Genomic DNA, 144179 nt, shown 5'->3' on the forward strand with positions numbered 1-144179 from the left:
TTCCATTTTTTAGAAGGGGAATCAGATCAGAGAAGTGGGGCATCTTTCCCAGGGCTCCCTTCAGTCAGGGGAGAATTCAGATCAGAACTCCGGACAGCTGGGAGAACCACTCCTAATATGCCTTCCAGACAGCCAGGCTTGAGCCATGACAGTCTTTCCACTTTAAAGGGGTAGAGTTGGGCAGCGAGCTCGGCTGAGGGAAGGAGTGGACGCGGGGAGGCTAGGGTTGGGAGGAGGGCACAGCTCCACCTGTCGCTGCTGCCTGAGCAGTGCCAGGACAGGCTGGTCCCTCCCCTCTCCTTGCCCCCTCCCCCATGGTTCTCATCCATTGTCACTGCACAGTCTCAGTGCTGCTATATTTAAGACCCGTGTGGGCCCCAGGACCACAGTCTTCTCTTGGCGCTTACAGAGCCAAGGGCAAGAAGAGACCAAGGACCCCTCACTCTCCGGGATCTTCTCCCCAGAGACTCCTAAGGGGGCACCGCTGCTTCTGTGAGTTACCTCCAGGGCTCAGGGGTAGAGAGGGACACCCCCAGAAAGTGGGTGATTTCTGTGTGTGTGTGTGTGTTGGGCAAGGGGCCTGGGAAATTTGGAAAGAGAAAGCAGATACATGCTTAGGCAGCACCCCAAGTGAAAATGGGAAGGACCCTTGAGACATCCTGCCCTATCCCACTGTTCTGTGTGGTCCTGGGTCTTCTGAGCTGGGTCATTTGTGATGTAAATGCTGCAAAAAAAAAAAAAAAAAAAAAAAGACAGACATTTGGGGACCCCCTGGGAACTGGAGTCTTTCCGGTGAAGGCACAGGAATCGGCAGGGACGGGGGTCAGCTGGCAGGTCTGGCAAACGTAGAGCAATGCCGGCCGAGCCGGGCTGGGCCAACCTAGCAGGCAGAGAAGGAGGAGTGCGAGCACCTTGGATCGAAACCTTGGAGCCAGAACGGATCTCCCCCAGCTGCCGGGGTTTACTGGCAGGCAGCCAGGGCCTGGAGAGGGGAAGGAGTTCCTTGGGCTCCTTGGTGCCTGGGTCAGAGTTTTGGCTTCTCCGAAGCTGGTGGAGCCACTGGTGAACACATCCTGGACAGACAGACTGGGCAAGGTATGGCTCTGCTCCCTGCCCGCTGAACGGAGCCCCTAGGCCATCAGTTCTCTGCGGGGCTTCAGCAACGTCCCTCAACTTCTCTGTGCTTCTCTTTTCCCCCTGAGGAAGGGGCGAGGCCTCCTTGCCCTTGCCCTTATGAGGCCAGGGAGGAAGGTGGAGGGCTGGGTCAGGACACCGGGCGGCAGCAGCTCTTTTCCCCGGCTTTGAACCACAAGAAAGTATATGGGGTGGGGCAGTTTCCCCTCTGGGCACACACCCCACTGACCCCTCCCTGGAAGGCATGCACAGCATTTTGAAAAGAGAGTACTCTGGCCCTGTGGGAAAAGGGCAGGGGAAGCTACAAACCTGTCCCCACTTAATCCCCAGCATCAGTCAGTGCTTTAAAAAGAATCAGTGGCTCATTGGCTAAACTCAGGGGTCTGGTTGCTGGAGGCCCAAGAGGTCAGGGACGAGCACCAGGCCCAGCACCCGCTGTGCTAATCAGGAACAGAGCATCCAGGGGCTGGGAGCCAGCGGCTGACGCCAGGAAACCTTAACCCTCAGCTGCTGGGGCCAGGGCTCTGGTGACCATGGAAAGCCAGCCAAGGAAGCTCCCTCTACCCAGGGTACCCACCAGCTCTCCTCTTGGGCTTAAGGAGAGACGAGCAGTTGTGAGCTGGGTGGGTCTCCTCTAGGTGCAGAGAGACCCTCTTCCATCTGGGAGGGGCTGGATGCAACGTCAAAGGGATGGCTTTCCCAGCACGTCCAGCTGAGATTATCAGCATGAAGCCAGGGAACCTTTAGGGGCAGCCCTTCATCCCAGCCAACACCATGAACCCATCCATCCTCTCTTTCCTGGTGTCCACAACCCCCATCCCTCACAGCCAATCTAAAGGAAGCAAAGTCTTAGGAATTCAAAGGAGTAAATGCCCATTAAGATTGACCCGCAACAGCCTCAGGCCCCCAGCACCCCACAAGAGGGCCCTTCAGACCATCTTAGATGCCATGTACTTTGAGAAATGGTCCCCCAGGTTCATTTTCACACTTAGCTCACAGTGCAGTCTACACACACACACACACACACACACACACACACACACACACACCCAGCAGACCCCTCGGGAGCCAGGGCAGAGCCAAACCTCATAGAAGCAGACAGGATGAGCGTGAGGCAGTAGCTTGCTTCTTGTTTCCTTCAGAGGCCTGCCGACCAGAATTCCCACCTGCCTGAGGTGTGAAAACCATTCCAGTGATTCCAGATTCCACCGCTGGAGCTCTGTCTAGTGCTAGCTCCCATCCTAGAGCTTTAGCATCAGAGGGGCCCTCAGAGACCTGGCAGTGACACAGAGGCCAGAGCTGGGAAAGAACTGAGTGCAAAAGCCCAAAGCCAGCGAGCTCAGTGGCTTCCCACACTCCTCACTTGTCTCCACTTCCATGGATTTGTTCCCTGATTCCCGAGCCTCCTGCAGATTAACTTGATCCAACCCTACAGGGCACCATCTAGGGACCTAGACCTGAGCCTCAAGGGGGTGAGAAGAAAGGCCGTGCCGCCCACCTCTGTATCCCCAGCCTCAGCTATGGCCTGGCCTCAAGCAAACGGACAGCACAGAGATCGAGAGGGCTCAGGAGCCATGCAGGTCTGGGTGCTGGTCAGGGACCCCTCCTTCCACATCCAGCTGCATCACCTTGGGCAAGTGGCTTTGCTCCTGTGGCTTGGGGAAGGGTGGCAATTGCATTTGAAAACTCCTAACAGGGGCCAGCACACAGTAAGTGCCCACCAGAAGCCTTACAATCCTGTTGAGGAGTCAAGATGCACAGATATGAGATAGTTAAATAGCGAGGGGATGCATTTTCTGAATCAGAGCTAAATCATGGCACGCTGATAGAAGTACAAAAGAGCCTTGAGGAGGGCAAGTTCTAGATGGCGTGGTTCTTCAACGTTGGTGTCTAACCCTTATGAAGTGCTGGCCATGAGCCAGGCTCTCACCTTTACAACCACCCTGGGAGGTTGGTAGATCTTTCCGCAGATGAGGAAACCAGTGTGGGCAAGTCTCAGGGGTAGGGCTGAGCATGGCCTCTGCCAGCAGGGAGGACACCAGCCCATCTCGATTTGTAGACACAGTGCCTGGACATCACAGTGATCAGTCACTCGTCTGGGAAACTGAGGCCCAGAGAAGGCAAGCCTTGCCCCAGGTGGTCCAGTGAGGGAAGGGCAGGGCTGCAGCTGGAAACCAGGGCCAGCTCCCTGGTACAGAGCTCTGCCTGCTCAGCTGGGAGAGGACACAGGGTGGTGTTTAAGCCCAGCTCGGAGCCCAAAGCCTGTTTCCCTGCCTGCCCGCTGGAGAGAGAAGCCCCTGCCTTGCAGAGCTCCCAGGCTATTGGGAGGACCACGTGGGGCAGGGATGGATGGATGGACGCCTGAATGGATGACCGTGCACCTTGGCCTTTGCAGGTGGTCGCCCACGTGGCCATGACTCTGCCCCGCAACCCTGGGAGTGCTGGGGTGCCCCGGCCCCCCCAGGCCATGGAGGTCCACAGGCTGGAGCACCGCCAGGAGGAGGAGCAAAAGGAGGAGCGGCAGCGGAGCCTGCGCATGGGCTCCTCAGTGCAGAGACGGACCTTCCGCAGCAGGTGGGAGCCTCCGGGCTGGGGACCCTCCCCAGCCACCGCCCTACCCCCCAAGCCCCCAAACCAAGGGGAGACATAGTCCTGCCATGTGGAGCTCTAAATCTGATGGGGAAACACAAGCCCTGTCACCTGGAGCTCTCATTCTGAAAGGGGAAGACACCGCCCTGCCCTCCAGAGACCCCAGGCTGGGAGGACAGGCACAGCCCTGCCTGCTAGCTCCCAGACGCTGAAGTGGGTGGGTGTAGCCCTAACCTCAGGGAGCCCCCAGCCAGATTCCAATCCTGCAGGACCCTGTTAATGCCTCTTTCCCTGGGAGCAGTGACGAGGAATATCAGTTCACTGCTGAAGACTATGCCCTCGCAGCAGCCCTGGCTCTGACAGCCTCCTCAGAGAAGTCTTGGTAAGTCAAGTGACCTTTCCAGAGAGCCCTGGGCTAGGAAAGAGGTCATCTTGTCTAGTCCCCTGCCTCTGCGCTTGGCATCCATGCTGAGCTCAAATCACCTGCCCAAAGTGACACATCCAGAGGAAGGGGCTAGACCAGGATTCATGGAGCCCACCATACTACCCTCTGGCGGGATTCAGAGGCAGGACCATCCCCACGGGACAGGATGGGGCCTTCACCTCACCAATGGGGTCCACATGGTGGAGTTGGGGCTGGGGATGGGGAGAGGAGGAGCAAGTAAATCAGCCCCAAGTTTTAGAATTGAGTCGAGCAGGAGACAGGAGGTCAGCGTCACAGCGTCAGAGGCAGTGGGGGTTTGGGGCGGTGCCCTGGGGGAGGGGGCCGGGGGCCTGGTCCCCCCCATCCTGAGCCTCAGTTCCCTGCCCTGTGATTTGGGGAGACTAATCCCCAACCACTTGGTTGCAGTGAAAACAAGATGAATAAAGATTAATTACAAGAGTCTTGCAAACCGTTAACAATCAATGAGCATTAATTAAGCACCTACTGTGTGCGGGGCCCTTTCTGGGAGTTTGAGGGGCAAGAGAAGATTCAAAGTTGTTCTTGTTCTCAAGAACCCTCGAGGGCAGCTGGCAGTGATGGGTGTGAGCCTTGAACTGGCTGGGACGCCCCGGGGCCTGCCTCCACTGCCCAGGCCCTGACAGCCTCTGTGGCCATAGGGAGGCCCAGCTGAGGCGCCAGATCTCCGCCGTGGAGCTGGAGGAGCGCGGGCAGAAGCGGGTGGGCTTCGGCAACGATTGGGAGAAGATAGAGATCGCCTTCCTACAGACCCACTGGCTGCTGCGCCAGAGACGTGACCGGAAGGCGCTGAGGCGGCAGGTGAGGGGGTGGGCCGAGTCCTCCAGGCCCTCTCCGAGCTGCCCGCCTCACCCCACTTCCACTTTCTCAGAAGGAAGAGTCCTGGCCCTGGGGTTCAACCTGGCTTGGAATCCCAATGCCACCACCTTCAGGCCATGTGACCTTGGCCAAGCAGCTTGGCCTTCCCAAGCCCCGGTTTTCTCATCTGTATAGTTGGTATGGTTGTATCAGCCGCCAGTGTTGAGGTGGGAATTTCATGAGGTTGGGTTTGTAAAGTGACCCTCCCAATGCCGTGGTCACAGAAGACCCTCAGGAAATGCTATTCCTGACAAATGTCAGGGATCTGAAGCCATGCTCCGTGCCCCGTCCCTGGGTTACTGATATTTAAATAGGATTTTTCAGTGCCAACCACTATTTTGAATGTTTTTCACATGTTAACTCATCAAATCCTCACTACAAGTCTACGTGAGAGTGGAGGGTATTGTTATCATCCCCATTGTACAGATAAGTAAACTGAGGCACAGAACTATTGGGCAAACTGCCTATGGTCCCACAGCTACTAAGTGGCCAAGTTACGCCTTGACCCCAGGCCAGCCGGTTCCAAAGCCCATGCCCGCCAGTTCCAAAGCCCATGCCCGCCCACTGTGCCACACTGCCTCTCAGCTGGTGGTAAAGAGGGCGCTCCAGCCCCTGTGCATCTCTCTACAGAACTTGGACATCAGGGGAGAGGGTGCTGGCAAAGATGGTGGAGAGGTAGTCCCCTGGCTCACAGGAGACCACCTCCTACCTGCAGACAGAGTTGAAAATCCGAGAAGCCAAGGAGCTGATGGAGCTGTGTTCTGGCCGGGGGCCTTGGTTCTGGATCCCTCTGCGCTCCCACGCCGTCTGGGAGCACACCACCGTCCTGCTGACCTGCACGGTGTTTGGCTCCCCTCCGCCCCAGGTCACCTGGTAAGCCGCAGGGGCAGGAGGGACGGGTCCTTCCTCTGCCTCCCCTCTCTGGGACCCCAGGGTCACGTGAATGCAAGTTCCTTACAGCCCAACATCTCCCTTCCTGGAGCCCAGTTCCTCCCCCAGTTCTTGCTGCCTTGGAAAAGCTGGAGACCCACAGACCCCAAACCTACCCCCACCACCACCACCTGCCCTGCCCTGCCCACTCCCCAAATACAGCAGCAGCTGCTGGGGTTATTCTTAGCCACCTCCCAGCACACATGGGGCTGGAAGTCTGGGCCCCTGGGGAGCCGGTGCTTGTAAAAATATGATTCTGGCAGCATGAAAAGGCAGCTGCTCCGAGCTGGGTACCTCTGGGTTGGGGGATGGCAGGTGGCAGGAGTGGGGGGTGGGGAGTAGGTGAGGAGGCCGGGGAGAGCAGGGGAGGGGTCCTACAGTGAGAAGGAGCTCAGGCCTGGGGTGGGAGCCCTGTGTTCCAGCCCTCTGTGTCTCTCCCAACTCAGCGTATGGGCTCAGCTGAGCCTCCTAACCTCCCTGGGGCTGCCTCAGTTTCCTGCTCTGTAGACGGTGAAGACCTCCTGTCCTGCTTGCCTGCCCTGGGGACTGAGCACCACAGCAGTGTGGAAGCCCTCAGGACCTGGGCTGGGAAAGCAGGAGACCTCACTCCTGAGAGTATAACCACAGCAGAGCTGCAGAGTCTGGGCCCTGCCCGAAGAGGGAAGAGGGAAGGCGGCAGGGCCTCCTAAACTCGTTCCGGGTCTCAGTTCTTCACAGAAGGAGGCGTGTCATTCATTCATGTGGTTGAGCTCACTGTTCACCGAGATCCCCCTGGTCTAAGGCCCATCACCAGGCACTTGGAAGGTGGGGAAGGACTTCAACAAATTTTTACCAAGTGTGTAATCTGTCCCAGGCCCAGAATCAGGCACTGGAACTCAGAAATGAACCAGACCCCATCTTGCCATCAAGGACTCTCAGGCCAGAGGAGAACTGTGGGCACAGAGAGAATTACATTCATGGGTGACATTTGAGATAAAAGAGTGGGAGGTGAAGAGCAGGGTGTGTCCAACATGGCCTAGGGGATCTGGGAATGCTTCTCAGAGGAGGTGGCATGAGCCAGATGTTGAGGGATGAGCAGACCATGGTCTACTAGGAGAGAGAAGTCAAGCACACGCATCACCCAGACCCAAAGGAAAAAGCAGTATGTTATACTAGAATCCACTTCTCAACTGGCCCAGCACTCTCTCATTTGAGCCTCAGGGCCACCCATGAGGTAGGGGCCATTGCTGAGGCCATCAGGGCTCCAGGGAGGTAGCACGCATTGCCTAAGTTTGCACAGGCAGCGTGGCCAGCGTTCAACTTGGACTTCCCAACTCCAAACCCATAGCCCTTTCCACTGGCCTGGAAGGTAGGAACGTGGTAATGACAGTCTGTTTTTTCTTGAAACACAAGAGATGCTCAGAAATCAGAGAAATAAGAAGCACTTAGGCCTGGAGCCATCAAGGAAGGAGGTGCCTTGAGGGTGTTGGCATCGGGCGGGTCACTGCCAGTGGGCATTCATTCTAAACAGGGTGCCAGGCACCCTGCAACTGCTGGCCCAGGAAGAGGATTGTTCCTGACCCACGGCCTGGGCTAACTGGGGGTCGGCACCTCAGCTGTCTGGGCCCGGCAGCCAAGCCCGGCCCTTCCCCGGCACTGAGGCCCACATCTAAGGCATTCCGTGGGTGCATCTCGGGGAGGGGACTTGTTCCCACCCCCGCCAACAAGGTTGCCACAACAAGGAGCCAAACGTTCCTTCCAAGGTGCGGAAGTCAAGGCCAGGCCCACGTCCAGCCAGAGGGACTAGGTGGCCCCTGGCGTTCCGGAGTCTGGTTTTCCATCATCAGGCACCTCAAGGCAGCCATAGTTCGTCCCGGGGCCGGCCTGTGGAGGATCTGTCCAGGCCCTGGTAGAGACCTGGCCCCCGGATCAGGAGGAAGACCCTGGTTCCCAGGGATTGTCAGGCAAGTCCACTCATTCAGTGGTTATTAAGCACTTCCTGCACACACAGGCAGAGAGGACTCAAACACACAGCCTGCCCGCAAGGCACTTAGACTCTTGCAAGGCTGGAGGCACACGCAGAAAGCATTTAGCAGGCACCCAGAGGGTTTGTGAACTGAATTAACTTGAACCAGTGTCCCTAAGGAGGCAATCTGACATTGGAAGGCTGAGGAAGGGTTTATTCTTGTGGCAGGAAGACTTCAGGAAGGAGGTGGGCCTCGAAGGAAGTGGAAGACGTGCATTGATGGGGGAGGTGCATCTCAGCTTAGGAGACTGGCTGAGGAAAGGACAGGAAAGCCTCAAGGCAGGGTGTTAAGGCAACCCCAAGCCTGGGCCAGGGGTACAAGGAGGAGATGTAAAATGCTCTGGGAAGAAGGGTGAGGCCACACGGGGGGAGGGGGACATGAGGAGTGTAGGGGGAGTGAGGGGTGGAACGGGAGGGGGGAGACTTGAACACCAGGACGAGGAAACCTGGAGACCACGGACAGGTGGAGAGGACTCCAAGACCCACAGTCCTTGTCTGTAGGGTCAGGGGATGAGGCAAGGCTCCCATGGGAGGCCTCTGAGGAAACCACTGTGGCATGGGGTGTTAGAAACTCTGCATGCCAGTCTCCAGGGTGTCCGGCAACACTGGGGTGAGGCCCAGTCTGGCCATGTTCCCACCACAGAAATGGGTCAAGGCCAGGTTCTCACTGACACCAATTAGAATCCATCTCTCAGGCCAAGCATCCTCAAAAAGTAAAATCTAACCAAAATATGCAAAGGAAAAAAATATTTTGAGAAAAACAAAAATCATGCCCACTTCTGCAGGCCCCTTTGGGCCGGGATCCTCACTCGACATTAGCGTATTTTATTATCAGCTGCCATTAGGTGCCTTCACTGGCCTGGCCGCCGGGCAGGAGACTGAGGCAGAGAAAAGCCAGGATGAGAGCTGAGGTCTCCAGTCATCCAGGCTGTGCCTGGAGCTGCAGCTACTACTTGTTCCAGGAAGGGGAGTCTGGAATGTTCCTGACAGGTGTGGGGTGGGGGGCCTGACCCACGCCCCAGGCCTGAGAGGGCTGGAGTCTTGCCTTCCCCCACAGGAGACTTAGTCGAGCTCCTTCTGTACAGGGCGCAGCCTGGGGGCTGTGTGGAGGGGTCTGGGGGCTGCGCCATTTGGTTGCCATGGAGACCAACAGCCCAGGCAGGAGGTCTAAGAAGGCAGCGCACAGAGGCTGGGGTACCCTGCTTGGCCGGGGCCACCTCATCGACCTCAACCACCACCACCCCAGGCAGAGAGCAGGGCTGGCTTGCCCAAGGTCACAGAGCGTTCTGTCAGGAATCCAGGCCTCCTGATTCCTGACCCCACGGGCCTCCAGAACACCCTCCCTGGCCTAACGGGCTGTGAGGAGATGCTCAGCCACCTCACTGCCCAGTCTGCACAGCAAGGAGGAGACCCCAGAGTTTACAGACAACAAAAGGGGTTCCCAGGATGCGGCTGGGCAGGCTGACCCGCTCGGCCACCCTTGGGACTCCCTGGGGAGTTTTTGGAAATTTGGATGCTGGGGTCCCACCCCCAGAGATTCTGATGTAATTGATCTGGGAGGCATCTGGGCCTGGAGAGCTTTAAAAGGCTCCTCAGCTGATTCTAAAGAAGCTAAGATAAAGAACTGCTCTCCTGAGGCGTCAGCACGGGAGTGGGGACCAGATGTACCTTCCCTGGCAAACCTCAGAGAGGAAAGAAAAGCCAGGCACAGACCTGGGACCTCTGGGGACCCCCTGCTGGGGGAGGGGGAGGTGCTCCTAATTCCAGGGTCCTTCTCCTTTGTATCTCCCACCCCCCTTGAGCATCTACAGCATGTGGGGCACCAGGGAAAGGCTGTACATGCCATACCCCATCGAATCTCTCAGCAATCTGCAAGGTCGGAGCTGTTGGTACCCCCATTTGGGGACAACTGAGGTTCAGATTAGCAGAAGTGCTGCTCCGGGTGGCACAGGCGAGTGAGCAGAGCATGGTGAAGTTAGAATCCAGGTCTGAGAGGCCCCGCATCCTTTCGGCTGGGAACCACACCACCTGCCACAGACAACTGTGTCTCCACAGGTACAAAAATGACGTGCGAATCGATCCCCGCCTCTTTCCCGCCGGGAAGTACCTGATCAAGAACAACTACGGGCTGCTGACCCTGGAGATTCGGAGGTGAGACGGTGAGCCTCAGAGGGACTCATCACCCCCAGACCCCACCACCACCAAAGCCGGAGCAGAATCCCAACCCCTTCCTTGGAGCAGTGTTTCTGGAGTTTTCCTTGTCTGCAGAATTATCTGGGATGTTTGTGAAAATATCAGTTCCTGGGGTCACCTAGCTTTCCATAAGATTCAGGTTGAATTGGTCTGGAGTGGGGCCCATGAATCAGTATTTAACACCCACCCCAGATGATTCCAAAAACTTGGACTACACCATGAGAAATTCAGACTCCAAGGCTAGCAGCAAGGACTGAACTCTGAGTTCGGCATGTTGGAGGTGCATGGAGGGAGGCCATATGGAAACATAAAAGCACAATCCACCCCACCCCTGCAAAAAAAGGGAGCCTTGTTAGCATGTGATGCACATATTGAGTTCCTCCCAGGAGCCAAGCCCTGTGCCAGGCGCCTGATGCATATTGTCAGTGATCTTCACCACGGTAATTTGAGGGAAGCTTCACCCTCCCCGTGTTACAGACGGGAAAACAGAGGCTCCAAAAGGTTAAGGAGCTTGCTCCAAGTTGCACAGCTAGTACGGGACAGGCCTGGATTTGACCCCTGGTCTTTTGATCTGGGGTCTTTACAATAAACCAAACTCTCTGCCTGCTAGCTACTACCTGCTCTGGGATCAAAGACCCCAAGATAAGTAGGACATTGATCCTGCCTTCCAGAGGCAAAATGGGACATGTGGACACAAATGCCTGACCGTACCAGGCTACAGGAGGGAGGTGGTACAGTCAGGGAAGACGTGCAGGTCCAGGAGAACCTCCAGGGGCAGGTGGCACTGGCCCTCAGAGCAATTCCCACCTGGAGCGACCAGGAGAGGCATCACGGGGCCTTCTGCTTGCACATCCCACCACCTCCTCGCTCCGTCATCTGAGATACGGTGTCTGGAAATTGTCTGCCATCCCATGGGCCCCTGGGATGGAGCCGGCCTAGCTTCCACTGGGATCATGGCAGGGTTGGCCTGGCTGGTGGTGAGACCCAGGCCTGAGAACAAGGGCACCCGAGCATCTAGTCCAGTTCTTCCCCACGCTGGCAGTGTGCCTCGGACAAGTCTGTCCCCTGCTCTGTGTGGAAGGAGGAAGCTCCTGCTCAGGATTCTGACTTCGAGGTGTCAATAGGACAAGAGGCAGTGCCCGGGAGAGGGCTCACCTTAAAGCAGGTTGACTCTGGGTAGGTCACTAACTTCTGTGCTCCTCCAGAGTCAACGCATGTGGCACATTATGTTTTCAAAGCACTTTTCCCTGAGGTGGTTTAAGCTGGTATTAGGTCCCCAGTTTTTCAGAGGAAACCAAGGCCCAGAGAGGTTTAGTGGCCCACCCAAAGGATGCAGCTCTTTGAAGGTGGGGCCTGAACTAGATCCCAGTCTCCGCCTTGCACCATGAAGCCCTCCTGTGAATCCCAGTCTTTCTCTCCCGCCACTGAGGACTTGCATTTCCATGGAGCCCAGCAGCCTTGGGGGGCACTTCTCCCTCTCCCCTTTTCAGATGCACTTTTGAGGACTCAGCCACCTACACCGTGTTGGTGAAGAACACCTTCGGCCAGGCCTCCTCCTACGCCAAAGTCCTCGTCCGCAGTAAGTCCTTCCATTCCTCCTGGCCAGGCTGGACGTGGGTCTGTGGTCAGCCTTGAGGAACAGCCCCTGCCACCCAGGGGTGTTTGGCCCAATAGCAGGTCACCAGGACAGAAGCAGAGATTCCTACTTCACTGGGGACCTTGGGAGCAAGCAAACAGGAGTCTCCTCCCTCAGATTGGCACAGGCAGCAGTGCCCACTTTCGGGTCCGGTGGTGAGGCAGGGGAGGGACAGGATCACCTGCCACTGTGGATTGGCATAAGATGATTACGAGGAGAGGGAAGGAGACCTGACATCTTCTGAGCTCCCACTGTGCACCCAGCGTACTTAAGTATCGTCACGTTTCATCTGGAACTAGTCGCAGCAGGGCTGGGGCTTGAACTGCCTCTTTGCGGGGCCACCAGCAGCGTGCATGTGTGAACTGGGGGGACGAATTAGAAAAAGGGGCCCGAGTCCACGTCCTGGCTCTGCCATGACTAGCTGTGTGAACCTGACCAGGCCGCTTCTCTGAGCCTCCATTTCCTCATCTCTTAATAACGGGGGATCCTAGTACCTCTGTCAAATCCTCGTGTTGATTAAATGAGACGAGATGGATAAAGCTGACGGGCAGTAGGCTCTTGGGAAAGCATGACTCACCTCTTCGTTCCCAGGACCAGGGAGGAGCACTTCCCGAGAGGTCAAACCACGGAGAGCCTCTGGGCCCAGGAGAACACCGTCTCCTGTCCTTAGGGCCCCCGAGACAGAGGCACGCTTGTCCCCTCCTTCCTGTCACCCTTACTCTCTCAAACACGCACGCTCACACACACTCTCCCTCACACACACGCACACAGGGGCTCCCTGGGCAGCTGTCTGGGCAACAGCCAGGCTGGGGTCCAGCCCCCCCTCCCTGCCTCTCATCAGACCCTTGTTAAACTGTCCTCACAGTCCCCTCCACACCACCCCTGCCCTGTTCCCCAAATAACTCTTGAGTGGCAACTGTCCCACTGCCAGGACAGGCTCTTCAGGCAGAAATGTGAGCTGTCCCCAGAGCTGTGCCCGGAGTGCACCTAAGGCCAGGCATCGGCGCCCGCCTCCTTCTGCCCGTCCAGCCTTCCCACCACTTTGTCCAGATCCCTGTCCCTCCTTCCACCAAGGCCAGCAGCCCTGGGACCTCCCAGGTTCTTCTTGGCCCCCAGACTCCAGCCAGCCCCCAGCTAAGAGCATCCCCTCATGGCCACTACCACCCCGCCCCCTGCTCTCGTCTCCATAGCAACTGCAGGGTCCTGGCAGAAGGCCCTAGGCTGGAGGCAGGAGCCCTGGGTTCTGTTCCTGAGTCCTCCAGTGACTCTCTGTGTGACTTTGGGCAGCCTTCTGTCCCCTCTGGGCCTTGCTCACGGAGGGCCTTTCCAGGGAGACAGTGCCACATCACGGCTTCGGCTCTGGAACCAGGCTGCTGGGTGTGGGCTGGGTGATAATGCCTCGGTTGCCTCATCCCCGTGCGAGGAGGCTGATGGCACCAACCGGCCAGGGCTGTTGTGAGGAGTAAGAGAGTAAATACGTGGTGCGTGGTAAGCACCATGTCAGCGGCGACTGTTCTTTATTACCTGCGGGTATGTGTCACCATTACCTTGGATTTTGCCCTTTAGCCCCCACCCCTGTGGGCTCTCCCTGAGCCCACCAGAAACTGCAGAGGCTCCAACTGTGACCTCCAGCTCCACCTCTCTGTAGATGGTGTGTGACCCTGGCCACGAGTGTGGGCAGAGGAAGGAAAGCTCCTACTCTGCCGGCTCTTGCTGAGGGCTCTGTCCATGTGGACCCCACCACCATCGGGTAGAAATTATTGTCCCCACTTTCTAGTGAAGGAACTGAGGCACAGAGGGGTGAAGAAACGTTCCCAAAGTCACAGCATGGGCCACCAACAGACAGGGACTAGAACCCAGGCCGCAAGCCTATGCCTCCAAAATCTCGTAGGAATGTGGAGCCTGAACCTTCTCAAACTCCATTTGCTTTGGTTTTCAGCCTACCTGGGTAAGGAAGCTGGCTTCGATTCGGAGATCTTTAAAAGTAAGGAGGCTGGGGGAGGGACACGTGGCTAGAGGGTGGGCTTGGGTGGGGAGGGGTGCCTGGGATCTTGTTCAGGCTTCGGCCCCCCCACAGCCCCTTTCTAGAATACAGCCATCCATTGTCCACAAAAGGCTGTCTGCTGGGGTTGGCCTATGAGCCCCCTGCAGGCTGGCGTCTGGAGTCCCAAGACATCCCCGATCTGGTCCCCAGCCACTGAGCTGTCCTCTGTCCAAAGCTGAATTAGAAATGTAAATCCACGGCCCAAAAAGACAGATGAATGTGGCCCTCAGATGTCTGCTATTTTTGGCTTAATCAGGTCTCCATTTAGATAAGTCTCTTCTCCACCCCCAGCCCCCACCCCCGAACCAGGCCCTTCCTCTCCATCAGGGAACGTGAATCCTGACTGCTTCCTGGCTGCTAAAACAAATCCCACACAATGGGTTGGCTTAAACATCAGGAATTTATTGGCTCATGGTTTTGAGGCTGGGAGAAGTCCAAAAGTGAGCAAGGAATCAGCAAGTGATGCATTCTTCCCAAAGACTGGCACACTGGGGCCGGCTGCCCGTGGTCCTGGGGCCTCGGCTTCTCGCTCACATGGCAGCCTCTTCTTCCTCCTCCAGGTTCCACTGACTTCCAGTCTCTTGCTCTTCCCCAGGGCTTCTCTTTCCATGTCCAATTTCCTTTACTTATAAGGCCTTCAGCCCTGTTGGACTAAGGCCCAGCCTCACTCAGTGTGGGGACACCCTAGCTAAAAATGTCCTCAAAGGTCCTGTTTGCAAATGAGTTCACCACCACAGCGTTGACATGATTCAATCCCCAACACTGACCCAGAGAAGTTGGGACACCCCAGAAGGGTCCTCATTCCCATCTAAGCCCCAGGCCCGGTCTCTGCCCCGGACCCACCACCCAGAAGACTCCCATCCCAAATGTCTGTTCCCACCCAGGACGGATGCTTGGCCGCAGCGTAGAGTTCACATCGGTGCTGAAGCCTGTCTTTGCCCGGGAGAAGGAACCCTTCTCCCTGTCCTGCTTGTTTTCAGAAGATGTGTTAGACGCCGAGCAGAACATCCAATGGTTCCGAGATGGTGAGGACACCCCAGTTCTGGCCCCCACATTCCAGCAGCACCCCCCACTCTGCAATTCAACTCACAGCCAGAGAAGCCCCAGAGGCCAGAGAGGGACGAGGCCTTGGCCACTTCCTCATCCCTGGGCCCTTGGTGGAGGGAGAGACGAAGTGGAGTTAGGGGGCTGACGAGGCAGGGAAAGCAGGAGCACAGCCAGCAGCGGTCAGATCAGACCATGCGCCGTCTACGGGATCTGCTCCATGGCCCAGTGGCACTCACACTGGGAACACAGAGGCAAAGGCCAGGAGGCAGGACAGCACAGACGTGCCCACAGCGGCTGTGACAGTGGCATGGGGCTTTTAGGGTCAGGGTGCAGCCAGATGGTAAACGGCTGTGACTCATGGGCTGGGAGACTTCTGGGAATGTCGTGGGAAAGGGCTGGAGAAGCCTGGTCAGCTGGGGCGCTGAGGAAGTGGCCGCGCGAGAGAAGAGGAGGGTGGCTGGACCTCAGCTAACGGACAAGGAGTACAGCACCCCACCCCTGGCACCCCAGCTGCTGGGCAGGGGCCGAGGAGTGGGGCGGCCCTAAGGGGCCCAGAGGAACAGCGGCAATAAAAAGGCTGAGAGGTTTTCCGGAGCCCTTCGATCTTCTGGACTCCAGAGGCTGCTGACAGCAAGGAGGGAGCTTTATGTTAGACAAAGAGAAGAGGTGGCCCTGAGCCCAAGTCCCTCTCTGAGTCCGCACCCTTCATTAAGCCCCTGTCCCCTCACAAAGCTTCTGATGCCACTATGGAGCTCCCCACCCCTTCTCTGAGCCCTCAGCCCCTCACTGAGTCCCCACTCCCTCTCTAAGCCCCCACCGCCTCTTTGAGTCCCCATCCCCTCACAGAGCTACTGACCCTCAAACAGAGCCCCATCTCTCTTACTCCCACCTCCTCACAGAGCCTCCAACTTCCTCCCTTGCTGATAACCATTTCCCTAAACCCTCGATCCCTCACGGAGCCCTCACCCCCTCACCAGAAGGGGGCTCAGCTGCCACCTGGGCAAAGCCCTGAGGCCACCACCCTCACCCCCAAACCGAGCCTCTGGCCATGGCCACAGCAGCCCCGCCCGCTGCGGGTTCCCAAGTGAGGCCCAGAGCCCCCCACACTCACACGGGACTCCCCACCGCAGGGAGGTTGCTGAGGCCCTCAGGACGCCGGCAGCTCCTCTACACAGACCGCCAGGCGTCCGTGAAGGTGTCCCGCACCCACAAGGAGGACGAGGGCCTCTACACAGTCCGGCTGCCCTCGTTCTTTGGGGTCCAGGAGCAGAGCGCCTATGTGTTTGTGAGAGGTGAGCCGGGGCTGCAGGCAGGACGGGCAGCTGGGGCCCGGAGGCCGGACTGCTGCCCCAGACTGATCTGCTGTGGGCCCCTGGGCTCGCCTCTGCCTCTTTGGGCCTCCATTTCCCAGCTAGAGGGCAGGGGTGTTGGGCTGGATTTTCTCCAAGAATCCCTGTGGCATCCTGTGACCCTCCAAAAGAAGGAGCCGGAGAGTCTGAGGCTTGGGAGGGCCTGGGGAGGGAGAGCTCAGTGTGGAGCTGAGATATAATTCTGGTCACTGGTCGGGTTCTGCCTCCAAGTCTTTTAAACCCGATCTGGGTTCAAATCCTACCTTTGTCAATTCACTGACTAGTTGGCCTTGGGCAAGTCACTTTGCTCTCTGAGACTCAGTTTCCCCATCTATAAAATGGAGAGTTACTATGGGGCTCATAGATTAATTCTGCCACTTGTTCAGGTGTGTGGTGTGGAATGGGACCCTAATAAATAGTACCACCCACCCCACCCTGTTCTGCTGCTTGAAGGGGGGGGGTGTTAGAGATCAAAGGTGAGCCCCTGGAGGGTTATGGAAGAGAAAACACTGGACAGGAGAGGAAAGGGCTTTTGCCAAGTGGACATTGACCAGAAGCCTGTCTACCTGTTACCCCCGGGTCTTCAGATGCTGCAGCCGAGAATCCCGGGGCCCCAGGCTCCCCGCTGAGTGTCCGATGCCTGGATGTGAACAGAGACTGCCTCATCCTGACCTGGACGCCACCCAGTGACACCCGGAGCAGCCCCATCACCAGCTACTCCATTGAGCGGTGAGTGGCTCTCATGGGGGGTTGAGACCCTGGGGACACAGTTGTGAGGACAGGCATGGGGACCACAGGAGGCCCCTGTCCCTGGCCTGGCCAAGCCCTGGCTCCTCAGAACAGGGCAGGAGGTCGACTGCGTTGTATAATTTAGGGACCCAAGAAGGCCACCTCTACCGCCAGACCCCTGAATTCCACTGAAGGCAGCCATGGCGTCTGGGTTGCTCTAAAGCATGAGCTGACCCTGGGAAGGGGACGCAGTGAATAAGGGCTTGCAACCTGAGCACAAGAGAAACTGTTGACCATTTCCTCCCCAAATGCCAGACAGGCACAGGGTAGCCCTGACCCCAGAGGCAGGGGACACAGTCAAATAGGGAGAAGACCAAGCAGGGGGCGGGGCATGGAACCTCCCACCTCCTCACCTGCACCTCGTGACTGTGCACCATGTGCACGCCTCACCCCATGCAACCCTACAACAACCCCTGTATCAAGGACAGGACTATGCAGGAGGAAATGGGGTACATGGGGAGATGGCTCTGCTCCAATCACACTGCCTACCTGAGTCAGAGCCAGGGTTTGGACCCACTTGGGACCGGACCGTGGTGCCGAGAGGGCGCTGGGGCCCAGGCTCGGAGGGTCAGTCTGGAAGGCACACTGGCGAGGGAGTGGACGGCCCTCAGGTGAAACCCTGACCCTACCGCTCAGGAGCCGTGGGACCGTGGGCAAGTCATTTCACCTCTCTGAGCTGTGGCGCCACATTTGTAGAGTGCGGACAGCCACGGCCACCTCCTAGGAGTGTCCCGAGGTTTAAATGAGATGCTGGGTGTGAAGGGCACAGCTCAGCTCCAGACACACAGGGAAGCTCCATGAAAGGCAGTTGCTATTTTGATTAGTGTCAAGGTCAGGGAGGGTGGGAAGGCCTCCTGGGACCCCAAGTTGGAGCCAAGCTTTTAAAGTGGAGAGCAGGGCTTTGGCTCGGATGAGCTGGGCGGGCAGGCTGGGGGGTGAGGGTGGGGGTGGGGGTGGCCCTTGCAGAGGCACCGAGCGGGGAGGTGTGAGTGGGGAGCAGGGGCTGAACGCGGGGGCCTCCCTCCACAGGTGCCAGGGCGAGTCTGGGGAATGGGTGCCCTGTCACGAGGCGCCCGGGGGGACCTGTCGGTGCCCGATCCAAGGCCTCATTGAAGGGCAGAGCTATCGGTTCCGGGTGAGAGCTGCGAACAGAGCAGGCAGCAGCCTCCCTTCCAAGCCTTCCGAGCTGGTGGTAACGGGTGAACCTGATGAAGCCCGGAAGAAGACAGGTGGGTACAGGGCCCCTGCAGGGACCTTCCACAGTAGCGATCCGGGAATGCTTCACACAGAGGCAGGCGGTGCAGCCCCTGATCCAAGCCCCGTTACAAGGGGCAAGATGCAGCTCAGCCCTCAGGAACCCTTAGTCTGGTGGGGGAGACACAACCATTCTTAGGAGATGTTAAGGGAGAACTAAAGCACCTTCTCTGGGTACCCCTAATCTGAAGGGAGAAACCACCCTGCTCTCGGGAGCTGCCAGCCTGAAAGGGGACATGCAACCCAGCCCTCTTGGCCCCAGGTAACAGCTCATCACTTCTTCTCTCTGTCCCCATTTGTCCCATGAGGACAGAGCATCACTCTGGGTCTGAAAGCAACTTTGCTCTACTTTGAACCCATGAGGACACCAAGGCCCAGAGAGGACCAGCGTGAGGTCAGGCGACGAGGGGCTGCAGGGCCAGGACGGGGAAGCAGTGGGCGGATTCAGAGCCCAGAGCAGGGCAGACCCTGGCTTGACACCTTCTCCTGACCAGCACCCCCCAACACTGCACCTCCATCTCTCCCCCAATGGGCTCCATTCTCCACCCTAGAGATCCCCTTTGACCTGGGAAACAAGATCACACTCAGCCGAGATGACTTTGAAGGTACGTGTGAGCTTCCTGGATGCTTTGCCCCAAGACTCCAGCCTCCTTTATGGTTCTGGAACTCTAGGCACAAGCTGGCAAAGAGGCAGCCGCTGTCCATGTGCAGGATGTGGGAGGTGAGGGTGGGCCGGAGGAGGCCAGGGTTCTTGGGGTGACTGTGGCCCCTCTCAGAGGAGGGAGCCCTTTGGGGTTGGGCCCCAGGTCTACCCTGCCTGGCTGGGTGACCTGGAGCAAGTCCCTGCCCCTCTCTGGACCCCAGTTCCCTCCTCAATGGAATGAGGGGCTGAGATATGGGGTCTCTGAGAGCCCACCCATCTCTGCCCCTGGATGATTCCGATTTCAGATTCTGTGACCATCCCCTCGGCCCCAACCAATGTCCATGCCTGCGAGATCCGAGAGGCCTATGTGGTCCTGGGCTGGGAGGAGCCGAGCCCCCGCAGCAAGGCCCCACTGACATACTCCCTGGAGAAGGTACAGAGACCCCAAAGGCCCCAGCCCCAGGCGAACCTGAGAAGTAGGCCTGTCGTGGGACCCCGGGTGTGTGTGGGGGGAGGTGCAGGAGGTTCTGAGAGACCCTGGCCAGTGCCCTCGGGGGAGGCCGCCAGAGAACAGGAAAGAGTTCCCTGCCTGGAAGGCCTGAGGGTGGCCCTGCACCGAGGCAGGGGGAGGGATTAACTGATCTTTGAAGGTCACCTCCAGCCCTGAGAGGCCAGTGACCGACAGCAGTTCCTGAGGCTGTTCATTGAAATAGATACAATTAAGAGGCACAGAAGACAATGCTAAGAGCCACCGTTTCCTGGGTGATCCCCACCGATGCCCACCTAGCCCCGTGCTCAGTGCTCATACTCCACTCTAGCCCCAGGACCCCCATAGGGTCAAGCCCCTCTTCTTGGCAGGGCTGTGCCGGGAGGAACACTAGGCTGACCCCCACCAGTCAGGGCCTCGACTGATAGCACTAGGAGGAGGTTCTCACTAGGGACAATGTGGGGACAGGTGTCTGGAGAAACCACGAGGAGGGGCTGCATGTGTGGAGTGGGTTCACAGTGGAGGGGAGCTGAGGGCCCAGCGAGAACCAGTATGGGCGTTAAGATACCAATTCAAATCGTGGATTGTGCCATGTGATCCTGAGCAAGTTTCTTGATTTCTCTGAGCCTCAGTTTTCATCAGCATAAAAGGAAGAGCCTGCCCTGTGAGGATGAAATAAGACACGGCACACAGCAGGGCCAGCAGCCCAAGGAGATGTTCTTGACTCTGATCTCCCCAGAGTCCAGATCTAGCATCTCATCACTTGCTGGGCCCAGCACAGTGCCTGGCACACACTAGGTGGACAGTAAGGGGTTAGGAAATTTCCAGGGGAAAGCTCTGGCTCGATGAGCCTCTCTTTTTGCTTGCACAGCTGATCCTATCTTTCTGACATGAGAGCATGTGGGGGGGTGCCCAACCCCTGCAACTGGCCTGTTTGACCCCGTAACTAATGCACTTTTCTCTCCTTTTTCACAGTCCATCCTAGGTAGCGGCACCTGGGAGGCCATCAGCACAGAGGACCCTGTGAGAGCCCCGCGATTCGCCCTTTTGGACCTGGAGAAAGGGAAGTCGTACCTCTTCAGGGTGCGCGCCATAAACCAGTACGGCATGAGCGACGCCTCGGAGCCCAGCGAGCCCATCACCTTGGGAGGAAAGCCAGGTGATGCAGGGGTCAGGCGGGGGGCGGAGCAGGCCGGGCTGGCAGCACCCAGGGCTCAGGACCTCATTTCCCAGTCCCTGTCCCCTCCCACCCATCATAAAGTGGAAAAGCAACATGCACTCAGGCCTGGAAAGTTTTAGGACGTCAGAAATCACATTTCTCGGGGCAGGAGGCTTATGGCAGTACAGGCATATATATATACACCCTTATGGGGGTGCTGGCATTTTTTTTGTCCCAGACCAATAATTTATAAGTTACAGGGTATGGGTCCAGCACAGGAGCTGAGTGTTCGTGAGTGGTCCCTCTGTCCTGAAGGTCTCTGAGCAGCCCCCCGAGGTCCTTCCTCTTGCATCCAGGCCTCATCAAGGAGTGTACCTTCTAAGCAGACCCCAGGCCCCCTCCCCAGTAGGGGCTGAGCCCCCCAGGCAGGACACGGCCCTTATCTGCAGCCTGGCTTGGCCTGGGCAAGTCCTCTGGGCCTAGGCTCCAGGGCACAGGTGATCCCTCCCATCTCCAGCTCCTTCCCGCATCTCCCAGCGGTGCCTCCATCCCTGGCCCCAACTTCCTGGGGCTTCCTCCCTCCTCTGAGGCCTCTGGGGTCTGGAGTTCTTTGCTCTTCAGTCAGATCAGATCAAAAGTTCCCTATCCCTGCCATCACCAACCAGCCTTCTAAGGAACCCAGAGTCAACCGTCAAAGAAAAGCCAGGTTTGCCACAGGTCCCATTTGGAGAAGATCTCAATGTCCTAGTTTTGCTCTGCTACAATAATCAATAATCTAGAAAAAAATGATCCTCATGGCAATATGAATGGATCGGTGAACAAGTGGTGTTTTTCTTTAATTCTGGTCCTGTCGACATTTGTGCTTGATTTGGGGCTTGGCCAGTGAGCAGTTTGTGATTGGGCCTGGGGCCTTCTTGGGACCACAAGCCAGCCTGAGAGCAAGGTTCAGGAACAAAGGAGAGGAGGGGAGGGGAGAGGAGAGGAAGGAACAGGAGAGGAGAGGAGAGAGGAAGGGAGTGAAAGAGAGGAGAAAAGAAACATTTCTTTGTATTATAGAAGTCAGTTTATTGTAGAAAAATGGGAAAATACAAAATAATAGCATAAAGAGAGAGAAAAAGAACCGCCTACTTACCCCGCATGATCCCACCAGCAAGATGTAACCACTGTTAACATCTGGACACCTGGGCTTTGGGCCATTCGTATATCGATGCATCTTTTTGAAAGTGCATTCCAACCATAGAAGTAGAGGTCTGCATTCTATGTCTAAAACTCAACATTGTATCACAGACATTTCCTCAGGTCATGAAATCCTCCTTGAAACCATGATTTTGGTGTCTGAGGACCACCCCAAACCAAGGATACCCTCCGCTCACATCCTTGCCCTTGGGTGGACTTAGTCCCCTAGACACGTGGGGCCCTTGAGGGGCCCCCTTCCAGCCCCTCCCCTCCACCCAGCCTGCACCCACCGCCACATTGTCTTCAATCCAAGAGCTTGACGTAGCCGACAGGACCTCCATGAGGCCCTGGTCCACATGTCTACTTCTCAGTACATCTCCCAGGCCTGGCGCAGTGCCTGGCTCAGAGCAGTCACTTTATAAATCCTGGATTGGCATTGCATGGACAGGGCAGAGGTCCACAGGGGAAGGAAGATGAGGCTCCAGAATTCAGAAGAGAGGGCAGGGCTGGAAGTAAAGACTGAGGAGTCAGCTGCAAAGACGCGAGGGTTGAACGCTTAGAAATAGGCAAGACCCTCCTGATGAGGAGAGAGAAGAATGGAGGAAGTCAAGAAACAGAAGGTTGGAGGAGCCCCACACTGAGGACAAAAGGAAGATGGGGAGACTCCAAAGGGTATGAGGAGTAAACAGTTTGAGAAGTAAAAAGAGAACTAGAGAGGTCATACACTTGCCATTTATCTACCTACCCACCCATCCATCCATCTGTTCCTCTGTCCATCCATCCATTGTCCATCTGTCCATCCATCCATCCATCCCTCCACTGATCCCTCTGTCCATTTAACAAATCACAGCAACCCCTACTTCAAGGAGCTTAGCCCCAGGGAGCCATGAAAATCAAGGACTTTCAAGGAAAGAAAAGCAAGTTTTCTAGAGAATGAAGATGAGGACTGAGGAAAGCTATTATATTTGGTGACTTCTGGAAGAGAGAGAAGCAACTCACAAGAAATAATGAGTGGGGGGATTTAATGAGGAAAGAGGAATTTTTGGGATATGAGAGTCTGGGGCACACTTCTGAGTCCTGGGGAAGAGCTGTCCGAAGCCCCAGGGCTTGTCAGGAATTCCTGAGCCCCCCTTGATAGCTGAGGGGCTCCTCCCTGCCTCCCCCTCAGTCCTACCCTTTCCCCTGCCTATTAGAGCCTGTAACCCAGCATCCTCACTCAGCCCGCCTTTCTGTTTTTCAGCTACTCTCCCTCCTCCAGCTCAAGTTCAAGCTCTCAGAGACACGCAGACCTCGGTCTCCCTGACCTGGGACCCCGTGGAAGGCGGCCCGGAGCTCCTGGGTTATTACATCTACTCCCGGAGGGTGGGGTCTTCTGAGTGGCAAACAGTTAACAACAAACCCATCCAGGACAACAAGTAAGCCGGTCCCCTGCCCCACCCCTTCCTGCCCCAAGACCGGCAGCCTCCCGTGGCACAGTGCTAACTGCCGGCCGCTGTTCCGTGCCCTTTTTACGTATTAGCTCATTGCATCCTAAGGGCAATCCTGGGAGGTCATGACTATTATTTTTATCACCATTTTGCAGATGAAGAAACTGAGGCCCAGAGGGGTTAAGTAATTTGCTGAAACTCCCATAGCTCATAAGTAGAGGAACTAACTGGGATTTGAACCCAGATTGTCTCTTGAGGGTCTCTTTTTGACACACTTGCCAAGTGCATGTTATTTGCAAAACTCATGGATGGAGATCCGTGACTGGGTCTCGTCCCTCTGGGAGCTTAGAGCTGAGAGAGGCACGATGTGCAGAGAGAGCAGCCAACAGGCTTTGGAGTCAGGGAGGCCCGGTTCAGGTTCCACGTCACCCTCACTTTCCTTGTGCCCCTGAACAGGAGACTCACCCTCTCTGAGCTGGGAAGGAGGGTGGGGGAGGTCAGGCTTCTGTCCTCTTGACTTCCCATCTCCTGTTGCCCTCTAAGGCCCCTCCTTTCTCGGTCGCCCTCAAACACCCTCATTCTCTCAGGTGTGCTGAGTCTCGAGGCTTCCAGGCTTGTGACTTCTCTCAGTTTTGAGGCTCTTAGGGGTAGAGGCTTTGGTGGGGACCCCTTCCCCTCCCTTCCTGTCAGCCAACTGACCCGGCCCTGCGTGCAGCTCGCTGGGCTGCTGTCACATGGGCCCTGAGCCCCAAGGAAATCTTACCCAGAAAAAGGGACAGGACCATGTCCCCATTGGTCTTTGGTGCTTCATGGCCAGCTATGAGGGGTCACTCATGACTTGTTACCAATAACAGATAAAGTTCCAAGTTGTAGAATAATTAGATTTGGGGGAAATTGGCTCCAAACCAAGGTTATCCTGTGAGGTCAGGACTATTATTTTGACATCCTTCCCCCCACTTGCCTTAGGATGTGCCTCCTTGGGGGGAGGGCAAGGGTTGAGGGAGACTTGGTTTGAAGGGCGTGGTATGTCCAGGGAAAGTGTCACACATGGGAATGTTTTCTGTTGCACGTGTCTTGGCTGGAAAGAGGCTAAACACGGCTGCCCAGGAGTCAGAGTATGGGGTTATGGGGTAAAGGGAGCTGGGTCGGGTTCACCTCTGTATCCCTTGGCCACACAGGACCTGGCTCACAGGAGAGGCTCAAAAATTGTCCAAATGAATGAACGAATAAATCATGAATGAGCAATCACTGGGCTGGGACTTGGGGGCCTGGGCTCCGGTCCAGGCTGATCCCTAATGCCTGCAGGCTCTTGGCACATCCCTTTCCTCCCATGGGAGTGCCTCCCAACCTGTAAAATGAAGAAACTGGATGACTTTCTCTGTAAGGTTTGCTCCAACATTCCCACATTCAAGTCTCCATCGTCATCTCCAAAATGGAGACAAGTAATGGTACCTTCCCCTGCAGGTGTGTGATGAGCACCTGAGCTCACCTACGTTTGGTGAGTGCTAGGCCATGCTCGTTGCAACCACTATCGTCATCATCATCATCAGCTGTCAACAGGGTCTGGTCTGGGGTCTGGTCTGGAGAGTCCCCCCAGCTTCACCTGTCCAGGTGTGGCCTGGACCACCCCCCTCAGTGCCTCCTCCCTCTCAGTAAAGGCCTGTCCCCCTTTAGATGTGTATGTCCCCAGTGGGGAGCTCAACACTCCAACAGCCTCAGCACCTGGTGTGATTGAAGTCCTGGGACTCCTCGGGGGCAAACAGCTCCCTGCGAAACAAGATGTGCTACAGGAAAATGTTGAAATGTGGAAAGGGAGATCAAGGTCCACAGTTTGGGTTTCATCAAGAGGGGCAGGATGAGAAGGACATTTTTCTATAAGGCTGGTTGGCCAGCATGTCCTCGTGAGTCACGGGATAACAGTTCTTATCGGGGGTCTTTGGTTTTGAATCACATCAGCACAGATGGAGTCATTTGTTCTTTTCAAGGACGAGGCCCAAAGCACTGTAGACGTACTCTGCATCTAGTGTCCATTTTAATGGGGGCTCTAGAAAAGCAAACATCCTTTAAACCTTGAGGATAAATGCTCCCTGGTGCCATTGCAGGCATTGCTATGGAGCAATATTTTTAGGTAAGAACTAGCCTAGCACCCTCAAATCCTATTATGCTGGTAGCCACTTATCCCACAGGGTTGTGTTGTTCTAGAATGTCCTAGAATGTCTCTGAGCTATTTGGCATCCCTGAATGCTGCACGTTTCTCTCCCAGGTTTACAGTTCCCGGGCTGAGGACAGGAAAGGAGTATGAGTTTTGTGTCAGCTCAGTCAGCGAGGCAGGGGTAGGTGAGCGATCGGCTGCCACTGAACCCATCAGGGTCAAACAGGCTCTGGGTAAGTCTGAAGTGGCAGGTCCAGCCTGCAAGCCTCTCGGGGCAGCCCTGGGGTGGGCAGAGAGCTGGGGGCATCTAGGCTTCCTCCTGGGGGTGTCCGCTCCCAGAGGCCAATGGGATATAAGTCCCACGAGCGGGGGTGGGGCTGAGCCTGACCACCCTGTCCACTGGGGAGGAAGTAGCGAGGGCCTGAGGCCATGGATGAAGCCTGGCCAGTTCTGGGAGGGGGAAAGACCCCCAGGCTCAGAAACCTGAGGCCCAGGTACCCTCCAGAGGCAGAGGCAGCATTCCAGAAGATGCCTCTGGGTAAGGGAATACCCCTTCCAATGGGGGGGTGCCCACTGGGGGAGGCTCCTTGGCTCCCTCAGGCCCCACTGCCCAATCCTGGCAACCCTGAGGAGCAGCTGCCCTCACCTGCTTACTTCTCCATAGCTATCCCATCTGCCCCGTACGATTTCATCCTCCTGAGCTGTGGGAAGAATGACATGGTCATTGGGTGGAAACCCCCCAAGCGTTGTGGAGGTGGCAAGATCCTGGGCTACTTCCTGGACCAGCATGACTCAGATGAGCTGGACTGGCATCCAGTCAACCAGCAGCCTGTCCCAACACGTGTCTGCAAGGTGAGGCTGGAATGTGGCCGCCATCCTCTCATCATTACTCGGGCAGGTGGAGGCCAGTGGTCGCTGTGTGAGGCCCTGAGGTTGAGAGACACCTCAGGTTCCTTCGCCTCAAGAACCCAGAGAATGCAGACCCACTAGGCCAATCTTGTTTAAAGACTCCAGAGACACACCTTCCTGCTTGGAATCTCTCCTAGCCACTGCACTTCTTCCCCTTTCCCTCCCTACCCTTGGCCTTCACAGTTTGTGTTTCTGCCCTTCAAGGTCAGCAACCTTCAGGAAGGCCACTTCTATGAGTTCCGTGCCCGGGCAGCAAACTGGGCAGGTGTTGGAGAGCTGTCGGCGCCCAGTGGCCTGTTTGAGTGCAAAGAGTGGACGATGCCCCAGCCAGGTGAGAGGCCCAGAGGTCCCAAAGCCCAGCACCTGCCCTCATCTCCCACCTCCCCCTGCCCCGAAGTGTGACCACTGAGATGAACACCACTGAGCTCCCTGAACATTCACGCTTGCTCTGTTGGTCCCTGACCCCAGACCCCCAGACCCCTCCAAAAACTGATCCTGTGATGCCTGACACAGACTGAGTCTTAACCCAACCTTAGAGGACTCCTGACCTTGGCCATAAACCGGCCCTCTACCCCCAGCACAAACTATCTCTCAACTGGACACACTAACTGAGCTATGATCTGGCCACAGACCTATCTCAAACCCCGAAAGCACATGGCTGAAGTGACCAGCTAGTCCCAGTTTGCCTGGGACTCTCCTGATTTTACAATTGAAAGTCCCGTGTGCCAAGAAGCCCTCAGCTCTGGGCAAACAGAGACTGGCAGTTGCCCTGCCCACTGCTCCCACAATCCCTGTAGCTTTCTCACCAATAGGCCCCTCCCCACCTAGGAAGGAGGAACCATGACCTTCCATCACTGTTCAGCAAGCTTCCGTTTTCTACACAAAACCCTGAGCTGGATGGCAGACAATTACCATGAGTGACCCTTCAGACAACAATTATATGAGCAGCTGATATTTGCTGTGTGCTTTCTAAGCAACAGAATCTTTGCATAAGTTGTCTCACTAATGCTCACTATGAGAACTCTCACTATCCCATTTTACAGATGAGGAAACAAGTAACTTGCCCAGAGTCCCAGTAGCTAGAATTCTGACTCCAGAGATCACTCCCTTAACCCTTACACAAAATACAGAAATGGCGAAGTCCTTAGAAGGATTAACGCTGTCTGGCATGGGGATGGGCAGGAGCAGGGAAGCTTCCGGGAGGAGTTGGCACTAAGCACATCTTGAAGCCTCCACTCTATTCCCAGCCTGGAGTCAAGGTTTGTGATGCAGCCAAGGCCAGCTAGGTCCCCACTATGCCCAGAGTAGGCACTTGCAGGCCTGGTTGTGACCGACGGGCTGACAATCCAGCCCACTGACCGGCTGGCCTGATGGCTGCCCCCTCCCCCACAGGGCCCCCCTATGACGTGCGGGCGTCCGAGGTACGGGCCACGTCCCTGATGCTGCAGTGGGAGCCCCCGCTGTACACAGGAGCTGGGCCTGTCACAGGCTACCACGTCAGCTTCCGGGAGGAAGGCTCCGAGCAGTGGAAACCAGTCACCCTGGATCCCATCTCTGGCACCCACCTGAGGGTGAGTCCCTGCCCCTCTGACCAGCCCTGAAGGCTTTCTTGCCATGGACATGACAGAACCACAGAGCATCAGCACCGAAATGTCCTTCAAAGGTCAGCCCTCGCTTAAGGGCAGCTGAGGCCCAGGTTGTAGCAGGCTGGGCCCAGGCCTCCTGCCTCTGGCTGCCTGGTGGTCTTACCCAGCTCCACGCTGGGCAGTCTTCCCTGAAGATTCACTCGATTATCAGCCAGATGCATCTGCATTTGAATATGCCTATCCCTTGGCCCAGGACTTCTGCTTCTAGAATTGAATCATAGAGAATTAATTAGGCACAAAAACCTAAGGACGATGGTGCTCACTGTAGTCTTTGGTATAACAGCAAAAATTGGGACCAACTTAACTGTCCATCAGTAGGGGGTTTGCTTAAATAAATTATAGTGTATCCGGGTAGTGTAAAGGACAAGCTAGGTTAAGAAGTAAAGCAGTGTAAGGAGTAGCAATAAAATGAAGAGTGAGGTAGGCCTATCTGTATTGTACTGACATGAAGATATAACCAGCATTTGTGGTTAAGAGACGATAAAAAGAAGCAGGAGACTTATATGCTAGATAATATACAATATGTATATATGTGAGTATGTGTGTGTTACTGTGCATATATATGTATGCATTTGTTGATTTAAATGAGAAACAAACACTCAACCCTTTGGACAAATAAGAAATCTAGACGAATATGGGTTTTATTCATTTGTGATAGTTGTGTTTTTTTCCCACACATCGGAAAAGAGAGTACGAATAAGCCTCTTCTGACATAACCAAGACAATTCACAAGTATTTATGCATTTCAGAAAACAAAGGTGTGGATTGAAACATTATTAGCAAACAGAAATTATTAACTTAAGCAATCAGGGAGAATTAGAGACTCTCTGGCCATCAAAGGCCACTCGCACAGGCCATAGCAACCACTTCTGCAGCCAGCGAGTCTCACAGCCTCTTTATCTAAGCAGCATTGATAAGGGCCGTTCTGTGACGGGGGTTAGGTTTGATTCTGAAGCTCTAAGGAAAGAGAATATTTTCTCCAGGAGGGTGTGCAATTTCAAGACCGCGCAATAGCATCCCAATAATTTGCACCAAGAGAAAAGAAGACAGGCTCACGAAGCCCAAAACTTACCATGTGGAAAGAATAAGATTACTAGCAAATAGAATATGGGGCATATCATGCTTCTAAGTGGTTCCTCTGCATTAAAAAGACTAAAAGGATTTTTGCCAGATTGTTAATTCTAGTTATCCCTGGGGTGGGACTGCAGGAGAACTTTAATTCTTTATTTTTATAGTTTTTCGTTAGTGATAGAAATTTTTCCAAAAAAGCATGTATTTCTTTTATAAACAGAAAAAATAAAAAGATGTTCATTTTGAAAAAATAAAATTAAGGCCACATAAGACAGGATCAGGGAGGAAGAGCCGCAGCCAGTGGAGATGCTCTGAGGTTCTGCAGAGTTTCAGCTCCCACGGGGCCACTCTCCCGGCAGCTAACAGTCGGCCAGGCACCGTGGGTGGTCTCTCCACTCCCCTTGTAGACTCAGGGGTTGGCCCAGGAGAGGAAAGGGTGACCTTGGAGACTTGGCACCAGTTTCTCAATGTGCATGCTCACTCGCTTGTTCACTGAACATTCTTGACACCTTCTCCATGCCAGGTCTGGAGCCAGGTCCTAGACATAAAAAGCCAAATAAGTCATGGTCATTGGGTAACAGGCCACTGCAGTGCTGTGTGATAAATGCTACAATGGAGGGGAATCCAAGGACTTCTGGGAGCTCATAGGAGGAAGGTCAGAGAAGCTTCCAGGAGCCCTCACCCATGCTGGGGCTGGGTGACGAAGGATGAATTGGAATGAGCTGGACCAGGAAGGAGGAGGGCACTCCAGGCAGAAGGCTGGGCCAGAGCAAAGCCAGACAGGCATGAAATGACGTGATGTATTTGGGGACATTGAGGGAGGCATGGCAACAGGAGGGCAGAGAGAGGAATAAGAGGACAGAAAGCAAAGGCCAGATTGGGAAGAGTTTAGACAACAAACCTTGACATTTGAACTTCACTTTGAAGGCCAACAAAAGATCTAAGCATGAGCAGATTGGCATCTTGGAAAGACTGGGAGAGGGAACGGTCTATTGGGGAAAGGGGGTCTAGAGGCAGAGGGGTCATTCAGGAAGCCTCAGTCAAAGCCATGGAGGGACCTGGGGGAAGAGGCCACATCCAAGAAATGTTAAGGAAATAAGATGGGTAGAACTTGGTGATTGGATGTAGAGGGCCCAAGGGAAAGGTGACTCCCAGTTTCTTGGGTGATGGAATGGATGGTGGCATCACTGGGAGAGAGGGGCACATGGGAAGGGAGAGGGGTTTTTTGCTGGGAGGTGGATGACGAGTTAAGCATCAAGTGGGGGGATCAGGTAAGACACTCATGGGAGACATTCCAGGTGGAGCAGCCCATTGAAAAACTAGAATTCAGGAAAGCAAGGTGTTCCTCACCTGCCGCCACCTTACAGGGCAGCCTGTGCCCTTCCAGGGTTCCACAAATGGGTGACTCCCCACATCCCGTGGCCAGGAATGTGGAAAGGGTGAACCTTTGCCATTGGGGCTCACTCTTGACTTCCCCTCTCCCCGGCCCCCAGGTTTCTGACCTGCCATCAGGGAAGAGCTACGTGTTCCAGGTTCAGGCTGTGAATTCAGCTGGTCTGGGGCAGCCCTCAATGCCCACCGACCCCGTGCTCCTGCAGGACAAGCCAGGTAGGGGCGAGCAAAGGGTGCCACACACTGCTGCTGGGCTGTGCCAGCGAGACGAGGGTGGTGCTCGGAGAAGAGTGAGGTGCTGCTGCAGGGGGACAGGACTCTGATCACGGGAGGCCTCTCCTCCCCAGTTGCTCCACATGTCTTCCAGCTCTGCCTTTCCCCCCATGCCTGCTTTCTCTCCCCACTCCACCTCCACTTAATTCTGTGGAATCCCAAATTATGAACATATGCTTTCCATACAATTTGATGGAATCTTTCATTCTACCATATTCTCAGGGCCATCATACAACTCATTATGGATATCTAAAATAATACCCAACATGTGACTTGGCCTGCCTTGCGGTCACAACTCCTGAGGCCACCTCCTATTATACATGCCAGAGACTGTGCTCGGTCCTCACACAAGCCCCTGAGAAGGGACCATTGTCCCCAGTTTAGAACTGATTTTTTCATCATAGCTCAAAGAGGTCACAAAGCTAGCAAATGACAGAATCAATCAGCTGTCCTAAGTATAGAAAGCATGTTCTCTTCCTATTCAATTACTCATTTATTCAACAAATATTTAGTGATGCCTACACTGCAAGAGAGATACAGCAGTGAACGAGAAAGTGAGGTCCCTGCTGTAGTGTGTGCATGGGGAGAGGTGTGCAAGGGGAATGGACAGTAAACAAGCAATTACATAAAGAACATGATTTATGATAATAACAGGTGCTGTAAAGGAAATATAAGAGGGTGGTGGGGTGAGGTGAGGAGGGGGTACTTTAGCCAGACTGGTCAGGGGTGGCTTCTCTGAGGAGGTAGCATTTGAGCTGAGAAGGAGCCAGGCCGTGCATGGCCTGAAGGCTTCATTTATTTTCCTCAAGTGCACTGGGGAGCCATGGAGGGTTGTAAGCGGGGAGCGGGAGAGAGGAATGACCTGATTTGTTATTTATAAGTGCCCTCCCTTGGCTCCTCCCCTCAGATGCCCGGGAGATCGAGGTTGGTGTGGATGAGAAGGGTTTTATCTACTTGGCTTTCGAAGCCCCCGAGGCCCCCGACTCCTCGGAGTTTCAGTGGTCCAAGGACTACAAGGGCCCGCTGGACCCCCAGAGGGTCGAGGTCAAGGATGAAGATAACAAGTAAGTGATGGGAGAGGAAGGGGCACAACTACTCAACAGGTCCCAGATGTGGCTACCCGGTTGGCGGAAGCTCCTGGGTGGGACAACATGCCCGGACTCCCAGAGAGTGAGTTCGAAAGGGGCTACACGCTCTATTACTGAGGGTGCTGATGGTCAGCCTTGGAGAGAAGTGAGGAGAGAGTGCATGTAAGGGGCCGAAAGGCCAGCATTCATTTGGAGATTATTTTCTGTAAGCAATCATTTGTGTCTCTTCCTTGGTGGCTCCAACGGAAACGCCTCGGACGAGTACTTGGTTTTTAGCCTGGACTATCAGCAACTTGCTCTTGCAAGATTCTCTCTTCTCAGTTACCTCATCTGTAAAATGAGAGGGTGGGACCAGATGGCTACAAGGGCCCTTGTCAAATACCCCCGTCTCCTCCTTCCCCAGTTGCTCTGTCTAGCATGCGAGAAAGCCCATGCACTGAGTCTTGGGGGTGGAGAGAGACAGGGCAGTGTGGTCCATGGACCAGACCCCATGCCAGAGAGACCCCCAACCAGGGGCCCCTGCAGGTGCCAGGCCAGAGCTGCCCAGGGCAGGGGTCCCTGAGGAGGTGCAGCAGTGCCCAGGGTGGGATGCAGGGCCCCAGAGCCAACAGAGATTCTCTAGCTCCCAGGCTCCAGCCTGCAAGGCCAAGAGCCCCTCTTGGAGATTTCACTTTCCTCTCTCTGCCAGGTCCAAGGTCATCCTGAAGGATCCTGGCCTTGAGGATTTGGGCACCTACTCAGTGGTGGTCACCGATGCTGACGAAGACATCTCAGCCAGCCACGAGCTGACTGAGGATGGTAATGCCCCCAGTCCACTGCCTCCACTCTCCCAGGGACAGACCCAGATCTAGGTCACAAACATAAATGCCCACAGGGCTGGGCAAGGAAGCCCAGAAAAGGAAAGCAGCAATTTCCACAGAGAAATAGAGCTTCACCAACCCATTCATTCATTCATTCAATCATTTATTCAACAAATATCTGTTGAGCTCCTACCATGTGCCAGGTAAGGTTCTAGGCACTAGGGATTACAACAGTGAATTCGACGGACAAAAATACCCACCTCTAGGAGTTCACGTTCTTTTTGTCTGTCTTTCATTTTCCCACTTTTGATAAAGACAAACATTCCAGAATTTGTTGGCGTCCTTCCATAGCCTAAAAAAAAAGAAACCATGCAAGCGAAATGATAAATTGCAAAGGGCACTTGGTCTCAGGAAAGAGGACAATTGGGAGCAGTGGAGACTGTGGGAAACCAGATAATGGATGTCGAGTCTAAAGGGCCATCCATGTTTGATGAATTAAACTGAACTGAACCAAATTAGTGCTAGTGACTGAATCTGCTATCTCCATGGCACCTAAGGGATAGCCCTTATCTGCTGCCTTCCCTGCTGGTTGCACATGAGGCCTTTTGATCTTATTAAGAAGCAGAAGCCAAGTCTGCTTTCCAACTCCAGTTCCACAATTTGTTGGCTGTTTGACCTTGGGCAAGTCACATCACCTCTCTGGGCCTTGTTTTCCTTATCTGTGAAGTCAGATTATAATCCTTGGCAGCCCCAACTAAAACACTGAAGTAATACAATTAGATGATTCATATGCACACTGAATACATCCATTAAAGTGATGTTTTCCCGTGTGATTTTTTAAGCAGGTGCTTGCCATGAGTCTGGCATCATGCTAAAGACTCTGTGGCTTAAAAGGGAAAATGAGGCCTGGGCTCTGCACCTGTAGATTCATCTGTGAAACATATATTTATTGAGCACCTACTGTGTGCCCAACACTTGTATAGGTTCAGAGCTCATTTAGCTGGAGAGACAAACCTAACATAGAGAAACCATTAGCAAGGGAGGTAGCACCCTGCCGAGCAGCCTTAGAGACTTCTAGATTGCAGAGCTCGGTGTGCAGTCCAGATCCTTGGATACCTGATTATAGCAGGTTAGTAATGGGGTTTGGGGATCACTGGGGCCTGGAGTGGTCCGGAAGCTGTCACCATTAAAGCAGGGACAATATGGTGCCCCCACAGGACTGTGTGAGGACTAAAAGAACTAATGCAGCGCCCAGCACAAGGAGATGCTTCTCCGGGGAGGAGAAACTTGACCTAGGCCTTGCAGAAAAAGGAGAACAAACAATGTCAGGGTGGCCAGCAGCAGCCCCTAGCATCTCTTAGCACCCCAGGGCCCAGGGCCCACACGCTCATCTTCTGTCCCTGAGCAGCCAAGGGACCTCAGGCTGGGAGGGGAGGGGTGTGAATCTCAGATCTTTCACCCAGTGTGAGACCCAAGGATGGTTCCCATGAACCCCACTGGTCCTGACATTTCACTCTCTCTGGTTTCTTCTTTGCTCTTCCCTGTCCCAGAGCTGTACAAGCTGAAGAAGTTGAGCCATCTGATCAGAAACCCAGGTAAGCAGTGCAGCTGCCAGCCCCAAGCAGCTCCCGCAGAGCTGGGGTGTCCTGAGCAGAGCCGAGTCAGGGGGAGAGCCAGAAAACAACCCCTGTTTGGAGGGAGAAGTGAAGGAGGGTGGGGAGCAGGCAGGAGACGGGGGATGGAGGACTGGTGGGCAAGATTCCAGGGCAATCAGCAGAACGTGAAGGGGAAAGGGCAGCCAGCCAGGCCCAAAGGGGATTGCGAGGGAGGGAGATGTGGCTGGTTCCTTATAATTATTATTATTGGCTCTTTTCTCATTTGGATTTTGGATGATCTAAACTTCTGCTTCCCTCCATTAGCTAGGGCTTGTGTGCAGTCCCTGGAGCAGGGGGTCACAAAGTTGGCTGCACATTGGAATCACCCCGGGAGCTTGTAACAATCCATATGCCTATACCATAAAATCAGAATCTCTGGAGATGGGGCCTGGTCATCGTCATTTCTGAAAGTCCTCGGGGGTCCCGAGGCACAGCCAGATCGAGGACCACTGCCCCCAGAGATCTTGGAGGAGGAAATGTTTCACAAAATTAAGTTTCAGTGAGCAGGCAGAAAACCCTCCTCTGCCCCCGATGGAGTGGGGCCCCCTTCAGGCTCTCCAGACTTTTTTGCATGTTAAATGCAACTGTGTGCTCCAGGTGGGGCTGGCCCAGGGTGGGAGGGACGGAGGGGACCCCCACCCACCCTTCCCGGCCCTGTGCCTCCCAGTGATCAAGCTCATCTCCGGCTGGAACGTGGACATTCTCGAGCAAGGAGAGGTGCGGCTTTGGCTGGAAGTAGAGAAGTTGTCTCCGGCCGCTGAGCTGCATCTCATCTTCAACGAGAAGGAGATCTTCAGCTCGCCGGTAACTGGGCGCTCAGAATTCCTCAGCGAGGTTCCGCCCTAGCTGCCGAGAGCAGCCCAGGAAGGGGCGGCGCGGGGCAGCGGTTCTCCTCGGGCCGGTACCGCCCCCTAGCGGGCATTTCAGGAATGGCTACGGTTCTTTCGGCTGTCGCCGTGATGGAGGGGTGTGGGGGGCACCTGACTTTTAGCACATGGGTGGGAGACAGGGACCCCAATACGAGGGGCAACCCCACAAACAAAGAATTGGCCAAGCCCTGCACAACTTTTGAACGTCCCTCCAGACAATCCTAAATGGAAAATCCACATTCGTGTTTATGATGATCCAAGCCCAACCCTAAATCTGTTTTGTGTGTAAATACAAAGCTTTTCTGCAGTTTTAACATATACTGAATGTAGAGTTTTAATTCTATCAGCCACTTTACCTATACTCTTTTGTTTATTTTTCTGTTCTTCCTGAAGAGAATAGCTTCTGATCTTTTTGCTTTTCCTACTTCTCCTAAATCCAAACTAATTCATTTTAAATCGGTGCAGGCATCTGACTACCTCTAATGAGGTTATGTCTGAGAAGCTACATATTGCATGCATATTATTTTATTTTAAATTACTTTCTCTACGTATTACAGTTAGCGTATTACATTGATTTTTTAAATTATGTGTGTAGATAGGTTGTATTAGATTCAACCATAAAATTGCCAATATCCAACTGTTTTTACTTACAAACATGGCCATTTCAAGCTCATGATCCTTGTGAGATTTAAATTTCATGCTTCAATCTCATATTATCTGTGAATTTCATCTCCATATGGTAAAGCAGCCATCAGAAAATCTTTGTTGTAGTGAGAGGGTATTGGTTCTCAAAGAGGAGAAAGAGCTCTGGGCTGAAAGTCAGAAGACTCATATCCACCCACTGTGGCCATGCAACCTCAGGCAGGTCCCATCACCTCTCTTTGCCTCAGTTTTTGCATCTGTACAATGGGACTGATTATCCCAGGATCAGGAGGAGCAAATGAGAAAATAGATCTGGAAGTTCTGCATAAAGACTAAGCATAACCTTGCCACATGGCAGAGCAAGCGTTACACAGTATGGACTTTTTGATACACAGTATTGGGGCAATTGGTTTACACCTATAGAAAAAGAAAACAAAATTAGATTGCTCCCTCAAATCATACATACAACTAAAATCAGAGGGAGAAAGGACCTAAATGTGGAAAATAAAACTTTCAAAACTGTTAGAAGAAAATATAGGAACATAGCTTTAGAACCTGAGGGTAGGGAAGGAGTTCTTAAGCCAGACACAGAAAGCAGATAAAGTTGACCACATCAAAATTTAAAAGTTATTTTTGACAAAAGGCATTATAAACAAAATTAAAGTAGACAACAGACTAGGAAAAAAATATTTGCAAAAGACAAAGGATAAGAATACAGACTATATATATATATATTTTTAAACTTCTAAAACTGACAGGAAAGCACACAAAACTACAACAAACTCAGAAGAAAAATAAAATGGTCAAAGGATATTAAAGAACCAAATCCTAGAATAGAAAGTCCACATGACTTCCCTAAGTGATAGGGAAGTGTACATCAAAAGCCTGACAATATCAGGTGTTGCCCCAAGAGCATTCACATTGGGTGGGGTGTAAAAGGGTATAACCGTTCTGGAGAACAATTTTGCAACACCTAGTAAAGCTAAGATTCACAAACCATATTATATAGCAATTCCACATCAGTTCCTAGAGGAACTCCTAAATAGTTCCAGGATGTTCCCATAGTTTTTTGTTGGTTTTTTTTTTTTTTTTTTTTTTTTTTTTTGTAATAGTGCAAAAGAAAAGAGACAATGAATATATCCATCAGCAGGAAAATAGAATAAATAAAATGACAGTATGTAGTTGTATGATGGATTATTATACTACAATTAAAAATGAATGAACAGCATCTATACATTTGAACATGGATAGCCACAAAAACATAATGTCGAATGGAAAAAAGAAAGTTGCAGAATAATATAAATTGTTAAAGCTGTAAGAAAAATATGATATATTATTTATGGACACATGTGTTATATCCATACATGGACTGTATACACACCAAATTAGCAAGAACGGTCACCTTGGGTATGAAGAGAAGGAATAGGGAGGGGAACAAGGAGGATTTCCACATCATCCAAAATGCTTTGTTTCTTAAAAGGAAATCTGAAGCAAATATGACACAGTGTAAACTTGTGTTAATTACAGATAACAAGTACACAGGTGTATTTATATTATCCCTTATACTTTTATGGTGGTTTTATCCCCCTGTTAAATTCTAAAAGAAGTAGGAAATAACCTAAAGTACGGCACACTAGGGATTGAGGGCTTACTATTAGTTGTAATTAACACCAAGCACCCAGGACTTCTTCCTTTGCCTGCCAGGCCCAGGGGGTGTTCCCAGGCCTGAGAGTTGGGGGTAAACCAGTCTCTGTAAGCAGCAGGGGGCTATCCAGGGCCCTTCCCAATCTCCAAAGGCCGATAACTCTGCCCAGCCCAATCATGCCCTGATCTGTGCCCCACAATTCAAGTTTCCCACAATGGGAAAAGGGCCTAAAAGACTCTGGGGGTTTGTTCTCCCCAGAACCGCAAAATCACTTTTGACCGAGAGAAGGGCCTGGTGGAAGTGATCATCCAGAACTTGTCAGAGGATGACAAAGGATCGTATACTGCTCAGCTCCAAGATGGAAAAGCCAAAAACCAGATCACCCTGACACTGGTGGATGATGGTGAGCCCCACCCCTCCTCGGCCCTCGGCCTCTGATCCCCACCCCTGCACCTGGTTCCCCGCGGGCTCCCAGCTGTGGTGGTTGCTGAATGCATCCTGTGTCTTCTGTCCATCCTGATGTCCCCTCTCTGGACCCATGCTCCTCTTGGCTCATGCCAGTCCCCCCATCCCTATGTATTTGCAGATTTTGACAAACTCCTAAGGCAGGCAGATGCTAAGCGAAGAGACTGGAAGAGAAAACAAGGTAAGAGCTGCTAGGGTGAAATTTGGAAGCCTTGCGCACCAGGTCAGTGATGGGAGGAGAGAAACTGCTGGATGAGTGGGTTAAGAGATGCCTCAGCCCAGGGGGGAGGTCCACTGCAATTCAGTCCAGTTCTGTCTGGGTCCCAGAACAGAACAGCACTTGCCTGTCCCTGTGTGAATGCCTCCTGAAATTTTGCATCCTAGGCACCCCCCTTGCCTCACCCCAGTCCCCACCCTGGTGGGGGCAGCATCTGAGAGGTCAGTGGTCATTAGCCACCTCCCACACCCCCAGCCAGCTTCCCCTGACTCACCACCAGGTGGCGCCTGGCCGGAACTGGTGCTCTGACTTTTTTGGTTTGCACTCACAGGTCCTTATTTCAAGGAGCCTTTGCAGTGGAAGGTCACGGAGGACTGCCACGTGTTGCTGACGTGCAAGGCAAATCCCTTGTCCCCAAGCCCCATGGCCATCCCTGCCCCCGCCCACCCCCAAATCCCATAACCTTGCTCTCCTCTGATCCCATACCTGGGAAGTAGCCCCGAGGAGACTGCATTTAACCCAGAAAAAAAAGGCACCCCCTTGTGAGTTGGGTCAGCCTTGAGTGAGATCTCCCAGCTGCCCCAGGAAGGGATTCTGTGGGGCCCGGTGGTCTATCTGTTGGAGGGGTTCCCTGGTGTTTATTATTAGTCTTGGTAGGCTCTGCGCTCAATACTTCCAGTATTATTTTACTGCATCTGCCTCACAAGCACGTATGTGATGTGATAGGCATTCTCATCTCCACTTTACAGGTGAGAGAGTGAGGAGGGAACTAGCTCCTCATGACCACATAGTAAGAGGTAGAAGCCAGGTTTTGACCAAGACTGTCAGACCTTAATGCTTGTGCTGTTTCTCAGCACTCCACAGTGTCTTTAGATAACTGGGGAAGGGGAAGGTGTGGGAGAGTGCTCCCCCAGAAGCACACTCATTTGGAAACTCAGAGCACCTACCATGTGCCAGACACTCTGCCAGGCATTGTGCATACAAGGATGAAGCAGTGTCCCAAGGCAGGGCCATTGGAGAACCCATGCCTCATGCTGTGCAGGAAATGAATTCAACCTGACTGGGGAAGGAGGTTATTCTGAGAGTGCTTCAAGGAAGGCTTCCTGGAGGAGGTGACATCTAACAGGTGCCTGTGAGATAAAATAGGGTAGGAAAAGGCTCAAGTGGCAGAGGGAACACCATTAGCGCAAGTCAGAGAGCCAGAGAAGAAGCATGGAGATAGATGGTGTGAGGAAGGAGTCAGCCCCGGCGGGGAGGGAAGGTCTTGCTTGTGAAAGAGTTTTAAATTTCTACTAAACAAGAGGGAAAGCCCGATGGAGTCTCCCCATTCCCCACCCTCCTCAGGTGACCAATACCAAGCAGGACACCCGCTTCCAATGGTTCTTCGAGAAGAAAGAGACACCAGACGGTCAGTACGACCCGCAGACTGGAGCAGGGCTTCTCCGCATTGAAGAGGTAAGTGCAGCTCCAGGCTCACAGCTTCCATCAGGCCTAAGCCGGGCAATGCCAAGAGCACTGGGCTGGGAGTCAGGAGAAGGGCCAGGAGTAGGGTGAGGCAAGTGAGGCTCTCACCCCAAGGGCAAAATTTAAGGGGGTGCCAAAAAACTCAGTAACCAAGATAAATAATAATGTAATGCAATATTTTAAAAAATCATATTAATGCCCCCCAAAAAAAGCCATGAAGAACAACATATGAGAGCAGCCAGCCCAGCAGAGAGGAGACGGGCATAGAAGGAAAACAACACGAGAAGCTCCAAAGTAAAAGCAGAGGATTTTTGGAGTTCTGGTGAACACAGAAAGGGGAAGGGCGGAGATCAGGCCTTGAGGCGCATATGCAAATCCCGAAGCAAGGCTGATCTCTCTGCCCTGGGCACCTTTCCTTAATGGCCCTGGTTGCTTTGTCTATTAGCATTTCAATAACCCATTAGATCTCTGAGGAGGGCCGTTTTTTTTTGTTGTTTTGTTTTGTTTTTTTTTTTTTTAAATCCTTTTTGCTTTTTCTAAAACAATTACTCTAAGAAGCTCAATACAGAAAGCTTCAAAGAATTGAAATTTGGGCACGTCAAGTCAAGAGCAGAACTAAGAGAGCTCTGAGACAAAAGGCAATAATCCAGTGGCTGAGAAAATTCACTAAACAACACAACTTCCCAAGAAAAGGGGGGTGTCCGCTCACAGCCACCATCCTGGTGGACAGGAAACACTCCTGCCCATCGCCAGCCCCATAGCCCAGAGCTGCCCCAGACAACCCAGTGTGACGGAAGTGCTTCAAATAACAGGCACACACCACAAAACTGGGCGTGGACATTAGCCTTCCCTGCAACCTCAGCTGAATGTCCCAGATCTGGGAAGGGGGAGCAGTGTGAATTAACAGAGCCCCATTCAGCCATCATTTGAGCAGACTGGGAGCCTCCCAACACAGCCCAGCAGCCCAGAACTGCCCTGGGGGGACGGCACTCACCTGTGACATAGCACAGTCATCCCTCAACAGAGGACCCGGGGTGCACAGCCTGGAAGAGGAGCCCACTTGCAAGTCTCAGGAGCCATACGCCAATACCAAAGACTTGTGGGTCAGTGGCAGAGACAAACTGTGGCAGGACTGAACTGAAGGATTAGACTATTGCAGTAGCTTTAAAACTCTAGGATCATCAGGGAGATTTGATTGTTAGGGCCACCCCCCCTCCCCGACTGCCCAGAAACACGCCCCACATACAGGGCAGGCAACACCAACTACACATGCAAGCTTGGGACACCAATTGGGCCCCACAAGACTCACTCCCCCACTCACCAAAAAGGCTAAGCAGGGGAGATCGGGCTTGTGGAGAACAGGTGGCTCGTGGACGCCACATGCTGGTTAGTTAGAGAAAGTGTACTCCACGAAGCTGTAGATCTGATAAATTAGAGATAAGGACTTCAACTGGTATACAAGCCCTAAAAGAACCCTATCAAGGTCAGCAAATGCCACGAGGCCAAAAACAACAGAAAATTATAAAGCATATGAAAAAACCAGACGATATGGATAACCCAAGCCCAAGCACCCAAATCAAAAGACCAGAAGAGACACACCTAGAGCAGCTACTCAAAGAACTAAAGATGAACAATGAGACCCTAGTACGGGATATGAAGGAAATCAAGAAGACCCTAGAAGAGCATAAAGAAGACATTGCAAGACTAAATAAAAAAATGGATGATCTTATGGAAATTAAAGAAACTGTTGACCAAATTAAAAAGATTCTGGACACTCATAGTACAAGACTAGAGGAAGTTGAACAACGAATCAGTGACCTGGAAGATGACAGAATGGAAAATGAAAGCATAAAAGAAAGAATGGGGAAAAAAATTGAAAAACTCGAAATGGACCTCAGGGATATGATAGATAATATGAAACGTCCGAATATAAGACTCATTGGTGTCCCAGAAGGGGAAGAAAAGGGTAAAGGTCTAGGAAGAGTATTCAAAGAAATTGTTGGGGAAAACTTCCCAAATCTTCTAAACAACATAAATACACAAATCATAAATGCTCAGCGAACTCCAAATAGAATAAATACAAAAAAACCCACTCCGAGACATATACTGATCACACTGTCAAACACGGAAGAGAAGGAGCAAGTTCTGAAAGCAGCAAGAGAAAAGCAATTCACCACATACAAAGGAAACAGCATAAGACTAAGTAGTGACTACTCAGCAGCCACCATGGAGGCGAGAAGGCAGTGGCACGATATATTTAAAATTCTGAGAGAGAGGAATTTCCAGCCAAGAATACTTTATCCAGCAAAGCTCTCCTTCAAATTTGAGGGAGAGCTTAAATTTTTCACAGACAAAGAAATGCTGAGAGAATTTGCTAACAAGAGACCTGCCCTACTGGAGATACTAAAGGGAGCCCTACAGACAGAGAAACAAAGACAGGACAGAGAGACTTGGAGAAAGGTTCAGTACTAAAGAGACTCGGTATGGGTACAATAAAGGATATTAATAGAGAGAGGGAAAAATATGGCAAACATAATCCAAAGGATAAGATGGCCGATTCAAGAAATGCCTTCACGGTTTTAACGTTGAAGGTAAATGGATTAAACTCCCCAATTAAAAGACATAGATTCGCAGAATGGATCAAAAAAAATGAACCATCAATATGTTGCATACAAGAGACTCATCTTAGACACAGGGACACAAAGAAATTGAAAGTGAAAGGATGGAAAAAAATATTTCATGCAAGCTACAGCCAAAAGAAAGCAGGTGTAGCAATATTAATCTCAGATAAAATAGACTTCAAATGCAGGGATGTTTTGAGAGACAAAGAAGGCCACTACATACTAATAAAAGGGGCAATTCAGCAAGAAGAAATAACAATCGTAAATGTCTATGCACCCAATCAAGGTGCCACAAAATACATGAGAGAAACATTGGCAAAACTAAAGGAAGCAATTGATGTTTCCACAATAATTGTGGGAGACTTCAACACATCACTCTCTCCTATAGATAGATCAACCAGACAGAAGACCAATAAGGAAATTGAAAACCTAAACAATCTGATAAATGAATTAGATTTAACAGACATCTACAGGACATTACATCCCAAATCACCAGGATACACATACTTTTCTAGTGCTCACGGAACTTTCTCCAGAATAGATCATATGCTGGGACATAAAACAAGCCTCAATAAATTTAAAAAGATTGAAATTATTCAAAGCACATTCTCTGACCACAATGGAATACAATTAGAAGTCAATAACCATCAGAGACTTAGAAAATTCACAAATACCTGGAGGTTAAACAACACACTCCTAAACAATCAGTGGGTTAAAGAAGAAATAGCAAGAGAAATTGCTAAATATATAGAGACGAATGAAAATGAGAACACGACATACCAAAACCTATGGGATGCAGCAAAAGCAGTGCTAAGGGGGAAATTTATAGCACTAAACGCATATATTAAAAAGGAAGAAAGAGCCAAAATCAAAGAACTAATGGATCAACTGAAGAAGCTAGAAAATGAACAGCAAACCAATCCTAAACCAAGTAGAAGAAAAGAAATAACAAGGATTAAAGCAGAAATAAATGACATAGAGAACAAAAAAACAATAGAAAGGATAAATATCACCAAAAGTTGGTTCTTTGAGAAGATCAACAAGATTGACAAGCCCCTAGCTAGACTGACAAAATCAAAAAGAGAGAAGACCCATATAAACAAAATAATGAATGAAAAAGGTGACATAACTGCAGATCCTGAAGAAATTAAAAAAATTATAAGAGGATATTATGAACAACTGTATGGCAACAAACTGGATAATGTAGAAGAAATGGACAATTTCCTGGAAACATATGAACAACCTAGACTGACCAGAGAAGAAATAGAAGACCTCAACCAACCCATCACAAGCAAAGAGATCCAATCAGTCATCAAAAATCTTCCCACAAATAAATGCCCAGGGCCAGATGGCTTCACAGGGGAATTCTACCAAACTTTCCAGAAAGAACTGACACCAATCTTACTCAAACTCTTTCAAAACATTGAAAAAAATGGAACACTACCTAACTCATTTTATGAAGCTAACATCAATCTAATACCAAAACCAGGCAAAGATGCTACAAAAAAGGAAAACTACCGGCCAATCTCCCTAATGAATATAGATGCAAAAATCCTCAACAAAATACTTGCAAATCGAATCCAAAGACACATTAAAAAAATCATACACCATGACCAAGTGGGGTTCATTCCAGGCATGCAAGGATGGTTCAACATCAGAAAAACAATCAATGTATTACAACACATTAAAAACTCGAAAGGGAAAAATCAATTGATCATCTCAATAGATGCTGAAAAAGCATTTGACAAAATCCAACATCCCTTTTTGATAAAAAACACTTCAAAAGGTAGGAATTGAAGGAAACTTCCTCAACATGATAAAGAGCATATATGAAAAACCCACAGCCAGCATAGTACTCAATGGTGAGAGACTGAAAGCCTTCCCTCTAAGATCAGGAACAAGACAAGGATGCCCGCTGTCACCACTGTTATTCAACATTGTGCTGGAAGTGCTAGCCAGGGCAATCCGGCAAGACAAAGAAATAAAAGGCATCCAAATTGGAAAAGAAGAAGTAAAACTGTCATTGTTTGCAGATGATATGATCTTATATCTAGAAAACCCTGAGAAATCGACGATACACCTACTAGAGCTAATAAACAAATTTAGCAAAGTAGCGGGATACAAGATTAATGCACATAAGTCAGTAATGTTTCTATATGCTAGAAATGAACAAACTGAAGAGACACTCAAGAAAAAGATACCATTTTCAATAGCAACTAAAAAAATCAAGTACCTAGGAATAAACTTAACCAAAGATGTAAAAGACCTATACAAAGAAAACTACATAACTCTACTAAAAGAAATAGAAGGGGACCTTAAAAGATGGAAAAATATTCCATGTTCATGGATAGGAAGGCTAAATGTCATTAAGATGTCAATTCTACCCAAACTCATCTACAGATTCAATGCAATCCCAATCAAAATTCCAACAACCTACTTTGCAGACTTGGAAAAGCTAGTTATCAAATTTATTTGGAAAGGGAAGATGCCTCGAATTGCTAAAGACACTCTAAAAAAGAAAAACGAAGTGGGAGGACTTACACTCCCTGACTTTGAAGCTTATTATAAAGCCACAGTTGCCAAAACAGCATGGTACTGGCACAAAGATAGACATATAGATCAATGGAATCGAATTGAGAATTCAGAGATAGACCCTCAGATCTATGGCCGACTGATCTTTGATAAGGCCCCCAAAGTCACCGAACTGAGCCATAATGGTCTTTTCAACAAATGGGGCTGGGAGAGTTGGATATCCATATCCAAAAGAATGAAAGAGGACCCCTACCTCACCCCCTACACAAAAATTAACTCAAAATGGACCAAAGATCTCAATATAAAAGAAAGTACCATAAAACTCCTAGAAGATAATGTAGGAAAACATCTTCAAGACCTTGTATTAGGAGGCCACTTCCTAGACTTTACACCCAAAGCACAAGCAACAAAAGAGAAAATAGATAAATGGGAACTCCTCAAGCTTAGAAGTTTCTGCACCTCAAAGGAATTTCTCAAAAAGGTAAAGAGGCAGCCAACTCAATGGGAAAAAATTTTTGGAAACCATGTATCTGACAAAAGACTGATATCTTGCATATACAAAGAAATCCTACAACTCAATGACAATAGTACAGACAGCCCAATTATAAAATGGGCAAAAGATATGAAAAGACAGTTCTCTGAAGAGGAAATACAAATGGCCAAGAAACACATGAAAAAATGTTCAGCTTCACTAGCTATTAGAGAGATGCAAATTAAGACCACAATGAGATACCATCTAACACCGGTTAGAATGGCTGCCATTAAACAAACAGGAAACTACAAATGCTGGAGGGGATGTGGAGAAATTGGAACTCTTATTCATTGTTGGTGGGACTGTATAATGGTTCAGCCACTCTGGAAGTCAGTCTGGCAGTTCCTTAGAAAACTAGATATAGAGCTACCATTCGATCCAGCGATTGCACTCCTCGGTATATACCCGGAAGATCGGAAAGCAGTGACACGAACAGATATCTGCACGCCAATGTTCATAGCAGCATTATTCACAATTGCCAAGAGATGGAAACAACCCAAATGTCCTTCAACAGATGAGTGGATAAATAAAATGTGGTATATACACACGATGGAATACTACGCGGCAGTAAGAAGGAACGATCTGGTGAAACATATGACAACATGGATGAACCTTGAAGACATAATGCTGAGCGAAATAAGCCAGGCACAAAAAGAGAAATATTATATGCTACCACTAATGTGAACTTTGAAAAATGTAAAACAAATGGTTTATAATGTAGAATGTAGGGGAACTAGCAGTAGAGAGCAATTAAGGAAGGGGGAACAATAATCCAAGAAGAACAGATAAGCTATTTAACGTTCTGGGGATGCCCAGAAATGACTATGGTCTGTTAATTTCTGATGGTTGTAGTAGGAACAAGTTCACTGAAATGTTGCTATATTATGTAACTTTCTTGGGGTAAAGTAGGAACATGTTGGAAGTTAAGCAGTTATCTTAGGTTAGTTGTCTTTTTCTTACTCCCTTGCTATGGTCTCTTTGAAATGCTCTTTTATTGTATGTTTGTTTTCTTTTTAACTTTTTTTTTCATACAGGTGATTTGAAAAAAGAAGGGAAAGTTAAAAAAAAAAAAAAAAAGAAAAGAAAAAAGACAAACAAGGGGAAAAAAAAAAAAAAAAAGATGTAGTGCCCCCTTGAGGAGCCTGTGGAGAATGCAGGGGTATTCGCCTACCCCACCTCCATGGTTGCTAACATGACCACAGACATAGGGGACTGGTGGTTTGATGGGTTGAGCCCTCTACCATAAGTTTTACCCTTGGGAAGACGGTTGCTGCAAAGGAGAGGTTAGGACTCCCTGTATTTGTGCCTAAGAGTCTCCTCCTGAATGCCTCTTTGTTGCTCAGATGTGGCCCTCTCTCTCTGGCTAAGCCAACTTGAAAGGTGAAATCACTGCCCTCCCCCCTACGTGGGATCAGACACCCAGGGGAGTGAATCTCCCTGGCAACGTGGAATATGACTCCCAGGGAGGAATGTAGACCTGGCACCGTGGGACGGAGAACATCTTCTTGACCAAAAGGGGGATTTGAAAGGAAATGAAATAAGCTTCAGTGGCAGAGAGATTCCAAAAGGAGCCGAGAGGTCACTCTGGTTGGGCACTCTTATGCACACTTTAGACAACCCTTTTTAGGTTCTAAAGAATTGGGGTAGCTGGTGGTGGATACCTGAAACTATCAAACTACAACCCAGAACCCATGAATCTCGAAGACAGTTGTATAAAAATGTAGCTTATGAGGGGTGACAATGGGATTGGGAAAGCCATAAGGACCAAACACCACTTTGTCTAGTTTATGGATGGATGTGTAGAAAAGTAGGGGAAGGAAACAAACAGACAAAGGTACCCAGTGTTCTTTTTTACTTCAATTGCTCTTTTTCACTCTAATTATTATTCTTGTTATTTTTGTGTGTGTGCTAATGAAGGTGTCAGGGATTGATTTAGGTGATGAATGTACAACTATGTAATGGTACTGTAAACAATCGAAAGTACAATTTGTTTTGTATGACTGCGTGGTATGTGAATATATCTCAATAAAATGATGATTAAAAAAAAAAAAAAAAAAGAACAACATATGAAAATTTAATTAAAAACAGGATGGGTATTACTGATTTTTTCTTTTGTCTCAGGCTCCAATATGGCTTCATACAGAGTCCTGGGCTCCAGCCTGGCCCTGCCACTGACTCTTTTTTTTTTTAAATTTTATTTTGAAATAAATTCAAACTTACAGGAACAGTTGCAAAAACAATACAAACCCCATACACAGAACTCCAGCATACCCTGAACCCCCTCCCCCAATAACCCAATCCACCAACTTCAACATCCTGTCACACCACCATTTCTTTCTTTCCCTGCCTCCCTATCTGTCATCCATCATCTATTGCTCTGTCTTCTGAACATATGAGAGCTAGCTGCACACACCCCTGATCAAACAATATAATTCACATATACATTTCCCATGAACAAGAACATTCTTTTATGCAATCCCATTAAGCGCAGCTAAGAAGTTCAAGAAATTCAACATTGATTCAAAGCTTACATTCTATATTTCCTTTTTTTTTTTTCTTATGTCCCAACTGTGTCCCTTTGAGCCTCCTCTCCTCCATCCTCAGATCCCATCCAGGATCATCCTTGGCATATAATTGTCATTATCTATTTAGACTGTCTTTTTTTTTTTTTCAATTGTGGAAACATATATACAGCCTAAATCTTCCCATTCCACTCCCTCCCTAGCATTCTATTAGTGGGATTACTCACATTTAGAATGTTGCAATGCCATCACCTTTCCACCATCCATTACTAGACATTTCCCTTCCCCCCCAACAGAAACCCTACACTCATTTCTTAACTCCCCATTGCCCCTTCCCCCACTTCTCGGAACCCATACTCTACTTTTCATCTCTATGGTCATATTCCCTGATACTTTCTTTGTGTTTATCATGGGGCTTAAATTTAACCTCTGTAACAATCTTGTTTTTCTTTGACGCCAACTTAACTTCAACGGGACACATAAACTATGTTCCTATACTCCTCCATTCCCCCACCTTTATGTAGTTCTTGTCAAAAATTACGTATTTTACATTGAGTCCAAAACCATTGATTTATCATTACAGTTTATGTATTTTAGATCCTGTAGGAAGTAAATAGCGCAGTCACAAATCAAAAATACAGTAGTATTGGTATTTATATTTACCCTGTGATCTTTACTGGAAATCTCTTAAATTTCTCTATATCTCTCTCTCCTTTCTTTCTTTCTCTGTCAGTAGGGCTCCCTTTAGTATCTGCGGTAGGGCAGGTCTTTTATTAGCAAAATCTCTCAGCATTTGTTTGTCTGTGAAAAATTTAAGCTCTCCCTCAAATTTGAAGGAGAGTTTTGCTGGATAAAGTATTCTTGGTTGGATATTTTTCTCTCTCAGAATTTTAAATATGTCATGCCACTGCCTTCTCGCCTCCATGGTGGCCACTGAGTAGTCACAACTTAGTCTTATGTTGTTTCCTTTGTATGTGGTGAATTGCTTTTCTCTTGCTGCTTTCAGAACTTGCTCCTTCTCTTCAGTATTTGACAGTCTGATCAGAATATGTCTTGGAGTGGGTTTATTTGGATTTATTCTATTTGGAGTTTGCTGGGCATTTATGCTTTGTGTATTTATATTGTGTAGAAGGTTTGGGAAGTTTTCCCCAACAATTTCTTGGAATACTCTTCCTAGACCTTTACCCTTCTCTTTCCCTTCTGGGACACCAATGAGTCTTAAATTTGGATGTTTTATTTTATCTATCATATCCCTGAGATCCATTTCAATTTTTTCAATTTTTTTCCCCATTCTTTCCTTTGTTCTTTCATTTTCCATTCTGTGGTCCTTGAGGACACTGAATCGTTCAACTTCCTCTAATCTTGTATTATGAGTATCCAGAGTCTTTTTAATTTGGCCAACAGTTTCTTTTATTTCCATAAGATCATCTATTTTTTTATTTACTCTTGCAATTTCTTCTTTATGCTCTTCTAGGGTCTTCTTTATGTCCTTTATATCCTGTGCCATGCACTCGTTGTTTGTTTTTAGTTCTTTGATTAACTGTGCCAAGTACTGTGTCTCTTCTGATCTTTTGATTTGGGTGTTTGGGTTTGGGTTCTCCATATTGTCTGGTTTTATCATATGCTTTAAAATTTTCTGTTTTTGGCTTCTTGGCATTTGCTTTACTTGATAGGGTTCTTTCAGGATATAAAAAATACCAATCTCGAATTTGTCAGATCTACAGCTTGGTGGCGTATACTTTCTCTAACTAACCAGCAGATGGCATCCGCGAGTCACCTATTCCCCTCAAGTCAGTTCTCCCCAACTTTGTCTTTGTGGTGTGTGGGGATCTGATTCTTGTGGGGTTCAATTGGTGCACTAAGTTTGGGTGTGTTGTTGGTGCTGTCCGCCCTGAATGTGGGGCGTGTGTCTGGGTGGTTAGGGAGGCAGGGCAGCTTAAATAATCAAACTTCCCAGGTGTTCCCAGAGATTTAAGGCTGTTGCAAGAGTCTAAGCCTTCATTTCAGTCTTGCCACAGATTGTCTCTGCCGCTGACCCACAAGTCCTTGGTATTGGCGTAGGGTCCCTGGGATTTCCGAGCGGATCCCCCTTCTCAGCCGTGCTCTTCCAGGACCTCTGCTGAGGGAAGGCTGTGCCACATCACACGTGCACGCTGGACCGCCAAGGAAGCCCTGGGCCACTGGGCCGTGCAGGGGCATTCCCAGCCTGTCATTTCAGAATGCAGACTTCCGGTTTCACCAAATGCACAGTCCCTGTGGATTTAGCAGACCTTGTCTAGCTGATGCATTGCTGGAACTCATGTTCTGGGTCACTTTCTGGCTTTTATCTAGTATTTTTCACAGAGGTGTTTTTTTGCCCCGTCTCACCTAGCTGCCATCTTAGGTTCTCTCTGCCACTGACTCTTAACGTGGCCTTGGGCTGGTCACTGCCCCTCTCGGACCACGGATTGAAATGAGCAGGTTGGAAGGCAGGCTCTCTTTAGGATTCCTTCCTGCCACAAGAGTCTAATGCAGGACAGGAAGGAACTTCAGGATCAGGCAGGTCTGGACAGGACAAAATAGGACCTGGAGCTCAATTCTCCCACCTGAGTCACCCCCACAACCTCTGTAGGAATGGGGCCTGGTTAAGAGAGAAACACAAAGGCTTGTTCTTAGTATGTTTCTCTCCTGCTGCTGGTTCCCCACCCCAGGTACAAAGGGGACTGCAACAAATGTGTGTTTGCTGAATAGGAAGGAAATAATGATTCTAGGGACTCCTCCTAAATCCTGGCCAGGACGATGCCAAATCAGCCTCTTCACCTCTGCATGAGCTCCTGACAAGGGCATGGCATCAAGCAGGTGCTTAATATTTACTGATGAATAGATGGATCTTGTCACAATCTTCCATCACCCCCCTGGTGCACAACTCACTGGCTTCCAATGAAACACTTCCCTTGGTCCTCACAGCATCCGTAGCATGCAGCAGGGCAAGGAGTAAACTGAGGCTTAGTGAAAAGACACAAGGCTAGAGAACAAAGTCAGAATCACTCCTATCACCCAGTCCTCGGTTTGGCTGGGCCTTTGGAGCCCTTGTTGGCCAGTGGGAGTGGATGAGTCAGGGGGTGGAACTTGGGAGGGGTGGAGGGAGGGATGTGGAGAGGCCTGTTAGGGTTCAGCCCCTCAATCCCCGGGATAAAAGCCTCCTCTGCCTTAGATCCTGCCTCAAAGCCCTCTACATGGAGATGGCTGGGTGGGAGGGTCCTTTGGAGGGGACAGGAAGGCACCATGTAAGGGGAGGTCACTTCTGACCTCTTGACCTTATTTTAAAAGCACAACCCAAGTTCTTGCTCTGCTGAATGTTGGTTCAGATTTCATTTAGAACTGGCAAGCCATGTGCCAGAAGGACTCCTTGCCCCAGACAAAAGAAGACACACTTCTTTCTGGGGAAATGCAGAGGGGCCCCTCCATCCAGGGGCCTCCAGGGCACAGAGAACCTCAGGTAGGGTGTGTGCCAGGATCAGAAAAGCCTGGAAGGGAAGTTCACTGTGCTGTGCTTGGAGCAGCTGGCTGTGAATCCAAATGCAGGGCACTGTTCCTGCCCTCAACTGTTCCCCATCCCATCCCCAGGCCCAGACAGGCCCTGAGCTAAGAATCAAAGTGTTCTGGAGCTGAAAGGAGCTTCCAAGACCATCCAGCCCAGATGGGGAAACTGAGGCCTGTGGACAAAAAGGGTAGTGACTGAGGTCAGAGAGTTAGGGGCAGGCCCAGGCGCCAGGCCTCATGAAACGCTGCCATCACGCCTTCTGGAACCCATACTGACACCACCATCTCTCATCCTTCTTTCTAGTTGTCCAAAGATTATGAGGGAGTTTACAGAGCAGTGGTTTCTGACAATCGAGGGGAGGACGACACCGTACTGGATCTTACTGGTGAAGGTAGGAGCTGGCGATATTAGGAACAGGCCAGCAGGGCCATGGGTGGGTCACACTGGAACAAGAGACCATGAAAGGCCCTTGGGGTAAAATGTAAGGGGTCCCCATGTCACTTGGGAAAGCTAAGGCGCAGAGAGGGTAAATGACTTGCCCAAGAATGCACAGCTATTCGGTGGCCGGGGCCTGGTCTGTATGACCTGGTGCCAGTGTTCTCTGAAATATACTAGACCCAACCTTCAGACTGGTCAGCTCAGCCTGCCAAGAAAGGGTCAGGTTGGCCAATTTTTCTTCCATCCATGGTGCCCGGGACCCACTCCCACCCCCAAGCCATGGGGCTCGTCCTGCAGAGCTCCCTGGGCCCCAAGAGCAACCTGTGAGCTGCACCAGCCTTTTCCAAGGATGTCCCCTCCCACTGACGGGGCCTGGGGGAGCCCTAAACCTGCTGACCATCCTCTGTCTCTCTCCAGTCCTGGATGCCATCTTCACAGAGCTGGGCAGGATGAGTGGTAAGCAAGCCCGCCTCTTTGTCCAGCCCTGCCCTGTGCCAAACATCCTCCAGAGGGATCAATAACCAGCCTTGGTTACCAGGGTGGTGGGGTGGGGGAATTAGCTCCCAACCTCAAAGACTGAGAGAGAAGCTCCTACCTGCTCACAACACTGCATTTTACCCCCACTGCACCCTCTGCACCACTCCCCACCCCCAAAGCAGAGGTGAGCAGGCTGGCCCCAAAAGTGCTGCCAAAATGGCCCTGGGAAGACTCACCCTTCTCCTCTGCCTCCCCAGCCCTCTCTGCTGCCCCACTGAAAATCCAGGGCACCGAGGAGGGAATTAGAATCTTCAGCAAAGTCAAGTACTACAATGTGGAGTACATGAAAACCACCTGGTTCCACAAGTAAGTCTGCCTGCCCTGCGTCCCTAGCCAGGCTGGGGGTGGGGGCACATCTGCCCAGAGAGGCTCCCCCATACCCAGTCCCTCCAACAGAGTACAGTCCCAAGAGGTTGAGGGGTCGAGGGTCATCCCCTGTCCTGCTATCCACAGAGGGAGTCAGAGATAGGGAACAGTGGTCAGAGGAGAAGGGCTTGCCCGGAACCTACAGGGAAAGTGGGAAGCCTAGTGGTAGGACCATTTTTCTGGAATATTCATAGACATAGCTGGATCATTGTGTCAGAGAAACATCTGAGAACAGGGGGAGGGAGGGAATGGAGGAATGAGGAAGAACTAGATTGTCAGTGGGGAGGTCGTGGTGCCCGGGGAGCCCTCTACAGCCTTAGCAAACTCAGGCATCCAAGCACCATGCTCAGGAAAAAGGTGCAGGCAGAAGGGACCTGTGAGACTGACAGCTAACTGAAGGCCAGGGTTTGAAGGCAGGCAGGTAAGGGGTCCACAGAAACCCAGGAACAGAAATTCAGCCAGCAGCTAAGTGGCCCCAGGTAGTTTGGGAACAGAAGTCTTTTCCAGAGTTTCTTATCATTTGCATGCCTCAACCTCGTGGAGCAGACATTACTGCACCCATTCTATGGAGAAGGATAGACTGACTTGATCGTGTTTGTCAAATGAGTGAGAGGCAAGGCCAGATTGAATTTCAGGCCAACAGAGCTTCCCAGCCAGAGCTTCTGAGCCCTGCAGCTTAGCCCCAGAGGTGACAGCTTCTGCAGCACAACACTGGGGACATGAGCTGGGGTGTTTCCAGGAAGGGAATTTAAGCAAGGAAGAAAAGGAGTTGATCTTTGTATGGCTTCCAAGGGCTAGGAGAGAGGGAAGAAACCCCAGGAGGGTTTAAGATGAGGAGAAGGAGAGGAGATGCCTCCCATGGGGAGGTGGTGGTCTCTGACCCTGGAGGTGGAGGACGTGTCACACGGCAGACTCAGCACCAGCACACGGTTGTGCACCACAAGATCTGATGAACAAATGAATGGATGGTTGAATGATAAACAAATGAGTGAATGGACAGTTATCCACTGTCTGAGAATAGTCACCACACCCGGCCCACGTAAGTAAAACAAAACCCCAGGAGAGGAGTTTGGGGCAGGGGGTGTGCCTGGACCAGCAGTGCCGAAGCTGAAGGGCTGAGCCAGGTTAACCCTTCCTTTGCCCCGGCACTCAGAGAGAGACGCCTGGAGAGTGGCGATCGGTTCAGGGCTGGCACCACCCTGGATGAGATCTGGCTCCACATCCTGGACCCCAAGGACTCGGACAGGGGAAAATACACCCTGGAAATAGCAGCTGGGAAGGAAGCCCGGCAGCTCTCAGCCGATCTCTCCGGGCAAGGTGAGTCCAGCCATCCGTCTGCAGAGAAACTTGTTTGAAAATCCCATGGTCTTTGCAGAACCCCCATCCAATTCTGTTGCTGCCCCACGAGAACCCTGGAATGGGAGGAGAACGTGGAGCAGTGGTCCAATGCTAAACCGCGTACCTGCGGGTCACTGACAGTCCCCCTCCCTCCCGTCCCTTCTTGCAGCCTTCGATGATGCCCTGGCTGAACACCAGAGACTGAAGTAAGTTGCCCTCTGTGTCTTTCCCTCCGTGCAGGTTATAGGCCCGGGGTGGGGGTGCAGGGATAAACGGTACACGGTACCCCTTCCAGGCCTGCTCCACCTTTCCCTCTTCTCCTCCTCACCCCCACCCGGGCAGGACTGTCCTTTAACACAGGGACCCTCACGCCTTTCCCATGTTTCTGCTTTTCAGAGCTGCGGCCATCATCGAGAAGAGTAAGTTCTCCGACCTTCCCGTTATCCTGGTTTCCAGGAGCTCAGGCCTCCTGGCAGGTTCCGGTACCCAATGGGGTCTGCTGGCGCCTCTAGCCTCTGGGAGAGGGGATCCCAGAGACCAAGGCAGGGCTGCACAAGGACCTACGGAAAGTCCGAGGATTAGCTGAGGTGGAGGGTGTGGAAGTGCCCAGCGCACCCTGGAGGCCGAGCATCAGCCACGTGGGTGGGACCAGAAAAGCAGAGGACAGAGGAAGGCGCTGGGCTGAAGCCAGTTCAGGCTGCCAGGACTTCGGAGCCTCGTCCCTAATCCAGGACACAGCCCCAAACCCAGATGCATCAGGCCTCTGAGCCGCCAGGCACTGGAGGCCACTCCGATAGGGCCTCCTTTCGCCAGTCCTAGACCATCCAGTTCCCCAGAGACGGGCCTTCCAGTGCCACCAACCCAGCAGCTGACAAGTAGGAATGTCCGTGAGGCAACGACTTCTGGCAGCTGAGCCAAGCAGCCCCTACGGCCTGGCCAGGAAGGGAACTGAAAGACTGAGAAACAGACAGGAGAATAAAAACACTACTAGCTTGGGACCACTCAAGGGGGTGGAATCCATCCTCCATGGCTTCACAGTCCCTGTGTGTCCCCACTTCACAGGAAGTACAGGCCTTGGGGTTCTAATTGTCACCTGAAAGGGAGCAATGAGGAGGTCTAAAGGGCAGGTCAGAAGCCCGTGCAGAGATGTCCACTTTGGTGAAAGGAGAACAGCCCGGGACCAGCCTCCACGGCTCCCTTGAATGGGTCACACAGCCAATCTAACCATCTACCCGGCAAGGTCATGCCTTCTGCTCCTGGAATGCCATGCCCCTGATGGGACGCCTCCTTGACCCTAGCAGAGGGGAGCTTCGTTTACCAACACATGGTTGCTGGGGCCTGTGGAATCAAGTCAAGCAGTGGGGGTGGTTTCACCCCAGCTGTGGAGGGCCCAGTGAAAATCCCTGGGGTGGTCCGTCCCTGGGGCCTTCCTCTCCACAGACAGGACCCTGCCCCACTTATGTCCATTGGACAGACATGGTCAGCTTCGGGCTCTCTGCTTCCTGATCCCTGGTATGGGTCTCTGCTCACCGCCCCCTTCTGTTCCCACAGCCTCAATTGCAGGATAAGGAATACAGTGGCTTTCCACGGAGTCATGTACAACTGGCTTCTCTTCCTGCCCACCCACACTGGCCACCAGATCCTTCCCTTGACCACAGACGGTGTCCCAAAAGGCTCTGTCCCACTTTTCCTGGCATCCACTACCCACCCCCCACACCCCCACCCCGCCCCCGCATCCCCCACCCCGGCTCCCTCCCTTAACAGCGTCATCTCACCCAGGTGTGTCCATTTTACCAGTTTCAGCCTCAGAGCCACCTTATGGACCTTCTTTCCCAATTCTTGAGGGAAGGGCACCTCACTCTCACCCCCAAGACCATCAATCATAGCAGTGACCTCGAGTCAATTACAGAAACACATTATGTCCCATATCTTCTATTTATGAAGGCAAGGAAATGTAAGAAATTCTAGAGATTTCCATCCAAACTAATCAAATAAACCTCAACTCTGTGGAAACCTGCTTCTGTGAAGCAGCCAGCAGGAAAGCATTCATTGCTGGGGTCTCTTTTTCCCCCTTCCAGATCGTGCCAAAGTCGTGAGGGGCCTGCCTGATGTGGCCACAATAATGGAAGATAAGGTACAGCCCTTTCTCAGCCCATAGCCTGCAGTCCACACTCGGGTTTTATCGCAACAATAATAGATAAAACAGTGTTGCGTGACGGGATTCACAAACCAGAGTGGCTGGTCGGCCAAAGGGTCTGGAGCCACCAGAGCTGGGACGAGTGACCAACCTCGTGGTGACCGCTGGGGTGGGCCTGGGGGTCTTTTCTGTTTCAAAACTTCAGTCTCCGCAACATTTCGACCGGATGATCCTAAGGGCTCTTCCTGAAGTTGTGCAAGTCTAGTGTTCTAGAAAATGACAGCTAGGTTTTTTATGGTGCTTATTTTGTGCCAACCACTATTCCATGTATGCTACATATCTTCACTAATACTTTATCATCTAGGCAACCACATGAAGTAGTGGGGAAGCTGAGTCCCAGAGAGGCTGAGGGAATTACCTAAGGAAGGGACAGGGCTCCAGAATCTGTGTGTTTAATCATTGGTTAACCATTTAACCATTAACCACTTCAGTGCTCTGCATGAGAGCTCTTTCAAGAATTTCCAAACTCAATTCAAAGAATTTCTGTTTTAAAGCAATCTTACCTTATTTGCACAGTAAAACCATAAAGGCCTGCTGGCAACTCTGTGACAAATAATTGTTAGAGAAACAATGGCTCTGAAATTCCAGCTTGTAAGAATTTTGGTTGAAAGGAATGAGGTTAAATTAAAATATCTCTCTTCCCTTTAATATTATCATTTCAAGGGTTAAAATAAAAGCCCATGTAATGAACTGATCACGAGGAACAACCTGTCCCGAGAACTTCCTGGGGGAGTGAAGGTGAATGCCAAAGATGATTACATGATGTGAAATTGAGTGATCTTGTCCTGTCCTTTGAAACAGACCCTGTGCCTGACCTGCATCATCTCGGGTGACCCCACCCCTGAAATTACTTGGCTGAAGAACGACCAGCCTGTCACCTTCCTTGACCGCTACCGCATGGAGGTGAGGGGGATGGAGGTCACCATCACCATCAACAGGGTCAGCAGTGAGGACAGCGGGCGCTATGGCGTCTTCGTCAAGAACAAGTATGGCTCCGAGACGGGCCAGGTCACCATCAGCGTGTTCAAGCACGGGGAGGAGCCTAAGGAGCTAAAGAAGATGTAACCCAGCGTGTGCAGGCACAGCCTGGGGTCTAGTCTGCATGGACCAGTAGGGTCAACCGGTGGGACACATCCTGGGGTAGGGCAGAGGGGAGAAGGGACAAGGTGGAGCCCAGGACATGGGGGCAGGGCTGGAGCAGACACACCAAACTTTGAAAACAAAGACCTTTCTAGGGTCATAAGAAGCCTCCGGGATAGTAGAGCACTGGTCTTGGAGAGGGAGACCCAGAAACAAATCTCAGTTCACCTCTAAACTCTCCATGAGCCTTGGCTTTCTCATCTATCAAATGGGAATTCCTACTTTTAGGGATCGTTTGTGAAAACCCCTCATAAACCATACACCAGTGGCTCTCAATAGGAGGCAATTTTGTCCCTCAGAGGATGTCTGGCAATGTCTAAATTTTTAGTTGTCACAACTGGGGGATTCTACTGGCACCTAGTGGGCAGAGGCCAGGGATGTGCTAAGCATCCTACAGTGCTGTGGACAGCCCCTTTCAACAAAGAATTATTTGGCCCCATATATCAACAGGGCTGAAATTGAGAAACCCTGCCGTACACTATGTCACAATAGTCCTCTTTTAGGATGCTATATTTTCAGTTCTCTTAAGTTCAATAAACATTCATTTAAAGTCTAGCATGCACCAGGGAACACAAAGATAAATAATACTCAGGTCTTGCCCTTAAGGAGACCACAGTCCAGTAGGAGAGAAAGACCCAAGTGCAAATAACTCCAGGACAAGGCAGAATATGATAAGGATTATAAAGCAGGTCCGAATAAAGTGCAACCAGAGATCAAAAGAGGAAGACACTCATCTCAGCTGAGGGAGGTGGGGCTTCAAAACACCTTCACAAAAGGGTAGAATCGGTGTTGGACCCTGCAAAATGAGTCTGACTTGGTGGCATTGAGAGAGGGACATTATGGGAGCAGAGTATGGTGTGAACAAAAGTGAGGAGGTAGGGCAAGCTGTGTGGGCAGACTTGGATGCCAGGCTAGAGAGAGTTGGAAACCTTTTAGGACTTCTTCCAGGGTAGGGCCTCTGCTTGGCAGGACAAATACTAGTTGCCCTTCACTGATGGATCACAATGCAGAACTGGGTTCCAATTTCTTCCCTTTTTTAATTTTTTTTTTTTTTTTTGATTATAAAAATTAAGATGTTTGTTGTAAAATTTTGGAAAACTGGAAATTATAAAGCAGAAAATAAAAATCATCTATACTCACAACACCAGGAGGTAACGCTCGCCTCTGGTTTCTGAATTGACTTCTGAACTTAAGGATAAAATAATCACCCCTACCCCTACCACCTCGGTACACATTAAGGCATTATGGGTAATTTAAATCCCCAGGGGCTCATGTTCTGGGCTATGCGATCTGTCGGGGCTGGTTCAATGAGGACGTTGCTGAGGGGGTAATAACTGTGCCCTGAGTGAGAACGAGTTTGGAGAAATCATGCAGGTCTTGGAGGCAAACATATCTGGGCTTGAAGCACCCTCTGTCACATACTCATTGTGTGATCTTGGATAACTCTTTTCCTTTCTCTGTGCCTCGGTTTCCCACCTGTAAAACAAGGAGCCAAAAGAAAATTCTTGAGGGCCCTTCCAACTGTCACTAAGATATTTAGCACTTCCCAGAACTCGAGTCTCCTTTGCTTTTTTTCTCTTCCTATGAAAATGTGGTGAAGAAAAAGACTCCATCCTACCTCATCCATCCACTCTCACACTTGGAATCTCTGAGGAGAAACCTGGCTTCTATAACGAGTCAATGGAAAATGTCACAAATTCCAATGAAACTGGCAAGCCCCCTAGCCACACACTTTTTCCTTAAAATGGTAATAGCCTTACATGTATCCTTCATCGTCACACAAAGTGCCTTCCTCCTCCTACCTCACGTGACCCTCACCACACACAGAGAGGTAGGCAGGGATCATGACGACGACAGTAAATCGTGTGAGCACAGCACCTGAAAGGTTATGAAACGTTCTCATAACTCAGAGCCCATCAGAGCAAATGGGACAGAAAAACTAGCCGCAAATTTTACAGATACGGCAGCCGGGAACCCTCAAGGTCGATGGCAGTCAGGGCAAGAACCTGAGTTCCCAGGTGCTGGTTCAGAAGATGTTCCTCTCTGCCACGATTGCTGCCCCTGAGCAAGGCAGAGGGGGTAAATGGAGGCCAGAGACAGGGGGGAACAGTGCCTCGGTTTTCAATCAACACTTGAGAATGGCCAGAGTAACGAGAGTGATGTGTGAATGGAGGTGGCTTCTTGACCCCATTCTCCAGGAAGATAAAATTTTCATCACTTTTTTTTCTGGGACACCTTTTTGTCATGAGTCCTTCCCTGAGAAGCAGCTCTCCTTCCTGTTGGCCCTGAAGGGACGTGGTGTGAGCGCCCCCTGTTGGTGGGGGTGGGTTTGCACGCTAAGAAGCTGGGAGCAGTGCATCTTGCAGCTGGGGTGTCATGAGCTGCATGACTCGATGACAAGCCTGTTTGGAAGCAGGAGCTGGTCCCTGCTCTGCTGCCTGTTGTCAGTGTCTCTCTGTCCAATCTCCTTGGAGAGAGTCTCTCAGGAAGGCATCCTCGAACAGCTTTCTAAGGACCAGAATCCCCACCACCCTCATTTACTCTGCTCTCTTCTCCCTGTTCCCACCTCACAGAGTCCAGGCTTGGCTGGTTTTTCCATTAGGGTCCTACTTAGGAGATGCAGACAGGGTGGGTCCTGGGGTGGGACAGTGGTGATGGAAGTCACTGAGACCTTTCATTGTCATCTTTCTTGGCTCTTCCCACTAATCCCAATGAAACATCAAGTACTGCTGGGGCTGATGGTGGGGTTGAGGGGATAGACCTTGCTAAAGGATGTGAAGCAACAGCCTCCCCATGGGGTGTTTTCCATCTTCATCCATTCTGTATTTCTTGAGCCCAGGGCAGGTGGTGGTGTCTCACCATCATCCAACGACACCAGTCTTCCACAGCCTCACCTCATTCACACTCTACAGCCTGAACCACTGGCCTTACTCTCTCCTTTCTGACCTGTTCACAATGGACTCCACTCCTGTCCCCTGCCTGGTTTACTCCTTCCAGCATCCTGTTTGCTGGGCTCCTCTATTTCACTCTTAGCTTCAATTCTCACTTGCTCCTTGTATTATTCTTTTTTTGGCTAATTCTGGGAAACATCTCAGTTGGTCCAGCTTGGTCCCTGGAACCCTCCATGAGACACCAAAAGTCAGGAACTTTGCCTCCCTTCTCCGGTGGAACGCATCAGCAAGCACACAATCCCAGCATCCTCCAGGAACCCTCCGCTGATTCCCAGCACCCTGAGAAAGTGCAGGCAGGATGTGCAGGTTGAAGGAAGGACAGCCAGCTAGTAGGGCTCCCCCTTTACCACGCCACCTGCCACCCCGCCCCCATACCTATATGCCACCTTCCACATACCAACCTCAGGTGCAATCCTTGGCCCAAAGCCCTAACAAGGAAGAACATAAGGGACAAGAACCCTGGTGGGAAATGACTGACCTGTGTAATAATTAACCCCTATCCTCCCAGCCTCCACCATGGCTTTACTCAGGTTCTTTCAATACTTAAAAATTTCCAAATAGCTTGAAGTAATTTGGGTGACATTTTGATGCCAAAAATAGGTTGGGACGCAACATGTCCCAGATGTCTCTAGCTAGGGGAAGCCAGATATTTGATATTTCAGCATGTGAGAAAAGTATAAATCCTGAGGCTGGAGGAATTTCAGCAGAACAGTGCCCTGGGCTCTCAGCAAAACAAATTGCACAGTGTCTGAGGAATGCGCCCCTCCCCCCGGGCTTCCCAGAAATCCACAGGGCCCCTGGGCAGCTTTTCACGTCATGGCTTCCTGGATGAGCAGAGCTAAAGAAGAGAAACAAGGCCACACAAAAGCCTTTTCAGTCCAACCCTAGAAATGTTCATGGTGAAATGAGTCCTTGGGTTTGCTTTAAGGTACTCAAGTTAAAAAAAAAAAAGTGGGAGCAGAGGAGATAAGTGGTAAAGTTAGCAAAAGATTGATAATTTTTTGAAGCCAGGTGATGGGTACATGGGAATTCAGACTCCCATTTTCTCTACTTTTAGTAAATGTTTGAAAATTTTCAAAATTACACTTTCTGAAAAGAAAGAAAGACAAGACCATAGGAGGCTAATCTGCAGTTGTCTTTTCATCTGGAGTTATATTAGTTATTTGTGTCTGGCAATTAGTCAAAGACATTAGATACAGCAAGTGAGCACAGAGTTCCTCACTTGCAGGCAATTTATACAGCCTGTTCTTTTTCAACTGCACTCATTAAAACTAATGGCAACATAGATTCTTTACAAGAAAGAATTACCAAATGGTGGCTGTACTTTAAAAACACACACACACACACACACACATCCAAATGATTCATCGGCTGGCTGTGCATTCTTCATTCAACACAAACTTTATTGAATTGACTAAGTGGCAGGAACATATAAAGGTGAAGTCTAGTGGTGTAATCTGAGGTCCAGCTTTGTAATTCCTTGATTAGGTTATTTAAACTTTCTGTGTCTTGTCCATAAAAGGAGGACTACTGTGGGAATGAGATGAGAGGATGCTTGGCCATGTCTGGCCCAGTGTCTGATAACGGCAGGAACTAAACAATGATACATTTCCCCACCCACCCATCCCCTGGAATCACAGTCCACTGGATCCAGCGCCCACAGAGTTCAACAGCTCCTTCTGCACACTTCTCACTGATGACAGTACGAACGTTTTCAGACACGGGAACACACAACCTTACAAGGGATGTTTCAAGTCGTGTCTATTTTTTCAATTACAGAAATTATAAATGCCTGTGGTAGAAAAATTGGACAAGACAGAAAAGTAAAAACACCCACCAACCAAAAATAAGCACTTGTGGAAGACACTGTTTATTAACCAACCTAATGGCTATTTCTACCCTTTCCTCATTCCCACCTCCACTATAGAGACTGAGAAGCTAAATACTAACTTTCCCAGGCTTCTAGTGGCTGTGCGTGGCCATGTGACATGGTTCTGGTCAAAGAGACCTAAGCAGAAATCTGCTGGGGCATCTTAGAAAGTTCTTGATGGTCCTAATCAAAGAGATGGACACTGCAGGCACCTGGCTTTCTCCTTCCTGCCTCAAATGAGGACATGATGCCTAGAGCTTGGGCAGCCGTTCTGTGACCAGGAAAAAATGAGAATTGCAAAGACGCCAGTGCTAACACCATCAAGCTGCTGGAGCCAGGCCCTCAGCCACCCACCTCCGGACTACTTAGGGGAGAAAAATAAACCCTTCTGCCTTTATTCCTTGGAGCTGAAAGCATTCCCAATTCACATACCACTTAAGATTTTTGGTGTGTTTCCTGCTAGCCTTACAGAGTTGAGAAATCCTACCTATAATTTTAGACTCTGGGTTTTTCATGTGCCATTAAATCGTAAGAATTTTCTCACATCCCCAACAAGCATTCCCAAACCCCATATTAGTGTTTGTCTATCATGTAATTATGTACCATTTCCATATTGCTAGAAATGTAGATCATCTCCAATTTTTCGCTATTATAAATCAAACGGGGATGAACACGCTTGTGTATAAATCTTTGACTGCATCTGTTTAGGGTAGATTCCAGAAAGGAAGTTACTAGGTCAAAGAGCATGAATTGCTAGCTTTGAAGGCTCATAAAGGCTATTCTGGTATTTAGGACTAAGCAGATTAGCTGCATATCAAGAGTGGAAGCCAGCAACCTGTGACGATACCCTGGGCCTTCCCCTCAGGGACGCAGGTTGGAAATGAGCATGTTATCGAGTGGTTCCTTCCCTCCAAGAGCACTGCCAGGCACCAGCACCACATGATGAACAAAAGAGACATGGTCCTTGACCACATGGAGATGCCCTTTATCAGATCCACCCAGCAAGATGGTGGCTGGCTTTCCTGGGACCACAGGCAACTGATGAAAGGACAGCTCACTTTTTAAAGTTATAAAGCACAAGACCAAATGAGAAAACCATTTTTGAGCTACATGGCAAATATAAGGTTGACATACTTAACATACAACCATAATCGAGTCATATTGTGACTGGCATGCAAACATTACAAATGATCTTGTAAAAAACTACTTAGACACATAGAAAGATGCTGAGGACAGGTTTTAAAAATCAAAAAGCAGGTTTCAAACAGTGTGGTAGTTTGAAGCTGTACTGTACCCCAGAAAAGATCATGTTCTTTTTTTTTTTTTTTTTTAATCATCATTTTATTGAGATATATTCACATACCACGCAGTCATACAAAACAAATTGTACTTTCGATTGTTTACAGTACCATTACATAGTTGTACATTCATCACCTAAATCAATCCCTGACACCTTCATTAGCACACACACAAAAATAACAAGAATAATAATTAGAGTGAAAAAGAGCAATTGAAGTAAAAAAGAACACTGGGTACCTTTGTCTGTTTGTTTGCTTTCCCTACTTTTCTACACATCCATCCATAAACTAGACAAAGTGGAGTTTGGTCCTTATGGCATTCCCAATCCCACTGTCACCCCTCATAAGCTACATTTTTATACAACTGTCTTCGAGATTCATGGGTTCTGGGTTGTAGTTTAATAGTTTCAGGTATCCACCACCAGCTACCCCAATTCTTTAGAACCTAAAAAAGGTTGTCTAAAGTGTGCGTAAGAGTGCCCACCAGAGTGATCTCTCGGCTCCTTTTGGAATCTCTCTGCCACTGAAGCTTATTTCATTTCCTTTCACATCCCCCTTTTGGTCAAGAAGATGTTCTCCATCCCACGATGCCGGGTCTACATTCCTCCCTGGGAGTCATATTCCACGTTGCCAGGGAGATTCACTTCCCTGGGTGTCTGATCCCACGTAGGGGGGAGGGCAGTGATTTCACCTTTCAAGTTGGCTTAGCCAGAGAGAGAGGGCCACATCTGAGCAACAAAGAGGCATTCAGGAGGAGACTCTTAGGCACAAATACAGGGAGGCCTAGCCTCTCCTTTGCAGCAACCGTCTTCCCAAGGGTAAAACTTAGATCATGTTCTTTTGATCCATTCCTGTGGGTGTAGACCTATGGTGGGTGGGATCTTTTGATTAGGTTATTTCAATTGAGATGTGACCCACCTCATTCAAGGTGGGTCTTAATCCTCTTACTGGAGTTTTTTTTGAGGGGATCAAAAAGACAGAAAAAGCCCAGAGAAGTTAAAAGAGACAGAAGCTGAGAAAAAGAAACACAGAGAGAAGCTAAGATGCTGAAAGCAACGAAACCTGGAAGCAAAGGAGCACCAGATGCTGGCCATGTGCCTTCCCACGTGACAGAGGTGTCCCGGATGCCAGCAGCCTGTCTTCAGAGTCCGGGTATCGACCTGCCAATGCCTTGAGTTGGACATTTTCACGGCCTAAGAACTGTAAATTGTAAGTTAATAAATCCCCATTCTAAAAGCCAACCCATTTTTTGTATATTGTATTTCGTCAGCTTTAGCAAGCCAAAACAATATATACAATGTGATCCTATTTTTGTAAAATAAAAATTATATATGTATTTAGAAGACTGGAAGAATATGCACCAAAATGTTAACCATGAATTCTCAAGGTGGTACCTGGGTGGGTGATCACTCTGGCACTTGCCAATTGAGATCACAGACAAGGAACGAAAATCAGACCAAAGCAACGAGTCCCCTGTGATTTGTTAACTGGTTCTGACAGCCCCTCCCAAAGCACAGTGGTCATTTCTGTCCCCCCGAATGTGTCACTCCCACATGTTCCTGCCCTGCCTTGAACTTCACCTCCCTTTTCTTTCCTCAATTACCAGTCCCTCACTTTGCTATTCATTCCAAACATACCACCCAGATACTGCCCTATTCCTCCAGCCAGAGGTCCAGCCTGAATTTAATTGCCCTTTCTGTACCTGGACACACAAAAAAACAAAGAGAAAACAGAGACTTCAGAAGCGTGATGAAGAAGTAGAATTTTAAAACATAACATTCTGAAAGATCTTTTTTAAAATTGCTGTTAGAGCCTCTGAGTGTTTTACCGTCATTATTCTAATCTGAGGAACAACTTCAATTACAACTTTAAAAATTAATCTGTAAAAGAAAATCAGCACATTGAATAAGTATTTGTATAATTATTTCCATATTCATACTTACAACAAAAAAGTATTTTAGAACTGTAATGTTAATTACCTCTTGGGTGGGATTTTGAGTGATTTTTATTTTCCTCATGATTTTCCAAATTTTCCAAATTTTTGGATAATTTTATTACCAAAAATAATAATATGTGTAGCATTGTTGTTAAGAGTGTGGGCTTTGGAGTCAGACAGATGGGTTTAAATTCCAGTTCTGTCAACTTGAAAAACTTATTTAACCTCTCAAAGCCTCAAGGTTCTTCTCTGCAAAATGGGAATAATAATATTTGCAATTTCTAGTGCTGTGGTGAGCATTAAATGAAATAATATGGGTAAATTGCTTAGCTCAGGACCTGCCACCAGAACATCTGCAATCAACATAAGCAATGATGATGATGATGGAGGAGGAGATAGAGAATGGCTTCCAGAATGTTCTTTAAACCCTTACAAAAGTCGTTATTTTAAAACATTTAGCAAGGTCTAACCTCACAGTGCTAGAACCACGGTGTCAGCCAAGCCCCTGGTTACTTTTGGAACATCGAATCCTATGTGGCAGGAATTCCCTGTCAGTGTACTTAGGCTTCCTGCCTACAAAGAGTCCTGACACCAGGTTCAAGATATAAACTCAGTGAACAGAAAATTATATATGAATGTTCATTCTGCATGTGGAAACAGAAAGTCCCTCCAATCCCAACTTCCCACTCATGCTCACTAAATGCCTAGAGCTCCCAGATGTGTGTCCTTCTTCAGGCTCTTTGAGACCTACAAAGCAATTCTCCAACTCTTGGTGAAACCCTAGGCTGGTCCTCACTGCTTTAGTTTCCCCAAGGCAACAGTTCACCATTAACCCACCACAATTTGAAGGTGGAGGGGACCTTCTCCAGCCTTCTCGGTTCCTTACCATTTCTTCTCCCCACAACCTTCTCCTTCAAGAGAGACAGTCCTGTCAGCTGAAAGCAACAAACACCATGGTGAGATTTCCCTCTGACTAGCGCTCCCTCCTGATGTGGGCCCATTTTCTCTTTCCAAAAGGAGGTATGAGAAAACAAATTCTTCCAGACAACTACAATATTGATAAGGTATTTGAAGAGCTTAGCTTCTTTGCTATTCACCAACAACCCAGGAATCACACTCCCTCTTTTGGCAGACTGAGCGCATGCATTGCCTCCTCTCCCTTCTAAGATCGTATTAGAATGACAGTAAAGTACTTTAAAAGGCAAAAACTTGTTAACAACAAAGAGAGTGGGAGGTCAGAGTCAGCAGTCAAGAGCCTTCAACATATTTTTGGAAAGTGGAAAGTGGATGCAAGAGTGTTGAACGAAGAGGAAGATAGAGTAAGCTCAGGTCCCATATAAGCTTGGAGAGGGCTGCAGCCGAGGAGGGAGCTGCCCTGCCCAGAAGAACGCCCAGCACGCTCCAAACTAAAAGGCAGCAAAGATGACTGAGAGGGAAGAAACACTGAAGACAGGGGGTTAATTAAGATCTACATGTAGAACCTCCAACTCCCCTCCCCTATCACACACACACAAGCACACACACACACACAGAGTACATATTCCCCTTTCCCCCACTTACACAGGCAAAATGGCCTGGAGCTTGGCACTTATCCTCCCAGGAAAAAAAAAAATCAAATGATTCTTTTCTAAAGAAATTGAACATTCCAGAGAGATGTGGAACAGCTGGTAAGGATATCAGACCACCACCCCCATCCCATCCCAGGGTCAGGCCCTCCTCTGCCATTATTGAGATGAGTTTCCTTTCTGTTTCAAAATACATTTTAAAAATTGGACAAGAAAGACATGATCGAAATATAGAGAAACAGTACTAAATTAGAGCAGGGAAGCAATGTTTAGAATGAGTGGGAAGCTAGAATGGATGAGGAATGCAGTGAGGATGGTATGTGCCCCTTCTTGAGATTAACGTTGGGGTTAAGAGTGTAGAGGACCCAGGAGCCAGGGTTCCCGGATTAAATCCCAGCTCTATCACTTGACCTCTGTGTGGTTCAGTCTGCTCATCTGTGGAATGGAGATACTGCTCCACCTTCCTCTTTGGGAAGTTGTAAGGATTATATACATTACGTATGTTAAATCATATATAGTAATATATTAATTATTAGATGTGATCCCTAGAAGTGTGCCCAGCACATGGTAATTGCTTGAAAAAGACTAGCAATTGATTAGCTACTCCCAAAAAGAAAATAAAGGCTCAAAAATAAGTGCCAAGAGAAAAACTAGCATGGGAAAAACATAGTCTCTCTCTACCTAAGCCAACTTGAAAGGTGAAATCACTGCCCTCCCCCCTACGTAGGATCAGACACCCAGGGGAGTGAATCTCCCTGGCAACGTGGAATATGACCCCCAGGGAGGAATGTAGACCCAGCATCGTGGGACGGAGAACATCTTCTTGACCAAAAGGGGGATGTGAAAGGAAATGAAATAAGCTTCAGTGGCAGAGAGATTCCAAAAGGAGCCGAGAGGTCACTCTGGTGGGCACTCTTACGCACAATTTAGACAGCCCTTTTTAGGTTCTGGTGAATTGGGGTGGCTGGTGGTGGATACCTGAAGCTATCAAACTACAACCCAGAACCCATGAATCTCGAAGACAATTGTATAAAAATGTAGCTTAGAAGGGGTGACAATGGGATTGGGAGGGCCATGGGGACCACACTCTCCTTTGTCTAGTTTATGGATGGATGGGTGGAAAAATGGGGGAAGGAAACAAACAAACAAAGGCACCCAGTGTTCTTTTTTTACTTTAATTGCTCTTTTTCACTTTAATTATTATTCTTGTTATTTTTGTGTATGTGCTAGTGAAGGTGTCAGGGATTGGTTTAGGCGATGAATGTACAACTATGTAATGGTACTGTGAACAATTGAATGTACGATTTGTTTTGTATGACTGCGTGGTATGTGAATATATCTCAATAAAATGAAGATTTAAAATAAAAATAAAAAAAATAAAAATAAAAATGTAAGCCATGGCATGATTTTGAAACAATTGGTGGCATGGATGAAAGAAGAATCCATTTGAAATTGACTCTAGGGACATTCTCCTTTGAGTGACATTGCGGAGAAGGAAATGTCATCCTAGCCCACTACTTGGCTCTATTTACAGAGTCATGATAACGTAAATTCTATTTATTGGAGGTCAAAAGACAACTGTGTGTGATTGTGAAAGCCTTGTGGATCACACTCCCTTTATCCAGTGTATGGGTGGATGAGTAGAAAAATGGGGACAATAAAACTAAATGAAAAATAGGGTGTGGGGGGATGATTTGGATGTTCTCTTCTACTTTTATTTTTTATTCTTATTTTCACTTTTTCTGGTACGAGGAAAATGTTCAAAAAATAGATTGGGGTGATTAATGCACAACTATATGATGGTACTCTGAACAACTACACTTTGGATGACAGTATGGTATGTGAATATATCTCAATAAAATTGAATTTAAAAAAAAGATAACTATGGAAAGTTAACAGAAAAGGAAAAAAGTTTATGAAGCTAACATACATAGTATAAAATTAGAACAGGAAGAGAATGGAGGTGGCATAACAAAAAGTCAATGGAAATGCCTAAAATCAATAAATTAAGAAATAACGACACAACCCTACCTTTAAAGATATGGGGGTGACCACTAGAACTAAAAAGGAAACCATTTAAAGTGGTTGATCCCAGGTTGTTTTCTGAGGGTAACAAGGTGTTACAGTCTTCAGGCAACTAATAGCATTTAGATAATTCAGTAATTATAATTATCTAATGACAAAGTCTCCGGTCCCCATAGCAACCTCAGGATTAAGAACACCAGGCTACGTGGCTTCAAATCTCAGCTCTTTTATGGCAACCTAGTCACTTAGCCTCTCCAGAACTCAGTATTTTTGTCCACCAAGAAGTTATAGCATACGTACCTACCTTCTTACGTGATTTGAGAATCACAGATGCTCTCTATTCTAGTTCAAAGAAATGAGACTGGAGCTGGCCTTTGAGTCAATTCAGCTGCAGGCAGAGCCTTTCCCTGTTTAATTCTGAATCCAAAATTGAAGAGATTATGTTCATATCAAACTGCAAACACATGCAGTTTTCTGGCCAAAGAGCTCAGCTCACCTGGGCACTAATAGCTCACTCAAGCCCTTAGCTGAGGTTGAGCCAAACCTGCAAACGGGCTGGTGGTTCAGTGGAATTTGTTCCTCCTGGCATAGACCAGGCGAGCTAGCTTTTCCAGCTCTCACAGGCTGTGACATCCTTAGTGGCTTCCCACTTGCTTCTGTTACTGACTTCACTAGATACTAAAGTTGCTTGATAAAACTTCTCATTGTCCAGCTCCTGCTCACCACATGGCAAGATGCCCAAAGCATTTGTATTCTCAGGAAATAAAAATAACACCTTGAGCAATTATATCAGATGCTGGAATAGCAAATCTTTTTCACATGTGTCACCTCATTGGCTCTTTACAATTGCCATTTGGTAGACGTTATAAGCCATTTAGAGAAAGGAAGACCAGGAGGTTAAGTGAATTTCCAGAGTCCACACAGCTAGAGAATGGTTAAACCAAGATCCAGTACCCAGGCTTCCCAACTCTAACATTCTTTTGACTATACCCTGATGTCTATACCACACCTTTCATATTCTTCATTATTGTCTCTGTAAGTTTGACATGTTCATCAATGAACTCTATGCAAACCTGGCTTGGTCAACATAGCAGCCACTGACCACGTGTGGCTATTGAGCAGTTGAAATGTGGCTGGTCCAAATTGAGATGCACTAAAGTATAAAATACACACTAGATTTCAAAGATTTAGTACAATGAAAAGAATACAAAATATCTTATTAATAATTTTATATTGATTACACATTGAACTGATGATATTTTGGATCTATTGGGCTAAATAAAATAGGCTATTGAAATCAATTTCACCTGTTTCTTTTGACTTTTTTAATGTGGCTGCTAGAAAATTTTTAATTCTATGTGTGGCTCATGTTATATTTCTATTGGACAGAGCTGAGCTAGACTCCTCAATAAAGGAGACACCTGTGGTTCGATAGAAAGAACACCCCAGTGCAGAGATCAGAGGACCTGAGTTCACGTACTGGCTTTGATATTACCTACCTGTGCAGCCTTAAGCAAACCATGTACCCTCTCTGAGTCTCAGTTTCCCCCCTCTAACATGAAGGGCTGGATCAGATGATCACAATGAGTCCTTCCACCCTGACAGTCTAAATTTTTACCAACAATTCCCTCAGCCCTCCACGCTCACAGCTCTATCTGCTCCTTCTAGATCATCAGCTCCTTGAAAATAGGAAAACAGTAAGTTGTCGCCCCTCTGACCCCCGAGCCCAGTCCACCACACTGAACTAAGCACACAGTCAATACTAAATAACTTGGTGGTGGTGTTTAAAATATATGCTCAACATATATTTTTTGAACATTTTCCTCGTACCAGAAAAAGTGAAAATAAGAATAAAAAATAAAAGTAGAAGAGAACATCCAAATCATCCCCCCACACCCTATTTTTCATTTAGTTTTATTGTCCCCATTTTTCTACTCATCCACCCATACACTGGATAAAGGGAGTGTGATCCACAAGGCTTTCACAATCACACACAGTTGTCTTTTGACCTCCAATAAATAGAATTTACGTTATCATGACTCTGTTGAGTCATGCTGCCTTCTCCATCTCTCCATTCCCCACCCAACCCCCCAGGGTTTCCCCCACGATCCACGTAGTGCAGTTTGGCAAACGTTTGAATAACTTCTTACCACCCAAGATGTACAACAGGTGAAGTGAAGAGCTGAAGAGTGGGTGTTATCATTCACCCAGGGCCTCTGATGCTACTTTGATCATCAGAAGTAGCAGAAGAATATAAATAAGTGGGCGACTTTTTTGTGCTGGGTCTGCTTGCAACCATTTTGAACAGGCATCCCAGGTCACAATGGAGATTATGAAACTAACCTGATTAAAATTCAAACACAAGTGCATTCACTCGATGAACAGGTCCTCTAACTTCTGTTTTTAAGAGTAAGTTCTGGATTTAATTAGATTATTAACCACCTAAGGAAAGGTGTAGTGTCCCAATCATCTTGATATTTGGTGCCTTCGTGGCATTGGGCAAACTGGAGACTCAAAAAATACTTGCTGGTATAATTAAATAGAAGTCACAAAACCAGTTATCAACTTCAGGAACTGGGGTTAGATAAAGCATTCATTTAGAACTAATGTAAATTGAACTCTTACCATAAGCTAGGCCCTGTGCTAGGACGTGAGCGATCACATTTAATCCTCTTATAGCTCTATGAGGTAGGTTACTATTATAATGCCCCGTACAGTTTATCTGGGAAGTTCATTCCTTCCAAAAATATGTACTGAGCTCCTACAGTGAATCAGGAACTATTCTAGGCATGGGTGACTCTATTCTCATGGGCCTTACATTCTAGTGGGAGGGAGATAATAAACAGGTTGGCAAATAAATAAACACAATAATTTCAGATAGTAACATATGTTAAAGTAAATAAACAAGGTGTACAGGTTAAGGCATTAGAGACCTAGGGTGAGGATGGAGCTAGTGTAGGTTGCAATATCAGGGAAGGCCTCTTTGAGAAGGTGACCCCTGAGCTGAGACTTGAAATATGAGAGGGGGCCATAAATGTAGGGAGCGCCCCAGGGGAAGGATAGTGTAGCAGAGACAAGAGCCAGGGAAAGGCTCTCGGGCAGGCATCAGCCTGTGTTGAAGGGGCCTGTGTGGCAGGGATATTGACAAACAAGGGAGAGAGTGCTGGGAATCAAACTCAAGAGGTCACCAGGGCACGTTCAGGACTTTGTATTTTATTTAAATGTGATAGTGAACCACTGGAAAGTGTCAAACAGTGACACCATGCTGTATGAAGCATAGATGGTAGAGACGATGAGAGCGGGAGCCAGGAGACCAGTTAGGAGGTTACTGCAGTGGTCCAAGCAAGAGAGGATAGTGGTCTGGATGAGGGTGATAACCATTAAAGGTGGTGAAAAATTGGTAGATTTGGAACATATTTTAGAAGTAAACCCAACATAATTGTATAAAAGTGAGGGCAAGTGTGGAATCAAAAATGAGGCCTAGGTTTGGGACTTGAGCAAAGGAACTGAGATGGAGACAACTCAGGCAGGCACGGGAAGGTGTGTGAACCGAGCAGGAATTCGGTTTCATTAATGTTACCTTGAGTTGCCTCTTCAACATCCAAGTGAAGATGTCCACGAAGCAGTGGGGTGTAGATCTGGAGTTGGGAGGAGACAGGAGGGCTGGGGACAGGTGAGATAGCATGAAAATGCACCTTAAGGCCATGCCTTAAGGGAGATATAATCTGAGGAGAGAGCATAGATTGAAAAAAGAAGAGTGGAGAAAATGGAACATGCCTTTTCAAGTACTCTATTACCAACTGGTTGCTAGCAGGAAAACGTAACTTTACAGTGGAAGGCTCCATCTCTCACTACCTTTACCCAGTGATCTATATTAGGTCACTAACAGCAGAGGGAAACCAGACATGCCTTATATGCAATAATGCAACATGAAGTATACAGCATCACTTCTCAAACATTTATGGTGAAATATTTTACCTAAGTACAATAAGCCTTCACATATAACTCCCAATTTACAGGAAATACAGGTCATAGAGAAACATGTTAGTTGTCCTATGAAGAAGGTAGGACAATCCTCAGGACAACACCAATCTAGTGTCTTTAATCCATGTCATGGGGGAAAATGATGATTGGGGAGACTCTTCTAGATTAAAAGAGACTTAAGAAATATAAGCCTTAATATTATGTGTGGTCCTTAATTGGATTCTAGTTTAGGCAAACAGCTATAAAGACATTGGGAGGCTGGCAAGAACTGTAAGGAGTCTGGGATTTTTCCATACTTGTAAGCTAACAAATTAGCCTGGTACAATTTCATGAATGCTGGCAGAAGACAAGAAAGTCTCGGGTTAGACATAGAACGTGATTATTCCCAGCACAACGAGCAGCATGAGCTTCGTGTCTGCGTTGATTTCCTTGACCCCTAAGTCCCATGGAGCTACACAGAGATGCCCAGGCAGATACTGTACGCTCAGTGGGTTTGCGTCACAGATGAGGAAATGTGAGCTTAGGAGACCCAGACCTTTCCTAATGGGCTGCAGACAAATCTGCACAACATTTTTTTCCTGGAGGAAGATATTATCTTCGTTATACTGGACAGTAAATGATTCTGAGAGACACACTGCCTATCTTCCAAGATACTCAGTGCCTCTGCTCACAAGTCATGAAGAAACACACAAGACCCATGGAGGACTATTTACCAACAGGGGACAGTCAGAGAAATTTAAATCTGGACTGAGGATGAGATGATATTAAAGGACTACTGTTAATTTTGTTAGATATGAAGATGGTATTGTCATTAGGTAAGAAAATGTCCTAATTTTCAAGAGATGCATACAGAAATATTTAGGGCTGAGATGTCACATTGTCTATAATTTACTTGAAAGTAAAAAAATAGATGACAATATGGCAAAAGGAAAATTATTGTTAAATCTCAGTGATGGCTGTATGAATTTTCATTATACTATTCTTCTACCTCCCTGAATGTTGGAAACTTTTCTTCATGAAAAGTCAAAATATGCTTATTATTTACATTACAAACATAATATATGGCTGAGATAAAAGAAAGGGTCAGTTTGTCAAATGAGACCCAGATGAATTATCATTCTTACCCAGGACCAAACTCTACTAATTCAAAGGATACAGGCAACCTTGGAGATTGGTGAAATCTGAGACTATCGATGTCGCTCCCACAAATACTTTCTCTCCCATATTAGGACACATTTTCACTTGGATTAAACATGCAAGGTTTAGGCAATTATTCATGACATCACTGTCAACAAGGGACCCATATTGGTTACGGAGCATCTTCATTTTATACCCCATTAATTAAACAGTTTAAGTGAGATTTTCCAGCAAATCGTGCCCCATAAATCCATAAATTCCAAGTTTATTTACAATAACAATCTTGGCAGACCAGGTATATCCTGCTAAAAGCATTTGATGAATAAAGACTCTGCCATTATTTCTCTGCTAGTAAATAACATTCGTTTGCTTGCCTGGAAGTCTGGTTACTAGCCTGTTTGAAAGAGATCTGAGCAGAGACCCTTTTTTCTCCCCAAACATCCTCGGTAAAGGGAAGTAATAGGTTACAAGCCTGCTGCTAACTCTTTCCCTCTCAGTGCACATGTCCTCACTGTAAAAATTCAAATATTATAGAAATATCTAAAATAAAAAGTAGAGGCTCCCTTTCTCTCCCCCTCCCCAGTGTGTTTCACACACACCCTCTGGTCCCCCTTCCCAGAGGAGACTACTGCTAACAATATGGAGCATATGCTTCCAGTCCCTTTAAATACATTTACATTAATGTGTATGTATATAGATAGATAGATAGATATAGATATACCCTTGTGTTTGTTTACTTTTGAGTAAATAGGATTATTAATCTATTATTAATTAATAATAATATATATTATTGTGCTACTTGCATTTTGAACAAAAGTTGGCTATCCAACAAAAGTTGGATAGCATTTTCTACCATATCCCAAATAGTGTTTAACCATTCCTTTATTGATGGACATTTAGGCAGTTTCCAATTTTTCACATTACAAATAATAATGCAATGAACAACCTTGTTCATATACCTTTGGATTCATGTGAAGTATTTCTGAGAAAGAGAGCACTTCTATAGGATAAAAGTATTTCTTTGGGATAGACAATTAGAAATTGTACTGCTATGTTGAATGATGGCACATTTAAAATTGTGATAGATACTGACAAATTGCCCTTCAAGAAAGACTGTACTATTTCATAACCCCACTGCAGTGGATGAAGTACATATATCCTTACACCAATAATCAACCATGGTTATTATCAAACTTCTAAATTTTACTTGTCCGATGGGCTGAAAATGACAACTCTATCATTAATTAATTTGTGCTCTTTCTGGATAAGCATGAATCAAATGCTGTATTTCTGTCTCAACTCCTTGGAAAGAGGGGAAAACATAATCTTCCTGCAAATGTGGGAAGGTGCATTGAAATGCTTTTTATGGTTCTTACTCCGATCGAAGTCACAAAGAGATTGAACTTCATTTTGGCTGCTGCCGCTTCAGCAATGGCCACAAAAGGGGAAAAAAGTCACCTTGCACTTTTATGTTATGGTGATGACTTCTTTCCTTAAAACTCATGAACCAACCTCTGCTAGCTTCACACTTTTCTTCTGCAGCTTCCTCACCTCTCTCAGTCTTCACAGAACTGAAGAAGGTAGGGACTTGCTCTGAAGTAGGCTTCGGCTTAAGGGAGCGTTGTGGCTGGTTTGATCTTCTATCCAGACCACTAAGACTTCCTCTGTTATCAGCAATAAGGCTGTTTCACTTTCTTATCATTCACATGTTCCCCGCAGTAGCACTTTTAATTTCCTTCAGGAATTTTTCCATCGCATTTACAAGTTGGCTAACTGGAGCAAGAGACCTAGCCATTGGCCTTTTTTAGCTTCATCACGCCTAGCTTTTGATTTAAAGTGAGAGACATCCGACTCTTCCTTTCATTTGAACACGTAGAGACCATTGTAGGGTTATTCACCGACCCCATTTCAATACTGTTGTTTCTTAGGGAATAGGGAGGCCAGAGGAGAGGGAGAGAGATGGGGAAAGCCCAGTCAGTGGAGCAGTCAGAACACACAACATTTATCGATTAAGTTCACCATCTTATGTGGGCCTGGTTGTTGGCGCCCCAAACAATTACAATAGGAACATCACAAATCACCGTAACAGATATAACAATAATGAAAAATTTTGAAATACTGCAAGAATTACCAAAATGTGACAAACAGACACGAAGTGAGCACATGCTGTTGGAAAAATGGTACCGATAGACTTGCACGACACAGGGTTGCCACAAACCTTCAATCTGTAGAAAACGTAGTATCTGTGAAGCACAATAAAACATGGTATGCCCAGAGAGATTCGATGTAATGCCAATCGAGGCCTTTTGTGGAAAATGACAACCTGATTCTAAAATGTTCATGGAAGTGCAAAGGACCAATAATAGGCAAGGTAATCTTGAAGAAGGTAGGAGGACTTGCTTTATCAAATTTCAAGACATTTCTAAAGCTACAGTGATTAACACAGGATGGTTTTGACACAGGGATAGACAAATAGACCAGTGAAACAGATTAGAGAGCCTGGGAACAAATGTAAACAACGATGGACCTGAAATATGACAGCAGTGGCATGACACAGCAGTGGGAAAGGATGGTCTTCAATACATGCTGCTGGGACAACTGGATATCCACACATCATGCATAAAAATCATATTCAAATGAAATATCTATTTGTGAAAAATAAAACTGTGAAGATTTTAGAATACAGTATAGAAAAAATAACTTCATGACCTCAGGCTGGGGAAGGACTTCTTAAACAAGATACAAAGAACACTAACCATCTAACCACAAAAAAATAAATGAATAAAATAAAGAATAAAAACCCACAAGATCAAGATATTCAATAATAATAAAATTTAAAACTTTTCTTCATGAAGCAGTATAATGCAGAGAGTGAAAAGACAAGCCACCTAGTGGAAAAGTTATTTGGAACACAGAACCACTAATAGATGTGGAGTGGCTGAGAATCTGCATTTCTAACCAGTTCCCAGGTGTGGCTGATGCTGCCAGTTCAGCCTCCACACTTGGAGAAAAACTGCTCTAGGGGAAGCAGAGGATCAGGGTACCTTTTCACAAATTTCCCTCTTCTTTTTTTGTAACTTTTTATTTTGAGATAATTTCAAACTTACAGAACAGTTGCAAAAAGAATACAAAACCCATACAGAGATCTCCAACATACCCCCCACCCAGATCCACCAACTTTTAACATTTTGCCACATTCACTATATCACTCTACCTATCATCTATCTATGTATCTATCTTATTTATTCCAAGCCATTTTTAAAGCTATTGTAAAAATGTCTTCTCTAAACATTTGCGAGTAGGTTTATATGTCATGCTCTTGAACACTTAATACTTCCATGCAAATTTCCTAAGAACAAGGGTATTCACTTATGTAACCACCTTAAGAACAATAACCTTGTTGAAGAAATTTAACTTTAATATAAAGCTTACAGTCTATATTCCAATTTTTTAATATGTCCCAATAATATCATTTTGGGCATCTTCTCCTACGTTATTAGATCTTGTCCAGGATCATGTATTTTACTTAATTGTCATCTCTTTAGTCTCTCTCTTTTTTGAAATCATGGAAACACACATACAACATCAATATTCCTCTTCTTTTCAAGCTAGTTTCAAAATAATTTTAAAGAAAGAATCATGCTTTTATCTCCAATAAAGTCACAGAGATGATTTCTTCATAAATATTATAAACTAGGAATAGGATTTTTGGTCTTTCAAAATATAGTGTCGATGGAAGAAGAAAAGTAGCAGAAGGGTTTCTTGTGGTAGAAAAGGTTTGAGCCTCTGGCACAGATGGCACTCCAGGGTCCCTTCCAGTTTCAACTGGACCATGGACCCAGAAGGGCTAGAGCTTTGTCACACTCATCTTTGTGTCACCAAGACCTAACAGATTCTCACTCAACATTTTACAATAGTAACACATGGATGATAATGACAATTAATGAAAATGTAAGCTCCAGTCAAGCAGAAATGTTATCTGTCCTGACCATTGCTTCACCCCAAGCCACCAGAGGAATGCTTGGCACATGGCATCCACCGGATAAATATTCACTGAAAAACTTATATAAATTCCACTTTTCATGTGTGTGTTGAATATCCTGAAATTAAAATAAAAAGTACCAATGAAATTAAGCAAATTCTTGAAATACAGCAAAATGGAGATGCCTTTGTCACCACTATGAAAATTTACAATTCAATTACCAATTTATTTACTGTTGGAGAGGAGAAGGAAATTGCTCACCTGATCAGAAAAACGTTCAAGGTAAAATGACAATCATCTATAACCCCTCTTCTTCTAGGAAGCTAATTTTTCAAGTGAACCTGATACTACTTTACATGGTTTCCCCTAGAAAGCCCAATATGTTGAGATTTTATGCATTACAGAAACATGGCAACTAAAGGAAAATCTAGAACAAAGCAAGTTAAGGTTGGTTGTTTAAAAAATGCCAACTGAGGACTCACAGGGAGAATCAGGATCGGCATATAGATGCTACAGTTTTCTACCTTATTTCTGAAATTAACTTGCTAACTAGAACCCTCTGGCAGATGGGCCAGGCTGCTACAGAAAAGCGGGAAAGCACTAGACCAATGGTTAATGTGTCTGGGTTCCATTCCTGTTTTTGCCACTATCTAAAAAATAGAATTGCCTTGCAGGATTGCTGTGAGGTTTAAATGATGTCAGAATACAATATGCAATTCATGGAGACAGAAAGTAGATTACAGTTTACCAGGGGCAGGGGTGGAGTGGGGAATGGGGCGTTAATGCTTACTGGGCATGTACTTCTCATGGTAGCACAACACAGAGAATGTAATTAACATCACTGAATTATGCCTGAAAGAGGTTAGAATTGGAAAAGTTATACTGTATATATGCTACCACAATAAAATTAAAAAAAAAAAAAAAGTCACTGGACCCAATAATGTGAGGCTCCTTCCAGGTCTGACATCCTAGGATGGTCTGAGTTTTGAGAGCTCCTGAGCACTTTACCTGCACTGTCTGGATTTTTCCATGGGGTCGGTCCTGTCTATCCCAAACTCCCAGAGGGTCAGAGACTATAGCCTATAATTCTACATCTCTCCTCCACCCTGACGCAACCCAGCCCTAAGCACAGAGCTGACTCTCAGAAGGAATCACTTGTTGATTGTCCTACACCTGTTTCAAACTAATTGTTAGCAACCCTTACTTCTCTCATCTTTCATTCATGTTTTTTTTTAATTCAAAATTTTCCTGCGTATTGCATATTGAATTCTGAATGAGGGTGAAATGAAGAGTTTCACTTTATCAAAACTTTACATTTTGGTGCAAAAAATTAAATGAAAAATTAAGTAGTGTGTATCTTTTACAGACTCTGACTTTTAACTCTATGAAACTCACAGAAGAAGCAAACACGAGCAAGCAGAGAGCCTTTTGTTCCAGGCCATTTTGCTGTCTGGATAGAGAGACGTAAAATCCTCATTACTTTGGCAATTATGAGACGATTCTTCTTAAAATTAAGATACGAGAGTGTTATCTCATAAACAAACTTTCACATGGAAGGACACCCAGTTTCACTGCCTTTCACTCCTATTGAATTCCTGAGGGCAGGGGCTCTGTCCTACCCATGCTGGTGTCTTGTACGTGGCACAGTGTAGACATCAGGAGGTCTCCAGAAATACCTGCTGCAAATTACGCTCAAGCAGCCACAGCAGCCTTCGACTTCAGAAACTTGAAACGTGGAGAAATGACGGGATCCTGCTGGTCCCTCAGTAACAGGTGGTGGAGCTGGGCCAGAGCTCACCTTTCACAAAGTCACAAATTTAGAGCTGGAAGAGACTTAAACAGACATCTTGTGTAATTAACCCGCCTTTTTCAGATAGGGCAACTGAGGCTTTGGGAGGTGAGGGGACTTGTCCCACATCATGCAGCCAGTAAGAGACAGATATTCAAACTTCCGTCTGTCGGGCTCCATAGACCCGTGGATCTCAATTGCCATTTTTCTGCTGCAAAACACAGAAGGGACAAGGAAACTGCCCCCAGGATCAGAGTGAGATGGCCACAGTGATTGCTGACTGGGGAGAGGACACCCTGGGGCAGTTGTAGTTTGAAATTCTTGCCTCTTGTCCAGCTGAAAGTCCCCATCGTAGACCCATACTCATTCCCATATTCCGCACAGCCCAGTTAATGTTAAGGACATTCACTCTGGGAAGACAAGGAGATGCTCAGCTTAGGAGGGATCGGGGAAGACCAGGAGAGGCCATTGAAACCCAGGCCAGAGTTAGGTGCAGAAGGCAGGTCAAGGCTTTGACTGCAGCCCCACAGCATTAGCAAAACATGGTCACCCATGCAGAGCCAGAGGGCACCTTCCTGGGTCAGAGACCAAGAAACCATAAAGCCAAACCATCCAGCTATCGGAGGTCATTGCGGTCAGGGCAGCGTCAAGAGATCAGCAACCTGCTGCTCAGCCCAGGAAACTTTCCTTAGCCTAATCCCGCTCCTGGCATCCTGCTTGCAGCAAGCTGGGAGGATCTGACCCGCCCTCCTTCCAGCTACCATTCCCCCATCCAAAAATATGGTTTCAGTTTCTCCCCTCTTTGTCTTCTCTTTGTCCCCTTCCCCCATCACATACACACACACACACACACACACACACACACACACACACACACACAGGCACACAGTGTTGCAGCCTTACTCCTTGTTTTAGATTAAATTATTAGTGTCAATTTTTCACTTCCCTCTAACTTCCCTTGCTATGGCCTCATGAGAGGCAGAGTCTACTTCTCCCTCCCTTGATTCTGTACCTGGCCATATGACTTCCTTTGGCCTTCATGATGAGCCTTGATCTCTGTGCTCCAGGGATCTACCCTGAGAAGAAATGCCGCAGGCACTTTCAGGGTGCTCCTCGGGCCGCTAACCACTGCCCTTTTAGTCAAGATCCCAAAAATGAGACATGTGGAAGAGACCTGCATCCAACCTGCAGCCTGGAGTCCAGCCAACTCCAGCCAAGACAGAGCCAATCTATAAGCCTATTAGCATGAGATTAAATGACTGTTGTTTTAAGCCACTGAGTTTGGACACATTTTGTTACTCAGCGTTATTGTGACAATAGCTGACTAATACACTTCAAAAGCCTACCATTCTATACCTTCTTAATGCCAGGCTCAATATAAAAGCCTTCCACCAGTAGCATCTCCTTTTGTCATTCCTCCAAAGCACCACACTTATTTTCCTCTTCTCAGGCAGCAAACCTTAAGACTGTATGGCCCTAACCCAACATGTCCATCCCACAATACACCTACAGGATTTCCCCTTTCTCAACACTAACTTTTAACTCTGATGGCTTTTGCCAAAAAGACCCACAGGGCACTCTGACTATAGACCTTGCTGATCTTACTGACTGTGAACTCTCAGCAGGTTATGTGCCTCCTGCCCCCTCTGCCCAGGAAGCCAACTTAATGGCTTTCACCCAACCATGTCATGAAGCCTCAGAAGACAGTGCTAATAGACACTGGTACTGAGTAAGCCTTTGTGCCCATGGCACTGGAACACTTTGACCACCACATGTTACCTCCCCTGTGCGGGACTCCCAGCAGAAATGGACTTTATTTTGTGCAGCACTGTTACAGGCTGTTCAGTTGCCAGCTGAGCTTGCTGTCATTAAGTGTGAATCTCACAGAGCTATTGCTAGAAAAGTCCCCAAGGGAAACGTTTGGGCTGATTCTCTCAGGCCTAAGCCTGGGCTTTCTCCCTGCTTCTGGCAGAGTTCTTGATCTGTTTTAACATCTCAAGTGCCTTCCCCAATGCCAGATCTTAAAGCTTGACACTTTTAAAGGACCACACCCAAAAACTGAGGGTGGGATGGGGAGAAAAGGAAAGAAAGAAAAGCAGGGAAATGCTGGATGCATGTTGCATCTCAATTATCTTGGATTCAAGACAGCCACCAAATCACTCCTTGGATATTCCTGCCCATCTTGCTTGTGTGCCCCATTCGATGTTGCATTTGAGCTCCCCACTGGACCGGCACAACCCCAATTGCTGCACAGTAGCTCAGAACAACTGCCTTATATGTCATGTCTGCCAAACCCACAATGAGGGTATGGGGACCCAGGGCCCCGCCCCCTCCCCTCCATAGTGCAAGTGAGTTATTGCACATAGCCACCTACTTGACCGGAACGGATGTTAAAGGTCATCAGACCTCCCCAGGGGGAGGGAAGAATGTACAAATGGATTGTAAACAAAGCATTAAAACTCCCCTCCCCGATCACTGTTGATAACAAATCTCTACACCCCTCTGTCATAAGACCCTGCTGAAACTCTGTTCTCACATCCTATGGAATGTTTCTGTCCTAACCCACAGAAACCACCCCCTGGCACTCCTTGCTCTTTGCAGAGCAGTAATACCATTTTCTGACTGGCCACCACCAGGAAGTACTTTCTCCTGTCCGTAAGACCTATTAAACTCATGTATAACTCTGCGCCTAGAGTATTCTTCAGTCTTAGGGCTAAGCTGGGTTGGAACAACTGGCAAGCCAGCTAGGAGACCAAAGAGCTGCCAGCCGCAGCAGGCATGAGTCCTGGGAAGGGAGAATCTGTGGGGAGAATCCCAAATTGGCCTGTGTCATCCATGTGAGGAGGGGCAGCTGCCCTCCTGGACAATTGGGGACCATCACAGAGTATGGGGATAGCCTGAAAATGCCGGCGGGATTGCTAACTGTTTTGGAACAAATAGCAGGACAAGTAAATTTAAGTAAAAAGAAAAGAGACAGCCAAATAGTGGCAGCCACAGCATGGCCCATTAGGAGCCTTGCAGATGGCTGCTGAGGCAGAACAAGTGGCGAAAACTACCGCGCACCATTTAGAAGAGAAAGTAAAACTGGAACGATATAAGGACTCTCTGACTGATCACCTGCTCCAAGTGGATGATCAGTTAGTGACCCTGACATGCAGTTATGCCCAAGTCAAAGGCCATAATCTGCCTCAGGCTTGAGTCCAGAGGATGTTAGCTACTCCGGGATGGGAATCCAAAACATGGGACCCCATAGACTCTTCCTCGGAGGAGGAAGGGGAGGAAGAATGGGAGATGGAGGAAGACGAGCCCCAACAGGTGCGCCCCATGATACAACAGAAATGGAAAGCATCGCAAGATCAACCCCCTGGGGTTCAACAATTCCAGCCTCCTGATCAGAAATTACACATTATTATGAGAGACTGTAGCGCTGCTGAATTAGATGATTTAAAGCAGCAGTACAGACAAAAAACTAAGGAGTCCCTACCCAATTGGCTTCTGAAGTTAAGGGACACTGAATCAGAGGGAGCAGTGCTATCAGGAGTGGAGTTGAGTAAATTGCTGTCTATTACAACCCACCCTTCGCTACAATGCTTGTAGGCTACCTCAACTAATGCAAAAACCACCTCCTTATTGGTATGGTTGGTTGATAGTATAAGGCTGCATGGCCTAATGAAGGGGATATACCACACAATACTCCCATTGGCAAACTATGGGGAGCTACAAGATGTTTTAGAGGACTATGAATGAAGCATGCCATTTATGCCAAAGCTTTCGTAGGTCCTGACACTGAGGCTTTTGCTGCAGGAATGAAAAATATGGTATTGCATACTGCCCCCAACCATTACTATGGGCCTCTCATGCCTATCCTAAGTCCACTAGTAAGACAGCCCATTTCCCTTGCTGCTCAGGTTATAGCTGACCTCAGTGAGTCAGAGAGGCTGCAGAAAAGGAGGATGGGAATAAGGGTAATGGGAAAGGCTCCTGTGAGCATGACAGCACTAATCAGGTAACCTGCAAGCAGATGTGGGTGGATCTCATTGTTGCAAGCACAGAAATAAAAGCTATAGATAAGCAACCTAACGCAGTCCTTGTAAAGCTATGGTGCAAACTGCCTGAGGGCCAGAGATTTACTAAAGTGAGCTCCAAAGCCTCCAAGGGAGAAAGGAAATCAGGAAAGAAACCACCGAGCACAAGCCTGGGTGCCCTCCACTCCCCTTAAAGAGGTGTGGCAAGCCCCTTTCCTCTCCTGTAGGGGTGAAGTCAGGATCCCCAGGTGTGAACAATAGCTGAGGACCCCCAGGATTGGAGGCTACATGTAGAATTAACCATTTACTGGTCCCCCACTAACAGTGTTAGCACTGGTAGATACGGGAACTGAATATACCTTAATCTATGGGAATGTAGCCTGATTCCCTGAGCCAGTACTGGCTACAGATGGCTGTGTGGGGAAAACAATCCAAAGTGGCACAGTCTAACTTTACAAATTGGGAGATTGCCCACACACACACACACACACACACACACACACACACACACACACACACAAACAAGTGTATATGGAATATATTTCCCCTATACTGAAATACATTTTAGGAATTGATCTTCTGAAGAATGCCGCTATATGGGAATTCCACCTCCAGTGTAGAGTGATCAAAGTGGGCTTAAAGGGGTAGGCAAAATGGTCCCCTGTAAAAGCACCCCCACCTCAGAGGGTCATGTCTACAAAACAATATAAACTTACAGGAGAGCACCAAGAAATCTCAGCCACTATCAAAAAGTTGGAGCAGGTGGGGATAATAATACCCACCCACAGACCTTTCTATAGTCCTGTATGGCCATAACGAAAGCCTGATGGAATGTGGCACATGACAGTAGATTATGTGGAGTTAAACAAGGTAACACCACCATTGTATGCCTCAGTCCTGAACATTGCTGGTTGATTCCAAGAATTTAGATCCCAATTGTGTCAATATCATTTTGTATTGTATCTTGCTAATGCTTTCTTTAGTATCTCCCTAGAAAAATCAGGCCAGCCTGCATTTGCCTTATCCTGAGAAGGCCAACAATGGACTTTTACTGTGCCTCCCCAAGGCTATGTACATAACCTGACCATTTGCCACGGTCTTGTGGCAAAGGATTTAGCTAAGTGGAAAAGTCCCACAAGTGTAACTCTACTTCACTGTATTGATGATGTCATGCTAACCAGTAACTCTCTTTCAGAATTAAAAGAAGACTCAGGCTCACTGCTATCTCACCTTGAGAGTAGGGGATGGACAGTCAATGGTGACAAACTGCAAGGCCCTGGCTGCTCTGTCAAATTCTTGGGTGTTGTATGGTTGGGTAAGACAAAAACTATACCTTCTTCTGTAGTTGACAAGTTGCAATGTTTCCCCATGTCACAAACACCAAAGCAACTAATGGCTTTCTTGGGGTTGTTGGGGTATTGGAGACCTTTTGCTCCTCAGCCCAAATATTAAAACCTTTGCATGTTTTGAATAGGAAAGGCCATCCCTGGGATGGGACACCTATCAACAAGCTGCTTTTAAAAAGGCAAAAAGGGCAATAGCACAGGCACAAGCACTGAGGGGCATAGATTCAGACCTACCCTGTGAATTGGATGTAGCTAGCACTTATTTTGCTTTGGGTGGTGTGCCAGTTTGAATGTGTTATGTCCCCCAAAACACCATTATCTTTGATGCGATCTTGTGTAAACAGACATATTAGTGTTGATTAGATCATAATTCTTTGAGTATTTCCATGGAGATGTGACCCACCCAACTGTAGGTGATAACTCTGATTAGATAATTTCCATGGAGGCATGGCCGCACCCATTCAGCATGAGCCTTGATTAGTTCACTGGAGCACTGTATAAGCTCAGACAGAAGGAGTGAGCTTGCTACAGCCAAGAGGGACACTTTGAAGAATGCACAAAAGCTGAGAGAGTAGCTGCAGATGAGAGACAGTTTGAAGACAGTCATTGAAAGCAGACTCTTGCTCTGGAGAAGCTGAGCGGACAAACACCTCAAGAGCAACTGAGAGTGACATTTTGAAGGGAGCTGCAGCCTAGAAAGGAACATCCTGGGAGAAAGCCATTTTGAAACCAGAACTTGGAGCAGACGCCAGCCACATGCCTTCCCAGCTAACAGAAGTTTTCCAGATGCCACTGGCCATCTTCCAGTGAAGGTACCCAATTGTTCATGACTTACCTTGGACACTTTATGGCCTTAAGACTGTAACTGTGTAACCAAATAGACCCCCTTTATAAAAGCCAATCCATTTCTGGTGTTTTGCATTCTGGCAGCATTAGCAAACTAGAACAGGTGGAGTCTGTGGCAGAGGCAACATTCTAAACAAATGTCCCTTGGCTTTTGGTCACAATTATGGAAAGGGGCAGAACTGAGATACAACCCCCTGGAAATGCAATTGTGTGCTGCATATAATGCCTTACTGCAAGTAGAGGGACTGACACAAAGATGCCCTATTCAGCGTTGGATAAAAATATCCCTATTCAGGGATGGATAACCAACATGGCTTCTAAGCCAAGCTCTGGCAGTGCCCAACTAAGCACACTGACCAAATGGAAACCCTACCTGCTACAGCACAGCATTTTCAATACCAGCCCTCTGAGTGCAGAAATGCACAAGATTCTCAGACCAGTGTCCTATATAGAAGATTCAACAGCTAAAGTCTCTGTACCTGAAATAGCTGTTGAAATGCCCACTATGTAAGGCATGGGTACCATTCCCGAGTCTCCTTGGTACACTGATGCGTCCACTAGCAGGCACCCTCATACACGGACAGCTGCAGCTGTGCAACCCAGTACTGACATTATACAGTGGGAGACTGACACTAGACAAAGCAGTCAATGGGCTGAGCTAAGAGCAGTGTGGATGGTAATAGTGCATGAACAAGAGACGCACTAACTGTCTGTATCAAAAGCTGGGCTGTTAACAAAGGCCTTACAATTTGGATGGCAACCTGGAAGCAGAAACAATGGACAATCATAGGCGGCCCCTCTGGAGATAAGAATTGTGGAAAGACATCTGGAACACCTGCCAATGACGAAAGGTAACTGTTTTTCATGTCCTTGCCCACACTCCCAACACATTACCCAGGAATATGGAAGCAGATGCACTTGCGTGGGTTCAGAGCAGCACAGCTGAAACCAGGGAAGCAGCGGAGAGGTTTAATCAGAAAAGCAGATGCTGAGGGCATCAAACCCTGTAGCATCTGGCTCAGCAGTTCCAGCTGTCAATCATGCCAGCAGCTAGTGGACATCACTAAAGAGTCCCCCTCATGCTCCCTGCATCGACCATGTAGGCTACCACACCAGATGGGACACATCAGCCTGTCGAAATCGGTGACCTGGTAGCAAGTGGTCTACATAGGTCCCCGTCATCTCTCAGAGGGGTCAAGGTGTTTTTACTGCTGCAGACATGGCTACGGGACTTTTATTAGCTTTCCCAGTGGGGAGGTGAACCAATAGGCCACCATCCACTGTTTGGAAAGGGGAGGTGCTCTGTATAGCATGCCTACACAAATAGACAGTCATCAGGAGACCCCTTTCACTGGACAAATGACCCAAGATGGGCTATGGCTATGATGTAATGTGGCCTTTCCATCTACCTTATAGCCCCACAGGTACAGGCCTACATATATAAAAAAAATGAATAGCTTCCTAAAGGAACTGTTGAAGATAAGAAATCTCTATGACAATGGACTAAAAGGCTTTGTCAGGCCCTAACTTGCTTGAATGCAACACCTCGGGCTGCTGCACTTTCCCATTTTGAAATTCTAATGGAACCAATGCAGGCATTGAGAATCTAAAGTTAAAGGGCCAGCTGCCTTACAGCTTAAGCAGGGAAATAGTAACAACTTATGGTTGCCTGTGCCTCAGACCATACAAAACAGGGAAAACTAGATCAACTGGTTAGGAAACCCAAGTCCCTGGGGAAAAGGAGTTACCCAAAATATTGTAATAAGACCTCAGTTTATCAGAAAAATCTGTTAAAGTCCCTGGGGAAAAGGAGTTACCCAAAATATTGTAATAAGACCTCAGTTTATCTGTTAAAATCTTTATCACCAATCCAGGGCCTCCTATTCCCACAGGAACTTTATGCATGACTATGTGGACCCTTCTTATGCCCAAATTAACAACTGATGTAATGGTAGAAGAGTCAAGCTTTGCAGGGGGAGAATATCTGGTATTTAAAACCTCCCCATATGTTCTTCTGCCTGGTGCCTTATTATCAAGCCAATGGACCCCTAGCATGTATATTGTAAGATCAGCAGGAATTACCCCTTGTTGTTCCCCATAAACATCTCTCTTCTCACCCATAGCGCTCTAGCAAACACCTTCCTACAGTGGGCTTCAGAGGTAACTCATGCCCACAATTGAACCCCATGTTGGGTTTGCATGGACTTACCAACTTCAGGTGCCACCAGCCTTCCTTGGATTGTGACCCCTACGAATTGGACTGCATGAAAAACCCTGCTGGCCTGGCAGAATTCAGTGCATTGGAAAACCTGGAAAAGAATCTTCTCATTTAACACTGAAATCCAACTATCATCCTGTAATGAAACTGGGGCTTACATCTCCTCCCTGGTATGGGAACAGGTGAACAAGTGCCGACCTGTATTGGGGTATGCCGTATATGATGGTTCAGGGCGGCTGACAACAGAAGCTGTAACAATAGACTATGTTACCCCTGTCTGTATGGAACAACTCATTGGAATTCATGATGTGGGGTGGCTACTGCCCAAAACTGTGTAAATTTACTGTTAAACTACGAAACAACAGTCTTTTCCACTGGCAAAATATCTCCAACCAACATGGGGCATACCTTTCCCCTAAAGGATGGCTATGGACCTGTGGGCAACAGGATTGGCCCTAGTTACCCTATAACTTTGGATAGGATATTGTACATGGCGAAAGCCCTATGTCCCCGCTACCTTATATGACTCTTTACCCCATACTCCTAATAATTGGGAAATGGTTAAAGCTAGATGTAGAATAAAATGCACTCCCTGGTGGTATTAACCTTTAGCCATTCTTGCACCAGGTAGAACTGCAACAGTTACTGAAAAATATGGGCAGCTTTAGCCATCACACTGCCCAAGCACTTAATGATTCCAAAAGAGTTATAGCTTGCTAAATGAAGAAACCACACAGCTTAGAAAGGCAGAATGGCCTTAGAGTCTCACTGCAGCACAGAGCAACACCTATTCTTTAATGTGCAGTGCTGCGTATATATTTCTGATCATTTGCACAATGTTTCACAAGTTTTAAATCATACACAAGAACACATACATAATAATTATCAATTATCAGTAGATTCCTTTCTTGGCCATGACGGCATCACTTTGTGGGGTTATCTCTGTGGGGTGGGGTGGGGGGCTTCTAGTGTTCTGTTGTCTCTCATACTGTTGTTGTGGAATATGGATGCAATGTCTGTCCTATGATCAACGTAGTCTGCTGCGTGGGAGTGGAGTGTGGAGACCTAGGGCCCTGCCCCCTCCCCTCCATAGTGAAAGTGAGTTATTTCATGAAAGTCACCTACTTGACTGGTACAGACGTTAAAGGAGGGGAAAGAATGTGCAAATGGTATCATAAACAAAGCATTAAAACTCCCCTCCCCTAATCACTATTGATAACAAGTCTCCACACCCCTGTGTCTCAACTCTGTTCCACACCCTTATGGAATGTCTTTGTCCTAGCCCTTATAAACCATCTCCTGGCACCCCCTGCTCTTTGCAGAGGGCTAATTCCATTTCCTGGCCGGCTGCTGCCAGGAAAAACTCCCTCTTGTCCATAAGTCCAATTAAACTCATGTCTAACTCTGTGCCTAGTATGTTCTTTGGTCTTAGGGCTGAACTGGGTTGGAAAAGAGGGTAAGCCCTTAAAGACGGTGAACAAGGAGGCATGTGAATGATCTTTATTCTGTGTCCTGAGGGTGATTACTATCAGCCCTCTTTCATAATTAAATGTTTGCTTTCTGGAAGAATTAAAACACTCCTAGGCACAAATATTGTCTCTACCACCATTGCTAAGAAACTCTTTTATGATATTAATCCCCACTGGAGACCAGCCCTCTCCACATCAAGCAATATAGGCACTCATTTCATTCGAAAAATTGTTTTGTAAAATCTCAAAATTCTTCCTGATTCAACATAGTTTATATTTTCCCTGTGATCCCCAGAGTGCAGAAGCAATTATAATTCGTTCTTATGAAAAAGTTTAGCTAAAATATGTGCCACCACAACACTGAGTGCCTAAATTGTTCCCTCTTGGCTAATAAACATTGTAGAAACTCCAACAGGTAAACTGGTCTGGCTCATACAAACTTGTCAGAAGAAGATATATAAAATCGTCCTGATTTACCCCCGTTCTAGTTTGCTAATGCTGCCAGGATGCAAAACACCAGAAATGGATCAGCTTTTACAAAAGGGGGTTTATTTGGTTACAAAGTTACAGTCTTAAGGCCATAAAATGTCCAAAGTAAGTCATCAACAATCGGGTACCTTCACTGGAGGATGGCCAATGGCATCCAGAAACCTCTATTAGCTGGGAAGGCACACGGCTGGCGACGGCTCCAGAGTTCTGGTTTCAAAATGGCTTTCTCCTAGGACATTCCTTTCTAGACTTCAGCTTCTCTCCACAATGTCACTCTCAGTTGCTCTTGGGGCATTTGTCCTCTCTTAGCTTCTCCAGGGCAAGAGTCTGCTTTCAAAGCCCATCTTCAAACTGTCTCTGTAAACTGCAGTTCCTCTCTCAGCTCCTCTCATTCTTCAAAGTGTCCCTCTTGGCTGTAGCAAGCTTGCTCCTTCTGTCTGTGCTTATATAGTGCTCCAGTGAACTAATTCAGACCCACCCTGAATGGGTGGGGTCACACGTCCATGGAAATTATCCAATTAGAGTCATCACCCACAGCTGGGCGGGTTGCATCTCCATGAAAACACTCAAAGAATTACAATCTAAGAAACACTGATAAGTCTGCCCACACAAGATTGCATCAAAGATAATGGCGTTTTGGGGGACATAGTACATTCAAACTGGCATACCACCATTATTATAAAAAGAAACAATAATTAAAAAGAAGTCATTCAAGAGCATGTCACTCATAAAGTTGTAAGTTTCTGCAAAGCTCTCATGGGTTCTTGCATTTGATTTAAAACTTGTGAAACATTGTGCAAATGATCAGAAATACATACGCAGCACTGCACATTAAAGAACATCTCTCTCTGCCTCTGCCGTCAATTTACATCCAATTGGTGGATCAATTTTAAAGACCACAGAAGAAAAATTTCTTTAGATCCATGCTGGGAAAGACATTTCCTTGTTCTCTTCATCCCATATAGTGCTGTAAAGGGTTCTGCAGTGTAGGTCACTCTGTAAAAAGGATCTAACCCAGTCGATGACCCAGTGGACTAGACTCTTTTTTTAAAGCATTTAGGAGCATAATAACACTAGTAAGAAAATAGAGAACAGAGTACACCAAACACCTGTCTATGCAACACCATCATCAGCTAAAACGTCACCAAGAAAAAAAAATTTAACCAATTTAATCAAGAAACCTATTTCTCCCTGGAAAGCCAAAACTTCAAAAAGGGGACTCTGTAACCTATGCTGCTGCTAAGTAATACATTTTTAGACTAAACTGTCCCTGAGGCCTGAGATATTTATAACTCCATAAAAATAGACAACAAAATCTTAACAAAATTTCAAAGGTCCAAACCAAAAAACTGACTCCTTCTAAATTGTGTGGGATGAACTAACAGACTAGCAAATAAATTATTTTAATAAATAGTAACTTTTCTATCAGAGCTCCTCTCTGAAACATCTTTGGATCCTAATTCATTGACTTGTTCTCTAACCAGATGGAAAACTGCTGCATTGATTCTGGTGTTTGGACAATGACTATGTGCCAATTTGGATGAATTATGTCCCCCAAAATGCCATTATCTTTGATGCAATCTTGTGTGGGCAGATGTATTAGTGTTGATTAGATTGTAATTCTTGGATTGTTTCCATGGAGATTTGCCCCACCCAACTGTAGGTGATAACTCTGATTAGATAATTCCCATGGAGGTGTAGCTCCACCCGTTCAGCATGGGCCTTGATTAGTTTACTGGAGCACTGTATAAGCTCAGACAGGAGTGAGCTTGCTACAGCCAAGGACACTTTGAAGAATGCACAGGAGCTGAAAGAGGAGCTGCAGCTTACAGAGACATTTTGGAGATGGCCTTTGAAAGCAGACTTTTGCTGCGGAGAAGTTAAGAGAGGACAAAGGCCCCAAGAGCAACTAAGAGTGACATTTTTGAGGAGCTGCAGCCTAGAGAGGAATGTCCTTGGAGAAAGCCATTTTGAAACCATAACTCTGAACAGTCACCAGCCACGTGCCTTCTCAACTAACAGAGGTTTTCTGGACGCCATTGGCCATCCTCCAGTGAAGGTACCCGATTGTTTATGACTTACCTTGGACACTTCATGGCCTTAAGACTGTAACTTTGTAACCAAATAAACCCCCTTTATAAAAGCCAATCCATTTCTGGTGTTTTGGGAAAAGGCAGCATTAGCAAACCAGAACAGACCACATGTGGTCTTGTTGCTTCTTGCTGCAGAGATTGTTCTCTCTACCTATCTCTATAACTCAGAGGCTCCAACCATATGGTCATGGTTTCCAAAAAGAGTAGGAAGTTATTGGCTGGCCTGGTCTGAGTTTGCCCTAAATATTGTCAAATACAATGGTTTCCTAAGATGTCCCTGTTATTAAGGGCCTTATCCTACTTTTCTCCCTCCCACTCCCGGGGCCTCCCCAAAACTCACCAGGTAACCTTACATAAAATCGCCTGACTTCTGGGGAAGAACATACAATTTGTCCCAGTTTGCTAATGCTGTCATTATGCAAAATACCAGAGATGGATTGGCTTTTATAAAGGGGATTTATTTGGTTACAGAGTTATAGTCTTAAGGCCAGAAAGTGTCTAAAGTAAGGCATCAACACAGGGTATCTTCACTGAAGGATGGCTGATGGGGTCCAAAAACCTCTGTTAGCTGGGAAGGCACATGGCTGGCATCTGTTCCGGAGTTCTGGTTTTAAAATGGCTTCCTCCCAGGAAGTTCCTCTCTAGGCTACAGCTTTTCTCCAAAATGACACTCTCAGTTGCTCTGAGTTCCTTCTGTTTGTCAGCTCGTTTCCATGGCTCCAATGATTTAATTCAGACCCATCCTAAATGGGTGGGTAATACCTCACCTCCATGGAAATTATCCAATCAAAGTCTTGCCCACAGTTGACTGAGTCACATCTCCATGGAAATAATCAATAGGTTCCAAAATCTAATCAACACTAATACAATTGGCCCCACAAGATTGCATCGAAGAACATGGCGTTTGGGGGGACACAATACATTCAAACTGGCACATTCCACCCCTGGACTCCAAAATGACATGATCTTTCCATATACAAAATACATTTATCCCATCGCAATATCACAAAAGCTTAAATCATTTCAGTACCAATAGGTAAGTACAAGATCCCATCAAAATCAGTTACAGGTGTGGTCTGTCCTAAGGCAAAATTCCCTTCTGGCTATGGACCTGTGAAACTTAGAACAAGTTATCTGCTTCTAATATACAAAGGAGGGACAGTCATAGGATAAACATTCTCACTGCCATAAGGAGAAACTGAAAGGAAAACAGGGTTTAAGGTACCAAAACTCCTAAAACCCACAGGGCAAACTCCATTAGATTTCAAAGTCTGAGAGTCATTTACAGAATGATGTTGCATCCTTGGGACTTGAGAGAGCGGCTTTCCCACAATTTTCAAGGGCCTACGCATCAGCTCTTTTCTCTCCAAATGCTGGGCTGAGTGCTCCAACATATCCACACATTGGGGAAACCAACTTTTCAGCCCCACCCTCCTCAAACATCGGGGTGCCACCCGGACTCTGCCTCTCCAGGGCAAAGGCTCTATCCTCTCCGAACAGTGGGGTGGTGGCCAGGCTCTCCCCAATCCCCAGGGAATGTGCTCCACCCTCTCTGAGGCCTGGGGTGGCAACACTCTTCCTGAGCATCAAGGCGGAATGTCTGCCCTTGACCTCCAGGCAAACTCACCCTTTCCACATGTGTGGGCTGCTCCATTCTCCCTGCCAGAGACTTCTTGACTCCAGACCTCCATCTCCATGGTTCTGTCTTTGAAGACATTTTTCCTTCAATTTGTTCCTTGTCTGTCCCCTCCAGTCTAGACCGGCCATGGCTCCAGTTATATAGTTCTCTCAAAAATCTCGTTGCCTTGGCATGATGCATATAGGGGTCAAAGCCATCAGACAATAGAACTTCCCACAAATCCTTTCTGGATAACTCCATCTCCAATCCTGGCTTGTGCTGAAATAGTGGTCAGGTTCCACATTGGGTTAAATCCTCACATGGGGCTGCAATTTCTGGGGTTCCAACCCCTGGAAGCTCAGAGTTTTCCAGGCCATCAACCTCTGGTTTTTTGTACCCAAGAGTTCAGTTCTTAGCTTATCTCTCTCTGCTCGCATTCTACTATAAGCTGCAAGGAGAAGCCAGGCCACACTCTGGATACTTAGTGTTGAAATCTCTTCAGTTAAGTATCCCAGCTCATCCTTTTCAAATTCTGGCTTCTGTCCAACACCAGGACTCAATTTTGCCAAATTCTCTGCCACTTTAAAACAAGTATCACCTTTCTTCCAGTTAGCAAAGACAGACTCATCATTTCTGCTCAAGTCCTCATCAGAAGTATCTTTAGAGTCTGTATTTCCACAAACAGTCTCTTCAAGGTAGTTTACGCCTTTTCTATCAAGCTTTTCACAATTCTTCCAGAATCTTTCCCTTATCCATTTAAAAAGCCGTTCCAACATGTTTGGTATTTGCAAACTCAGCAGCACCCCACTTCTGGTACCAAAATCTGTCCCAGTTTGCTAATGCTGCCGAAATGCAAAATACTGGAGATGGATTGGTGTTTATAAAGATGGTTTATTTGGTTACACAGTTACAGTCTTAAGGCCATAAAGTGTCCAAGGTAAGGCATCAACACAGGGTACCTTCACTGAAGGATGGCCAATGGCATCCTAAAACCTCTGTTACCTGGGAAGGCACATGACTGGTATCTGCTCCAGAGTTCTGGTTTCAAAATGGCTTGCTCCCAGGACATTCCTCTCTAGGCTGCAGCTTCTCTCCAAAATGGCACTCTCAGTTGCTCTGAGTTCCCTCTGTCTGTCAGCTCATTTATATGGCGCCAATGATTTAATTCAGACCCACCCTGAATGGGTGGGGTAACACCTCTATGGAAATTATCCAATCAAAGACTTGCCCACAGTTGACTGAATAATATCTCCATGGAAACACTCAATCAATAGGTTCCAAAATCTAATCAACACTAATATTACTGGCCCCACAAGATTGCATCAAAGAACATGACATTTGGGGGGACATAATACATTCAAACTGGCACACTAGTCTAAAATAATTTCCTTCAACCTCAGTTAACACTTAATCCTGGCTCAGAACTAACAAAAACCTAAATAGAAAACTCGGTCAAGCAAATAATTCAAACAAAAGTATAAACCAACAACCATCCATCCAACCATTCACCCTAAGGGCAGGGGAACAAAGGAAAGAGGTTAGAATTATTAGTAAACTTTAGAAGCTTAGGGGATGGGATCCATGGAACTGAAACTCAGACTTCTAAGGAGGAGGCAATGCTCAGCTGATATCGGTGTCTCTGACAGTGGATGTCATGAGTTTGCACATAGGTAAAATTCATCAAACTGCACGTAAAGGATTCATACAAGCTATGCACCTTGTAATATGTATCCTATCCCTCAATAGAAGAAAGAAAGGATGGAGGGAGGGAGGGAAGAAAGAAAGTAGTAAGGAGGAAAGAAGACAAGCATCTTTCCTTAGGAATCATCCTAAGATATCAAATAGCCTGTAATTATCTGCTGACTGCTCAAAGAAAAGTGTGTGATTAAATCAATGAAACATATTGTATCTTCATAAACCAAGACAATCACATTAGAACCAACTATAAACAAAACTCAAGCTGCTATAACATCCTTTAAAGTTGTACTGGTCAGCTCCACAGACTACACACTGCACTCAGTTTAAAAGCCCTTGTTGGACGCTAAGAAGAAAAATGCTTACGGTACCAAAAAGTTGTTCCATTGGCTTGATGCCTGTGTTTCCTCTTTCTGACAATAAATGGTGCCCTGTATCCTCCTGTGGATAAATAAAACAGGTCCTGATCAAACAGTCATCCAAATATATACATCACTGTTTAAAAAGAAAACAAAATAGTTCTGACATAATGCTTATCCAACTACAGTTCGATAATTATTCTTTAGAACAATAGGGAGGCATGTAGAACTTCAGCTGGCACTCAGCGTCTTAGTGTTAGGGATGATGTGACAAAAAACCTACACACTGGTTGGCTTAAACTGGCTTAAACAATAGAGATTTATTGGCTCACAGTTTGGGAAGCTAGAATATTAAAATCAAGGTATCAGCAGCCATGGCGACTTTGAAATCTGTGGTGTTCTGGTGATGCCTTGGTGGCAATCAATCTCTGCCTCTGTCACACAGCCATCTGTCTCCTTCTGTTTCGTCCTACAGCTTCTGTTTCTACGTCCAAGTTTCCTTTCTTGTAAGGACTCCAGTCATGCCAGATTAAGGCCTATTTCAGTTTGGCCTCATCTTAATGAGATCTTCGAAGATCACATCCACAGAACCAGAGGTTAGGACTGGAACATGTTTTTGCGGGGGGCATGATTCAATCTACCACACTTAGCATTTGGGCAAACATTTTTAAATTAAGCTTCTCTATCTCCACAATAAAATAAAAATATACGAAACTTCCTGACCAAGCTCATGACAAAGGCCAGCTCATTAACTACAAGACATTTTGCAGACAGCTGGTCACCCAGAAATGACCCACCTTTAACCAGAGAAATAGGCCTGATGTTACAAAATCTTGAAACATTCCTCTAATTATTGTGTTAAGTGATGTTAAACCTGAAGTGGTTAGTCTGAATATATAAAATCGTACATTGCCCAGACTATAGACCAAGGTTATTATCTCAGGTTTATTCTGATGATCAACTCGCTCCTGCAAACTTGTTGCAATAAAGCCCACACTTACGATTGCCAAGACAGAAACAACACAAATGTCCAGCGTTTTAGCATGACCTTGGTAAGTTGTGATAGTATCTTATAATATTGCATAAGCACTTAAAACTGAGGAACTAGAAATCTATTTATTGACACAGCCAAAAAACATAAAAAGATGCTCAGCTTCATCAAAAATCAAAGAAATGGACACTTAAACCTAAAGATATAGATCCTGTGGCATTACCTGTAATTTAAAAACAAACATTTAGGAAAAACCTAAATGTATGGAATTTTACACAGCTATTAAAAGAATGAAGTAGATTTAATGTATTGACAAGGAAATGTATCCACTATATTTAAGGAATTATTTTTAGAGTCACAGAGCACAAAGAAGCATTTCCACTCAAATTTCTACTTCCACAGTTTCACAGAACTGAAAACTCCAGATAAAAGAATGTCAACTCTTCCCTCCACCGATAGATGACATTAGAAAGAGTGAATCGTTTTAGACTTACCATTGGGAACCACGATTCTTACTCCATTGTACAGTGCAGTCGTTGTGAGCAAGTAATTTTTCACACATTATTAATCCCATCCTGGCCAATCAGAAGTGCTAATAAGTGTCAAACAATAACAAAAACAACAAAAGTAGGGATTATATTTACTTTGAAAGTAGTGAGAAAATGAGGAATATAATGTTGCATTGTGCATGGAGGGAACTGTCACAGTGCAAACAGGTTTAGAGAACAAAAAATAAAGTATGCAATAGATGAAAAGAACTAGGCCTATTCAATCAGATAAAGCTGCAAGGAAAAAGGAAAAGTGCAACTACTGGAAAGGCTAAATAGTCAGAATCAAATCAGGAATCAATCAAATAATTTGTTTGGAAGTATGTAGTAGAAAAGAGTCAAAGTTTAGGCCCTAATTTAGGTCAGCCCTGATGAATTTAAAGGGGTGAGCACTAGAGCCGAGAGCCCCCAAGCAACCCAGGTAAGCCTAGGTAAACCAAAGTAAGCTCCCTTTGGCTGCCACCCCACCAAGCAACTCCACTACTGAAGGCTGCATCCGTTAGAGAGAATAGACGTTGGGAGGAGGCAGTCTCCCTAAAAGTATTCCAACACCCTGTTGGGTAGAGGAGGAGAGTGGTGTAAGAATGTTTCTGCTTTCACCCTAACTCTTGCAGGGCTTCTGTTTTGCCAACATTTCCCGACAGATACCTGCCCCTGAGGATGGTGAAAGTTTGTCCCAAGACATCTCAGGGGAAATGCAAAGCAGAACCAAAAATATTTTCCTCCAGTTCATCACCCCCAATCTGTCCCCCACTCCACCCACCCATCCCTCCACCTACCCATCCCTCCACCCCAGGCTGCATACTTCCCACCTCCAAAATACCACCACAACCACCACATTTCATTCAAGAAGTCAGTGATGACAGTGATCCCCAGATAAAGGGATTTATGAGTGAACAATCTCCAAGAACTGCCACAATAGCTCAGAGGTTTGATTCTGCAGTTTACATGCACAAATAAGGGCCCACCAACAGATGCAAAGATCCCGGTCTCAACAGGTGACACATGTAACAGAACAGAACGCCAGCTGCCCCCTCTTGCATCTCCCCAGGGGCTCCTGATGGGGGAGGTGGGCTCTGCCATGTTCTCAGCCTGCATCCATCTGCCCCGGGCTGCATATCTTGCTTTTGAACAAAGTTCCCTGTATGCCTTGGTTGTGACCGCTAAAATACTCTTAATACTCTCAAATGCTCAAACCACTCCTGCCCTGAGGCACCAGTCCCACTAGTCACCTTCCCATGCTGTCATCATGACATTGACCTGGGCGCCCAGCCCTCCCCTGATTCGCTGATCATGGGGATGTATACACAACTATGTGATGATACTGTGAGCCAGTGAGTGTATACTTCAGATGGTTTGTACAGTGTGTGAATATATCTCAATAAAACTGCATTTTAAATATACATTTTTGGTTGCAAAAACTGGAGGAAAAGCACCTACCTCACCTACCTCTCTGAGGATTAAATGAGATGAGTATGTCAATCGCCCAGCACGGAATAGACAAGTGGTAAATACAAGTTCCTCTCTACCGTCCTTCCACCTGGACAACAGTGGATAGAAAAGAGTGATGAATGCGACAGAAAAGCCAGCTGCCCTAAAGGGAACTGTTGATCACTTTGTGTTGAGATTTTGGGGACCTGTGACCCCGACCCCCCACCAACCCACACACACACATCCTTCAAAGGTACTCATAATTCCCCTCAGCCTAGTTACCCCATTGTCCTCAAACATCACCCATTATGGCCACTACCTGGCTCGCCCAGCTGGTCTCTCAGCTTCCAGGAGGTGCTCGGGGACTCTCCCATACAGGCAAGCAAGTTACTCCCTGATAAAAGACCCTGTTCTCCTTTCCTGTACCTTGAAATCCCCTCTGTGCCCTTGTAACAAGGCATCAGTAGTTCCAGTCCCTGTGGGCAAAAACCAATTTCATCCAGGGATGCTTCAAACATGCTGTTTCCCAGTTTGGCAGTTTCTCATAAAGTTAAACACGCACTTACCATAAAACCCATTCCATTTCAGGTATTACCCAAGAGAAATGAAAGTATACAACCACACAAAGCCTTATACACACATGTCCATAGCAGCTTTATTTGCAACAGCCAAAAACTGGAAACAACTGCAAACATCCATTAACAGCAGAGAAGATAAACAGACTGTGGTCTCTCCATATAATGGAAGCAGCAATAAAAAGGCATGAACTAGTGAGATAAGCAATCACACAGATGAATCTCAAAAACATTATGCCGAGCAAAAGAAACCAGCCACAGAGCATATGTGCTGGATGAATTTCATTTATATGAAATTCTAGAAAAGGTAAAGCTCATCTGTGGTGATAGGCAGCAGGTCGGTGGTTGCCTGGGATCAGGGGTGGAAGAGCCACAAAGCCACATGAGGAAACTTCAGGGTGCTGGAAAAGTTTTATATAGCAATTGTGGTGGTCATTACCCAGGTTAAACATTGTCAGAATTCATCAAACTTAAAATGGTTGCATTTTATTGTATTCCTCAATAAAGTTGAGCTTTTAAAAAATGTTCTGTTTCAGGAGGGCTCTCAGAAGCACACCCTGTCCCTGAACACACTGAAATATAGCCACTCAAAGGAGTTGACCCAGTACACGAAACAAAGCCACCCCCATCTCTAAAGCAGGGGGGGTGGGGGGAGGGGCACCAAGCACACACTCCCCACTAGTCTTTCTCTCCCAGGGTTTAGTTTGTACAAATTCAGGGGCTGAGAGAATGAGTAGTTCAGCCTCCTGTGGGCTGAGAGCAGGCCCCAGCTATTTGACAGTAACATCCTTGACAAAGTTACTATCTGGAAAGAATGAGGAGATCTCCATGGCAACCTGTCCCAGGCCCAGCGCTGGCAGGGCTCCAAGGCACACAAATAAAGCCAGTGGAATGTGGTGCTGGGCCCAGGGCAGGGTGAGTGATTAAAAAGTTGCCAGGTTTCCATGGAAACCAACAATGTGTGGCCTTGGCCCCTGGAAGGTGTTGGTAGGGATACTTGGGTCCCGCAGGATCAGCCCACGGAAATAAAACACATTCATAGAAAACACACAAAGAAGAAAGATTTAAAATCAATCATCTAAGCTTCCAACTTAGGAAAACTAGAGAAAGAAGAGCAATATAAACCTAAAGCAAGCAGAAGAAAAGGAATAACAAAAAGTAGAGCAGAAGTCAGTGAGTTTGAAAACAGGAAAACAATAATAAAAATCAACAAAAACAAAAGCCACTTCTTTGAAAAGATCAATAATATGATCTGCAAGCCAGGTTACCCAAGAAAGAAAGAAAGACACAATTACTAATATTGGAAGCAAAAGAGGGAGCATCTCTCTATTGATTCCATGGATGTTAAAAGGATAATAAGGATAATAAAGGAACATTATGAATAAATCTATGCCCACAAATTTGATAACTTAGATGAAATGGATCAACTCCTTGAAAGACATATCTGTTAAAACTCACACAGGGAGAAACAGATAATCTGAATAGGCCCATATCTATTAAAGAAATTGAATCAATATTTAATAACCTTCCAAAACAGAAAGCACCAGACCACACTGATGAATTCTCCCAAACATTTAAGGAAGAAATGAAACCAATTCTCTATGATCTCTTCCAGAAAACAGAAGGCAGAAAGAACACTTCCCAACTCCCTCAATGAGGCCAGCATAGCCTGACATCAAAACCAGATAAAGACAGTACAAGAAAGGAAACAGCAGGCCAATATATCTCATAAAACCACACACACACACTTCCTGCTTGGAGGACAGCTGCACTGTTTATTGACAAAAGAGACCTGTGGATCACTTAGTCTGTGGTGATATATTGGAGTTCGGAAATAGACTACTACTAACCTAAGCACAAGTGGGGAATACTGAACAATTCTTTTTGATTCAGTGTATGAGTTATAATTTATTTTGTAGTGTTTGAAGTTCGTCTATGCCTTCCTTCCCTTTCCATATTGTTTTCTGCATTGCCTAAGAGACCCAGAAAGCAAATTTGCTTTGCAAAGTGGATTTCTGTTCCTTTATACAATATGCTTTTAACAATATTGGTTTGCTTTTGTCTCTGCTAACACTTGGGATTGCCACCTGTCTGTGATGTTTTTGTTGCTGCTGTTGTTTTTGAAATTTACAAAAGAGCATTGGTGGCTTGACAACTTGGGTATTTTCTTAACACTGACATCAAATATAATTATTGTGCTAGATACTATAACGTTTGTGAAATTGGCAGTAGAATATCACTGAAAGTTACTGACCCATGAGTTAGATTAACCATTTAATAAATCTAAATGGTTTGATTTGCAGTTTTACCATGTTTAGTGTTCAATGTTCAATATCTGCTTCTTGTATTACAGTATACAACCTGTGTATAATAAAAGCCATCACGTCTTTGTGGCTATCCATATCATACAGTAAGTTACAGGAATAATTAAATTGGAATGTACCATCATTAAAAAAAAAAAAAAGAGACCTGCGGAAATGAGCACTGGCTTTACAGCCAGACAAACCATGATTCCAGCGACTGCTCCATCACTTACTAGCAACCTCAGGCAAGTCTGGATGAGTTATCGACATGGCCCACTCCCTCGCCTCCTCCTTGTCGTTGCTCGGAGGTCACCTTCTCATAAGCCCTACTCTGATCATCTTAAGTCAAATTGCAACGTCCCCTCCCCCCTGCCCAGCCCTCCTCCACTTTCTTTTTCTCCAGGGCACTTAGCACCACCTGGCACACTAGATTTTTACTTACTTACCTTGTTTTTATCTTGTTAATGTCAGCTGCATGAGGGAGGGACTTGTGTCTGTTTTGTTCGTGCTCTATCTCCAGGTGCACATAGCAGGTGCATGATCTACATCGTTGAATGAATGCAAGGACTTCTCTGAACTTCACTTTTCTATCCACAAAATGAAGGTAATTCTAACCTTGTAGGGTTAATGTGTGTGTTAAATGAGACGCGGGGCGGGGTAGTAAGTGGTGATGCAGGAGTCGAACCCAGAGCTGATCAAGCCCCGAAGCCTGGGTTCTTTCCATTGTCCCACCCCATCGCCTTTGAAAAATGCATTTGGTAAAAGGCCTTGTCTGCCAAGCTAGGGAGTTTGTATGTATTCTGTAGGCGATTCTAAAAATAAAAAAGCAACTGAGTATTAGATCTTTTGGTGTATTAAGTGTTTTGGGGGAGGAAGCGGGAATTCTTTCTGCCTGAGAAGTGATGACAGTTGAACTGGGCCTGCTACAAGCTTCAGTGACTTGTATTTGTTTCATTAACTCATCTTTGTAGAGCTCATCACTGTGAGAAACAAGCACTATTCCTAAAAAGGAATAAACATTCACCCAATTGTGGAGAAGAAACGAATTTATTCACGGTCTTGCAAGAACAGGCACCCAACCAAAATGTGGGGGTTGGCGCGCAGAACAATAGACCCAGCAGTATTTATTCCCTACACCTAACTGCAAGTCCCTCCCCTGTTTCTCCATTGGCTGGATACTTCAGAGGTTATATTCTATTCCACAAGCCTAACTAGCCCGCCCAAATTTGAAACATGCAGCCAGCCCAAATTGGAAACATTTGAAAAAAAGTGCAAAGTTGGAAGGTTTGAAACAAGTCTCCACCCCTCTTTCCTTTGTTCTTGAGCTGCAGAGCCAGTCTGAGCTAGTTTGGTAACAACTTATGAAGCTGTTTAAGGAAACTCTACCCCGAGTCTCCACCTTGCAAGGACAGTAGATAGTGGGCAGATAAGCAGGGGGACTGACTGTGGATAGTGGGCGGATAAGCAGGGGGACTGACTGTGGATTACAGTTTGTCTTTTTAACCTTCTACCAATTTCTTAACTGCCCCACCCTGTGTGAAAGCTAAACTTAATCTAATTCTCACAATCACTGGCTTTTGTTTTCCAATGCATGACAATGAACAGCTCTTTCTATTCATATGAGTTTTCCATCTTGTCATATTTTCAGCAGGTCCATCCTTTGGGCTCTTTTATTTTTATTTCTAACCATTTGCATCATTTCATTGCCAGATTTTAGCATCTTCTGGCAACAGCCACTTTCTGAGGGGCTGGAGCTTTGAGCGCTACAAACCTTGAAGAACACAGACAGAATGCAGTTTCTTCAGATTAGAACCTGGGAAGTCTGGTCATCTTTCTGTCTTAATTAAGGGGCTATACTCAGTGATGTGCTGGAGCCAGCTTAAACTGCCTCTTACATTCAGTGGTATCCCCCTGGCACCTTGAAATAAGCCATGATGAAAGTATTTGTTCCACAGAAACCAACAAGGGCTACATATCCGGCTTTTTGTCTGTTTTTAGAGAGCAGGTTGTCAAACATTTGCCAGCATTCAACTGGCTATACCAGATCCCTTAAAGCCCTTTGTTAACAGACAGAATCCTGGATTAGAAATCAGAAAACTTGAGTAGTAGCCTGGTTTCATTAACTAACTCACGATAAACCTTAGACAAGTTATTTCACCTTGTTTTCTTATCTGCTAAACATAAGAGATAGACTAGATTCAAAATGCCCTCGAGGATTTTATAGACTAGGGAGACTGCTAGACATGCAAAGACGCGTCATGTTAAATGGGATCCATATTCGGATGGGGTAAGAACCAGGATTTACAGGAGCGTACGGCAGGGTCACTGACACAGCGAGGGAGGGTGGTGGGTGGTTGCTCAGGAGAAGGGGCATCTCATGGGAATTAAAGTTTAGAGAATTAGAAGAATTTGGAGGAGCAAAAGAGGGAGGTGAAAATACTCAAAGATTAGTAACTTCCGGAAACCATAATCACCCTAGGATGGAGGAGCAAAACTGTTACTACTGCCATTAAAAGCAGGCTTGTCTGCAGATGCACCAATGTCCTGACAACAGAATGTCGAGAGAAAGGGTTTACTGGTATTGACTAGCAAGAGTACCAGAAGGAAAAACCTCATATCAGCTCCCAGAACGAAACGGAGCCTGGGGTTTTATACTGTCTGGAGAAGGCGGACCTAAGGCAGTGGCTAAGGACAGGGTGAGATGACGTGGGCTAATCCAATTCGGGTTAAAGGGCGTGGTTAAACTGAACACGTTCTGTTGCAAATCATGCTTGGTCTTAAAATGGAGGCTTAGCATACTCAATGGCTAGAACTGGTCAGAGCCAGCCTTAGCAGGTGCTGCAAAGAAAAAGGAAACAATAACTTTTCTTGCAAAGCAGCAAGCTTCTTCTGAATAAACATGAAGAAGTGGGCGCGCAAACATAAGAAATGGTAATTTTTTTCAAACCAGCAGGGGAGGGGCTACTTCAGTAGAAAAGAGGTTGGTAAGTGGCAGTATCATTACCCCAAAGCCCAGAGGCGCAGTGTCGCTAAGGCTCCTGGGGGCTGTTGGAGGCCAGTTGCCTGAGCAGGAACCCAGGAGCCTACACTTGCAGGTCACTGCTCCCTGCCCCTGTAGCCACCACCCAGATCCACCCAGATCCATTGCTGCTACTGTCACCAGAGCCAAAACCATCACCATCCCCAGTGCTGTCACCTCTGCTGCATTGCAGCCACCACTGCCAAAGATGTCACCAGAAACCAGAAGTAGGAAAGGAGTCAATTCTCTCCTCCCTCCATCTTCCACTATCCCACCATTGGTTTTCACTGGCAGAAGCTAAGCAGAAACCAGCCAGCAAGGGAGTCTGGAAAATACAGTTTGTGTCTCTCTGATACATAGCAAAGCACAGAAGGGCAGGTGAGGACTGAAAGCAATAGACAAATGACTAGCAGAGTCTACCCCTTTGGTTGCTCAGCATCCAATCTTATTCTTCCATCCATATTTAACTTTCAAACAAGAACACTGTAAAATCTGTGCTTTCCTCCCAAAGAATACACAATAATCCTTTGCACAAAGACCCACTCTTTCCTCAAAAAGTGAGATATAAATGCATCTCTTCATTCATCTCTCTCAGTTCAATCACAATCCTTTCTATAAGCCAGTGACTAAAATGAAGTTAATTATCAACACTGCTTTCATCTTATAATGTTCTTATTCATAAACCTTTCACAGGTCTCCATTGTCTTCAGAGTTAATCCAAAACCCCATAGCTTTGGGATCAAGGACCTACTTAAACTAGGCTAAACCTCCTTTCATAACTTCTCACTACTCCAGTTAGATTGATCCATATTTCATTTCCCAAATACCCCCTGTATATTTCTCCCTCTAGCCTTTGAGCTTGTAATTTTCCCCACCCAAAATGCAGTCCCCACCTCTTCTTCTTTTCCACCTCCTCTGCTGCAAACCAAGGCCTTTTTCCAAGGCATAGTCAGGTTTAGTTCCTCCACTCAGCCTCTCCTAAAGGTGCCAGTCTTCAGGGCTCTTTCCATTCTCTGAACTCCTCTAGTCTATACCACCGACAGAGACCAACTAACCTGTCCTGAGTTTGATTCTTCCTGGCTTCCCCACAGCTCCTAATGGTATTTTGCCTCCCACATTTCCACTTACTGACTGAAACTTGGCTATATAGGATAGGGAAAATGAATTGGCAGTGCAGAGTTGGCCACTAATTCGAAGCCAAGACATCTACTGTTCAATATTGGCTTCCTACAACCTCCCATGGTCCCCACTAAGGATCTCCCCCATTTGATTCTGAATTAAAATTTGAAGCAGTTTGTCAACTCACCATAGGACACGACAAAGGTGCATTCAGCTGGCCTCCAGAAATGCTGTTCTCAGATTACTACCAAGCTAGCAGCCTGGGTGAGGGTAGTAACAAACCACTTAGCTTACCAGTTAATATCGAGCCAAAGACAGAAACAAACAAAATGCTTTCGAGGGGTGTAGCTCAACAGAAATTGTTCACCCTGAGAAAACTTACAAGACCCTGAAGTGCACAGCCCCAGAACTAAACAAATTTCTGCTTGGCCATCCTGAGTTTGTTCCCGAAAAAGGTTAGAAGAAGCAAAGTAGCCACAAGCCTTCCTTGTCTATGAAGGTTTTAAGATATGGTATGGAATACTAACTCCTACAAATAAAGAAAAATGTTCATATAACACAAAGGGCAATTATCAAAGAGCCTAGAGGCATAGTTTTTGTCCCAGTTTTGTTCTGGATGAAATATGTCCCTTTCCCTTTCCCTTTCTAGATCTCAGTTTCCTCATCTGGAATATGGGGGATGGGGGTGGGGGAGGGTCAAACTAGATAATCTCCAAGGATCCTTCCAACCATAAAATCCCAAAACATCTTTAATTGCTTTCTGCTCTCCTTGTTACAAAATACCCAGTTTTTCATTGAAGACTATTAACTAGCTATTATCCCCAGGATCACCACACAAAACTATCCAAGCTGTGCACTGAACAAATCCACAGGCACCATTCACATTATAGTATGTGTAAACTATACCCCTAATGTTGGGTGGTTTACAACCTGGACATCCATACATAGCAGCCCTGACTAGTCTCCTCAATTTCTGTAAAATATCTAAGGTTTAATTTTTTTTTATTTTCTTAATATGCATTGTTTCCTGAACTTGGGTCCCTAAAAGCAGAGATGGAGTTATGTTCATGTCTGGTACTAAGCAAAATACTCTTACTGATGAACTCTTAATTGTCTGCCCTCATGGACATGAAAAAGGATATTAGCACTCTATTTATTGATCACCTATGTGTAAAGCTAGACACTTTACACATATTACTACATTTCATATTATCCTTATCTTTGGGTGAGAACATTGAGGTTCAGGGAAACTAAGTAAACCGCCCAAGAGTTCATAGCCATATCTAGAAAGTGGCAGCAACAAGGATTAAAACCTACCTCTGACTCCAAAGCCCATCCTCTTTCCACTCCACTATCCATTACAGCACCTTCTACATGCCCCATAATACCCCTGCAAGCTAAGCACATAAATCAGTAAACAAGTGCAAGTAATTAGAACATTCAGTTAACTGGAAAAGGCAGTAAAATCGCATACACACACCAGAATTGAAAGTCAGCACTCGCCAGTTTCCGCCCTGATGTTGTCACTGACCAGGTAAGTGATTACATCTCTGTGGGCCTCATTGTCCATGTCTGTCAAATGGAGGTGACATACCAGGACCATTTAAAGATATTTAAGTACCAGCAATTCCTATAGCAATGAGCACTTAGTTATTTGCGTTCTCTGACTTTTAAAGTTTATTAGGCTTTACTGCCCCAACTAAACTCTTGTGCCACTCTTGTGACTACCTCAGTCACCAGGAAGAGACCCCTGTGGTCCCTGCTTCTTTGTGGCTCCAGCTCTCCGGGCTGAGTATGGAGAAGGTCATGTGAATGGTGAAGCCTGGCTCACAGGTGCACACCTCAACTGTGTGGGAGCCTGGGAAACATGTGCTGACTCTACAGCGTCTGTAGTATGAGGCAGACTTGGCCCCTCACTGGGGAATTCCCCAAACAGGGCATGGGTTTAGTTGGGCAGCTTTCAACCTGGGGCTCCTGAGGAAATCCTTTATTCTCTCTGCCAGTTTGAATATATTGTGTCCCCCAAATGCCATTATCTTTGATGTAATCTTGCGTGGGCAGATGTTATCAGTGTCGATTAGATTGTAATTCTTTGAGTGTTTCTTTGGAATGTGCCCCACCCAGCTGTGGGTGATGACTCTGCTTGGATAATTTCCATGGAGGTGTTGCTCTGCCCATTCAGGGTGGGTCTAACTTGATCAGTGGAGCCATATAAATGAACTGACGGGCAGAGGGAACTCAGTGCAGCTGTGAGTGACGTTTTGAAGAGGCGCAAGCTTGCTAGAGAGGAACATCCTGGGAGAAAGCCATTCTGAAACCAGAACTTTGGAGCAGACGCCAGCCACGTGCCTTCCCAGCCAACAGAGGTTTTCCGGACGCCATTGGCCATCCTCCACTGAAGGTACCCAATTACTGATGTGTTACCTTGGACACTTTATGGCCTTAAGACTGTAACTGTGTAGCAAAATAAACCCCCTTTTTATAAAAGCCAATCCATCTCTGGTGTTTTGCATTCCGCAGCATTAACAAACTAGAACATCCTCTCTTAGCCTCAGCTCCTCAACTGAAAATAAGAATAATAACACCTACTTCACTGAGTGAAAGTCCAGGAGGGAAAGGCAAACTTAGGTAATTTCGTCTTTCTGTCTGGTGGGGTGTTGCAGAGGATACTGGTCCCCAATGGGAGGGACTGAGACGGCCGTACAGAGAATGACCAAAGCCAAGAATGTTTTGATCATCAAGGGAAGGATCTACACTGAAACACCCATTAGAAGGGGGAATGGAACAGTAACCTTCCTTTCCATCAGATTATCACCAAAGAGGTAGAGTCAGACTTAGATGAAGGAAAAGGAGAAAGACAAACATCTAAAGTGGAACACTCTCTAAACACAGAGACCAAAGAGAGAAAATTCAAGACCTCAGACAATCCTAAGACAGAGATCATCTTGCCCTAAATCAGGATTGAGAACAGTTTAAACTTCTCACCATGGGCTCCATGTCACCTAATTCTCCCACATACCTCCAAGCTGTGTGCTAACCGTGTCAGATGGTTGCAAGTTGATAACCAGCAGTGAAACTGAACAATTAAGCCCCTGCATCTTTGCTTTTCATACCTACGGTCTCTTCATATGGGAAAAAAAAAATCTAATTTGATTTTTTTTCCATAACTGTATGCCTCCTCCCAGTGTTCCAGACATGAGAATAAACAATTGATTATGGAATTGGGTCCCAAAGAAAATGTGAATAAATTTGTTTACTGGTATTTTCGAGCTATACAAAAGTTAGAGCTTAAAAAAATATATAAAATATGACCACATAAAGTGAAAAAATTGCATATATAAAAACATCCTGCCTAACTCTAAAACTTTACTACATATTTACACTTGTATCTACTTATAACTATACATTTTACTAAAAAATCATTGAATTGTACACTTACACTGGGTCTATTTTATCAGATGTAAATTATACCTTGATAAAGTTGTTTTAAAAAAAACCCCACACAAAATTTGAAATCAAACTACAAACTAGCAGAATATATTTGCCACAAAATAATAGGAATAAGGTTATCCTTACCTATAAAGAACACTTCAAATTCTTGAGAAAAACACTGACATCCCAATGGGAAAATGTTCAAAAGAAGAAGTAGAAATGGTTAATAAGCATGAGAGAAATCTTCAACCTCACTAGCAATCAAACAGCATTTTAAGAAGTAAAATATAAGTTTAAACTATAAAAACGGCAACTTCTTTTTTAAGGTAATATCCAGAATTGGTGGAGGTAGCTGATGCAGGCTGAAAGAACTCCCACCCTCCTTAGACAGCACCCCCTTTCCAAGCAAGACTGAATTAGGTCCTCTTCCTTTGGGCTTCGTTATCACTCTGGACTCACATCTATCATGCCTTATTGTTATTGGATATATACATGACTGTGTCATTCAATTAGATTTCAGACCCCTGAGAACTGTCTTCTCAGAATATTCCCCGTGCCTTGCATGGTACCTGGAACAGAGTATAAACGCCACACATATTTATCATATGATCATTGAATGAGTAATGAGAGTAAAATTGGTACCACTTTCCCCAAGGGCAATTTCATTAAGTACATTAAGTCTTTAAAACTGTTCATAGTCTTTGACCCAGGGATTCAACACTGAGGAAATTGTCCTATCAGAGAGGTACAAAAAGATGGGTGTGCGATGATGTTCATATCAGGGTTAGTTTTAATAACAGAAAATTGGCAACAATGTATCTGTCCAACATTCAATAACAGGTCAAATTTTTATTACACTTTTCTGTGCCAGACTGTTCCGGCATGAATAAAACAAAGTCTCTTCTTCAAAAAGAAAAATTACTTCAAAATACTTTCAAACTGATAGGACAGTTACAAACAGAATACAAATCCCTTGCAGAGAACTCCAACATACCACCATGCCCCCAGATACCCAGATCGACCAATTTTTAAAAGTTGCCATATCATTCTAGCTATCTACTCATCATTCTATCAATCTCGATCTATCTGTCTGTGCATCTATCTGTGTATCTATCTGTCTGTCAGTCTACATAATTATCAATCCAGAGAAACTAAGATGGTGGCTAGGTGAGACAGGGCAAAAATACACCTCTGTTAAAAACACTAGAAAAAAAACAGAAAGTGACCCAGAATATCGGTTACAGCGATGAGCCAGCTGGACAAGGTCTTCTAGTTGCACAGAGGCCGTATACTTGGTGAAACTGAGAGTCTGCACTCTGAAACAAGTGAGTAAGCTGGCTGGAAGACCTGCAGCCACGCGGCGGTCTGGGAAAGCCAGGGTTTGGCGTTTGGAGACCAACGGGCTCTTTTAAAAAAAAAAAAAGGGAAAAACCCAGGAGCGGCTGCAGCTGCAATAGTGAGAACCACGCAGTAAAACACAGCAAGAGGGGGCTGGGCCGGCCTCTCGGTGTCTGGCCTGGAAGATAGACCGCTGCAGATACCCTCGGGGATGGGGGAACAGAGGGGAGAGCCAGAAGCAGAAAGAAACCCCACGGCTAGCAGCTGGCTCCCTGGAGGGCTGGATAAACTCCTGCCTGGGGCCGTGCCCACAGCCCAGAGCCCCGTCAGTTGTCCCGGAGCTGGGAAGGAGGAACTGTGTGAGGAGGGGGGTGTGGAGACGCCCCATTCGGCCATCTTTGCATCAGGCTGAAAGCACCCCGGCACAGCACGGCGGCCCAGGGCTTCCCTTGAGGGACGGCGCGCACTGGTGACGTAGCATGGCATTCCCTGGAGGATCGTGGCTGGGCGGGGGGACCCACTCAGTGAACCCAGGGACACTACACCAAGTCCGGTGGTTTGTGGGACAGCGAGAGAGAGGGTCTGGGGCTGAAATGAAACTTGCGGCAGCCTTGAATCCCCAGGAACCTGGGGGATTTGAATATTACAACTGTCCTTCCTCCCTGGCCACCCGTACACATGCCCCACATTCAGGGCGGACAGCTCCAGCAACACACCCAAACTGAGTTCTCCAACTGAACCCCACAAGAATCATTTCCCCATACACTGTGGGGACAAGGTGGAGAACTTACTTGAGGGGTGTAGGTGACTCACAGACGCCACCTGCTGGGGAGTTAGAGAAAGTGTGCACCACCAAACTGCGTTTCTGAAAAATTAGATAGGTATTTTTTTTTTTTTACAACTTGAAAGAACCCTATCAAGCAAAGCAAATGCCAAGAGGCCAAAAACAACAGAAAATCTTAATGCATATGATAAAACCAGATGATCTGGAGAATCCAACTCCAAACACACAAATCAAGATATCGGAAGAGACAAAGTACCTCGCACAATTAATCAAAGAACTACAATCGAGGAATGAAAACACGGCAAAGGATTTAAAGGATATCAAGAAGACCATGGCCCAGGATATAAGCAACATAAAGAAGACCCTAGAAGAGCATAAAGAAGACATTGCAAGAGTAAATAAAAAAATAGAAGATCTCATGGAAATAAAAGAAACTGTTGGCCAAATTAAAAAGACTCTGGATATTCACAATACAAGACTAGAGGAAGCTGAACAACATCTCGGTGTCCTAGAAGTCCACAGAACAGAAAATGAAAGAACAAAAGAAAGAATGGAGAAAAAATCGAAAAAATTGAAACGGATCTCAGGGATACGATAGATAAAATAAAACATCCAAACTTAAGACTCATTGGTGTCCCAGAAGGGGAAGAGAAGGGTAAAGGTCTAGAAAGAGTATTCCAAGAAATTGTTGGGGAAAACTTCCCAAACCTTCTACACAATATAAATACACAAAGCATAAATGCCCAGCGAACTCCAAACAGAATAAATCCAAATAAACCCACTCCGAGACATATTCTGATCAGACTCTCAAATACTGAAGAGAAGGAGCAAGTTCTGAAAGCAGCAAGAAAAAAGCAATTCACCACATACAAAGGAAACAACATAAGACTAAGTTGTGACTACTCAGCGGCCACCATGGAGGCGAGTAGGCAGTGGCATGACATATTTAAAATTCTGAGAGAGAAAAATTTCCAACCAAGAATACTTTATCCAGCAAAACTCTCCTTCAAATTTGAGGGAAAGCTTAAATTTTTCACAGACAAACAAATGCTGAGAGACTTTGCCAATAAAAGACCTGCCCTACTTCAGATTCTAAAGGGAGCCCTACCAACAGAGAAACAAAGAAAGGAGAAAGAGATATAGAGAATTTTAACAGACATATATAGTACCTTACATCCCAAATCACCAGGACACTCATTTTTCTCCAGTGATCACAGATCTTTCTCCAGAAGGGCCCATAAGCTGGGACATAAAACAAGCCTCAAGAAATTTAAAAAAAAAATTGAATATACTCAAAGCACATTCTCCAACCACAATGGAATACAAATAGAAGTCAATAATTTTTGAACTGTAATTCCACTATTTACTTCCTACATGATATAAAATACACAAACTCTAATGACAAATCAGTGGTTTTGAACTCAATGTAAAATATGTAATTTTAGAAAACTATATAAAGGTGGGGGAATGGAGTAGTATAGGAACATAGTTTATGTGTCCTATTGAAGTGAAGGTGGTATCAAAGAAAAACAAGATTGATATGGATTTAAGAGGTTAATTTTAAGCCCCACGGTAAACACAAAGAAATTATCAGAGAATATAGCCATAGAGATGAAAAGTAGAGTTTGGGTTAAGAGAAATGGGGGAAGGGGCAATGGGAAGTTAAGAAATGAGTGTAGGGTTGCTGTTTGAGGTGAAGGGAAATTTCTAGTAATGGATGATGGGAAAGAGCATTACAACATTCTAAATGTGATTAATCTCACTAATGGAAGGCTAGGGAGGGGGTGGAATGGGAAGATTTAGGCTGTATATATGTCTCCACAATTGAAAAAAAAAAAAAAGACAGTCTAAATAGATGACAATTGAATGCCAAGGATGAACTTGGATGAGATTGGAGGATAGAGGACAGGTGGCTCAAAGGGACACAGTTGAGACATAAGGAAAAGGAAATATAGAATGTAAACTTCATATCATTGTTGAATCTCTTGTACTTCTTAGCTGCGCTTAATGGGATTGCAAAAAGAATTTTCTTGTTCATGGGAAGTGTATACGTGAATTATAGTGTATATTCAAGGATGTGTGCAGCTAGCTCTCATATGTTCAGAAGACAGAGCAATAGATGATGGATGATAGGGAGGGAGGGAGGGAGGGAAAGAAATAGCGATGTGACAGCATGTTAAAGTTGGTGGATTGAGCTATCGGGGAGGAGGGTCAGGGTATGATGGAATTCTGTGTATGGGGTTAGTACTGTTTTTGCAACTGTTCCTATAACTTTGAATTTATTTCAAAATAAAAAAAAATTATCAATCCATTTTCTGAATACATGAGTGTAGGTGGTATATATCATGCTCCTTAAACCCTTAATACTGCCATGTACATTTCCTCAGAACAAGAATATTCACTTATATAACTACCTTAAATGCAGTTGTTCTGGTTTGTCTTATCCTGCCGGGATGCAAAACACCAGAAATGGATTGGCTTTTATAAAAGGGGGTTTATTTGGTTACACAGTTACCGTCTTAAGGCCATAAAGTGTTCAAGGTAAAGAGGAATCTTCACTGAAGGATGGCCAATGGCCACCGGAAAACCTCTGTTAGCTTGGAAGGCATGTGGCTGGCATCTGCTCTGGAGTTCTGGTTTCAAAATTGTTTTCTCCCAGGAGTTCCTCTCTAAGTTTCACCTTCTCTCCAAAATGTCACTCAGTTGCTCTTAGGGCGTTTGTCCTCTCTTAGCTTCTCTGGAGCAAAAGTCTGCTTTCAAAGGCCATCTCCAAAACGCCCCCGTAAGCTTCAGCACCTCTCTCAGCTTCCATGCATTCTTCAAAGTGTCCCTCTTGGCTGTATGAAAGCTTGCTCCTTCTGTCTGAGGTTATATAGTGCTCCAGTAAACTAATCAAGGCCCATACTGAATGGGTGGGGCCACACCTCCATGGAAATTATCCAGTGAAAGATCTCGCCCACAGTTGAGTGATCACATCTCCATGGAAACATCCAATCAAAAGTCTGCAACCCAATCAACAACAATGTATTTCCTGCCCGCACAAGACTGCATCAAAGATAATGGCGTTTTGGAGGACATAATACATCCAACCCAGCACAACAGTTATCAAGTTCAAGAAATTTAACATCAATATAAAACTTACAGTCTATATTCCTTTTTTTTCTGTATGTCCCAATAGCATCATTTTGAGCTTTCTCTGCTCCCATGTTAGATCCCATCTGGATCATGTATTGCCTTTAATTGCTCTTTCAAAGTCCCTACTTTTGAGGAACTTCTAATCAGCAGGGAGAGATAGATAATAAACAACAAATAAATAAATATATAATATAGTGTCAGATTTAAAAAAAAAAAGCTATTAGGAAAAAAAGGAGGTATGTTAACCATGTTAATCTAGGCTCTGCAGAAAACAGAGTCTGAGCAAAGGCTTACAAGGCTGCTCTTTGAAAAAGGAGTGCAATCCCAGAGTAGCGGCAGCGAGAGAAAAGGAGAGGGTGGCAGGGAGGAAGATACAGTAATACAAGGGTGTGTTATTGAGCTGGGAGCCACTAGGTGTGACTGATTGCTTGATCTTGCAGGAGCATTCTCTGAGAAGCTACAATGGTTTGGTCTCAGATGGTCTGAGACAATACAGTCTTCTCTGAATCTCCCGTCTCCTTATTGGTCCAGGGTTTGCCCCACCGGTGCTCTCTCCGGGTGGCCCAGGAAACACACAGGGCATGGGCACGAGGCAAGGGCTGTCAGGAGGAGCCCGCGTGAAGCTGATGGGAGCCCTTGCAGAGCTGCTTCCACAGTGGCAACTGGCACAAGGGCAGGTGAGGCCACAAGCATCCAAAGTCAGGCAGAGATACATCAACAAAGGACAGAAAATGACAATGGGATGGTATTGTAGAGAAGATGATAAAAAAGGGCCATCTCAAGAGATAAGAGAGTAATCCTTGGGAATATCTGCGGCACGGCACCGTTGCAGGCAGAGGGGAGATCAGGTACAATGGCCCTGAGCAGGGAAAGAGCATGGTACATTTGTGAAAGAGCAACGCTTTAGCAGGTGGTCAGAAGGAAGTAGGAGAAAGTGTTTGCAGTTGAGATCGAAAAGGTTGACCAGGATCAGATTGTGTGGGGCCTTGAGGCCTTGTAAGAAATTTCTATTTAATTCTAAATCCACTGCAAGGTTTTGAACTGATTTACCTTCTAAAAGGATAACTGTAACTGCTGTGTAGAAAATAGGCTATTGGGGGGCCAATATTTAAAAAGCAGGGGCACCAGATAAGGAGATTGTTACAATGATCCATGGGAAAAATAACGACGGCTTGGTCTAGGATAGTAACAGTGGAGAAGTGGTCAGATTCAGTATACAAACAACTAACAGGGTTTGCTGATGGATGAGGGGTGTGAACCCAAGAGGGAAATCAAGAGACACCATGAGCATGATGGGAAGACTGCAGATAATGCATCAAAAAAGGGCAGAAGTGTCCAAGGCCATGCGCTTCAAATAAGCTGAGTTGGGGGAAGGAGGAAGGAGCCAACGGCCTGTAAGTAGCAATGAGGAGCAAGAAGGGCCCCACCCTACCCTCAGACTCCCTTGCTTTCAGAAAAAGCCGTGCCCTTGGAACAGCCAACATTCAGTGAGAGCTAGAAAATGAAGGCAACACTTAGAAGAGAGATTTAAGATGTAAGGGATTTTGATGACTTCCAGAGGGCAGTGAAGAAGGGCTTGAGGGATTGTGCCAGTTTGAATATATTATGTCCCCCAAAATGCCATTATCTTTGATGCAATCTTGTGGGGCCAGTCATATTAGTGTTGATTAGATTGTAATTCTTTGATTGAGTGTTTCCATGGAGATGCGACCCACCCAACTGTGGGTAATGAATTTGATTGGATAATTTCCATGGAGGTATAGCTTACTTCAGCCAAGAGGGACACTTTGAAGAACGCACAGGAGCTGAGAGAGTAGCTGCAGTTGAGAGACAGTTTGAAGACAGCCGTTGAAAGCAGACTCTTGCTCCAGAGAAGCTAAGAGAGGACAAATGCCCCAAGAGCAACTGAGAGTGATGCTGCAGCCTAGAGAGGAACATCTTGGGAGAAAGCCATTATGAAACACAACCTGGGAGCAAGCAGACGACAACCACGTGCCTTCCAAGCTAACAGGTTTTCCAGACACCAACAGCCTGTCTCCAGTGAAGAAACCCGATTGTTGATGTCTTACCTTGGACACCTTATGGCCTTAAGACTGTAACTTTGTAACGAAATAAACCCCCTTTATAAAAGCCAATCCATTTCTGGTGTTTTGCTTAACGGCAGCATTAGCAAACTGGAACAGGGATGATGGAGGAATGGATGATTGGATGGGTTTAGGGGATGACTGTTGGGTGCTGAGAGAATCTGGGACTTCTCGAGGTGACCTAGATAAGCAGGGATATGAGGCCTGGTAGGATTCATCCAAAAGGTTTCGGGTGAGATGGATCATCACTTTTCATGAAAGCTTCTTGGGATTGGTCTCTTAAGCAATTTGTAGTGGAGAGTGATATCATTAATAGCATGAATGTGTGGAACATGTAATCCCCCTTAACTGATCTTATTTAAAAATTCAAACAGTTCCATTATTAGAAAGTCTTTATTTCCCATGATCTGTCTTTAAAAGGTGTTAATCAGCTAACTTTGTGGGGAGCAGGAGGGAGACCACTACCAATTTACAAGTATGATCACGGGAAAGGAATTATATTCGCTGCCTTGGGGAAAAGAAATTAGAGCCCCTGGAAATGGAAGGTTTCGAAATGAAGAATAGATGAGAAATGAATGCAGAAGTTCCTTCCCTGAAGTGTAAGGAACCAGCTGATTCGGAGGTAACTGCTGAATCTCAAAAGAAAGTTGGTGGGTCCTAGGGTGCTGGATGTAGGGCATATAGCAGAACAGGAAGGCACCCTCCTGCTCTCAAAATGAGAGTGCTCTGAAAGACTTCTGAAATTGGAATGTTTTAGATTCCCTGTGGCTTACATAACCTGGCTGTCCTCCATTTCTCCAGACTTCAGGATAGTTGCCCACTCCTTTCAATATCCCCACTACTATAGTCAGAATACCCATCCTGAAGTTTCAGTCTGTTCCCCCAATATTTCTGAGGCTCTCCAAGAGGTCCCCTGCTCTTCGAAGACTAAGCCCAGTGTGCCAATTTGTATGTATTATGTCCCCCAGAAAAAGCCATGTCTTTTGATGCAATCTTGTGGGGACAGACGTATTAGTGTTGATTAAGTCGGAATCATTGGATTAGGTCGTTTCCATGGAGATGTGATCCACCAACTGTAGGTGATAACTCTGAATAGATTATTTCCATGGAAATGTGGCCCTGCTCATTCAGCATGGGCCTTGATTAGTTCAATGGAGCCCTATAAAAGATCAGACAGAAGGAGGTCACGGATAGCTGCAGCTGAGAGACACATTTTGAAGACAGCCTTTGGAAGCTGACACTGACATTTTGGAGAACACCATTCTGAAACCCAACCTGGGAGCAAAGGAAGAAGACGCCAGCCACGTGTCTTCGCAGCTGACAGAGGTTTTCCGGATGCTATTGACCATCCTTCAGCGAAGGTACCCTATTGTTAATGCCTTACCTTGGACACTTAATGGCCTTCAGACTGTAACTTTGTAACCAAATAATGCCCCTTTATAAAAGCCAATCCATTTCTGGTATTTTGCATAACAGCAGCATTAGCAAACCAGAACACCCAGACATCACCTCCTCCAGACTTTCTTAACCTTCCACAACCCCTATCAAGCCAGATTGGATTAGTGCCTCTTCTCCCTGCTCCTGTAGCCCCCAAATAAAATTGCCACAATATGGGTTAGTGGTTATGAGCATAGTTTGAAGCCAGACTTCTCTCTAGTATACAACTCTGGGTAAATCCCTTCATTGTCCTGTTATCGGTTTTCTTTTCAGTAAAAGGGGAATAATAATAGCATTTATTTCATAGGATTAGTGTGATTATTAGACATTCATATGTTTAGAGTTCTTAGAAAAGTGCCTGGAACACAGCATTCAATACTGGCATTTATTTGAATGATTACATGCACAGAAACTGTTTGTTTTTAGCCCCATATTAAAAACTTATCTAAAATCACTCTAAAAGGTGTAAAGAACAAGCCTAAAAGAATCAAACTAATCCACAAGCAACATAACTGCCTATCAGAAAAATCACTCTTTAAAGTAAACAACAACAACAACAAAATCCAACATTCACCAGCATAAAACTCATTCAATCAAAAATTACTAGACATATGAAGAAACAGGGCAAAAATCAGTCAATAGAAACAGACCCAGAACTGAAAAAATTATGGAATTTGGGGAGAAGAACGTTAAAACAGCTATTATAAATATGCTCTGTATGCTCAAGGAGGTAAAGGAAAACTTCAACATAATAAGGAAAAAATAAAACTTCTGGTGATGAAAAATGCAAAATATAAAATAAAAACTATTAAGTCTTAAAATGTACAGAGTTCCTGTCTGGAACAATGGGAATGTTTTGATAATGGATGGTGGTGATGGTAGCACAACATTGTGAACATAATTAACAGCACTGAAATATATATCCAAATGTGGTTAAAAGGGGAAATGTTAGGTTGTATATATAATAACAGAATTTTAAAAATCTATGGAACTGCACTATATAAATTGTGAACCCTAAGGTAAACCATCAACTATACTTAACAGTACAATTATAAAAATGTGCTTTCATCAATTATAACAAATGTTCCACAGCAATGCAAGGAGTTAATAATAGGGTAGTGTGCTGGTTTGAAGCTGTCATGGACCCCAGAAGAGCCATAATCTTTTAATCCAATCTTGTGGGGTGGGACCTTTTGATTGAATAGTCCCATGTTGATGTGACTCTTCTCAGTCAGAGTAGGTCTTAGTTAGATCACTGGAGTCCTTTAAGAGAGCTCACAGAGAGAAGGAGCTCAGAGAAGCTAAGAGAGACATTTTGGAGAGAAGCTAAAATATGTAATCCAGAGTTTGCCCCCAGGAGAAGCTAAGAGCTGACACAGACCCAGACGCTTGGAGATGCAGACAGAAAGACTTTTGGAGATGCTAAGCTAAGAGATGAAGCCCGGAGTTTGCCCTGGAGAAGCTAAGAGAGGACTCCCAGACACTTAGAAAGAAATGCCCCAGGAGAACTAAGCAGAGAGCTGAGAGAAGCTAAGAGAGACAGAAGCCCAGACACATTTTGGAGAAAGCCATTTTGAGACCAGAACCCAGGAGGAAAGGACCAGCAGACACCAGCATGTGCCTTCCCAGCTGACAGAGGTGTTCTGGATGCCATCAGCCTTTCTTCAGTGAAGGTATTCTCTTGTTGATGCCTTAGTTTGGACACTTTTATGGCCTTAGAACTGTAAATTTGTAACCTAATAAATCGTCTTTATAAAAGTCAATCCATTTTTGGTATTTTCATAATGGCAGCTTTATATGGGAATCCTGTATTTTATGCATGATTGTTCTGTAAACCCACACCTTCTCTAATAAAAAAAAATAACAATAAAAAACCATACAGAATAGGATTCATATAGATGATACGCTGCAGAAGAGTCACAAATGACTATGCCTCTGTTCCAAAAAAACTTTATTTATATACACTGAAATTTGTAATTCATATTATTTTCATGTCACTAAATATTTTCTTCTGACATTTTTCCAACCCTTTAAAAAATGTAAAAACATTTCTTAACTGAGAGCCATGCAAAAACAGGCTATGACCCAGATTTGGTCCAAAGACTGTAGTTTGCTGACCCCTAGTATAGACTCCCACTTTCCAAGGCTGATCTAGCTGCTGCCAGCCTGCCAGCTACTGAGATCAAGGCTGAGCCACTGAGATGGCACTATTCCTCACAACCAGCTACATGGTGGCAAGTTGGCTGCACTGGTTCCCTTCCATCCCAGAGGAAGTTCAATGGAATCCTTGCTGAGACCCTGTCAAGAATGCACCCTTTTATGGAGTCGAGAGGTCACTCTGGTGGACATTCTTATGCACTATATAGATAACACCTCTTAGGCTTTAATGTATTGGAATAGCTAGAAGTAAATACCTGACACTACCAAACTCCAACCCAGCAGCCTGGACTCCTGAAGACAATTATATAATAATGTAGATTACAAGGGGTGACAGTGTGATTTTGAGGACCTTGTGGATCACACCCCCTTTATCTAGTGTATGGATGAGTGGAGGAATGGGGATAAAAACTAAAGGACAAATGGGGTGGGATGGGGGGGATGATTTGGGTGTTTTTTTTTTTTCACTTTTATTTTTTATTCTTGTTCTGGTTCTTTCTGATGTAAGGAAAATGTTCAGAGATACATTGTGGTGATGAACGCATAACTGTTATCATACTGTGGACAGTGGATTGCATATCATGGATGATTGTATGATGTGTGAATGTATTTCAATAAAACTGAATTTAAAAAAAAAAAAAAAAGAACAAAAAAAAAAAAAGAATGCACCCTCTTGGGGACAAGGCCAAAAGAACCCAGAATTGTAGGTTCTTTGGAAAGGCCCATGATGCATTCCCACAAGTTCAGACAACTATTTTGGGCAGATTAGTCATAGAATCCCACATGGCATAGCATTTGACCAAGGGCTTCATTTCACAGCAAAGAAGGTGGAAGAGTAAGTTCATGTCCATGGGTTCCACTAGTTAGTTCCTATCCTGCACCATCCAGAAGCTGCCAGCCTCTTGGACATTGGAGTAGCCTACTGAAGGCACAGCTGAAGTGCCAGTTGAGGGGCAATACTCTGCAAGGATATGGTGCCATCCTTCAGGAAGCAACAGAAGCAGTAAATCAGAGACCTTAACATGGCACTTGGAAACCCAATAAGAATTCATGGGTCTGGGAACCAAGGAGTAGAAGCAAGCCTGGTCCTACTTATCATCATTCACATGGACCCACTGGAAGTCTTTTGCTCCCCATCCACACAATTCTGGGTTCTTAGTGGCCTTGTCCCCAAATGGGGTGCACTTTTGGCAGAGTCACAGCAAAGATTTTATTGAACTACAAGCTATGACTTTGTATTCCTTGTGTCCAGGGACCAGCAGGTAAGAAGAGGAGTCACATCTTGGCAAGGATAAATTGACCCTGATTGCAGAAAGAGGTAGGGTTATGCACAATGGGGGCTCGGAGGAATATGTGAGGAACCCAGGTGATCCAGTTGGGTGCCTCTTGCTATCCCTTGCCCAGTTGCAACTATTAAATGGGCAAGTGCAGCAACCTTGATCAGGGCTCAGACCACCACCAGGTATACTAACAAGACTTGCAGAGGGATAGCTGAGAGGGAGGAGAGTGGAGGAAGGGGAGAATGAGTAACAGTTGGAGCTCGAGACCAATTGCAGTGAAAAATGCTATAGTTCATCCCACCAACTCTCTGTATTCTAAATTTTCCTCTTAGGAAGAAAGGCCCATGGGAACCATGAAGGAGCTGCTTTCTAAACATATAAGGAGAAGGGGATCATGCAAGGCATGAACTCTGGCAGCTATGGAAGTGTGCTGCTTAGACCTTCCTTCAAGAATGAACCTCCCCCAAGGAGTGAAATCAGCTGACAGCCTCTAGCTGCAGCACCCTCAGGATCCAATGCAGCATTTGAACTGAAGACATGGTCTTCCTAGGCAGCCAACCAAAGACTGAGCATGGTGGGGGTAATGGGGCGGGGCCATTTCTTCCCATCTGTGCCAGTTTGGATCTATTAGATACTTCAGAAAAAGCCATGTTCTTTTAATCCAATCTTGTGGAGGCAGACCCATTGTGGGTGGGAACTTTTGATTAGATTGTTTCCTTAGAGATGTGACCCACCCAATTGTGAGTAGGACTTTTTAATTAGATTATTTCCATGGCAATGTGACCTCAACCCATTCAAGGTGGGTCTTTATTAGTTTACTGGTGTACTCTATGAGAGTATAAAAGGCAGAGACATTTTGAAGAGAGCAGAGACACTTAGAGAGAAAACGCCCAGAGTTGACACACACCCAGATGTTTGGAGATGCTAAGCTAAGAGATGAAGCCCAGAGTTTGCCCTGGAGAAGCTAAGAGAGAACCCACAGATGCTTAAAGAGAAAGCCACTGGAATCAGAAGCTGAAAGCAATGCAACCTGGGGGCAAAGGACCAGCAGACACCAGCCACATGCCTTCCCAGTTGACAGAGGTGCCCTGGACACCATCAGCCTTTCTTCAGTTTGATGATGCCTTAGTTTGGACAATTTCATGCTTTAGAACTATAAATTTGCAACCTAATAGATCCCCATTGAAAAAGCCAATCTATTTCTGGTATTTTGCATTCCAGCAGCTTTAACAAACCGGAACACCATCATTGGCTTCTCTATGGACCATCTTTGTGTGGGGATCTCCCTGTTTGCAGGTGAAATTTTCTCAGAGCTGCAGTGCAGTATGAGGTTCTTCCTACTCAATCTTCCTTCCTTCCCCCTCTCTTGTCACAGGATCAGATCTCATCTGAAGACCCTGGCTGCCTTCTCCTGTTCCCTTTCCCCTTTATATTTCACAGGCATTAACTCCAATAGATCTCTTGCATTTCTCACTCTTTTTTTTTTTAAGTTTAATTTCCATTTTCTTTTCCTTCCAGAGACTAGTTTATCTTCAGTCTTTATTGACTCAGCTCCTTACTTGGGCTTTGGCAGAGGTCATGGTGGCAGCACCCGCAGGTCTAAATCGGGGAGGGGGTGTCCTGTCCTTCCGGGCCTCACGGGATTGGTTTCTGACTACCTTGCTGTGAACAGCACAACTCACGCAGTAATGTGGTTTCACACACAGCTTAGGAAGCACATAGGCATCAAAGACACTTGCTTCGGAAATGTCCCTGATGGCTGCAGCCTCTACTATGTTTTGAATGATGAACCTCTTAACGGCCTTATCCTTGGGCGTGCAGTGGGCACAGTTCATGCAGCAAATCAGTTGCACATGACCACAGCTCTTTATAGCACTATCATGGTTCCTTCTTTTCTTTGGTCATAGAAGCAAATACCCAAATCTCACTCCATATTGACAACTGCTTCCCAGAGGACACAAACTGACTCACCATCTGACCTAGCAGTTCCAATTTTGAGTATTTACCCAAGAGAAACAAAAAATATCCACAAAGAGAGTTGTACACAAATGTTAACAGCAGCTTCATTCATAGTAGACCAAAACTGGAAACAATCCAGATGTGTATCAACAAGTGAGTGGATAAACAAATTGTAGTTTATCCTTACAATGGGGTGTTGGTTGGCAATAAAAAGGAATGAGTTATATATATGTGAAAATATGGATGAAACTCACAAACATTAGGCTAAGCAAAAGAAGCTAGACACAAAAGAATAAGCACTCTGTATGATTCCAGCTATATGAAACATTAGAAAAGAAAAATACAATAGATAGCAAAAGAAAGCTGATCAGTGATTGCCTGGGGCCAGGGGTAGATGGAGAATTGACTGGGATAGGGCACAAGAGAATTTCTTGGGGTAATGGAAATATTCTATATTTGATTGTGATGGTTCTTAAACAAATGCATAAATCTGTCAAAATTCATTGAAAGGTACACTTAAAATGTATGAATGTTACTGTACATAAATTATGGTTCAATAAACGTAATTTTAAAAACTAGATATAATCTATTTTAACTAAACAAACCTTCACTAAATGGATAAGTGGCTTTACAAGTTTGCTTCAAAGAAACTATAGTTTAAAACTCATATTGTTGCTGGACAAATGCGGGCTCACTGCCCAATACACACCGTAATCAATTCTGTGACACCAGGGTTTCAAAGAGAGAAAGAGGTTTATTACACAGCTGCCTGTAAGGAGACAGGAGCAAAGCAAGCTCAGCTCTGTCTCCCCAAGTCAAAAAGGTTAGGATTTTTATGGGATTTAAGCAAAGGGAGGTGGAGATAGTGACATTGGCAGATATTGGTTGATTGGCTATGGTTAATTGGAAGTGTGCAAGAAGGCCTGAAGACTGACAAGAGCTGGGGTAAGCATTAGGTTACTCTTTACAGCAGTGTTGAAATTTCTCAATTAACATAACAAGTAAACAGATGAACTATAAGATCTGGCAAAAAAACAGCTAGGGTAAATAGACTGTTAGAGGTTACAACAGAGTTGTAAAGCATAAGATAACAAGTAAGGGAATGGAAGTAAACTATAATTACATTTACAATTAAAATCTCATGGTCAGTAGTTATGACCATGAAACAAAGCTTTTCCTAAGGACCCAATGGAGGGGTCCCAAAGGGAAATGGGCTAATTGGCAGCAATAGTAGCTACACAGTTACAATATTAAAATGCAAGCACAAGCAACCAGCTGGCTGTTCTACTGCCAGAACAAACTCTCCTGCTCGCTAGCTGTGTGGCCTTGGGAGCATCCCTCCCTTTCCTGGGACTCAATTTCCATGCCTATAAAATGAGGGGGTTAAACCAAATCACGTCGTCTTTTGAATTGTAGGTGGTCACAAGCAAGTGAAAGATTAGAATCTTCCTGGGCAGGGCTTTATATATTGGATTTCTGATAAGAGTTTATTTGAGGAAGAAGTTCCATGGCTTTAAAAATAACTGAAATCCATGGTGTTCTGGTTTGCTAATGCTGCCATTATGCAAAATACCAGAAATGGATTGGCTTTTATAAAGCGGGTTTACTTGGTTACAAAGTTACAGTCTTAAGGCCATAAAGTGTCCAAGGTAAAGCATCAACAATAGGGTATCTTCACTGAAAAGGATGGCCATTACTGTCTGGAAAACCTCTGTGAGCTTGGAAGGCATGTGGCTGGCATCCACTTGCTCCCAGGTTGTGTTTCAAAATGGTGTTTTGTCCTCTCTTAGCTGCAGCTCCTCTTCAAAATGTCACTCTCCATTGCTCTGAGATCCTTCTGTCTGTGGATTCCTTTATAGGACTCCAGTGATCCAATTAACACCCACCCTGAATGGGCAGGGTAACACCTCCATGGAAATTATCCAATCAAATAATCAAATGTTTCACTCACAGCTGATTGAGTCACATCTCCATGGAAACATTCAATCAAAGAATTCCAATCTAATCAACACTAATACATTTGCCCCCCAAGATTGCATCAAAGAACATGGTGTTTTGGGGGACATAATACATCCAAACTGACACACATGGACAAGATGACCTGCAGAGTTATAACATTCCATCACATCGTCAGTCCTTTCCCAAGCTCTTTGGTTACAATTGTTACACTTGTTACTTGAGAGCTTTAATAACCCACCTACAAAGGACAACAACACTTAGAAATTCCTGAAAGCCTTTATAGCAAGGGTTCTTACCCCTTTTTCAGCTCCCATACATCCCCCATAGACCCCAGGGCATCCTAAGCCACATTTTTTTTTAATTATTATTTAATGAAGAGTAGGGAAGCATTCTGTGCAGCACTGAAGAGACAATGAGGCTCAGGAGTCAGACTATGTGGCTCAACTTTGGCTCTGTCGGAAATAAAGCGGTACCTGTAAGGGAATAAACGCTCACTGGGTTCTGGAGGAGAAAAGAATTTATTTACAATCTTGCAAGATAGGGCGCACAGCCAAACACATGCTAGGCTGGCGAGCCAGAGGAAGAGAATGGCGATCTTTAAATCTTCTACTCCTAATTCGCAAGTCCCTCCCCTGTTTCCCCATTGACTGGTACTACAGAGGTTACAGCCTATCCAAGAACACTAACTAATTCATCTTTTGAGATTTTAATTTGTACAGCCTATCCAAGAGAGCCAACTAGCTCATTATTGAGATTTTGAACTGATCAGCCTATCCGAGAGAGTTCATTTAGTTTAAAAAAATTTTTTTTTTTTTTTGCTGGGAGTTCCCGCCTCTGATTTTACCTCGTATCTTTTTACATTCCAGTAACCATGGTTACTTTTCCATATAAGGAGCTGGCAGATTCTCTCTTTCTTCTCTTTATCATGGGGCTTGTTTAAACTGGTTTTGCCTCCATTTCCCTTATTCCCTGCTGTCTCTATGTGAAAGCTAAACTTATCCCTTTCTTACAGGCTCCAGCATTTAAAGTTGGGGAGCTATCCCAGCATGTTTTTTACACTCATGGAAATGATCTGGAAAATAAGGGAAACTGACATAGGAGAAAGAGGGGTGGCTGCAGGAGCACAGTGCCCAGGGGAAGAGCTGGTTTTAGAATGGAGCAGGGACAGTCCCCCCACTGTAGGAAGAGGAAATGGGGTTACAACACTGGTGGTGGAGGCAGTGACAGAAAGCTGAGCAAGTCTCTCCTTCTGCTTCCATTTTCTCAACGAAATTAGCTAAGAGTGAAAAGGAGACAGGAAGTGTTGGTGGTTTGAGGAGAGAAAGAAGGTGGGACAAGAAAACCTAGGAAAATAGAGTGAACCAACTAGGGAAATACAGTAGAATTTCAAGGTAGTGCCAGACACTTACTTGGCATTTGAGATCATAAATGTTTTGCAGTTTGCATAGTTTCAGTGCTTTTCACATGCAATTGCCTGGGTACAGGCAGGAATTCAAGGGTTTAAGGGGGGTTGGGGTTTTCCCAGGGTAGTACCACCAAGGGGACAGGAAGCAAGGGAGCTGAGGATGTATACAAGGAGGTGATGATGGACCTTGGAGTTTAAACTGGATAAGGAGATGTTTCAGTTTACTAAAGCTGCTGGAATGCAATACCAGAAATGGGTTGGCTTTTTCAATGGGGATTTATTAGGTTATGAATTTACAGTTCTAAGGCCTTGAAAATATCCAAATTAAGGCATCAAGAGGCAGATACTTTCTCTGAGGAAAGGCTGCTGACATCCGGGGTTCCTCTGTCACATTGGAAGGCACATGATGACGTCTGCTGGTCTCTCTCTCCTGGGTTCTGGTTTCAATAGCCCTCTCTGTTTCTGTGGGTCCTTGCTTAGCAACTCCAGGGCTGTTCTCTCTCTGCTCTCTGGGCTTTTACTGTCTTTTGCCCTCTTCACAAAGGACTCCAGTAAAGGAGTAAGATCCACCTTGAATGGGCTGGGTCACATCTCAATTGAAAGAGCCTAACCAAAATGTTCCACCCATAATAGGTGTGCCCTCACAAGAATGGAATTTTTTTTAAATGGTCTTTTCTGGGGTACATAACATATTCAAACCAGCACAGAAGAAAAGGGAGGACTTGAATTTGACTTTCTAGTTGTTACTTGGTCATGCTTTAGCTAAGTGGGAAATTAATGAAGCTTGGGGATTTCTGTTTGTTTGCTTGCTTGTGTGTTTTGTTTCAAATGGTCTCTGTCTATAAGATCAGTGACACTCATAAAATAAGTAGACGCCTTTAAGCAAACTGACAACAACCTTTTGTCTTGGGTCTGTTGTTACCCCCTGCAACTGGATAGTAATTGACAGACAGGTTGGCTGTTATAAAACTAATCTGATGTAAATTAAGGCATAAGTAAATTATGAACTGTGTAAAACTATTCTAAAATTGCATATTGTGAACATTGTGCACTATTCTGTCTTTAGTATGCCTTAAAAACACAGGAACTGTCTTATTTATCATTTATCCTTAAGCCTTATATACCATCAGAAAGTCTTATACAGTGTCTCAAAGTCTCAGCTTTAACATCTGTAAAATGGGGAGAGTTATAGTATCTACCTCATAGTAGTGAAGGTTAAATGAGATAATGCAGATAAAGTGATTATCACAGTATCTGGCAAGTAGTTAGTTCTTATTCAGTGTTCACTTTTAGTATAATCATCATCATCGTCACCATTTCTTCACAATTGCTACAACCATGGTAACGAAATGTACCCTTCTAACTTATCCTTCCTTTCCCCCACTTCCTTACAAAAAAAACCTCTGGTTTTGTTGAGGAATGACAATGTTAGCCTCCCTTGAGGATGGGGATGCCCATGAGACTCAGTTCTGGCCAATGAAGTATAAATAGGAATAAGATGGGGCTTAACAAAAACTCCTTGTGTGTATAGGACGGGTGACAACTGAGCTAACATGTGCCTTTTGCACTTTGTCCTTCCCTTTAGTCTTGCCTGGGATGAAGACATGATGCCTCCAGCTCCAACAGCCATCTTGTGACCATGAGGCAACTTGAGCATAGAAGCCAGCAATGGGAATCATAGAATAGAAAGAGAAAAATGGGCCTGGGTATCTATGAAATCCTGGACTGCATATTCCTGAACTCTCATTATACAGAAAATAAACAAACAAACAATCAAAAAGACAGACAAATAAATCCTCCAATTAGGCCATTCTGTAAATCAGTTTCCTCATCTACAAAATGGAGAGAAAATAATAACCTAGCTCATAGGGTAGGTGTGCAGATTAAATGAATTAATATACGTAAAGCACTCAGAACAGTGCATAGTATATAAGTGTCCAGTAAATGTGTTAGCTGTAATTATCATGAACAAAAGTATTATTATTTCAGGGTTTTGTTACTGGTAACTGGGCCCAATTCATAATTGATACAGCAACTATTAAAAATTATGTTTATTAAGACTATTCAATGACCAGCAAAAACATTCTTGATAAAAATGTCTCGTGAAGAAAAAAACACATTACAAAACTGTATATGAAGTATGATCCAAGTTTTAACAATTATAGGCATACCTCAGTGATACTGTAGGTTCATTTCCATACCACCACAATAAAGCAAATATCGCAATAAATAAGTCACACAAATGTTTTGGTTTCCCAGTGCATATGAAAGTTATGTTTATATTGTACTGTAGTCTATTAAAATAAAGTGTGCAAGGTACATACCTTAATTAAAATGTAACACAGAGACACAAAGTCAGCACATGCTGTTGGAAAAATGGTGCCGATAGACTTGCTCAACACAGGATTGCCACAAACCTTGTAAAAAAATGCAATATCTACAAAACACAATAAAGCAAAGCATAATAAAGCAAAGCACAATAAAACGAGATGTGCCTGTATATAAATGTGTAGAAATGCATCAAACTTTTAATAGTAATTAGTTCTGAGTAGTAGGATCGCAGCAGATTTTTGCTTTCTTTATATATTTTTTATTTCCAAAGTTTTAACAATAAATGCATGACATTTATAACCAAAGAGTGTATTATTTTAAAACATTAAAACAGGGCTAAGATATAACAAGTGATTTTTTCCTTAAGCAGATCCAAGGCAGCCATCTATTCGCTAGAATATATCATCTAAGGAACTTGATGAACAAACGTGTGCATTAGCTGGAATTCACCCACAGAGCTGGTGGGAACCAGATTCAAAGGGGAACCTGTACATAGGTAAACTGATAATGTGTGTATATGTGTGTGCTCTGAAGTTTCCAACCCACAAGAAAGGAATGTCTAAACAGGAACACTAAACACTCCTCAGTCTGGGAAACATGGCTTGTTGCCTACCCACTACAGCCACACAAGCCCCACACTCAGAAAACCCTGCACTTGGCATAGTACCGTACTGTCACTGTTTTAAAATTCTTAATAATTTTTGAGAAAGGGGCCCTGCATTTTCTTTTTGTATTGGGCCCCACAAATTATGTAGCTGGTCCCGTTAATATTTATAGGACACTTACCATCCCTCAGATCTGTTCTAAGCCTTTACCTGTATTAAACTCAAGTGACTGAGTGTCACTAGATTGGGTCAATTCCCTCCTTTATGTAAGATAATTTGCAGGAGTCTGTTTTCTCTCCACTAAAAGGTTCCTGAGGGGTGTAAAAAAAAAAAAAAAAAAAAAAAAAAAAAAAGACACTTGTTCAGCCAGGCCTTCCCAGACAAGCCTGTTTTAAAAATTAAAAAACAAAAACAATCACATAACTGTTTTGTATCACGTTCTACAATCTGATTACCTTAGTTTTTAACTTGCTTATTTTCTCAACCCCCCACAATCCCCTTCTAAAATATAAGTTCATGTTTTTTGCCACTGAATTCCCAGCATCTAGCACAGTATCTGACACATAACAGGTAATTAATAAATGTTTTAATAAGTTAAATGTCCAAAGCTTCTTGGAAAACATAACAGTAGAAACAACAGCTCTGCTACAGAGAGCAAGAGAATATCACCACCTGTGTCTAATTATTTAATTGCTTTGGATACTGATCCTTTTATGGCCTTTTATAAAATAAAAGCTCATTTATTTAAAGTACTTGAGTCCCAGCTATATGCTTGGTACTTTGGTACTGCCAGAGGTATTCTAACAGAAAGTCCCTCACCTCCAGTGTTTAGTCTGATGGAGCAGCCAACTGGTTCTCAGCATATAGTCCACGAGGGGTCCCCAGAAAGCTTCTAAAGGGGTCTGCAAGGTCAAAACAACACTGAAACATTACTTGCCTTTTTCATGCTCATTCTCTCAAATGCAGAGTGGCATTCTCCAAAGGCTGTTATGATATGTGATGAAGGGTAGTTGAAAGTGTACTTGCATTTTCTTGTGGGGATTTAAAATTTGTTTTAATTCTAACTTGGTAAATATTAATAGATATATCCTACACGAACAAAGCTCTGTGGGGTCTCCCGTACTTTTTAAGAGCATAAAGAGGAAAAGATTTGAGAACCACTGCAATACAGGAACAATACAAAACCCAAGAAGATGTTAGAAATAGAGTACACCGTAAATGACAACAGAAACTAAAATGTGGAAAGGTTGGGAAAGACTCTTATCAAGAGGAAACAGCGTGGATAGCTGAAAGAGCAACGACATCCCAAATCTGAGAGGTGTGTGAGCGAGGGACAACAAGGGCAAAGGTGCTTAGGGACTGGAACCTGGGAATGCTGAGAGCACTGGAGAGAGTCAGGCCCATCTCTGCAAGGGCACACACCTTGGCTGTAAATTCCTGCTGGTCAGGGATCTAATAAAAGCTGGGAGTCGTTTGCACCAGACAGGAAATTTCATGGCGGGGTCTCCAAACTACGTTTTAAAAAAATTGCCCAACTAATCTTAAATGTCAAGTATGGCGTAGGGACTAAGACATCCGCTTCCTGACTTCAGGTCTGCGCAAGGAAAAAAAGGGCGCGAAAATAAAGCACTAAAGAAAGAAAAGAGTGGGCTGGGAAAGACCGAGGAGAGACAGTACTGAGAAGCCAATAAGCGGGACCGAGGCGGTGACACGCACCCCAGCCGCCCGCATGCGCAAGTTCATGCTTCGTGATCTCGCGGGAAAGAACCGTTTCGGGTCCTGGTGTAGAGCGCAGATAGGAGGGGTGGAGGCGGGAGTGAAGTCTCGCGAGAGGAGGCGGTTACCGTAGCGGAGCGTTTGGGCTGTGTGTGTCCGAGGATCCGCGGTAGGAGCCGTAGACGGTTTGTTGAGCCCGTTAGTTCCCGTGGCCGAGACTCGCCACCGCCATGTCCCGCTATCTGCGCCCCCCAAACACGTCTCTGTTCGTGAGGAACGTGGCCGACGACACCAGGTATGTACAGGGGTGGTACGCTGGAGACATCCGGGGAGGCCGCAGGCTTTCCGGAGAGGACCCGAGCGGTGGCGGCGCTAGGCCGGGGGACGGGAAGGGGTGAAGATGGCGGGTCCCGCGCCGGCAGTGGCGCCCAATTAGGCCGCGCCGCCGGCCTCAGTCGCCGCGTAGGGGCGAGGGCGGCGCCCCTGGCCCTAGCCCTGCCGCCGCGGGAAGCTCGGGCCGCGTGGCGGGCTTTTCGGTTTCCCCTCCCCCTCTCGTTTGGGGCCCCTTCCTCCCGGCCCATCCAGCCACCGCCGCGGCCTTTCCTCTAGTGAACATCCGCGCCCCATCGATTTGCAGCTCACAGTCTGCGGGTGCACGCCCCCTCGGCCCAGAGATTACCTGTTTCAGTTTTTAAAAAAATAATTGTTTTGCGCTGAAATAACGGGATCGGATGAGGGGAAGGTTGCGAATCATTTCCTTTGGGGGGGGTTGTAGTTTTGGATAAAGAAAATTTTGAGATTTGGAAAATTAAATTTTCCCGGTTAAATCGTACGAAGTATTTCTTCCCGTTCCCTGAAATGCTGGGCACCGTTTGTGAGGGGGTGCTTAGGAGGTCTCTAATATTGGATATTGATAGCTAAATTAGATCAGTCTAGATAATGCCTTAAATAGGCTTTGTTTCCACCAGTTCCTTTAATTGCTTGGAGTTGCCTTCAGAATTTTTTAGAAGGAAGCTTATCACAAGATGAGACTTTATATCCCACAAATAATCAAATATCCCTTGTTTTTTTTCCAAGTAGGAAAGAAAGCAGTAACAATTAGTGTTCAGTGTTTTAGTGGTTAGAAAAATGTCCCTTCATTATTTAATGAGCTGCATATATTTGTGACTTATTTTTCAAACCCCGTCCACCTACTGTTCAGCATTTGACACTGTCCCTAATATTTTGGGATATAAAATAAGTTTGCTATTTTTCAGAGTACTAGAGTTAATTTGGTATACGTAAAAGGAAAACATTAGCAGTAGTGACTTATATATAGTTTAATGATACTTTATCTTTTATGAAAAGTGAACGATGTGGATAAAAACAATAGGGATCAGTTGTGATCAAGTTTCCTTATATGTCTTGTTTTCGGGTAGTACTAGATTTGATTATAAACTGCAATTTTTATCTTCCAAATTCTTGGGTCCTAGTTTTCCTTTAACAAAAAGAATTACTACCTGTACGTTTTTGAATGTTAGTTCTTAAAGTTGTCTCTTACTGTCGAGATTTAGAAAGCTTGTTTGTTTCAGGTCACCAAGAGACACAGCTGAGACCTATGTATGGGTCACATATTTCCACTTTATTAAACCGCAGTCCCTTTCATTGATTTAGATGTTACAGAAAGATACCTATTTCTTACAAAGAAGCTCTTTTAAGAGAGTCTTTTTTATGGTGTTTTAGGTCTGAAGATTTACGCCGTGAATTTGGTCGTTATGGTCCTATAGTTGATGTGTATGTTCCACTTGATTTCTACACTCGTCGTCCAAGAGGATTTGCTTACGTTCAATATCCTTTCTTCAGATGGCTGATTAGTGAGGGGTGTTGACGTTTGAAATTCAAGTTTATGTAAGAGGTAACATCTAAAAAGTAGTTTATTTTTGTCTTCTAATGTCTTACGTCTTCAGAGTTTTGAAAATTAATTCTGACTCACACATTGCTCTATTTCTTAAAGTTAATCCAAAAATAGCAAAATATTTAAATTCCCATTCATGCTGCTGAAGCTCAATATTTATGTGATTTAAATTTGAATACATTCTGGTTACTGCCACCTTTAATGTAAATCAAATTAAACGTTAATATGTTCTTGTGCTTAGCAATATAAAGTTTGGTATTCTTGCTTGTTAACTTGAATCACTTGATCAAAAACAAATTGTATAACAATGAGGTAAACTTCTTTAATATTGTCCCCTAATTTGCTGTCCTCTGTTGTTGCCTCAGAGAATGTAAAGCTGTCTGTACAGTTATGGCGACCCCAAAGAGAAAGCATGAAAGAACCTTTAGAGTAGAGTTCAACACTTAAGGCAAGTAGACAAGCCAAAGACCTCTTAAGGATCAGGCTTGAAGAGAAGGGAGAGTTTGGGAAAAGAAAAAATAAAGAAAAGCTGGAAGAAGGACAAGCCTAATGGGAGACAAAGCCTCGCTTTATCTACAAAAGGGGGAAAAGGTTGTTTTTCAAAGTTAAAGATAAAGCCATCTGTCATTTTTGGCCAAGCATCTCATGACAAGTCCTTCTGACAAGCACTTAAAGAGTTAAAGGTCAAGATGAAGTTGAATGATGGCCAAGATTAAAGGAATCATACCTGATGTATCCTACAGAATAACTATTTTCCTTTTTCTTTTTTTTTTTAATGTTTTGTAAGCAGTTAACTCAGAATTATTCTGGTTTGGTCTAATGACAAAACCTGTAACTTGATTTGTGTGGGCCTCTGATTTGTGATTGTGGTCTTGTATAAATGCACTCTCTCTTAGCTTGTCAAGTTAAATTGTAGCAGGATGTAATATTGATAAGCTTAAACTCAGCATAATTCTTTTTTTTTCGACCAGGTGGTCAGATGCCACAGAATGGCAGACAGTGCTCTTTTGTAGTAGCATGAGGTTTGGGGATCAAGCAGACTCCACAGAGCCGTGCTTAAAGTAGAAGTGGGTGTACGAACTTGGGACTACTTAGAAACAGCTCTTGTAGGGTCAGGTCCACTAAGAAATACTAAGTGTTTATAGACTGATTTTGAGGTAGCTCTATGAAGCCTTCTGGCTCTGCAGTGCTTTCGCACTTACGGTCGTTTGGCACTGAATGGGTGGCAGAAGGCTACCTCCCTGGTTTGGGTACCTAATCAGGATTCGTGAGAAATTGCTGCCTGACCCAGAGTTCCAGGTAACTATTTCCTGATCCTTCAGAGAGATCATCTCCTTGTGACAACAGAGATTTGAGCTGTGAACCTCAGGCTAGGAAAAAATGTTTAAATTGAGTAAGTCTCTTGAAAGTTCAGATGAGGGAGTCCTGGTAATATTCTGATCTTTTGGGAAAGGGCAGAGTGCTGCTCCTGCAGGGCCAGTGATCAAGGATAGTTGTAGGAATTGATTACAGAAAGAATAAGAGCTATATCTGCTATGGTAAATAAAAGTAGCAATACATTCTGGCTTACAATATTGACCTGATTTTACCTGGTTTGGAGGTAGCCGGGGAACCACGGTCAGCAGTAGGTTGTCTCAAGAGCATGTGATACTTGAACCAGAAAAGTTTTATCATCCAAAGGAATCTAAAGGAAAGTGATCAGTTTTTAATAGACACAGTAAGTCTTTTTATGGTCTTAAAATAGTTAAAAAGGAATAGGTAACAGGATTGTCCGTTCCATTTTTTGGAAAAACCTTGAAGTACAAATTCCTCCATGATGGCATCAGAGTGATATTTGGCCATCCCTGCTGCCATTGTCTCTTCTACCTAACCCCGTTCCCAATTAGCCTTCTCTTTCTGTCCCTTAGTTAACAGGTAAAGTAAAACCTTGCCATGGCCCACTCAGCTCAGAATTGTTTTTGAGGGTAGCACCAGAGGATACTTTGCTCTCAATAATTTTTATAGCTCTCCTGAGCTAAATCTTTAAATTCTTATATTCTGTCTCTTGGGGTAGTAAGAAATAATGTATTGTACCCATTTAAGTGAACTTAATCCTTGTAATTATTTTGAGCACAACTTCATTAACCTTGAGGGAATTGTTCAGTTATAGTATTCAAGGTTCTAAAACTCCCCGTTGACCTTTGCCTTTTCTTGTTGAAAGCCCATTGATTTAGGACTTGCAGAAACCTCTCCTTCCATTCAACCTATACATAATAGCCTCTAGAAGAGAGAGCTGGAAATCTGCTGTGGTCCTTAATTCCTTTAAGAACAGAAAGTGGGAATTTGGGTGAGGTGGACCATTTCGGCTCTGGAATTAAAAGAGCCCTTGTATGTGTCTTAAAAGGATTGTGTCTCTTTAGGGGTATTTTTAATCAGCTCTCTAGAACTGCCATTCTTTTGTATTCTCAAATTTGAGAACTAGATATGGGCAAATTAGAAGAGTGATTTTTAGAATAGAATGAAAATCCACACTTGAACCTAACCTAGATCCCTTTCCCAAGCTTTTAAATCAGCAGTGCCTCGAATGTGTACTTTGCTTCCATTTTAGGAAAGGAGTTAGGTTGGGACAGAATAACTAAAGCCAGAGATTCTCATAGGATTATTTTTGCTGGCATTGACAGAAGAAGGACAAGGCAGCTTAGCCTCTCAGATCTAAAACAGGTACCAACAGTTCCTGCTTCAGGCTGACAAATACTTGATTCTCTGTTTGGAAACCCCCTTCTTTGCAAAAAGCTGTGTATTTGGTATCATGGTTAGGACTTTCTGGTCTAGGTGTCCTTAGCAGTAATCTGTTGTTTTTCTGACAGCATGTTTTTACAGTCTTAATGGATGCAATATGCTTTTGGTGTAGTGGTAGCCTTGAGTGTTGCTTGCCTTTGTCTTGATACCCACAAGTGCCATTGTGCCATGTCTTCCCTGGGCAGTCAGTACAAGACAGACAGGTAAACAAAATAATAGTATTAGATATGTCTGAGAAAACAGCAAAATAAACTTGAGGTTAATACTTCATCTTTTGAAAGGTAAGGTATTTTCTGCTTGCTTACACAAGAACTATTGGCATTTTCTTGTTTTCATTTGAAACAAATCTGTGAAAACTGTTTTTATTTTAAGAAATTTTTTGTTTTAGCATCCAACGTAGAACTGACACTTGTTTTTCTGTTTTTCTTGTTTTGCAAAGTTAATTCTTAAAACTCAGTCAAGAACAAATATAAGATTACTTGGTGATTTGGCTGTAACAGATCTTATTTCCATAACTTTACAATGTTTTCACAGTGTATTTTCAAAACTTATGCCTTAGGAAATCACAAGTACTTTAATATTGTATAGTGTTTATAGCTGAATCACCCAGCCAGTTAATGGGGGCTGGTTGGTTTTTCTAGAAAATTATTGGGAGATTGTAAATTGTTACGGATTACCATCTGGACTTTCATTCATTATCAGAGTTTGCAAAACTTCCCAAGCCCCTTAACATTTAGCACATTTGAGGATGTTCGTGATGCCGAAGATGCATTACATAATTTGGACAGAAAATGGATTTGTGGACGTCAAATTGAAATCCAGTTTGCGCAGGGGGATCGAAAGAGTAAGTACACTGCCTAACATGTATAATGCATCATTTCTAGACAATATTTTTTTCAGGATTTTTTCTTGGAAGCATTTATGCAACTTGTCTTTGTATATCTGTTCAAAACCCAAAAATACTGTTTTCAAGAAGATAAGAGTATCATATTTTTCATACATATTATGAAATTTCAGAGTGGATGTAGGTAGAATGTGAAGATCAGAATTCCTGAAATATGTTTGGGCTCCAGAAAGTTGACCAATACTGTCTTCTGTGGGATGTTTAATATTGTGGGGATGGAATTGAAAGGGGTAACACTTGGAAAATATTTAGGGTCTTAGCCATTTCTTTTTCTCATAAAGGTCTTCAGATTATAATTGGATAATTATATGGGTACATGACTATGGAAACGAGCAGAGAGAATTAGACTGGGAAAGGCTATGTAGATTAGTAACCTGTACTTGCTTTTTCTTACGTTTGCAGTATGTTTGCTTTATACTAATGAGGCAGGAACACAGGCTGTGGAGTTGGATAAACCTGGGTTTGAATTCTGGCCCAACCATTATGTTACTTTGGGCAAGGTGCTCTAAGTTAGGGATTAATTTAGCTGCTGCAGAGAAGAGGAACACTTAGGGAGACAAGCTGTTGGTAATTCTCCAGTGCTTGGGTTGGGTGATAGGTTCCTGGGTACTCACTGTGTTTATACATACACCAGAAGTATCTGCTTCATAGAATTGAATGAGGTAACATAAGAATTGACAATTGCCAGGTATGTGTGTGCGTGCGTGCGTGCGTGTATAAAGTGTTCTATAAGTGTTAACTTTCTTCCATTCTTTGTTGTAGTCTCAGACACTACACATTATTCATAGGTCATCAATTAGTATTTTGTTCTTCTTAGTTGTGTTCTAATAAATGGAAACCATGACAGGATGATTCCAGATCAGCATATTGTTCAAAAGTCATTCACATTTCAATTTGGATTTTTTAAAATATGGTATATTTTCCTAATGTCAAAGTAGTCAACGTATCTTGGACAGCAGACTAGATGGTGAGAGGTCTATGAAAAAAAACAGAATGGTAGGGGAGATACTTGAGGTTGTAAGTTTTACCATAAAACAGTCTTCTGATAGACCTCCTTGAATATAAACAACTTCTTTTTCCAAGATTAATGTATTCACACTTAACCTTGACACAGATTGGAGCTGTAAGGGAAAGGGGGTGCAGGAAAACAAAATTTGTTATGTTCATTTTTGTTTAATAATTTGAGGACTTAATACTAATTTTTAAAATATTTCTAAATATTTTTGTTCTCTGTAATTCATAGCACCAAATCAAATGAAAGCGAAGGAAGGAAGGAATGTATACAGTTCTTCTCGCTACGATGATTATGACAGATATAGACGTTCTAGAAGCCGGAGTTATGAAAGGAGGCGATCAAGAAGTCGGTCTTTTGATTACAACTATAGAAGATCTTATAGTCCTAGAAAGTAAGTGTGATGTATAGCACAGTGATCGGTTAGAAAAGATTTACGTTTGTTAGCATTAAATTTTTTTAACATTTTTGTATGCTCTTAATTATATATGTGGAATGCTTCATTGAAACTGAAAATATTTTCATGTTTTATTAAGTTTTATGTTTTGCTTTTTTAGAAACTTTAGTTAGGAATTTTAAAAGACTCTATAAATAAGTAGACATTTGTCACTGTTTGCTTTTTCTGATATACTTTTTAGCAGTAGACCGACTGGAAGACCACGGCGTAGCAGAAGCCATTCCGACAATGATAGGTAAATAACTTTGTTTTGAAAAAGACCTGTATGTTTTTCAATTTCAGAGTGAACTTTTGCTCTATAAATAACAAATTTGATTAATATAGAATCTAATTTTTACTCTAATTGTATCTCTCCTCTGTTTTAAAAGATTCAAACACCGAAATCGATCTTTTTCAAGATCTAAATCCAATTCAAGATCACGGTCCAAGTCCCAGCCCAAGAAAGAAATGAAGGCTAAATCACGTTCTAGGTCTGCATCTCACACCAAAACTAGAGGCACCTCTAAAACAGATTCCAAAACACATTATAAGTCTGGCTCAAGATATGAAAAGGAATCAAGGAAAAAAGAACCACCTAGATCCAAATCTCAGTCAAGATCACAGTCTAGGTCTAGGTCAAAATCTAGATCAAGGTCTTGGACTAGTCCTAAGTCCAGTGGCCACTAATAGCTTAAACCATGATATTTTTAGGCATGTATCATTCATTTACTCATAGTTTGGTTTACTTAAATTATCAGGAATACAATGTTGCAATGATGCTTAAAAAAAACACACAACACTTGTTAGTTTTCCCTGTACCAGGCAATGGTTATAATTAAAATGATATGCTGTTGAGAAGCCACTCTTAAGAGTCCAGTTTGTTTAATGTTAATGGGCAGCTACCAATTTGTGGTGTCTCTGTATATTTTTGTAAAGATTCTCATTTTTTTATGCTTGAAGTATTGGTGAAAAGATGTTGGTTGACCATAATTTGCAACATTGTTTTATTCAAGATAAACTTTCATATCCATATTTGGTAGAACTTGTTAACCTAGAAACATAGCTTGTTAATAAAATAGAATAATACAAAAGTGAAGTTGTAGCCACAGTACAACACTGACTGCTCAGACACATTTAGGTTCAGGGTGGACCTTTAATGTCTTACCAAGATGTCTAGGCCCATTATAATATTTTATTTATGAAGCAGTGTGGAATAAATCGTTCTTTTGTTATCCCCCACTGCCTTGGGGAATGATGCCAACTGGGTTAAGTAGCATTTACAGGGAAATTGAGTTTTTGACTGAAATACAGAGCCTTCACTGCTTTTTTTTTCTGGTTTCTATGCAGATTTGAAACATAAAAAATATCAGAACTCACCTTAAATTTGAGCAGGTCTTTGATGACATGAATAATTTGAGAGGAAAGAATGCTGTTTTGTAGTTATTCTAAATTTTAAGGAGGATTGTTGACCATGATACTGCTTCGTTTTCTTACTGCTGTTGGAAGCAAGTAAATTGTTTCAAAGTAGGTTTTGTTTGTGTGTGTGCATAGTGTAAAATAATTGCAATGCTTCTAGCACTCAGTTGGTTTGTGCATTTGTATCAAAATCTGCCTACCTCTTTATGAGGGAGGCTTGCTCTTCACACCTCAGTTTATTTTATGTGAGGCAAGTTGAAAGACGACACTCCCATTACTAGGTGATTCAGTGGTGCCATGAAATTTTAAATAATTGGGGGAAGGATTAGTCAGTTTAAAGCAAGAGTCATATCTCTTGAGTCTTGATTGATTATCAGTGTACTCACTGGTAATTAGTACATTATTGTACTTGGCAGTACCTGGCTAAAAATGAAGAAATGATACCTTTGGCTATTTATCATTTCTATTATTTCTCTGAGAGATTGTTTTGGGGGCCATAAAAGTAACTTAATGACATGTCCAATCTCATTTCAGAATAAAAGCTAGCTTCTTTAAAAATCTCAGATTGCTGGCTTGCAGATTTAAGTAAGAAATATTGTGGGAAAACGATTCCTTTTAGAGGATTACTTTTTCGTTTTTTGGTTTTAGTAATCTAGGCCTGCCTGTAAAGAACAAAAGATGGTTTTTAAATACTGTTTGTGGAATGTGTTCAAAGGATTGATTCTAGAACCTTTGTATATTTGATAGTATTTCTAACTTTCATTTCTTACTGTTTGCAGTTAATGTTCATGTTCTGCTATGCAATCATTTATATGCACGTTTCTTTAATTTTTTTAGATTTTCCTGGATGTATAGTTTAAACAACAAAAAGTCTATTTAAAACTGTAGCAGTAGTTTGCAGTTCTAGCAAAGAGGAAAGTTGTGGGGTTAAACTTTGTATTTTCTTTCTTATAGAAGCTTCTAAAAAGGTATTTTTATATGTTCTTTTTAACAAATATTGTGTACAACCTTTAAAACATCAATGTTTGGATCAAAACAAGACCCAGCTTATTTTCTGCTTGCTGTAAATTAAGCAAACATGCTATAATAAAAACAAAATGAAGGAAATAACGATTAACTGGAATTATTATAGTTTTGGATATGATTCTAAAATAACAATGAAAACAATCCTTTGTAGATTTAGGAATATTGTTAATCAGTGTTGCACTAGGCACAATTAACTTTGACTTTGGAAAGGATAGACCTTGCCAGAAATCTACATCTTTTACATAGTACTTTAAAAATCATTATGTAACGTCAAAGTTGTTTCATGATTGCTCATTAAGCCTCTTGGATTAAATAACTTAGAGGTTATTCAGTAGTGTTAAGGTACCTGTTAAAATGAAATTGGGGGCCAGCTAATTTATGTTTTCCTATTGGATGGGCCAATATTTCTGCTCTCCTCCCTTTCTAATCAAGATACATTTGGTCTTGTGTTTATGGCATGATTTAAAGTACTTTTGCATTGAATGTTGGAGAGCAATTAAGATGAAGTAATAACCATTTGGGGATAATGGTTTAGGTATTTTTTTTTGTTTGAATTCTAGCTACTTGATAATGACAATAATTTTAGCTGATATTTATTGAGTATTTATGATGTGCCAGACATTTTTAAAAACCTTTACATGTTAACTAATTTACTCTTCACAAAACCCTATGAGAAAGATATTTTTTTATTATCCCCATATCACAGATTAAGGAAACTGAGGCACGGAGACTGTAAATGGCAGGGCGAGGATTTGAGCCCAGGCCTAGTCCTTAGTTTTGTTTTCTGTGTGTTTTTTTGAGAGAATTTAATAACAAAAAAAAAACCCATCTCCCAATAATATTATCAGACCCTAAGTTTTGATGAGAAACTTACAGTGCAGTATAAGCACATTAATCCCAAAAGTCGATTCAGAAGATAGGCCATTAAAAATTCTTCTCAGACTCTGAAACTAGGAGGTCGTGTTTTTTTTCACTTGCCTCGCTTATTTTTAGACTGAAAACAGTTTTCTTGAAAACCTTATACCCAACAGCTTCAGAAGTACGTAATTGAACCTATGATAGTTAGGATCCTGTTGGTATTTGATAAGGATCCTTACACAGTATTTTAAGTTAATTTTGGGTTACATAGTTGAGTTCCACAATTATTAAGCACTTATTGTGTATCTGGCACAATACTCAACGTTAGAGTAGATCGTATCAGGACTCAAGTGAGGGCTGACACTTCACCTCTCTTTTTACTTAAGACCTCTCTGCATTTTTTTTTTTTTTTTTTTTTTGAAGCCAAGTAAGCAAGAAGAAAAATGACAGATAATGCTTCAGTGAGAAAGGAAAGGTGCTACATAGAGTATGAGCTGATAAGTTACAACCCAGGGAAAAGACCTGGGAACTATTGTACTATTCTCTTGAAAATTTGGCCCAGTAAGCTGCTACATCCAGTTCAACTAACAAAATCCTGTATACCACAGAGAAGAATAAAGAAAACCAAACTGACAAACATCCTTCTTTTATTTAAGACCAAACTGCAGCTGGAATACCCAGTACAGTTCTGCTTACTACACTTCAAGAAAGATCTGAGAAAGCGGAAAAAGAACCAAAGAAGGGCAGTTCAAGCGACCAAAGGGTGGGTGGAAGGTGCTGCAGTATGAATACTGTACGAATATTTTGACTCTGGTCTGAAAAGATAAAAGAATGTTATCGAAAACTACATGGAATAATTGAAGTCCCTTCAAGCTTGAAAGTAAGCATTTTAGGACAAATAAAAGGAAATTCAACTTTGTACTTGTGGAAACTAATCCCTAAATATGAATAGGTTTATATTGATTCGTGGGTAACAGGTCCATAATAAATTATTGAAAATTAGGATGTCTGAATATCAAGGAAGACAGCCATAGTCTCTTACAGTGCCTCTATTGGTCTGTCTCAAACTGAATTGGTGGGAAAAGATATGGTCCAATATAAACTTTCTCTTTGGTTGTCTTTTAAAGTCAGCTCCCATTTTGCTATTAGCAAACCTTGCGGATGTTTATTCTGGTGCCAGTGTTTTCTGCTTAATTGTTTGCTTTGTTGGCATCTGAGTTTGTTTATTGCACACCACATGCAGCTTACATCTTCCTCTTTCCCAGGTAAATTCCAAATATGATTCTTGATATCCAGCTAAGAGGGTCCATGTCTTTCTCACCTCTTACCTAGTCAGTATATTCAGCAAACATTTATTGCACCCTTACTGTTGGGCAAAACATTTTACTGGATAATTGGGGAGAGAAAAATAGATATAATTCGCTTAATGTCTACTGAGAGCACAATCTAGTGAATCATTACAGTATGGCCTCATTGTTTTGTCTGAGGTGTATTCATAACAATTATTTTACACCAGTCATATCCTAATGTAATTATAAAACCCAATATATACTATCAAAGATAAGTAATTTTGTGGGTATCTGCCATTTTTAAGTATCCAGTATTTCTGTTTGCATCCCATTAATATAAATAATGAAAAATGATTTGTTTTAATCTGTAATAAACTGATTTGTTGTGCAGTGGCTGTAAAATACTAGAGTTATATTAAATTGTTAACTGCCTCTTCAAACACATATTAGGAAGTAATCCCAAAATAAGTATTAAACCTTGCGTTAGATATAAAGAAGACTCTTTGGGTGCTAAAATTACTATTTTGAGGCAGACAGAGCCGTTACCCCAACTGATTTAGTATGTTCTGTAATTGAGAAAATGTTCACCAGATTATACTTTTTAGTGATTTACATGTACATTTTATAGGGGACATGTTCTGTGTATAGTGAATAAATAACTTTTATAGTATCACAAAAATGTTTTGGATTCCTTAGTTCCTTATCAGGATATGAAATTTGTTTGCTTATACATTGATGTCATCATTCACTAACATTTGATTTTTGCCATGTTTTTGCCACATATTTAAAAACTTCATGGAATGCTTTTTCCTCTAAAAGTCCAGAAAAGGAATTTGACTCTTTAGTTTACAAAGATTTTGATAATATAGCAGAATACCCATAACTAAGGGAGGTATGAAATGGGGTATTCTTATTTTATTATAAAAAAAATTTCAAACCTGCCCAAGATCACACAAGCAAGTGGCGGATTACACTTATTATTAATACACCTATTACTTACATATGCACTTAGATTACAGTGCATGTTTTTTCATTTGGTTTGGTTTATC

The 144179-nt window shown here is 45.4% G+C and overlaps 2 protein-coding genes and 1 long non-coding RNA gene across 13 annotated transcripts; 2 read left to right on the plus strand and 1 right to left on the minus strand.

Annotated features, from left to right (window-relative positions):
- The first annotated feature begins 3547 nt into the window (after nt 1-3547).
- Nucleotides 3548-58164, plus strand: MYOM3 (myomesin 3). The gene is made up of 36 exons (XM_037828182.1): nt 3548-3708; nt 4025-4105; nt 4825-4984; nt 5757-5914; nt 10032-10127; nt 11660-11748; nt 13745-13789; nt 14734-14874; nt 16027-16188; nt 16833-16974; nt 18064-18263; nt 18840-18893; nt 19237-19364; nt 20394-20577; nt 22994-23168; nt 25444-25565; nt 25997-26184; nt 26446-26572; nt 27634-27812; nt 30452-30566; nt 31531-31687; nt 32400-32509; nt 34062-34106; nt 34834-34970; nt 37581-37725; nt 37909-37968; nt 38336-38403; nt 39349-39459; nt 51502-51589; nt 52054-52092; nt 52371-52479; nt 53693-53856; nt 54047-54083; nt 54274-54296; nt 55956-56011; nt 56876-58164. The coding sequence occupies exons 1-36, from the start codon at nt 3548-3550 to the stop codon at nt 57137-57139; spliced, it is 4320 nt and encodes a 1439-aa protein (XP_037684110.1). The 3' UTR covers nt 57140-58164.
- LOC119527782 lies at nt 31184-106141 on the minus strand. Of its 2 annotated transcripts, none has more exons than XR_005215470.1 (6): nt 106083-106141; nt 98898-98988; nt 97395-97492; nt 95922-95991; nt 32772-32863; nt 31184-32041 (listed from the first exon to the last, which is right to left on the minus strand). It is a non-coding gene; the product is annotated as an uncharacterized LOC119527782 (long non-coding RNA). The 2 variants fall into 2 exon arrangements; XR_005215469.1 differs by having other exon boundaries at nt 98889-98988.
- A 25485-nt stretch (nt 106142-131626) lies between these two features.
- SRSF10 (serine and arginine rich splicing factor 10) lies at nt 131627-143809 on the plus strand. Of its 10 annotated transcripts, none has more exons than XM_037828192.1 (7): nt 131628-131812; nt 133240-133344; nt 136930-137033; nt 138337-138499; nt 138744-138797; nt 138931-139032; nt 142498-143809. In XM_037828192.1, exons 1-7 carry the CDS (start codon nt 131748-131750, stop codon nt 142556-142558), a joined length of 654 nt encoding a protein of 217 aa, XP_037684120.1. In that variant the 5' UTR covers nt 131628-131747; the 3' UTR covers nt 142559-143809. The 10 variants fall into 10 exon arrangements, 9 of the variants coding, with proteins under 9 accessions (XP_037684116.1, XP_037684120.1, XP_037684115.1 ...); XR_005215471.1 differs by having other exon boundaries at nt 131629-131812; nt 138931-140065; XM_037828188.1 differs by lacking the exon at nt 138931-139032 and having other exon boundaries at nt 131627-131812; nt 138747-138797; nt 142265-143809.
- The last annotated feature ends 370 nt before the right edge of the window (nt 143810-144179 follow it).

This window comes from Choloepus didactylus, chromosome 2, assembly GCF_015220235.1.
Source record: "Choloepus didactylus isolate mChoDid1 chromosome 2, mChoDid1.pri, whole genome shotgun sequence".
NCBI lineage: Eukaryota > Metazoa > Chordata > Mammalia > Pilosa > Megalonychidae > Choloepus > Choloepus didactylus.

Coding starts and splice junctions, on each gene's coding strand:
- MYOM3 (XM_037828182.1), top strand. CDS start 3,548: ATGACTCTGCCCCGCAACCCTGGGAGTGCTGGGGTGCCCCGGCCCCCC. Junction 16,975..18,063: donor ACCAGCTACTCCATTGAGCG/GTGAGTGGCTCT, acceptor CTCCCTCCACAG/GTGCCAGGGCGAGTCTGGGG. Junction 20,578..22,993: donor CACCTTGGGAGGAAAGCCAG/GTGATGCAGGGG, acceptor TCTGTTTTTCAG/CTACTCTCCCTCCTCCAGCT.
- SRSF10 (XM_037828183.1), top strand. CDS start 131,748: ATGTCCCGCTATCTGCGCCCCCCAAACACGTCTCTGTTCGTGAGGAAC. Junction 133,345..136,929: donor AGAGGATTTGCTTACGTTCA/ATATCCTTTCTT, acceptor AACATTTAGCAC/ATTTGAGGATGTTCGTGATG. Junction 137,034..138,336: donor TGCGCAGGGGGATCGAAAGA/GTAAGTACACTG, acceptor TGTAATTCATAG/CACCAAATCAAATGAAAGCG.